General features: G+C 43.9%; 2 protein-coding genes and 1 long non-coding RNA gene across 4 annotated transcripts; 2 read left to right on the top strand and 1 right to left on the bottom strand.

The window, feature by feature from the left end:
- The first annotated feature begins 17,778 nt into the window (after positions 1-17,778).
- LOC121576047 lies at positions 17,779-19,985 on the top strand. Its single transcript, XR_006002419.2, has 6 exons — positions 17,779-18,538; positions 18,623-18,817; positions 18,931-18,993; positions 19,108-19,152; positions 19,362-19,436; positions 19,586-19,985. It is a non-coding gene; the product is annotated as an uncharacterized LOC121576047 (long non-coding RNA).
- A 7,472-nt stretch (positions 19,986-27,457) lies between these two features.
- On the top strand, positions 27,458-37,031 carry LOC121575630 (class E vacuolar protein-sorting machinery protein HSE1-like). 2 transcript variants are annotated; one of them, XM_041888853.2, is made up of 8 exons: positions 27,458-27,735; positions 28,956-29,057; positions 29,355-29,488; positions 29,842-29,904; positions 30,378-30,439; positions 30,689-30,864; positions 32,546-32,672; positions 36,544-37,031. In XM_041888853.2, exons 3-8 carry the CDS (start codon positions 29,433-29,435, stop codon positions 36,555-36,557), a joined length of 498 nt encoding a protein of 165 aa, XP_041744787.1. In that variant the 5' UTR covers positions 27,458-27,735; positions 28,956-29,057; positions 29,355-29,432; the 3' UTR covers positions 36,558-37,031. The 2 variants fall into 2 exon arrangements, with proteins under 2 accessions (XP_041744787.1, XP_041744788.1); XM_041888854.2 differs by lacking the exon at positions 27,458-27,735 and having other exon boundaries at positions 28,854-29,057.
- A 1,165-nt stretch (positions 37,032-38,196) lies between these two features.
- On the bottom strand, positions 38,197-88,101 carry LOC121575631 (CMP-N-acetylneuraminate-beta-galactosamide-alpha-2,3-sialyltransferase 2). The gene is made up of 7 exons (XM_045223130.1): positions 88,017-88,101; positions 45,992-46,937; positions 42,805-42,998; positions 40,903-41,082; positions 39,605-39,650; positions 39,401-39,520; positions 38,197-38,594 (listed from the first exon to the last, which is right to left on the bottom strand). Exons 2-7 carry the CDS (start codon positions 46,493-46,495, stop codon positions 38,424-38,426), a joined length of 1,215 nt encoding a protein of 404 aa, XP_045079065.1. The 5' UTR covers positions 46,496-46,937; positions 88,017-88,101; the 3' UTR covers positions 38,197-38,423.
- Positions 88,102-130,608: the final 42,507 nt, after the last annotated feature.

Below are 130,608 nucleotides of genomic sequence, written 5' to 3'. Positions count from 1 at the left end.
TGAACATGTGTTCCGCTCTCATGGTCTACCCACGGATATTGTCTCTGACAGGGGTCCCCAGTTTGTCTCCCAGGTGTGGAAAGCTTTCTGTAAAGCTTTGGGCATTACATCCAGCCTGTCCTCTGGATATCACCCCCAGACCAACGGGCAAGCCGAGAGAGCGAACCAGGAGATGGAGACCGCACTTCGCTGTGTCACTGGAGCTCCATGCTCCCCTGGGTGGAATATGCTCATAACACCTTGACTAACGCTTCCTCTGGTTTGTCTCCTTTTCTGTGTGCTCTGGGTTATCAACCTCCCCTGTTCCCTTCCCAAGAGAGGGAACTTGCGGTACCTCGGTGCAGTCCCACATGCGCCGCTGCTTCAAGGTCTGGAGGAAGGCCAGGGTAGCTCTGTCCCGAGCTTCGGCGTACATGCAGAGGCAAGCCAACCGTCACCGGTCCCAGGCTCCCGGTTACTCTCCTGGTCAAGAGGTATGGCTGAAGTCACGGGACCTTCCATTGAAGGTGGAGTCTAAGAAGATGGCGCCTCGTTTTATAGGACTGTTCAAGATACTGTCTATTGTTAACCCCTGCGCGGTTAAGCTACAGCTTCCTGCCTCCCTACGGGTTCATTCCACCTTTCATGTTTCCCAGATTAAGCCTGTGTCGGTTAGCCCTTTGTGCCCGCCCTCTCGTCCCCCTCCTCCGCCCAAGATCGTGGGTGGGGGTCCGGTCTACACTGTCCGGCGACTTCTGGATGTTCGCCGCCGAGGTCGTGGTTTCCAGTACCTGGTGGATTGGGAGGGTTATGGTCCCGAGGAACGTTCCTGGGTGCCCAGGAGCTTCATTGTGGATCCTGATCTGGTCCGAGAGTTTCATAGGTTACATCCCGATAAACCCGTCGGCCGCCAGGTGGCGTCCGTAGAGGGGGGTACTGTTAGGCCTACTGCTGATAGGTAGCTCTCTCTGCTCTCTCCCTCCCCTCTGTCTGTCCTTGATTGCAGGAGTGAAGTCTGGTGTGCGGGAGTCAGGGTTCCAGCTGCAGCTCATTCACCATATCACCTCAGCCTTTAAGACCCGGTCAAACTTACCACTCATCGTCAGATCATAGTCAAGACGACCATGTTAGTCTCGCTGCCGACTCAACCTGGTTATTTTTGCTCTTTGTGTTTTTGGTCTGTTCTATTTACTTTTTCTCCTGTGCCACAGATATTTGGAACCTGACTCCTGCCTCCGCTTCACTCCTGCCACCACCATCCTGCTCTCCATTACCGGACCTCTCTTTTGGACTCACCACGGACACTAGGACATTACGGTACCACACCTGCCCTGATCTGGATCTGTTACCCTCCCTGTACCTGGACTTGCTCTTCCCATATATTTGGAAACCTGGACTTTGAACATTGTAAATAAACCTGTTAAAACTTCTCTGGCTTGGTGTACTTGTCTGCATTTGGGTTCTTATCCAGTTAAATCATAACAGCGGTCTATATTCAGAACCACATTCCTGTAAAGCTTAGAGGATCTCATGTTAAATACTGTTGAAGTAATATGGCTACAGGTTCCTCTGCCTCACCTAAAGCCCATTCTTGTGGGAAACTGCTAAAGACCACCAAGTGCTAACAGTCAGTATCTGGATAATATGTGTGAAATGCTTGATAATGTATGTGATATCAACAGAGGTATATTTTCTGCGTGATTTAAATATTGACTGGCCACTCAAGAAAAAACCTTGTTCAGGTCATCAGTCAACCTACCAGGGTAGTTACAAACAGCACAGGAATGAAATCATCAACATGTATTGATCACATCTTTACTAATGCTGAAGAAATGTACTTTAAAGCAGTTTCCAAATCCATAGGATGTAGTGATCACAATATAGTAGCCATATCTAGGAAAACCAAAGTTCCAAAGGCTGGGCCTAATATACAGTCGTGGTCAAAGGTTTTGAGAATGACAGAAATATTAATTTTCACAAAGTCTGCTGCCTCAGTTTTTATGATGGCAATTTGCATATACTCCAGAATGTTATGAAGAGTGATCAGATGAATTGCAATTCATTGCAAAGTCCCTCTTTGCCATGAAAATGAACTTAATCCCCCCCAAAACATTTCCACTGCATTTCAGCCCTGACACAAAAGGACCAGCTGACATCATGTCAGTGATTCTCTCATTAACACAGGTGAGAGTGTTGACGAGGACAAGGCTGGAGATCACTCTGTCATGCTGATTGAGTTAGAATAACAGACTGGACGCTTTAGAAGGAGGGCGGTACTTGAAATCATTGTTCTTCCTCTGTTAACCATGGTTACCTGCAAGGAAACACATGCCGTCATCATTGCTTTGCACAAAAAGGGCTTCACGGCCAAGGATATTGCTGCTAGTAAGATTGCACCTAAATCAACCATTTATCAGATCATCAATAACTTCAAGGAGAGAGGTTCAATTGTTGTGAAGAAGGCTTCAGGGTGCCCAAGAAAGTCCAGCAAGTGCCATGACCGTCTCCTAAAGTAGATTCAGCTGCGGGATCAGGCCACCACCAGTGCAGAGCTTGCTCAGGAATGGCAGCAGGCAGGTGTGAGTGCATCTGCACGCACAGTGAGGCGAAGACTTTGGAGGATGGCCTGGTGTCAAGAAGGTCAGTGAGGAAGCCACTTCTCTCCAGGAACAACATCAGGGACAGACTGATATTCTGCAAAAGTTACAGGGATTGGACTGCTGATGTTTGGGGCATCCGGAAAAAAGCTTGTCCGGAGAAGACAAGGTGAGCGCTACCATCAGTCCTGTGTCATGCCAACAGTAAAGCATCCTGAGACCATTCATGTGTGGGGTTGCTTCTCAGCCAAGGGAGTGGGCTCACTCACAATTTTGCCTAAGAACACAGCCTTGAATAAAGAATGGTACCAACACATCCTCAGAGAGCAACTTCTCCCAACCATCCAAGAACAGTTTGGTGACGAACAATGCCATAAGGCAAAAGTGATAACTAAATGGCTCGGGGAACAAAACATCGACATTTTGGGTCCATGGCCAGGAAACTCCCCAGACCTTAATCCAATTGAGAACTTGTGGTCAATCCTCAAGAGGCAGGTGGACAAAGAAAACCCCACAAATTCTGACAAACTCCAAGCATTGATTATGCAAGAATGGGCTGCCATCAGTCAGGATGTGGCCCAGAAGTTAATTGACAGCATGCCAGGGCGGATTGCAGAGGTCTTGAAAAAGAAGGGTCAACACTGCAAATATTGACTCTTTGCATAAACGTATTGTAATTGTCAATAAAAGCCTTTGACACTTATGGAATGCTTGTAATTATACTTCAGTATACCATCGTAACATCTGACAAAAATATATAAAAACACTGAAGCAGCAAACTTTGTGAAGACCAATACTTTTGACCACGACTGTCATACAATACGTTTTGTAGTGATTGTTATGTTGATGATGTAAAGAATATTTGCTGGTGTGTAATGAGGACCAATCAGACACTGCACTTGACACATTTATGAAATTGATTATCCCAGTTACTAATGAGCATGCACCCATTAAGAAAATGAATATGAAAACTGTTAAATCCCCTTGGATTGATGAGGAATTTAGAAATTGTATGGTTGAGAGGGATGAGGCAAAAGGTTTGGCAAATAAGTCTGGCAGCACAACCGATGGGCAAATGTACTGCAAATTGAGAAATAATGTGACTAAATAAAAATAGAAATAAACTATACTGTGAAACAAAAATAAATGATATATAGAATGATAGTAAAAAGCTTTGGAGCACATTAAATTAAATCTTGGGCAAAAAGGCTAACTCGGCTCCATCATTTTTATTTTTATTTTATTTTATTTAACCTTTATTTAACCAGGTAAACCAGTTGAGAACAAGTTCTCATTTACAACTGCGACCTGGCCAAGATAAAGCAAAGCAGTGCGATAAAAACAACAACACAGAGTTACATATGGGGTAAAACAAAACAAAGTCAAAAATACAACAGAAATACATATATATACAGTGTGTGCAAATGTAGCAAGTTATGGAGGTAAGGCAATAAATAGGCTATAGTGCAAAATAATTACAATTAGTATTAACACTGGAATGATAGATGTGCAAGAGATGATGTGCAAATAGAGATACTGGGGTACAAATGAGCAAAATAAATAACAATATAGGGATGAGGTAGTTGGGCGGGCTAATTTCAGATGGGCTGTGTACAGGTGCAGTGATCGGTAAGGTGCTCTGACAACTGATGCTTAAAGTTAGTGAGGGAGATAAGTGTCTCCAGCTTCAGAGATTTTTGCAATTTGTTCCAGTCATTGGCAGCAGAGAACTGGAAGGAATGGCGGCCAAAGGAGGTGTTGGCTTTGGGGATGACCAGTGAGATATACCTGCTGGAGCGCAGACTGCGGGTGGGTGTTGCTATGGTGACCAATGAGCTAAGATAAGGCGGGGATTTGCCTAGCAGTGATTTATAGATGGCCTGATTGCCTAGCAGTGATTTATAGATTGATTGAATCAGATGGCTCATTCCTCACAAAACCAACTGATATTGCCAACTACTTTAATTATTTTTTGGCAAGATTAGCAAATTTAGGCATAACATGCCAGCAACAAACACTGACACTACACATCCAAGTATATCTGACCAAATTATGAAAGACAAGCATTATACTTTTGAATTCTGTAAAGTGAGTGTGGAAGAGGTGAACAAATTATTGTTGTCTGTCAACAATGACAAGCCACCGGGGTCTGACAACCTGGATGGAAAATTACTGAGGATAATAGCGGATGATATTGCCACTCCTATTTGCCATATCTTCAATTTAAGCCTACTAGAAAGTGTGTGCCCTCAGGCCTGGAGGGAAGCAAAAGTCATTCCGCTACCCAAGAATAGTAAAGCCCCCTTTACTGGCTCAAATAGCTGACCAATCAGCCTGTTACCAACCCTTAGTAAACTTTTGGGGAAAATGGTACAGTATTTGACCAAATACAATGCTATTTTACAGTGTAGTGTCTAAACAGTTTATGACTTTGCTGATGTTTGCAAATGGTGTGTTAGAGGAAGTTGACTCAGCTTGCAGAAGCATCTGGAAAGCATTACTATAGGGGCACCCTAAAACAGAGGAAGTCTGTTATGTGGCATCCTGGAATTGGTTTATGGGGAAACCACCCATATCATGTTACAGATTATAAATACCATGGTTGAAACAAAGGACGGGGAGAAACAACATGTTAGAGATTGGGTTGGTTGTTCTCCGGATTTTCTGCAGAAATCTGTAAATTGACGCTGAAATCTTCGATGTAATAAACTATTATAATCAAGAACAGTGTCAGCGGATTCCTTGTCATCACAGCATCTCAGCATCGTTATCTCGACACTACAACAGTAAACAAATTGACAACAGACTTTCAGTACGCTTATAGGGAAGGACATTCAACAAGCACAGCACTTACACAAATGACTGATAATTTGCTGAGAGAAATTGATGATCAAAGGATTGTGGGGGCTGTTTGTTAGACTTCAGTGCGGCTTTTGACATTATCGATCATAGTCTGCTGCTGGAAAAACATATGTGTTATGGCTATATACCCCCTGCTATATTGTGGATAAAGAGTTACCTGTCTAACAGAACACAAATCAAATCAAATCAAATTTTATTGGTCACATGCGCCGAATACAACAGGTGCAGACATTACAGTGAAATGCTTACTTACAGCCCTTAACCAACAGTGCATTTATTTTTAACAAAAAAAAGTAAAAATAAAACAACAACAAAAAAAGTGTTGAGAAAAAAAAGAGCAGAAGTAAAATAAAGTGACAGTAGGGAGGCTATATATGCAGGGGGGTACCGTTGCAGAGTCAATGTGCGGGAGCACCGGCTAGTTGAGGTAGTTGAGGTAATATGTACATGTGGGTAGAGTTAAAGTGACTATGCATAAATAATTAACAGAGTAGCAGCAGCGTAAAAAGGATGGGGTGGGGGGGCAGTGTAAATAGTCCAGGTAGCCATGATTAGCTGTTCAGGAGTCTTATGGCTTGGGGCTAGAAGCTGTTGAGAAGTCTTTTGGACCTAGACTTGGCACTCCGGTACCGCTTGCCGTGCGGTAGCAGAGAGAACAGTCTATGACTAGGGTGGCTGGAGTCTTTGACAATTTTGAGGGCCTTCCTCTGACACCGCCTGGTATAGAGGTCCTGGATGGCAGGAAGCTTGGCCCCAGTGATGTACTGGGCCGTACGCACTACCCTCTGTAGTGCCTTGCGGTCGGAGGCCAAGCAGTTGCCATACCAGGCGGTGATGCAACCAGTCAGGATGCTCTCGATGGTGCAGCTGTAGAATTTTTTGAGGATCTGAGGACCCATGCCAAATCTTTTCAGTCTCCTGAAGGGGAATAGGCTTTGTCGTGCCCTCTTCACGACTGTCTTGGTGTGTTTGGACCATGATAGTTTGTTGGTGATGTGGACACCAAGGAACTTGAAGCTCTCAACCTGTTCCACTACAGCCCCGTCGATGAGAATGGGGGCGTGCTCAGTCCTCTTTTTTTTCCTGTAGTCCACAATCATCTCCTTTGTCTTGGTCACGTTGAGGGAGAGGTTGTTGTCCTGGCACCACACGGCCAGGTCTCTGACCTCCTCCCTATAGGCTGTCTCACAGAGGATGTTCTTTAATGGAAGCCTCTCCAACATAATCCAGGTGGAATCAGAAATTCCCAGGGCAGCTGTCTTTTTTCAATCTTTACTGAGTAAAGCCAGTGTGTCTATGTTTGCGGATGACTCAACACTATACACATCAGCTACTACAGCGACTGAAATGACTGCAACGTTTAACAAACAGCTACAGTTAGTTTCAGAAAAGGTGACAAGTAATAAGTTAGTCCTAAATATTTCAAAAACTAAAAGCATTGTATTTGGGACAAATCATTCACTAAACCCTAAACCTCAACTAAATCTTGTAATGAATAATGTGGAAATTGAGCAAGTTGAGGTGACTAAACTGCTTGGAGTAACCCTGGATTGTAAACAGTAATGGTCAAAACATATTGATACAACAGTAGCTAAGATGGGGAGAAGTCTGTCCATAATAAAGCACTGCTCTGCCTTCTTACATTTACATTTTAGTCATTTAGCAGACGCTCTTATAGTTAGTGAATGCATACATTTTTCATACTGGCCCCCCGTAGGAAACGAACCCACAACCCCGACGTTGCAAGCGCCATGCTCTACCAACTAAGCTACAGGGGACCTGTACAGCACTATCAACAAGGCATGTCAATCTCTCCTGGCTGAAAGTGGAGGAGAGATTGACTTCATCACTACTTGTATTTGTGAGAGGTATTGACATGTTGAATGTACCAAACTGTCTGTTTGAACTACTTGCACACAGCTCAGACACATATGCATGCCTCACAAGACATGCCACCAGAGGTCTCTTCACAGTCCCCAAGTCCAGAACAGACTATAGGAGGTGCACAGTACTACATAGAGCCATGACTACATGGAACTCTATTCCACATCAGGTAACTCATGCAAGCAGTAAAATTTGATTTAAAAAAACAGATACAAATACACCTTTTGGAACAGCGGGGACTGTGAAGCAACACAAACATAGGCACAGACACATGCATACAAGCACACGATAACATACGCACTGTAGACACACGTACACATGGATTTTGTGTTGTAGATATGTGGTAGTAGAGAAGGGGCCTGAGGGCACACACGTTATGTGTTTTGAAATCTGTTGTGAATGTATTGTAATGGTTTAAATTTGTATAACTTCCTTAATGTTGCCCGACTCCAGGCAGCAGCTAATGGCGATCCATCATAAATACAAATACAGAAAAATATTTCAGAAGGGCTAAATATTCACTCATTGGATGGTTCATTCAATCAGCAGGTTCCCGCCTATAAATATCTGGGTGTTTGGATTGAAGATCTAACGTTTAAAAAACATGCAGATGAGCTAGTTAAAAAGCTAAGATTTAAACTCACTAAAGTCCTGTAGATCACTTAATTACTCCGTTCTTCTTTACAAAGCTCTGCTCCACAAGCTTCCAACATACCTTACTTCCCAGTTGAACTATAAATACAGTTGAAGTCGGAAGTTTACATACACTTAGGTTGGAGTCATTAAAACTCGTTTTTCAACCACTCCACAAATTTCGTGTTAACAAACTATAGTTTTGACAAGTCGGTTAGGATATGTACTTTGCGCATGACACAAGTCATTTTTACAACAATTGTTTACAGACAGAGTATTTCACTTATAATTCACTGTATCACAATTCCAGTGGGTCAGAAGTTTACATACACTAAGTTCACTGTGCCTTTAAAAAGCTTGGAAAATTCCAGAAAATGATGTCATGGCTTTAGAAGCTTCTGATAGGCTAATTGACATCATTTGAGTCAATTGAAGGTGTACCTGTGGATGTATTTCAAGGCCTACAAAAGTAGCTATATCCACAGTAAAACGAGTCCTATATCGACATAACCTGAAAGGCCGCTCAGCAAGGAAGAAGCCACTGCTCCAAAACCGCCATAAAAAAGCCAGACTACGGTTTGCAACTGCACATGGGGACAAAGATCTTACTTTTTGGAGAAATGTCCTCTGGTCTGATGAAACAAAAATAGAACTGTTTGGCCATAATGACCATAGTTATGTTTGGAATTTTTTAGTCATTAGTCAGTATTCAGACCCCTTGACTTTTACCACATTTTTTTTAACGTTACAGGCTTATTCTAAAACTGATTTTCCTCATCAATCTACACACAATACCCCATAATTTGTTTCAAATGTATTAAAAATAAAAACAGAAAAACCTTATTTACATATGTATTCACACCCTTTGCTATGAGACTCGAAATTGAGTTCAGGTGCATCCTGTTTCCATTGATCATCCTTGAGATGTTTCTACAACTTGATTGGAGTCCACCTGTGGTAAATTCAATTGATTGCACATGATTTGGAAAGGCACACACCTATCTATATAAGGTCCCACAGTTGACAGTGCATGTCAGTGTAGTGTATTAAGATTATGTCTTTGTTAAATGTTTTTCATGAAGAAATGGAATGTTGTTTATGTTAGTATCAAGAGGGAATGTTTTAGGTGTAACGCCACATACAACAGACCGGAAGTGTGTTGTAGACAGGGGAGACTGGGGATTGGCCAGAAGAGGGAGCATCATTGTTTATAAATAGGGGGGAAAACGAAGGAGAGGGCAGAACGAGCAGCCATTCTGAGGCGTCACTCTCCGGGTGTCATGTCACCTGTCACTCATGCTGAAGCTTGTGATCTGAATAAACCTTATGATCAATGTTCAGTATGAGCAGACTCCTTTTGTTCATCAGCAATAATTGCCACCACTCACTCGATACGACATCAGAGCAAAAACCAAGCCATGAGGTCGAAGGAATTGTCCGTGGCGCTCCGAGACTGGATTGTGTTGAGGCACAGATCTGGGGAAGGGTTCCAAAATATTTCTGCAGCATTGAAGGTCCCTAAGAACACAGTGGTCTCCATCATTCTTAAATGGAAGAAGTTTGGAACCACCAAGACTCTTCCTAGAGCTGGCCAAACTGAGCAATCGGAGGAGAAGGGCCTTCGTCAGGGAGGTGATCAATAACCCTATGGTCACTCTGACAGAGCTCCAGAGTTCCTCTGTGGGGATGGGAGAACCTTCCAGAAGGACAACCATCTCTGCAGCACTCCACCAATCAGGCCTTAATGGTAGAGTGGCCAGACGGAAGCCACTGCTCAGTAAAAGGCACGACAGCCCGCTTGGAGTTTGCCAAAAGGCACCTAAAGGACTCTCAGACCATGAGAAACAAGATTCTCTGGTCTGATGAAATCGAGATTGAACTCTTTGGCCTGAATGCCAAGCGTCACGTCTCGAGGAAACCTGGCACCATCCCTACGGTGAAGCATGGTGGTGGCATCATCATGCTGTGGGGATGTTTTTAAGCGGCAGGAACTGGGAGATTAGTCAGACGGAAAAATTAACGGAGCAAAGTACAGAGAGCCCTTGATGAAAACCTGCTCCAGAGCGCTCAGGACGTCAGACTGGGGCGAAGGTTCACCGTCCAACAGGACAACGACCCTAAGCACACAGCCAATACAACGCAGGAGTGGCTTCGGGACAAGTCCTGAATGTCTTTGAGTGGCCCAGACAGAGCCCGGACTTGAACTCGATCAAACATCTCTAGAGAGACCTGAAAATAGCTGTGCAGCGACACTCCCCATCCAACCTGACAGAGCTTGAGAGGATCTGCAGAGAAGAATGGGAGAAACTCCCCAAATACAGGTGTGCCAAGCTTGTAGCGTCATACCCAAGAAGACTTGAGGCTGTAATCGCTGCCAAAGGTGCTTCAACAAAGTACTGAATAAAGGGTCTGAATACTTATGTAAATGTGATATCAGTTTTTTTATTTTTAATAAATTAGCAAAATGTTTAATCCATTTTAGAATAAGGCTGTAACGTAACAAAATATGGAAAAAGTTATGTTTTTGGCAAAATTAGAGTATACCCAGTTCTTCAGGCACCACTGCATCTGTGTCATGTGTAATGAATGAGAGCGTCCACCCTGCCTCTCTCTATCATTAGGGCAGTGTGTAAGGACTTCATCCTGTGTAAGTACATGGAGTGTCAGTTTGCCCAGCGCAGCAGCAGCTCCCCTTCCACTCTGAGAAGGAATCTACAGGAGGCGGTATGCAGCCGAGACATCTTCAACCTGCTCCAGCTCTATGCCGAGAGACTGGACCTCAGCCAGCCTCTGGCCAGCCCTGTGCAGGTACACCCAATGACTAATTCTAACCTGATAACCTTAGTACCTACCCTAACCTAATCAAGCCTCTAGCCAGCCCTGTGTAGGTACATAAGTGTACTTACCCAATGACTAACTATAACCCTAGACAAAACCTCACTCCATACCCCTGTGCCCTAGACCCAGGCCCTGTTCAGAAACAACCCCTAGCCCCTAACTCCTAGACACTTGCGGAGATCTGAAAGGATTTGTTAGGTTTACGTAATATGGTGATATGGTGATAGCGCCACCCTGCCTCCTGATAGGCTAGGTGGAATTTTTGCCATATTGTCCAACCCTGTCCAACCTTCTCAGAGGGTATAGGGGGTAAGAGCAAGGGGTTGTTTCTGGAAAGGGCCCCAGACTAACATAACACTAACCATAACTCAACCCACCCATGTCTGTAGGAGAAAGAGGAGACTGCACTCCACCTGGCTGTCCTACTGGCTGACAGGACGTCACTTCACATGGTGGACTTTCTTGTTCACAACTGGCGAGAATTTTTATGCATCTTTGATACAGATTTTTTGTCTCAAGGGTCCAGTCACTTAAAAGAGCCGGAATGCGTGAGAGAGGAAACAGAAGAATGCCGTCAGTAATGTCCCTACATTCTTGACTGCTGTAGTAGCTCAAAGGGACAATCTCATCCAATGTGGCGGTTGCCTTTGGTGCTTTCTAAACTGTTAACTGTGCTCTGAACTCTTGCATGATGTTTGTTGTGGCTGTAGCCCTTTCCTGCACTCAAATGACCTAGTGGCCTCATGGGTGGAATGTTATTAATAATTATTTCAAAGAACCTGCTGAAAATCCAGTGTTTCTATGTCAAACGGTTTTGCTATATTTCAGTCTTCTGTGATGTATATAAAGTATATATATATATGTGTGTGTGTGTGTGTGTGTGTGTGTGTATATATATATATATATATATATATATATATATATATATCTGACATGGTACAGGTGTCTTCTTTTTTTTAAAGCCCATAACCATGTGTGTGAGGTGTTAGGGTGAATGCACCAATTTGTAGTCGCTCTGGATAAGAGCGTCTGCTAAATGACGTAAATGTGCCCTTGAGCAAGGCACTTAACCCTAATTGCTCCTGTAAGTCGCTCTGGATAAGAGCGTCTGCTAAATGACTAAAATGTAAATGTAAAAAATGTATACTTTTGTTTCAAATTAGATTTGTTTTAGACCATCAAGAAACACTGTGTGACCCTGATTTAGCCAACTGCAGTAAAAGGTTTTAAGGAAAATTAGGGATAACTGGGGTCGCAGAGAGAAGATCCAGAGGCCATCGGTTATTCACAACTGTTGGGACCATGTCAAGGATATTAGCCAAATGTGCCGAGTGGATAGTTTTTACTCATCATGGATTTGTCAGACAGTGGCTCCTGTGTTCTTCTTAGTCAGTCTAACATGCCAACACTTTATATCCCATTGTATTGTATGAGTATAACTGTGTATTTTTTTAATGTTGTTACAGCAGCAATCTGGCTGCTAGAGGAAACAGTGCGTTGCACTACTGTGGTCTTCACAACAAAACCGAGTGCCTTAAACTGCTGCTCCGAGCCAAGGCCAACACACATACAGTGCAAAAGTATTCATCCCCCTTGGCGTTTTTCCCTATTTTGTTGCATTACAACCTGTAATTTAAATGGATTTTTATTTGGATTTCATGTAATGGACATACACAAAATAGTCCAAATTGGTGAAGTGAAATGAAAAAAATAACTTGTTTCAAAAAATTATACAAAAAAATTACAGAAAAGTGGTGCGTGCATATGTATTCACCCCCTTTGCTATGAAGCCCCTAAATAAGATCTGGTGCAACCAATTATCTTCAGAAGTCACATAATTAGTTAAATAAAGTCCACCTGTGTTTAATCTAAGTGTCACATGATCTGTCACATGATCTCAGTATAAATACACCTGTTCTGAAAGGCCCCAGAGTCTGCAACACCACTAAGCAAGGGGCACCACCAAGCAAGCGGCACCATGAAGACCAAGGAGCTCTCCAAACAGGTCAGGGACAAAGTTGTGGAGAAGTATAGATCAGGGTTGGGTTATAAATAAATATCTGAAACTTTGAACATCCCACGGAGCACCATTAAATCCATCATAAAAAAATTGAAAGAATATGGCACCACAACAAACCTGCCAAGAGAGGGCTGCCCACCAAAACTCACAGACCAGGCAAGGAGGGTATTAATCAGAGAAGCAACAAAGAGACCAAAGATAACCCTGCAGGAGCTGCAATGCTCCACAGCGGAGATTGGAGTATCTGTCCATAGGACCACTTTAAGCTGTACACTCCACAGAGCTGGGCTTTACAGAAGAGTGGCCAAAAAAAAGCCATTGCTTAAAGAAAAGAATAAGCAAACACATTTGGTGTTCGCCAAAAGGCATGTGGGAGACTCCCCAAATATATGGAAGAAGGTACTCTGGTCAGATGAGACTAAAATTGAGCTTTTTGGCCATCAAGGAAAATGCTATGTCTGGCGCAAACCCAACACCTCTCATCACCCCGAGAACACCATCCCCACAGTGAAGCATGGTGGTGGCAGCATCATGCTGTGGGAATGTTTTTCATCGGCAGGGACTGGGAAACTGGTCAGAATTGAAGGAATGATGGATGGCGCTAAATATAGGGAAATTCTTGAGGGAAACCTGTTTCAGTCTTCAAGAGATTTGAGACTGGGACGGAGGTTCACCTTCCAGCAGGACAATGACCCTAAGCATACTGCTAAAGCAACACTTGAGTGGTTTAAGGGGAAACATTTAAATGTCTTGGAATGCCCTAGTCAAAGCCCAGACCTCAATCCAACTGAGAATCTGTAGTATTACTTAAAGATTGCTGTACACCAGCGGAACCCATCCAACTTGAAGGAACTGGAGCAGTTTTGCCTTGAAGAATGGGCAAAAATCCCAGTGGCTAGATGTGCCAAGCTTATAGAGACAAACCCCAAGAGACTTGCAGCTATAATTGCTGCAAAAGGTGGCTCTACAAAGTATTGACGGGGGGTGAATAGTTATGCACGCTCAAGTTCTGTTTTTTTGTCTTATTTCTTGTTTGTTTCACATAAATATTTTGCATCTTCAAAGTGGTAGGCATGTTGTGTAAATCAAATGATACAAACCCCCAAAAAATCCATTTTAATTCCAGGTTGTAAGGCAACAAAATAGGAAAAATGCCAAGGGGGGTGAATACTTTCGCAAGCCACTGTATCAGTGAGAGGTCCCTCTGTAAAAAACAGGGCTTCCCCCTAATGGTCATCTCTTGACATCAGACATGCCTGTGTAACCGACGTCAGTGTGCTGCTAGCGTCTTTCTTTTTCCCAACGCAGTTAAGCCAAAACCACTCCCCGTTATTCAGAGGGGCGTTCTACTACGCTCCCATTGGCTAGCGTTTGTTGGCTCGCGACAGCTATTGCCTCATAGGGCTTGCGACAGCTGTTGCCTCACAGCCTGTTGAGAGACATGGATGAACACAGTGACCTTCCAAGGTAAGGATGGAAAGTGTAATTTAACAATTAGCTGCCTACAGTAATGCAGGCCTATTATTAACATGTTTGGTAACATTTGCCCATGAATTTATTTTCAGAGTTTCAATGAGTTGTATAAATGTCTCAGAGAACTCTGAATTCCCTCAATTGAAGGTCAGCTAAGTTAACCTAGGCTACTTAACATTACTACCTTGGTATTTAATGTTGTTATATTATCATTAGTAGTCTATCAGGTAAAAGCACATGCTTATTATTAGCTAATCATTTCTATAAAATTGTTTAAGTTGCTCTGACTATAGCACACAACACATCAAGTTACATTGTTTTCCCATTTAGAGTTGGCTACCCCATGGGTACAAATCTTATTTATTCACTTGTGGAGAGACCTACCCATTGAGACCACTCAACTTTTGAATTGAGCCTATGCCTAGGAGTGAATTCTGTTGAGTTACAAGAGTGGCTTCTAAAGACTAGAGACACTGGAGTGACATGGAGGGTCACGTAACAAGACCCAGGAAAGGACATACAATTATTTTCAAGGTAATGATTGAAGTGGGTAAAATGATATTTCGTCAAATGTAAGGCATGCAGACATTCAGATAATAAATACAATACACCTTCTGTTTCGGCTGGTTACAGGTGCCAACACAAGATTTACAGTAGATCCCCCACTGCTGTCCATCCAAAATGAGTATCACTCTGATACGTTGTGTCACCAGAAAGGGGAGGCTGAGCAGGTGTGTGAATGGTTTATTTACATATACAAGCCTGCCCATTGTGGTTAATCATTCTCTAACTTTGATTTAGCTGAAGACAATCAAATGTTTGTTCTAGGAGCAAGGACCCACATCTTCCTATGTATCCAGCCATGGTGTGTGTGTCCAATGTCCACAACCACAATCTCTTTGTGGCTGATGCACTTAAACACCGGGATGTTGAGGCCAAAGCCACAGAGACCTTGTCAAGGCTATTTGAGATTGGGCATTCCCCTTCATCAGCTTTGGCTGTGCTAAAAAGTGATCTGCAGATGGAACATGGGGAGAATTACATATTTGCCTCTGCAAATAAAGCTCCCTGTCCAGACCTGAAGTTCTGTTACTGGTACGTATGCCTTATTCCCAGCAACAACATCATCTTCTCTCTTTCTTAAACATATTGAAGGTAATTCAGATTGACAGTGGTAACTTTTTTTTTTACACAGATACAGTACTATATGATGCATATGTGAGTGAGACCAATGTAAGAGTTTTTGCTGTGGACTCACAGGGAATGATCCAGTGTGTAAGAAATGCTGCCCCCTAGAAAAATTATTAAAGCCATACAAGATACACACGTTTCAGATACATTAATCTCACCCACATACATCTCATATATTATCTGTGTTTAGGAAAGTGTATTTTCAAATCCTATGCAGTAAGATTGCAAATCTTGGGAGAATAGTGCCAAAATAAAATTTACAAAAATACGCTTCTGTAGAAGGTTTATTTGACATTTTCACCATGTATTTGGCACAGATTGTATCAGAAAGCCCTTTAGGAAAGAGTACGGCGAGCCGAGTGGGCCTTCCATGATGTCAGCACTAGAGAAGTAGATAGAGGAGTACAATCTTAAATGCAGCAACACCGTTGCTAAGATAGCAACATCTTCAGGTGGAACTCCTCTCGTGGCCATACAGTGGGGAAAAAAAGTATTTAGTCAGCCACCAATTGTGCAAGTTCTCCCACTTAAAAAGATGAGAGATGCCTGTAATTTTCATCGTAGGTACACGTCAACTATGACAGACAAATTGAGGAAAAAAAATCCAGAAAATCACATTGTAGGATTTTTAATGAATTGATTTGCAAATTATGGTGGAAAATAAGTATTTGGTCACCTACAAACAAGCAAGATTTCTGGCTCTCACAGACCTGTAACTTCTTCTTTAAGAGGCTCCTCTGTCCTCCACTCGTTACCTGTATTAATGGCACCTGTTTGAACTTGTTATCAGTATAAAATACACCTGTCCACAACCTCAAACAGTCACACTCCAAACTCCACTATGGCCAAGACCAAAGAGCTGTCAAACGACACCAGAAACAAAATTGTAGACCTGCACCAGGCTGGGAAGACTGAATCTGCAATAGGTAAGCAGCTTGGTTTGAAGAAATCAACAGTGGGAGCAATTATTAGGAAATGGAAGACATACAACACCACTGATAATCTCCCTCGATCTGGGGCTCCACGCAAGATCTCACCCCGTGGGGTCAAAATGATCACAAGAACGGTGAGCAAAAATCCCAGAACCACACGGGGGGACCTAGTGAATGACCTGCAGAGAGCTGGGACCAAAGTAACAAAGCCTACCATCAGTAACACACTGCGCCGCCAGGGACTCAAATCCTGCTGTGTCCCCCTGCTTAAGCCAGTACATGTCCAGGCCCGTCTGAAGTTTGCTAGAGTGCATTTGGATGATCCAGAAGAGGATTGGGATAATGTCATATGGTCAGATGAAACCAAAATATAACTTTTTGGTAAAAACTCAACTCGTCGTGTTTGGAGTACAAAGAATGCTGAGTTGCATCCAAAGAACACCATACCTACTGTGAAGCATGGGTGTGGAAACATCATGCTTTGGGGCTGTTTTTTCTGCAAAGGGACCAGGACGACTGATCCGTGTAAAGGAAAGAATGAATGGGGCCATGTATCGTGAGATTTTGAGTGAAAACCTCCTTCCATCAGCAAGGGCATTGAAGATGAAACGTGGCTGGGTCTTTCAGCATGACAATGATCCCAAACACACCGCCCGGGCAACGAAGGAGTGGCTTCGTAAGAAGCATTTCAAGGTCCTGGAGTGGCCTAGCCAGTCTCCAGATCTCAACCCCATAGAAAATCTTTGGAGGGAGTTGAAAATCCGTGTTGCCCAGCGACAGCCCCAAAACATCACTGCTCTAGAGGAGATCTGCATGGAGGAATGGGCCAAAATACCAGCAACAGTGTGTGAAAACCTTGTAAAGACTTACAGAAAACGTTTGACCTGTGTCATTGCCAACAAAGGGTATATAACAAAGTATTGAGAAACTTTTGTTATTGACCAAATACTTATTTTCCACCATAATTTGCAAATAAATTCATAAAAAATCCTACAATGTGATTTTCTGGAATTTCTTTTCTAATTTTGTCTGTCATAGTTGACGTGTACCTATGATGAAAATTACAGGCCTCTCTCATCTTTTTAAGTGGGAGAACTTGCACAATTGGTGGCTGACTAAATACTTTTTTTCCCCACTGTATGCTCCTCCCTTATGAAGCGGGTCCATCAGCTCAAACACATCCGGAAACATGGACAGAGAAAACTGCAGAGTGTTTTTACTATTGACGCACACATGTGCAGGTGGTCTTCCTCTTGGGATCATCTTCGCCCAGTCAGAAGATGAGGCCACCATTTTTGAGGGCCTTCAGCTCCTGAAGGAGATATTGGCGGAGGATGCATTTGCTGGGAGAGGTCAGAGGTCAGGCAGGGCCTGGTCTTTTTCTATCCGACGACTGCAAGGCAGAGAGAGGAGCATTAGCTCTTCACGGAGGCAACCCTCCTCCTCTGTGTTTTTCACCTGCTCCAAGCAGTCTGGAGGTGGCTATGGAGAAAAGAACATGGCATTGAGATGACGGACAGGCAGGCCCTCTTTAGCATTGACAAGGACATGCTTTATGCTAGGGATGTAGACAAGGTGAAACAACTCCATCATCTGGCCCTTGTCAACCCAGTTGCAGTCAGGTCAATGTAGAGTAAAGTTATGTCAGTGTAGAATAACAAGAACAAGATCTTAATTGTCCTCCTCACATGATGTAACAAAAGTAAACTCTTCAATACTGGTATTCACAGAACAGAATTGTTTTACCCACACATGTTAAGTGAGGCAATACATGTCAGTTGTTTTATGTGTGTTCATTGAACAATTGCAGGTACAGCAAATTCCTGGCTTACCTGGAGAAACTCTATGGTCGTAGGGAGTGTTGGGCCATGGGTTTCAGAGAGGACATGCTTACCTGTGGGAATGACACCAACAACTACATGGAAGCTGCCATGAGAGTCCTGAAAGACTAAATCCTCCAGAGGACCAAAGCCTTCAACCTGCTGCAGCTGTTTGATCTCCTCACATCCCGCTTGGAGACCTACTATGAAGCCAAGGTGACAGACGTGGCACTTGAACGTTGGGAGGCTTTCCATAAGTCTAGATTCCTTGCTTTGGAGAGCAATCTTCAACGGGCAGACATCTGCCAGGTATATAAAAGCATATTACTATCATACATATCTTACCTAATTTGATTGGTATCTTCTTATATACATTTTTATATAATATCCTAGATTGAAGAGAATACGTTTAGTGTGAAGGGCACCACTCCAGGCACTGTCTACACAGTTGATATGGAGGTGGAGCTGTGTACCTGCCCAGTAGGCCATACAGGGCACCAGGCTGCAGAACTTTGGATGCTTCTCCAGCAACTTCCTTCCCACAACACCGGAGATGTGGGCTGAGCTCTATAAAAATAACACCAGGAGGTAATACAGTGCCAACAAAACATTATAAAACCCAACATGAAATTAATGTACTGTTAATGTACATAATTACATGCATCAGTGTTCATTGTATGTACTTTGAATACATGTTATAGCTAACATTTCCCTGGAGTTCCTGCAACCCCTGAGGGACAAAAGTCAACTAAATCAGCCAAGAGGTAAGTCAGACACAGGTTACATGCCTGTACTCAACAAGTACTTACACGGTTTCACAGACCACTAAAATAGATTGTCATATCATTTACCAGCATGATTCTAACTATTACCTACAGCTCATTCCAATCAACAACTTGGGGGTCCAAGATCACCAGTAAAAGGTATAACGCTTAAAACATCAATGTTCAGTACCTCTGCACTCCATGAATGAATATAGGAAAAGTATTTAGACTGTTTGGGTTATCGTTTTCAAATAATGGTATATGGTGGTCATCCATATTGAGTGCAGTTGAACCATCCAAATACACAACCTTCATTGTGCATTGTACCTTAGTAGTCGTATCTTAGTAGTTTCTATGTTCACTTGCAGACATGGCCACCTGCTTGGAGGAACAAACAGAGTGTGCTCCTGACCAACAGCCTGTGCCCAGTGACAATGATGAGGGTAAGTGAATTGTACTTCTAAGCAGTTCACATTCAGCACTGACATTATTTTGACAGTGACATATTTTCTGTAATTTCAGTTGTCTGTCCCCTAACAATGGGATGAATTACTAGACTTTTACATTGCACAAAAAAATATTTATTTTACAGACATATGCTCTGAATTATCACCAACTGACCTGGTTGCTGGAATGCTAGATGACCTTAATGGCGAAGCAATTTAATGCAATTAAAGGCAAACCATCAAGGCTTGTGTCAGCCATCCATTGCTTTGGGAAGTCTCACATCAGCACAGCGGCCAATAGCGCAGCAGCACTCCGAAGAGCTGCCAGATGACCAGGCCCTATGATTCCCTGTCAGCCTACAGCTGTTGCCCGTCGTTTCACCAAGGCTGGTACTAAACGGCGTCTCACGACTGGATGACCAAAAGGCCAGAACAGTGGCTCTGAGCACCCATACTGTTCACATGCTAAAAGGAAAAGGCCATCAGAAATTAGACATCACAAGTTGTCTGACTCAGTGTATGCAAATAGTTCTCACCCAAAGTGAATAAAGCACGTGAGGTAAATCTATGTTCCCCTTGAAGTTCCTACTGTCTCAATAAAAATACAAAATGCTCAAGGGGAGTTGTTAGCCACTGGCATAGAAAAAATATGTATGTATTAAGGATTTAGGCAAACGTTATTAATCAGTGACTGAAATGTTCTCAATCTTGAAATACAAGGGCAAATGTTATTAATCAGTGACTGAAATTTTGCGCTACGTGATATTCACTTCCGGACTTGGAGAGCGCTCAAAGCGTTGTAGAACGCCCCTCGGAATAACGGGGCGTGGTTTTGGCTTAACTGCATTGGGAAAAAGAAAGACGTGTGCTGCTAACACTGTCCCTGTCGCATACCGGGCTCGAGCTAGTGATCCTCCGCTCGCAAACACACGTGACCGACCCTCCTTGACAAAGTACCAACCGCAGATATGCGGCTGGTAACCGTAGGGTTGCCGGTTTAAATCTCTGAGCTGACTGGGGGGATATCGTATACATATATAGTATCTACCACCGTGCAGGTTAGCGTTTTTCGTTATGAATCTTGTTCTGGAGGCAGCTCTGCAAAGTGGTCACTAGCTGGCACAGCCACAAAATCTTTAAATCTGAAACCTAACCTTAAAGGAGAAATCCCTATTTTTCTCCCACGTCGTGGAAGCTTGGCGTATTTCAACAGTTAGTTTTCAAACAACTCTCCCCCCTTCCCACCCCCACCCCATTTCTCAACAAGATGTGAGAAATAATGTTAAACTCCAAAAAGTATCTGTATTGTAATACCATATGGCAACGGTGTGCAATTTGTCAAGTTTCCGTGATGTGTTCTGTCGGTTCCCTTGCTAACGTTTGCTAAACCAAAGCTAGTTTGACACAATTGCAGCTACAGCTAGCTTCAACATTGTTTTGTAATAGCCAGAAAGTATTTCACATAGCAGGACATCTAACACCTAGCTAACGTCATTCTGTAATGAACACTCAGGGAGAAAAAGGTGTAGATTCATGCGCAGAGCGCGGCAGGTTTTATTTACGCCTTCGCAGAAGGCAGGAAACGTGGTCACAGGCAGGCAATGGTCATATACAGGTAGGCAAACAGGCAGGTGAATCAACTAGGACTGAAGGGTATAACTGGTTCTCACAAACGTGCTATGAAAAGGCTTAGTAGAGTCAAAACGAACAATACCTCACAAGGCACAAACAGAAAGAACTGAACTAAATAAGGAGCTGATGAGACCAGGTGAGTAACTAACACAGGTGAAATCAATGAACAAAAATGAAAGACAGGGCTACGTTCAAGAACACAAAGAAACAGGGCTACGTTCAAGAACACAAGGTGAACTAAGAAAATAAATACAGAACCTTACACATTCATTGTATGCACAGGTTGCGTTAGACAATGTTGATGATGGCAGTCTGACTAGCAGGGCAAGAGGCAGGGCTAGAGGAGACAGGCAGAGCCAGGGGCAGAGGAGACAGGCAGCAAAGGAGACAGGCAGAGGCAGGCAGCAGAGACAGAAATTAGGATGAGGAGAAGCATGTTGCTCTCCGACGTGATAGAATGGCTGTCACATAGGTTTGTATTATGTTGGAAATGCCTATATACAGTGGGGAGAACAAGTATTTGATACACTGCCGATTTTGCAGGTTTTCCTACTTACAAAGCATGTAGAGGTCTGTAATTTTTATCATAGGTACACTTCAACTGTGAGAGACGGAATCTAAAACAGAAATCCAGAAAAACACATTGTATGATTTTTAAGTAATTCATTGCATAACATAAGTATTTGATCACCTACCAACCAGTAAGAATTCCGTCTCTCACAGACCTGTTAATTTTTCTTTAAGAAGCCCTCCTGTTCTCCACTCATTACCTGTATTAACTGCACCTGTTTGAACTCGTTACCTGTATAAAAAGACACCTGTCCACACACTCAATCAAACAGACACCAACCTCTCCACAATGGCCAAGACCAGAGAGCTGTGTAAGGACATCCGGGATAAAATTGTAGACCTGCACAAGGCTGGGATGGGCTACAGGACAATAGGCAAGCAGCTTGGTGAGAAGGCAACAACTGTTGGCGCAATTATTAGAAAATGGAAGAAGTTCAAGATGACGGTCAATCACCCTCGGTCTGGGGCTCCATGCAAGATCTCACCTCGTGGGGCATCAATGATCATGAGGAAGGTGAGGGATCAGCCCAGAACTACACGGCAGGACCTGGTCAATGACCTGAAGAGAGCTGGGACCACAGTCTCAAAGAAAACCATTAGTAACACACTACGCCGTCATGGATTAAAGTCCTGCAGCGCGCAAGGTCCCCCTGCTCAAGCCAGCGCATGTCCAGGCCCGTCTGAAGTTAGCCAATGACCATCTGGATGATCCAGAGGAGGAATGGGAGAAGGTAATGTGGTCTGATGAGACAAAAATAGAGCTTTTTGGTCTAAACTCCACTCGCCGTGTTTGGAGGAAGAAGAAGGATGAGTACAACCCCAAGAACACCATCCCAACCGTGAAGCATGGAGGTGGAAACATCATTCTTTGGGGATGCTTTTCTGCAAAGGGGACAGGACGACTGCACCGTACTGAGGGGAGGATGGATGGGGCCATGTATCGCGAGATCTTGGCCAACAACCTCCTTCCCTCAGTAAGAGCATTAAAGATGGGTCGTGGCTGGGTCTTCCAGCATGATAACGACCCGACACACACAGCCAGGGCAACTAAGGAGTGGCTCCGTAAGAAGCATCTCAAGGTCCTGGAGTGGCCTAGCCAGTCTCCAGACCTGAACCCAATAGATAATCTTTGGAGGGAGCTGAAAGTCCATATTGCCCAGCGACAGCCCCGAAACCTGAAGGATCTGGAGAAGGTCTGTATGGAGGAGTGGGCCAAAATCCCTGCTGCAGTGTGTGCAAACCTGGTCAAGACCTACAGGAAACGTATGATCTCTGTAATTGCAAACAAAGGTTTCTGTACCAAATATTAAGTTCTGCTTTTCTGATGTATCAAATACTTATGTCATGCAATAAAATGCAAATTAATTACTTAAATCATACAATGTGATTTTCTGGATTTTTGTTTTAGATTCCGTCTCTCACAGTTGAAGTGTACCTATGATAAAAATTACAGACCTCTACATGCTTTGTAAGTAGGAAAACCTGCAAAATCGGCAGTGTATCAAATACTTGTTCTCCCCACTGTATTTATCAAAAATAAAGTATTTTTTCTTGAATAGTTGAAAAGTTCATGTACAGTGGGGAAAAAAGTATTTAGTCAGCCACCAATTGTGCAAGTTCTCCCACTTAAAAAGATGAGAGAGGCCTGTAATTTTCATCATAGGTACACGTCAACTATGACAGACAAATTGAGGGAAAAAAATCCAGAAAATCACATTGTAGGATTTGTAATGAATTTATATGCAAATTATGGTGGAAAATAAGTATTTGGTCACCTACAAACAAGCAAGATTTCTGGCTCTCACAGACCTGTAACTTCTTCTTTAAGAGGCTCCTCTGTCCTCCACTCGTTACCTGTATTAATGGCACCTGTTTGAACTTGTTATCAGTATAAAAGACACCTGTCCACAACCTCAAACAGTCACACTCCAAACTCCACTATGGCCAAGACCAAAGAGCTGTCAAAGGACACCAGAAACAAAATTGTAGACCTGCACCAGGCTTGGAAGACTGAATCTGCAATAGGTAAGCAGCTTGGTTTGAAGAAATCAACTGTGGGAGCAATTAATAGGAAATGGAAGACATACAAGACCACTGATAATCTCCCCTCGATCTGGGGCTCCACGCAAGATCTCACCCCATGGGGTCAAAATGATCACAAGAACGGTGAGCAAAAATCCCAGAACCACACGGGGGGACCTAGTGAATGACCTGCAGAGAGCTGGGACCAAAGTAACAAAGCCTACTATCAGTAACACACTACGCCGCCAGGGACTCAAATCCTGCAGTGCAGACGTGTCCCCCTGCTTAAGCCAGTACATGTCCAGGCCCGTCTGAAGTTTGCTAGAGTGCATTTGGATGATCCAGAAGAGGATTGGGAGAATGTCATATGGTCAGATGAAACCAAAATATAACTTTTTGGTAAAAACTCAACTCGTCGTGTTTGGAGGACAAAGAATGCTGAGTTGCATCCAAAGAACACCATACCTACTGTGAAGCATGGGGGTGGAAACATCATGCTTTGGGGCTGTTTTTCTGCAAAGGGACCAGGACGACTGATCCGTGTAAAGGAAAGAATGAATGGGGCCATGTATCGTGAGATTGAGTGAACCTCCTTCCATCAGCAAGGGCATTGAAAATGAAACGTGGCTGGGTCTTTCAGCATGACAATGATCCCAAACACACCGCCCGGTCAACGAAGGAGTGGCTTCGTAAGAAGCATTTCAAGGTCCTGGAGTGGCCTAGCCAGTCTCCAGATCTCAACCCCATAGAAAATCTTTGGAGGGAGTTGAAAGTCTGTGTTGCCCAGCGACAGCCCAAAATCATCACTGCTCTAGAGGAGATCTGCATGGAGGAATGGGACAAAATACCAGCAACAGTGTGTGAAAACCTTGTGAAGACTTACAGAAAACATTTGACCTGTGTCATTGCCAACAAAGGGTATATAACAAAGTATTGAGAAACTTTTGTTATTGACCAAATACTTATTTCCCACCATAATTTGCAAATAAATTCATAAAAAATCCTACAATGTGATTTTGCTCACCGTTCTTTGATCATTTTGACCCCACGGGGTGAGATCTTGCGTGGAGCCCCAGATCGAGGGAGATTATCAGTGGTCTTGTATGTCTTCCATTTCCTAATAATTGCTCCCACAGTTGATTTCTTCAAACCAAGCTGCTTACCTATTGCAGATTCAGTCTTCCCAGCCTGGTGCAGGTCTACAATTTTGTTTCTGGTGTCCTTTGACAGCTCTTTGGTCTTGGCCATAGTGGAGTTTGGAGTGTGACTGTTTGAGGTTGTGGACAGGTGTCTTTTATACTGATAACAAGTTCAAACAGGTGCCATTAATACAGGTAACGAGTGGAGGACAGAGGAGCCTCTTAAAGAAAAAGTTATAGGTCTGTGAGAGCCAGAAATCTTGCTTGTTTGTAGGTGACCAAATACTTATTTTCCACCATAATTTGCAAATAAATTCATAAAAAATCCTACAATGTGATTTTCTGGAGCAAAAAAATCTCAATTTGTCTGTCATAGTTGACGTGTACCTATGATGAAAATTACAGGCCTCTCTCATCTTTTTAAGTGGGAGAACTTGCACAATTGGTGGCTGACTATATACTTTTTTCCCCCACTGTAAATGAGAGTAATAAATAAGACAAGATAAATATGACTTACAATAAACTCCTCGTATGGCATTCTCAACCAGTTTAACCTGGAATGCTTTTCCAACAGTCTTGACAATAGTCCCACTAAGCGAAAACCAGATGGGATCGCGTATCGCTGCAGAATGCTGTGGTAGCCATGCTGGTTAGGTGTGCCTTGAATTCTAAATAAATCACAGTGTCACCAGCAAAGCACCCCCACAACATCACACCTCCTCCTCCATGCTTCACGGTGGGAACCACACATGCGGAGATCATCCGTTCACCTACTCTGCGTCTCACAAAAACATGGCGGTTGGAACCAAAAATCTCACATTTGGACTCATCAGACCAAAATACATATTTCCACCAGTCTAGTGTCCATTGCACATGTTTCTTGGCCCAAGCAAATCTCTTAGTAGTGATTCATGCAGTCTCCTCTGAACAGTTGATGTTGAGATGTGTCTGTTACTTGAACTCTGTGAAGCATTTATATGGGCTGCAATCTGAGGTGCAGTTAACTCTAATGAACTTATCCTCTGCAGCAGAGGTAACTCTGGGTCATCCTTTCCTGTGGCGGTCCTCATGAGAGCTAGTTTCATCATAGCGCTTGATGGTTTTTGCAACTGCACTTGAAGAAACGTTCAAAGTTCTTTAAACTTTCCGGATTGACTAACCTTCATGTCTTAAAGTAATAATGGACTGTCGTTTCTCTTTGCTTATTTGAGCTGTTCTTGCCATAATATGGACTTGGTCTAAATAGGGCTATCTTCTGGGATACCACCCCCCCTATCTTGTCACAACACAACTGATTGGCTCAAACACATTAAGGGGGAAAACAAATTCCACAAACGTACTTTTAAGAAGGCACACCTGTTAATTTAAATGCATTCCAGGTGACTACCTCATGAATCTGGTTGAGAGAATGCCAAGAGTGTGCAAAGCTGTCATCAAGGCAAAGGGTGGCTATTTGAAGAATTTCAAATACAAAATATAATTTTATTTGTTTGACACTTTTTTGGTTACTACATGATTCCATATGTGTTATTTAATAGTTTTGATATCTTCACTATTATTCTACAATGTAGGAAATAGTAAAAATAAAGAAAAACCCTTGAATGAGTGGGTGTGTCTAAACTTTTGACTGGTACTGTGTATTTCTAAAACGATTCAATCTTGCAAAATAAACATTTTAGATGTGCATGGTCATAACCAAACTTACTCAGAGCAGAAATCTGAACATGTGCATCTGTACAGATTTATTTTAGCGGGATCTCCGTAATCAGCTGATCCATGGTCCTAATGAACACCTTCTCCATGATGACAGAGTTTCTCTGGGTCTCCCTCTTGTCAATGTTCACTACGGAGATGTCGTCTCTGGAATCATTTTCCAATGTAGTGTAGGTGCAATACTCTGCACAGTAGCCTGGCGGGTCCATACGCACTACAGAGGGTAGTGCGTACGGCCCAGTACATCACTGGGGCCAAGCTTCCTGCCATCCAGGACCTCTATACCAGGCGGTGTCAGAGGAAGGCCCTCAAAATTGTCAAAGACTCCAGCCACCCTAGTCATAGACTGTTCTCTCTGCTACCGCACGGCAAGCGGTACCGGGGCGCCAAGTCTAGGTCCAAAAGGCTTCTCAACAGCTTCTACCCCCAAGCCATAAGACTCCTGAACAGCTAATCATGGCTACCCAGACTATTTGCACCCCCACCCCATCTTTTGACGCTGCTGCTACTCTGTTAATTATTTATGCATAGTCACTTTAACTCTACCCACATGTAAGAATGCTTGAGCAAATGTAATCTGTGCAGTACAGCCTCTTTCCACCAGGTGTAGCGCTTCTCTCGCAGATTAAAAACAAGAAATGATCAATGGTGAGGGTTAAGTTAATTACTTGAGAGTTCATCAATAGTTAATTCAATAAATTGTTAATTTTTCCCCTAATCACTGCGAGCCCTCATGACTCTCAAAAACCACAGTTTAATTTTAAATTTAGCGCCGCCCTAAAAACCCTATTCAAATTCGGCACAAACCTTAAAATAGGTATGTAATGAGACATTCTATAAAACTCTATAGTGTTTTATTTACATTTTAGAGGTGATAAGTTGGACAAATCGGGTGAAAAAAGCAGATTCCTCACACGACATATCTCCCCCTTTCACTATGACGCAGTAGCTTTCGCTTCCCTACCCGCCATTTTTAAAAAGACCCTGCGGAGCTCCATTGCTTTCTTCAATCTAGCAGAGACGGGCAGCATGAAGGTCTCATCATGGACTGTTGGAAGGGGGAGAAATTGTGCTTTACAATGGTATTCATATTACAGTTGACCTGGAAGTATTACGTTTTTGGGGTCAAATGTACGGAACAGCGCGATGTACAAAAGTGCGTTAACTACCATTAATGTTCTGTAATAACGTTAGTTACTTGGAAGTCTCAGAAAGGCGAGGTAACTATACTGCCGAGCACCATTACAGCTGCTAACGTTACAGCCGAGCACCATTACAGTTCTATCACTCTCAAACAGAGAAATGCACATGAAACGTTAGCTAGCCCCCAAAAATTAAAAACAGCAATGCAAAATTTTACATTTTAGTCATTTAGCAGACGCTCTTATCCAGAGCGACTTACAGTTAGTGCATACATTATTATTAATATATATATATATATATATATATATATATATATATATATTTTCATACTGGCCCCCAGTGGGAATCGAACCCACAACCCTGGCGTTGCAAACGCCTTGCTCTACCAACTGAGCTACATCCCTGCCGGCCATTCCCTCCCCTACCCTGGACGACACTGGGCCAATTGTGCGCCGCCCCATGGGTGTAAGTAGGTTCTAAATGATCATGACTCTCAAACACACATACTTATGTTAGTATCCTGACTGGTTTTAGATTGTAAATACCATGTACACCTTAGTTATTTATCAAGACAGCCATATAATTTAGATAACATAAAGCTAACCTGGGTTCTCCATTCTCCATTCAGCTAGCTACTGCTGGCGCAACGTCTTGTTAACGTTACCTGTCAAGTAGAAAACAGGCCATCTCTGCATCAGACTTCAGCCCTTTTAGGGACATAACTTCTCTCCAGCGATTCAAATTGTTACCTATATTTACTCTGGTTTTTCCCCGAGCCTTCATTTAGTCTCTTGGCTAAACTTCTCATTTTTTGGCACCTGTATCTGCAACCAGTGGGGCTGGATGCTTGCCTAAGAAATCTGCCATTGTTGATTGCGCTCGGAAGAAGATGACGAAGGTGCAGCCCTCCAATTCGAAAATAAGATACTTTTGTTGACCAATAGGAAAACTTGACTACAGCTGGCTTTCATTCTCTCACAGCTACACTGTTCTAGGACTGGGCACTTAAAGTAATTAACTAAACCAATTCACTTGTCATTCATAGCCGGCAGCACCTCCTTGTCAATATATTTTTTTTGCTCCTGAGTCTGTGGACACCAAACTAAGCAGATTTAACTTTGTATTGATAAATAGATTTCCATAGCGTATACAAAAAATGAATAGTGCTCAGTGCAGAAGCGGTGAAGGTTTCAGTCCCAGTTCATGCTATCACCAATTTGATATATAGTATGCAGTGGCTGTGTTTCTATATGATGATTGACGTACTGAAATTCTCCTGTCGGATGTTGTGTACCAGATCAACCAGTCCCAGAGTAACCAGTTCAACATGCACGTGGAGTACGAGTGGTGGCTGCATCAGTATGATCTATAAGAGAGTGACGACGACCTGGACAACAAGGTCAGCAGCATTATGCTACATCTCGCTCGTGTTCATTAGGCTCCAAATGGAAGAAAACAGATTAAACAGGGAGGAACTATTTGGACTTGTCCAATAAGAAACACTTAAAAAAATTAATAATCTGTTGCATGCCCTACTAATCAACACAACCCAGTCATTCACAACTCTATGTTGTCTGCTGCGATCCTGATTTGGAGGTGTTTGTTGATCAGCAATAGATTGTTTGTAACAGTCTATTATGACCGTTTTCTATGACTGCTGAGTATAGAGAGTGTGTTTGTTTGTGACTCTCTTTAGACGGGCCCAGTGAAGAAGGACCAATCCTCTTGGCCCTTCAGTCTGTACCAGCTCCTCCCACCCTGGACCGATGAGGAGATGGACTCTTCAGTGTTGGTCGCAGGCTGGCCCTGGTCCGCGATCACAAGCGGGAGGTATACGCCATTCCCAGCTCTCACACATGCAGCCTGGACTCAGAGCCCACCCTTTAGATGCCCTAAAGCCACCATTCCTCCCAACAGAGCCATGCAGATATGTCACATCATAGTAGCAGCTTCCATCTTGTGTAAACAGTATGCCCACTTCTGAATGATAGAAGCAGTTTATTTGCACATGATAATTGGTAAAAAGCCTGCACTCACTGGAAATAGTCTTGACATATTTTGTTTTAGGCAGCAACATGTCCATTGACCTCAGTTTGTTTTGTATCTCTGGGGCAGGGATCTGTGGGGACCGAACGGTGGTCTCTGACTTAGTGTTGACTGTGACCTGTTAATCGTCTGTGTAGATTATGGGGTACCATCAAATTCAAGAGTCTATGGTGGTCCAGAGTCATCTTTCAGAAGTGTGTGTGAGTATGCCAACTTCATTTAGGTATTTCTTCTATGACAAATTTATTTCGGTATACTTAGTAAGACTGACCTCGTTTGGTTAAAGGATCAACTACCTGAAATTGGTTTTGAAGGGAGTTTCCAATTAATATTATATGAATTATGGGTATTACAATACATGACCCGGCAATGATGTTTCAATCACTAGATCTGATATGTAGTACTATCACCAGATAAATCAATGTATTCTGTCATAATACTGTGCCAACTCTATATTGGCCTAGATTCAATCCGGATCGATTCAAAAGTTCTGCGCTATAGAGCAATTGAAATTTAAAGGCAATGTTCCCATGTTCGCAGAGACTGCATTCACCGTAAACGCTGCATATGTCAGCTCAATCAGAAATTACCTTTACATTTCAATTGCGCTATAATGCGGATCTTCCACGGTCCGGATTGAATCTAGCCCATTGTCTTGCACCGTCTATTTCAGCTCAGGGTCTCCAAAATACTCTGTCACTGCCCTCAACTCCCTATCTGAACTGCCAGAGAGAGGTAAACTATGCTGTCTATGTTTTACAGATGTAATCTATTTTACTCACAATTGTATCACACGTGAAAGCACACCTCTTTCTTGAAGTGGAAAAACACCTTCTTGAAGTAAAACCACAAATGATCCTCCTCCATAGTATGCTGTCTAGATACTGTAGAATTCAACCACATTTACTTCACAGACTTTATAGCTTTTTTTGTTTTGTTTTTTGTTTTGCCTTTATTGCTTTCTCCCCCCTTTGTGTCCCCCAGGATTCCGCGCAGATGGAGCAAGCAACTCGTCCCACTTTGTCTATCAGATGCATCAGCCCAGCAGCAGACACCCTCCCCTAAACTTCCCCACATCTCCTCACACCTTCATCCTGGAGTCCAATAGGGCCTCTTCCCACTATGGCAACCCCCCGCACCCTCTGCCCAGGAGAGCGCTGGTGAGAGTTGGCAGGGGGGCACATTTCCTCAGAATATACCTATTTTCTGTTCACAGTAATTCTTCCCCTCAAAGTAGTGTATTTTCATAATCTATTGTTCGATATGTTTGGTAGTTCAATTTAGTAGAGGCCAAGGCATAGCAGGCTATATTTCAGTTTTAGTATTACTGTATATACACTACATGACCAGAAGTCCATTTTGGAACATCTCATTCCAAAATCATGGGCATTAATATGGAATTGGTCCCCCCTTCGCTGCTATAACAGCCTCCACTCTTCTGGGAAGGCTTTCCACTAGATGTTGGAACATTGCTGCGGGGACTTGCTTCCATTCAGCAACAAGAGCATTAGTGAGGTCAGGCACTGATGTTGGGTGATTAGGCCTGGCTCGCAGTCAGCGTTCCAATTCATCCCAAAGGTGTTTGATGGGGTTGAGGTCAGGGCTCTGTGCCAGTCAAGTTCTTCCACACCGATCTCGACAAACCATCCTGTATGGACCTCGCTTTGTGCACGGGGGCATTGTCATGCTGAAACAGGAAAGGGCCTTCCCCAAACTGTTGATACAAAGTTGCAAGCACAGAATTGTCTAGAATGTCATTGTATGCTGTAGTTTAAGATTTCCCTTCACTGGAAATAACCATGAAAAACAGACCCAGACCATTATTCCTCCTTCACCAAACTTTACAGTTGGCACAATGCATTGAGGCAGGTAGCGTTCTCCTGGCGTCCGCCAAACCCAGATTTGTCCGTCGGACTGCCAGATGGTGATGCGTGATTCATCACTCCAGAGAACGCGTTTCCACTGCTCCAGAGTCCAATGGCGGTGAGCTTTACACCACTCCAGCTGACGCTTGGCATTGCGCATGGTGATCTTAGGCTTGTGTGCGGCTGCTCGGCCATGGAAACCCATTTCATGAAGCTCCCGACGAACAGTTATTCTGCTGATGTTGCTTCCACAGGCAGTTCGGAACTCAGTAGTGAGTGTTGCAACCGAGGACAGATGATGTTTATGTTTATTTGTTGCTACTACAGCTCTAGCAGGGCAGAAATGTGACGAACTGACTTGTTGGAAAGGTGGCATCCTATTGACGGTGCCACGTTGAAAGTTACTGAGCTCTTCAGTAAGGCCATTCTACTGCCAATGTTTGTCTATGGAGATTGCATGGCGGTGTGCTCAATTTTATACACCTGTCAGCAACGGGTGTGGCTGAAATAGCCGAATCCACTAATTTGAAGGGGTGTCCACATACTTTTGTATATATAGTGTAGTTGTTTTTACATCCAAAGGCCTGTTTTTTTTGGACAGGCTACCCTTGGATACTTCAAATTGGCAATAGCTCCATCTGCTGGGATAAAAAGGCTCATTTTAGAGGCGGCAAATAGTTGGCAACTCCAAGTCTTAGTCACCACAGCAGGATTAGTTCGCCTTATCCTCAGTTTGAGATCTTTAGTTACTCTGATTGACAGCAAAATATGTATTTTGACATTTTCCCTGGCTCATTACTGTTGGGCATACACCTATTTTTCTTCAATGATATGGGGTTTTCCCCCTCAGAGCAAATATGTTATTTTGGTTAAGCACTGGTTTGGCTTGGTCACCTTTAGGGATGATGTAATGTTTTTCTTTCCTTACTGGTGCAATGTTTTTCACTCAATAGTGCTGTGGTGTTTCTCTCTCCAGCCCAAGCCAAAAGTGAGGCGGGTCCAAGCCATCTACGACTGTGTGGCTGACCACCATGATGAGCTCACCTTCAACGAGGGCGAGATAATGGTTGTGCTGGAGGAGGACGATGCTGATTGGTGGGAAGGTATATTACATTTTTACATTTACGTCATTTAGCAGACGCTCTTATCCAGAGCGACTTACAGTTAGTGCATACATTATTTTATCGAACCCACAACCCTGGCGTTGCAAACGCCATGCTCTACCAACTGAGCTACATCCCCTGCCGGCCAAATCCCTCCCCTACCCTGGACGACGCTGGGCCAATTGTGCGCGCCGCCCCATGGGTCTCCCGGTCGCGGCCGGCTACGACAGAGCCTGGATATATATATATGTATATCTCAGTATATATATGTATATCTCAGTTACAGGTAGAAGTTGTCCTAAGACACAGATCTAGCATCAGATTACACTCCACAAATCCATTTCGGTGGTGTGCCTTCTTCACTGTGTAGGTTTCAAAGTCTTTGGGCAACGGCTAAATTGATTTAATAGTGAACAAAAGGTGCTACAATTAACTCAGCTGCTTGCAATTGGCACTGACCTTTACCATTGGAGGGGTAAACTATTAGTGATAAATGTTTATGAAGGGACTTACTCCCATTCTCTCATACATTCTGTGTATAGCCACAGGATTGGGTCTGCTCTTCTGTTTCTGTTGTTTAAATAATCAAATAATAATGTATTGGCCACATGTGGCGAATACAACAGGTGTAGACTTTACAGTGAAATGCAAACTTACGAGCCCATTCCCAACAGTGCAGAGTTAGAAAGTTAGACAAATATTTGCTAAAGGAAATAGTAACACAATAAAAACAATAACAAGGCTATATACAAGGAGTACCAGTACCAAGTAAATGTGCAGGGGTACGAGGTAATTGAGGTAATACTTTTACCCCTACCCACATAATGTGACTAGACAATCAGGATATAGAACAAACAGAGTAGCAGCAGCATATGTGAAGTGTGAAAGTGAATCTGTGTGAGTGTGTGTGAGCCAGTGGAGGCTCCTCAGAGGAGGAAGGGGAGGACCATCCTACTCAGTGAATTAGTGAAACATTTAAAAAAGTTATCCTTTTTAGATAAAACTATACTAAATATATTCACGTCACCAAATAACTGAGTAAAACACACTGTTTTGCAATGAAGGTCTACAGTAGCCTCAACAGCACTCTCTGGGGTAGCACCATGGTGTAGCCGGAGGACAGCTAGTTTCCGTCCTCCTCTGGGTACATTGACTTCAATACAAACCCGAGGAGGCTCATGGTTCTCACCCCCTTCCATAGACTTGTCTAATTATGACGACTTCCGGAGGACGTCCTCCAACCTATCAGAGCTCTTGCAGCATGAAATGACGTCCACCGAATCAGAGGATCAGAGAATGAATCTAGTACTGAAAGCATAGCTAGCACTACAGTGCATAAAATACTTATTTCCCTCATTAAAATGCAAATCAATTTATAACATTTTTGACATGCGTTGTTCTGGATTTTCCGGGCAGCCCTTTGATTAACTGTTCAGCAGTCTTATGGCTTGGGGGTAGAAGCTGTTCAGGTGCCTTTTGGTCCCAGACTTGGCACTCTGGTACCGCTTGCCGTGCGGTTAACTAATCCCAGGGTTAACTAGTCAACATGCCCCATTACAGCGCCAGGGGGGTCAATGTTGTTTCTAAAACGACACGCTCTGTCACAGCTGTATCAAAACACTGGGACCTTAAAGACTTACTGTTGTTACATCCAGTATCATATTCTCTTCTGTCTCTCTGTCAAAAGCCAAATGGTCTACAGCTGATGTGATTTACAGTAAATGTGATGGCCCACATCCTCCTTGTGATTTGCGACAGTTCAAAATCACAAGTTCCCCCTTCCTGTTAGCTTGAGTATCTGCGTAATAATTGACCGAATCATTTGATTGAATTAGGAGATGGCCATCCAAAACAGAAACTTGTCAGTTTGCGAAACAAGGCGAATGGTTCATGCAGCAGTCTGGACAGCGGGACAGCTGGAATTGGTTCGGACCAGACCTTGGGCTAGATTCAGTGCTCCATTAAATCCGGATCGCGGAAGTTCAGCATAATAGCGCAATTTAAATTTAAAGGTAATTTCTGATTGAGCCGACAAATGCAGCGTTTACCGTGAATGCGGTCTCTGCTAATGCAGGAACATTGCCTTTAAATGTATATTGCGCTATAACGCTTTACTTCTGCGATACAGACATGGTTTATGAATGTAAAATGCAGTCCCGTTGATTCACTATAGGAAGATAAATAATTTGCGCCGGTAATATGGGTCTTCAGCGCTACAGATTGAGTCGAGCCCCTAATCAGATCGACATCTGCATAGCGGTTGTTTTGCCGGTGTCCGAGGTGAAACTGTGTTAGAGCTGTCAAATCCACAACCGGCTCATTGCATTACCTTATCGCGGACACTACCACTGGATGCAACTAACCCACACCCGACTATAGTCCGACAAATCCCATGCAGCCACGTTAGAAATAAATGCAGCCGCGTTAGAAGTTCAAACACTCGAATTAGACAGATAGGGAGGGCTCGAAATAAAACAATGTAATTGGTAGCACTGGTGCTCTCAACTCAAAACAGTTAGGAGCGCCCCAGCGATCCACTATAGGAAGATAAGAATGTTGCATTGGTAATAATACGGGTCAGAACTGGTTGGGCTAAAAGCAAGTTTTCGCTGTAGTAATGGTGCAACCATGACTATCGAATCTGCACTCACTTTTTTTCTCTAGGGCACTCGGAAACAACGCTACAGCGAAGCCTTAACATTTCAACAATTATTATCTGGGAGATTTTTTTTTCCTAGTAGCATAGTGCTCCCGGAATAAAACTCTTGGTTGCACAGAAACATTTCGGCACACTTTAGAGACCTGCTGATAAGCCATAAATCCCCCATCCAAATTATGGGTTGGATTCAATCCGTATCGCTGAAGTATCGCAGAAGATCCGCGTTAAAATGTAAAAGGTCATTTCCGATTGAGCCGACATATGCAGCATTTACCGTGAATGCAATCTCGTCAACCGTGGGAACATTGCCTTTTATTGTCAATCGCGCTATAAAGCAGGTCTTCAGCGCTACAGATTGAATAGAGCCCCAACATAAAAACATGCATTAGCCTAACATCAATGGTTTGACTTGTGAGAGTCATTATTTCGAACATCGATAGAGCCTACACTTTCTAGCGCCGCTTTGAACTAATGCTATAGGGATATTATAATAAGGGAGTGGTTTGTGACACACAAGAGCAGCCGCTCACCGATATGTCAGCTCATACCGCAGTTACACCTCTAACACCGCCAAAACATCTGCTATGCGGATGATGGCCAATGCTGGTTAACGCTCGATCAGATTAAATCGAGGCCCTTGTTTCATTCAGTCTCCATATCTGCATCAATGAGTCGTCCACAAGATTCCCAACTAGGCCTTGATAATGCTTTCCAGATGTAGGTTTTTACCGTCGATAATATCCCTCGGCTGGCCCTGGCCAAGAAATACATGTAGAGCAGCAGGGAGAGACAGAGTCCTGCCAGCAAGAGTGAGTGAGAGCCACATGTAAAGAGAAAGAGAGAGGCAGAAGAGTATGAGCACAGTGAAAGGGTGAGTGAGAAAGTTACTTAGGAAAGAAAACAATGAAAAGAAAGATGGACAGACAAGTATTGCGTGCCTAGTCCAACCTAAAGATTCCCTTTTGTACAAGATATAATGTGATATAACTACGCCAGAAACCCAACATAGGGGGGTTATAGCAGAAACCACTTCCTCCTCCTCTGGATTCTCAATTGGCCATCTGGTTTTCCAATGGAATCTCCCTGGAGAGGTAATTGCAGTCACAAAAACAGGCCAACTGAACTAACAAACAACATACAAAGTGGGTGTGGATGGGTCTATGGTAGCTTTTTTGTGTAACCCATCGATATTTTGTTATTTTGTCCCCACAGCATGGATACGTTGAGGGCCAGCCAAACAAGAAAGGCCTGTTCCCTTCATCTTTCGTCCATGTGTTGTCTTACTGACACAAGCCAAAAGAGGAGGGACATGTTCTGTAAGGCAACCTGCTTAATGTTTTGCATTAAGAACAATGTCTGTGGTTGTTGCACATACTGTTGCCTGGAACAGCCTTTGTAACAAGTCAAGTTTTGCCCAAAGATATTGCATCAAATTACACTGCCAGTCAAAGGGGTCACTGTATTTACGTACACAAGCATTTCACATGTTATAATAACTTAGGCCAGGATTCAATCCGTTTCAGAATTAAAAAGGGAGGCGGTGTGGTGATTGTTCATTATGCTTTTATTTATTAATTTTTTAAAGACACCAAAGCTTGATCATAGTCAATCACACACACGTACTCATACATTTTTATTTTTTTATTTTACCTTTATTTAACTAGGCAAGTCAGTTAAGAACAAATTCTTATTTACAATGACGGCCTACACCGGCCAAACCCGGACGATGCTGGGCCAATTGTGCGCCACCCTATGGGACTCCCAATCACGGCCGGTTGTGATACAGCCTGGAATCGAACCAGGGGGTCTGTAGTGACGCCTCAAGCACTGAGATGCAGTGCCTTAGACCGCTGCTCCACTCGGGAGCCCAATAAACCATAAATACAAATGTATGGTTTCTGATGTTTTATTAAAAGTATTGTATTGGGTACCAATTTACTTGTATTTTAATAATCCTAAATGGTTTTGAGATTTTATTTAAAATAGGAGCCGGCTCTGAACAAACATTAACTGTTTAGTTAATGATGATATTAAAGTTGCATAAACTCTGTATTGATTGTTTCTGGTTTTAATTGAAGGTGTTTGTTTTTACTCATCGGGTCACATAACTGTCTATCAGTGGTCATAGATCAAACTCTCTAATAACAGTGGGACTCAGTCTTTGATTGACACTAGCGAAAGGTTCATACATCCATATAAAAAAAGTTAGCAAAACTCAGTTAAACTGGCTCAGAAGGCACATCACTGGAATCTCTCTTATTAAAGCATTAATTAGATTTAGAAATGAATCGAAGACGTCTGGCTAGCCCGCCCCGCACACCCTCAAACAAGAATGTGGTATCATGGTGCAACATTAAGCAGACTATTTATGACCACATCCTGTGTTCCCTCCTTACATAGCTCAATATTGTATCCTTGGGAACAACGTGAAATGTCCATAGTCTAAAACACGTTATTAGATCAAGTTTAGCGCAACATAATAACGGGTAACATAATTGTGTGTGAAAGCTATAAATTAATATGGTTTAATTGACTACTATGGCAGCTCAAAACTGTCTCTACAGAGACATTAAACCAATCCTTATAGTTCCATTGCAGTAGAAATGCTTGAATTAATTTGACTCAAATCGTGCCGTTTTCCATCCTCACAAAGAAGTAAAATACATGCAGATGTGGTTTTTATACCCTTGCAACACAGGGCTTCTGTCCTTAATGTGGATTATGTGGTTTACCCCTTCAGTCAAAGGCTCTCAGGTTCTTGAAGGGTTCTTCAGTATAAGGCTAGTTTGGTGCAGCATGCCGACACGTACTTTCTATGTTCATTTCTTGTCATGATCTGTCTAAAACGTGTGGAGGTTTTCCATCCCTGTTTAAAAGGCTGAAAAGCCATTTATTATGCTGTTGACATGCAGTGCATGCTCAAATGACATGATTCAAGTTCTTCAGCTTGTGGTTTTGGTTGTATGTCTATCTCACAGTGCTAGTTTCAGAGACCAGGGCGCATCACAGGTTTTATGTCCCTCTTTGACGGTCTCTGACCACAACACCCAATACTAATGGCTTCGTCCTGTACACACCGCCCCTGCTCATACTCATCTCTTGTGCAGTTTAATTTTGCCCTCCGTGTCCAGCTTTTGGATAACCTCTGTCTCAAAATCGGCATTGTGCACCCCAGTTTTCCTAAACGCGCCGGCGTACTTGTTGTCCTCCCAGTAGTGGTGCCAGTTCCCCTGTTGGTCAGCTCCATAGCCAAACACAGACACCTGGAGAAGGACGGCAATGTTAAGCATTACTAGTGTTATTAGCATTCTGTTTACTTTCAGCCAGGCTTCTGATACTAAAGATACGTCAATTTCCAATGAGGATTTACCCCCAAAAAATCAGACCGTTTCCACCTCCATGGCCCGGGCTCCAGTGATTCACTGGGCTATGGCCTCAGTGTACCTGTTCTGACTTGGGGCCTAGGAGAGGCCAAATATACTTTTCAGCTTGCATTTACATAACATTTTATTTATTTATTTTACCATTATTTTACCAGGTAAGTTGACTGAGAACACATTCTCATTTACAGCAACGGCCTGGGGAATAGTTACAGGGGAGAGGAGGGGGGATGAATGAGCCAATTGGAAGCTGGGGATGATTAGGTGACCATGATGGTATGAGGGCCAGATTGGGAATTTAGCCAGGACACCTGGGTTAACACCCCTACTCTTATGATAAGTGCCATGGGATTTTTAATGACCACAGAGAGTCAGGACAGCCATTTAACGTCCCATCCGAAAGACGGCACCTTACACAGGGCAATGTCCCCAATCACTGCCCTGGGGCATTGGGATATATTTTTTTAGACCAGAGGAGCTAATCACCTTCCATGGTTAACACCATCTCACAAAGCAACTGTGTTGATTATGCAGAGGTTGTTGATTCTGCTCTTCACAAGTCCTCAGTGTCAGCCCCAGTTATGGAAACACAGTTCCCCAAAATTACATTAGAGCTTACATTAACATAATCACTGGCGACACACTGATGCTGCTATGGAAAAACCCTATTGATGTCAAAGGATACTCACCTCATCGCAGATGTGAAGGGCAAATATAACGGCCAGCATGCCCGTGGATGGGTATCTGCCATGGCGCTCTGTCCACCGGTCGTGGGTGTACTTAAAGAATGCTGGATTCACCACTATAACCTACAAACGAGAGGGTGATTAGCTTTAACTCACAAAACGCATCAACATTAATTCAATAGTTTCGTCCACCGTGATAAGCCTCACCTTGTCCTTGTCAGCCTGTACTCGACCTTTCACCCTCATGTATGTCCTGAAGAAACATGCAGGGAAAACAACTATTTTATTTTACCTTTATTAAACCAGGTGGGTCAGTTTAGAACCAGTTCTCATTTATTATGACAGCCAAGAGGCAAAACATTGTCACGATAAAAACAGGAACATTCTAAATATAGAATAAAAGACCATGCTACGGAGCAGCAAGAACTGCCCCTCCCTACATTCAGGCTCTGCTTAAACCCTACACCCCAACCCGTCTCCCGAGTGGCGCAGTGGTCTAAGGCACTGCATCGCAGTGCTAGCTGTGCCACTAGAGATCCTGGTTCGAATCCAGGCTCTGTCGTAGCCGGCCACGACCGGGAGACCCATGGGGCGGCGCACAATTGGTCCAGTGTCGTCTAGGGTAGGGGAGGGAATGGCCGGCAGGGGATGTAGCTCATTTGGTAGAGCATGGCGTTTGCAACGCCAGGGTTGTGGGTTCGATTCCCACGGGGGGGTATGAAAAAATATATATAATAATAAAAAATAAAAGTAACAATACTGTATGCACTCACTAACTGTAAGTCGCTCTGGATAAGAGCGTCTGCTAAATGACGTAAAATGTAAATGTAAAATGAGTACTCCGTTCTGCCACCTCTGGTCTCTTGGCCCTCCCACCCCTATGGGAGGGCAGCACCCAGTCCAAGCTCTTCTCCGTCTTGGTACCCCAATGGTTGAACCAGCTTCACCCTGAAGCTAGAATAGCAGAGTCCCTGCCCATCTTCCAAAAACATCCGAAACCCTACCTCTTCAAAGAGTATCTTAAATAATCCCACAGCGATTAATCCCCCACAACACTCGCACTTGACTCTTTCCCCTCTTACTAGCTGACTTTGCTGATAGCTACCTTATTGAGGAAAAATTTACTTAATATGACTGTGATATGTGGTTGTCCCACCTAACTATCTTAAGATGAATGCACTAACTGTAAGCTGCTCTGGATAAGATCATCTGCTAAATGTAAATGTATAGACAAAGACAACAGTCACATCAAAAACAGGTCAACAATGAATTACACCATCTATTGTAGTCAGTCAGACCCATACCATGCATTAGTCAGCTGAGTGCTTTGACAGGTCTGTAGTTGTGTTGTTGTGGTCGTTAGTTATGGTCAGTAGATGTGTGGTCAGTAGTGGTGTGTTTGTGGTCAGTAATTATGGTCCGTATTGTGTGGTTGTGGTCAGTAGTTGTACTGTATGTTGGGGAGTGACAGTGAAAAGCTTGGGATTGGTGAAGAGTGGACCTACGTTTTGATCTCTCCCGTCGAAAGGGCGCTGGCCACCCACTGTAGATCGCGGAGTTTAAAGGGCAGCAGGACGAGGTGGACCCCAGGGGCGATGTCCACTGCACTCTCCGGGTACATGAAGTGGTGCGTCGTTCTGTTGCCCACGTCGGCCTCAAACCCTGCTGTGGTGGCTTTATTCATCCTTTACAGCAAAGAGAATACATTGTTTCAGTACACAGGCAGGTCAGACACCGAATTAGATTTAACATGGTAACCCTGCAGCTACTGGGCTCCAGTGTATGTGTGCATTCATTCCAGACAGTCAGTCAACCACCTGATTTAACCAATAGTTAACTAAGTATAGTCTTAATTGAGCTCATTTGGCATGCCTCACTAGTTTCAGGGGATACGGTAATTGGGTCAGGTGGTTTGATGAGTGTCTGGAACTGAAGTCTGGTCACTGGTTCCTCAGGCTCAGCATTGCCTAATCCTGCCAAGGTGAATGGTTGTGGGTTGTTTGGATCATAGCAGTGATGGGGTTGTGTAATGCCTCCTCTCGCTTTTTAGACTATGTTGGTGTTAAGGCCATTTTACAGTGGTAATGGCCATGATGTGATAATCATACTTGTTTGGACTATGTATTTACATAGAAGTAGATAAGGCCATTTAATGGTTGTTTTGACTGTTTGATTGGTTGTGTTGTCTGTGTTGGGTCTAGTGTTGCACAGTATTTCCCGAAACGTCTGTGCTTTTTCGATACTAGAACATGAAAAACAGTTTGGTACTAGAATTTGTGTTACTTTAGGTACCTCTGTCAAATATATCTCACGGATCAAGTCTGTCTACAGCACAGCAGATGTCCCCCTTATACCGCATGCACACCTAGCCTGCTTCACTTAGCCTGCAATGGGAGTCTGGGCTGTATCATGTTAGCTTCCCACTCATACTGAACAGAAGTTAACACACTTCAATAATGCGACACGGCATGTTAAAACTGTTAACTACTGTTTGCAAAACAATGTCCATAAAGGCTTGAACACTTTACAATGCAAGATACTGGTAACTTTGTAGGCCAACTTTTCTTGCTAGCTTACAGCTGAAGCTACTGTAACATCAATTCACTACCCTAATACTTTGTGTGCAAACCATAACGCAAAATGTTGATTTCAAAGCTGGTTGCTACCAAAACTTTATTCATTCACTTAAATCGGTCTCTAACGTCTCTCCAAAATAGTATCTATTGCCTCAGCCAACTGAAACTGTGTAGGGCTCTGATGGGCAGCCCCCCTATTGCCTCATGAATGATGTCTTTACTGGTTAAAGAGACAGCACACACTTTTACAAAATAAGCTACTTCTATGCAAATGTTGTTGATCAGTACAATAAATTAAGTCCCAAATGGAATGGAAACAGATTGCTTGTCATCTGTACCCCCATGAAATCAGCCAAAATAAGCTCAATAACTCAATGCATGCACACTCCTATTGAATATGCATTCCCCTGTATTGTGAGTAGGCCTAGGCTACATCTTGATTTACCCAGTTTATCAAGAGATTTACCATTCAAATAAATGATTACCATTATGTTGTTATGTAGTTAGATTGGTAAAAACAAAGTCAAATTAATTGTATGATTGAATAAATGATTAATTAATGCATACATACATGGCTGTCTCTGAAAAATGTTGACGTACATCTTTTTGAATGTAATGATATTGAACTCAAAACATGTCCAACGTTTGAACAGAGCAGTAGCAGAGTTTATCTGTCTGGCTCAAGAGCCATTCTGTGACTTTGGCTAATATGCCTTCATTTTTTTGCCGTGGTATCGAGTATTGTGATGGTATCTAGTATCGTGATACTAAACCTGGTATCGGCATAGAAGTCAAAATTCTGGTATCGTGAAAACACTAGTTGGGTCATACCTTATGACACTGTTATGAGAGTCTATCAAGGAGCCGTATTGAGAGCCCAGCAGGTTTCCTGAGTTCCCCACTACTGCACACTTCCTGCACTGAGCTTGTTTGGGTTGGACATCCATGGCAGGGGGAGCGATGACCTGGAACATCTTCTGGATCACCTCATATATCGTCCGCTCATCGGTGGACCGCTGCAAAGCCTGATGGGGATGTTTAAAATTCACTTTAGATGTGGAGTGACAATGATATCTCACAGGACTAATGCCTGCGCTCACCTTTGGCTCCCAACAAACAAAAAACTGAGCAATATATACAAGGGGCCTTTAATATTTCGGTACTCAGGGAATCACCAGCCTCCAGAGGGAGCCTCGTGTTACATTGGAGGCCATGAGTTAAATGTCCCCTTTCACTGTGTTTTGGTAGGGCATTCTTAGCAGACCGACGATGGAAACACAGTGTGTGTATGTCCTGACTACTGATTTCCAGTGCCACGGAAGCCATCACAATGCCAAGTTTATCTTAGTGTTGCTTTCGAAACCTTGAATGCCTCAAATTATCTTTAAATCAAACGTATTCAAACATGCTCAGACTGGAGAATGGCTTAAGGAGGCCGAGTTCTCCTTTCTTTGTTCAGTCCCTTCAGGGAGTTTCTTATGGAAAGTAGTCACCCTGACGATTACAGTGCATGGAATCCACCGCAGTAGGTTTTAATGACATTTGGCCACAGAATGGTAATAAAAAGAGAACATTTAGTTTTCGCTGTGCACCACAGAGGCTGTCTTTTCCAGATGTACTCCGTTTGCCACGGAATAAAAATTGGACTTCAAACGTTGATATTTGCAGCATGCTTGAGAGACAAGAGTAGGACTACTAAGTCCCTCCTAGGAATAGTATATCTAGGAATACACACATTTCACATGCATGTCAGCAAATCCTTAATTTTAGCTGGCCATATGCCTTGATTTCTTTTCAAATGACTGATTATTGAATGGTGGTGAACAGGACGTACATTGCAATAAAACAGTATGCCCCCTTTCAGATTCTCTATTTTTGCATATTTTATTTTTTTACACTGAATGTAATCAGATCTACTACCACAGTATGTGTCATAATACCCATAAAACCTAGCAGTCAAACAAGGAAATCAATTTTTTCCACCATTCATTTTTCACTTAGGGGATTTTAGAAACACTTAAAATAAGGGCTGTGTTTCGTGTAGGCTTACCCTGGCGTGATGTTTTGATAGCCGTTTAAATCTATATTTACCCCCCAAAAAAAAAAAAAATGAAATGCTAATTAGCTGCTAATGTGGCTATCATAAAGAACTACCAATGCCATGATGATCTGGACGAGACTGCCGAATCGAGGCAAAGGGAAGAATCTCTGGATTAACTATCTAATGTTAGCTGCATTTTGTAATGAATAAATTGGCTACATTTCTTTAAATTCACAATTCTGTGAACTGTCTTGTGCAAGTTTTAAATGGACACAATACCTGTTAGCAAAGATGACGTGCAGCAGCTTGCAGGGATTTGTAGTCTGATGCTTATTAGAGCCGAATATATTGATAAAAGTCACCTTGTCCGAAACAGTTGAATGGTGGAAAAATGATTGGAACCATTTCCCTGTTTGACCGCTAGGTTTTGTGGGTCTCTATAGCCCCCTCACACTCAATAACTGGTTGTACCACCTTTAGCTGTAATGACTGTAACCAAACGCTTCCTGTAGTTGTTGATCAGTCGCTCACATCGCTGTGGAAGACATTTAGCCCACTGTTCCATGCAGAACTGCTTTAACTCAGCGACATTTGTGGGTTTTCGAGCATGAACAGCTCGTTTCAGATCCTGCCACAACATCTCAATCAAGTTTAGATCTGGACTTTGACTAGTCCATTCCAAAACTTAAGATGTGTTGCTTTTAAGACATTCTGATGTAGACTTGCTTGTGTGTTTTGGATCATTGTCTTGCTGCATGACCCAGCTGCGCTTCAGCTCATGGACTGATTGCCTGACATTCTCCTGTAAAATTATTTGATACGGAGCAGAATTCATGGTTCCTTCAATGATGGCAAGTCGTCCAGGTCCTGAGGCAGCAAGGCATCTCCAAACCATCACACTACCACCACCAATTTCATCCACAGAGATGTGCGAGACTGATCAACAACTACAGGAAGCGTTTGGTTGCAGTCATTGCAGCTAAAGGTGGTACAACCAGTTGAGTGTAATTACATTTTCACACAGGGGCCTTGGGTGTTGCATAACTTTGTTTATTAAATAAATGAAATAAGTATTGTTTTATTTGTTCACTCGGGTTCCCTTTATCTAATATTAGGTTTTGGTTGAACATTCAGTGTCAAAAATAGAGAAAATAGAGAAAATCAGAAAAGAGGCAAATGCTTTTTCGTGGCACTGTATTCATGGATTGCACGTTGCGTCACAATTTTGTTTAGAACGTTCGTTTTAGGACTGATGCCAAACTGACCTTTCTACTCAATGCATCCTCATTGGGCGCTGATGAAGATTAGGTCTAAAGTGCATTACTGTGGCTTGAAAACACAATGACATTTCTAAAGAAGGCAAATAATTAGTAGGAAAACCTTTTGTCATCATTTTGACATCGCCAGATTGACTTTAGTTGCAGTATAACGTTAGCTAGCTACCTAAGATTGAGGGGAGAACTCCAGATTTTAGCTAGCTAACATATTTTTGATTAACTTTGCTAGCTAATGACAACATTGCCATCTGTCTAAAGTAAATTTGACAACATGATGATGCTGGTAAAGTTGTTTCCTACTAAATATGCGCATACTTTAGCAATGCCATCGTATTCCTAAGCCCCTATAATGTAATTTAGACGAAAGTCATTAGCCCTGGTTTAAAGTCATTAGCCCCTGTTCTACGTTCTTGCATCAATATGGCTGCGGCGTCTGTAGAACGTTGATAACAATGGCAACGACCGAGTGACCCATAAATAGTAATAAAATGTATTACATTGTACTGATGTACTAATATTAATGTACAGACAGACATATTTGGGAAAGTGACAGATTCCTTATTATTTTTTCTTCTTCTTCATTTGTCGTAGAATCTTTGCTGTATAATACCACACCTTTAACAATAAGCTGACAGTTTTTGGCCACATACAGTATATAGCCACACTATTTGGCCCATCTCATCAATAGTAAACGTCTTACCAGCCACCACTGCAGTGCCAGGGGGTCCATGTTGTTGTCTCCGTCTGTGAGAAAGGGCTGCTGCTGGGGTTCATAGTGCTGAGCGAACCACTCCGAGACCTCCATGTCCGCTATGCAGGACGGACACCCACATATCCTGTCCGGGCTGGGCACCGCGGCACTCGGTAGAGCCCATGTTCGGTTAACAGCGGGCCCTTGCACAGTCATGGAGGTGGCATGGGTCTCCATCAAAGTCATAGACAGGATGTTGTTCTTCTGAATGGTATGGGTGGCGATCATGACAAAGAGAATCCCACCAAACAGAGCAAACAGGCACAACTTCCTTTTGAAGAGCATGACTGGACAGTTTGGGCCAGTGCCCTGGGTAAAAGGCAGTCCAGTGATAGGACAACAGACGTATAGGCACCTGCAGATTAGGCAGTCCAGTGTTGATGTCTTGGCACCACTGCTCCGTGAATATACTTTATCAGTGATTCTGGAGTCGAGGGTAAGAACCAGGCACATTCAGCAAATATAACATCAGGAAGTGGTTATCTCCCTGCTGTTCCAGCCAGAAGAGGGAAGGTACACTTCTTAAAATCACTATACATGTAACACAAACATGCAGAATAAATAGTTGATACCAGAGTTTATAAAGGAAAGAGTGCGTTAGCTGGATTGTGACCCTGGCCTTATGTACCTATTTGGCCATGCTGGTCTGCCACAGGAAGAGGAGAGTGAGTTTGAAGAAATGACTTGAACAAATACTTTTGTCTGCCGCTTATGAAGAGACACTGCCTTGCTCTGCTCAAGGTGATCAGCGAGGAAATTAAAAAGAGGAAGGTTAAAAATAGAGCCTTCGGTTACCAAAAGTCCTGCCCAGACCAAAAAAGGCCTCTCATTGGTTCAACCTCCTCATGTTTCTCTCCAGAGCTCTGGTCTGCATGCGCTGCACAGCTTCCTGCTCCTAGAAGACAAACACACACAGATATCAGCATCAGGGCAACGATTCTGGGAAAAAAAGTCTAACCAAGATGCTTAGGTAAGAAATGAGACGGGGAGAGAAATCAATTACTCCAAGAGCCACATATTGAACAGTCAACCGCAGCTTTTGATAAACTCCCCATCCATAATCTTGAAAACATCAAACTCATACTGTGTGGATGGCCATCTGGTATATACTTGCACTTAATATACACCGGGTATACATATACCGAAATAAATAAATGATCTCACTCCAATAAATTTCAATAGAAAGTTTAAAAAAATAGATAAGATCTTGCTACCATGGGAAGGTAAATACCTGTCAATTTGTGGAAAAATCACCCTGATTAACTCTTTAGTAATATCCCAGTTTACCTATTTGCTTATGGTCTTGCCTACACATAGTGAACATTTCGTTTAAAATATTATGAGAAAAGAATATTCAATTTTATTTGGAACGGCAAGCCAGACAAAATTAAAAGGGCCTATTTATATAATAAATATGAATTCAGAGGGCAGAAATTATTACATATTGAAGCATTAGACCTCACACTAAAGTTTTCAGTCATACAAAAGTTATACTTAAATCCGAACGGGTTCTCTAGCAAATTAGTAAGAATGTCTCACCCTATTTTCAAGAATGGCCATTTTCCCTTTATTCAGATTACAACCTCTCACTTTCAGTTATTTGAAAAGGAAATCTCTAAAATATCACTATTTCTAAAACAAAGTTAGTTGCAATTTCAATTTCATCCACCAGAAACAACAGAACAAATAATACAACAAATATTGTAGTTAAACTCAAATATAATAATTGATCAAAAACAGTATTTTTTAAATAATAATACAAAAAATAGTATAATCTGGGTTAATTATATCATAGGTAGGACTGCTGTAGTTGTCGCACATGCAGCTAACAAAAACATATGGAAATGTCTGCTCTACCCAAAATTACAACCAACTACAGTGGGGAAAAAAAGTATTTAGTCAGCCACCAATTGTGCAAGTTCTCCCACTTAAAAAGATGAGAGAGGCCTGTAATTTTCATCATAGGTACACGTCAACTATGACAGACAAATTGAGAAAAAAAAATCCAGAAAATCCCATTGTAGGATTTTTTATGAATTTATTTGCAAATTATGGTGGAAAATAAGTATTTGGTCACCTACAAACAAGCAAGATTTCTGGCTCTCACAGACCTGTAACTTCTTCTTTAAGAGGCTCCTCTGTCCTCCACTCGTTACCTGTATTAATGGCACCTGTTTGAACTTGTTATCAGTATAAAAGACACCTGTCCACAACCTCAAACAGTCACACTCCAAACTCCACAATGGCCAAGACCAAAGAGCTGTCAAAGGACACCAGAAACAAAATTGTAGACTTGCACCAGGCTGGGAAGACTGAATCTGCAATAGGTAAGCAGCTTGGTTTGAAGAAATCAACTGTGGGAGCAATTATTAGGAAATGGAAGACATACAAGACCACTGATAATCTCCCTCAATCCGGGGCTCCACGCAAGATCTCACCCCGTGGGGTCAAAATGATCACAAGAACGGTGAGCAAAAATCCCAGAAACACACGGGGGGACCTAGTGCATGACCTGCAGAGAGCTGGGACCAAAGTAACAAAGCCTACCATCAGTAACACACTACGCCGCCAGGGACTCAAATCCTGCAGTGCGAGAAGTGTCCCCCCTGCTTAAGCCAGTACATGTCCAGGCCCGTCTGAAGTGCATTTGGATGATCCAGAAGAGGATTGGGAGAATGTCATATGGTCAGATGAAACCAAAATATAACTTTTTGGTAAAACCTCAACTCGTCATGTTTGGAGGACAAAGAATGCTGAGTTGCATCCAAAGAACACCATACCTACTGTGAAGCATGGGGGTGGAAACACCATGCTTTGGAGCTGTTTTTCTGCAAAGGGACCAGGACGACTGATCCGTGTAAAGGAAAGAATGAATGGGGCCATGTATCGTGAGATTTTGAGTGAAAACCTCCTTCCATCAGCAAGGGCATTGAAGATGAAACGTGGCTGGGTCTTTCAGCATCACAATGATCCCAAACACACCGCCCGGGCAACGAAGGAGTGGCTTCGTAGAAGCATTTCAAGGTCCTGGAGTGGCCTAGCCAGTCTCCAGATCTCAACCCCATAGAAAATCTTTGGAGGGAGTTGAAAGTCCGTGTTGCCCAGCGACAGCCCCAAAACATCACTGCTCTAGAGGAGATCTGCATGGAGGAATGGGCCAAAATACCAGCAACAGTGTGTGAAAACCTTGTGAAGACTTACAGAAAACGTTTGACCTGTGTCATTGCCAACAAAGGGTATATAACAAAGTATTGAGAAACTTTTGTTATTGACCAAATACTTATTTTCCACCATAATTTGCAAATAAATTCATAAAAAATCCTACAATGTGATTTTCTGGATTTTTTTTTCTCATTTTGTCTGTCATAGTTGACGTGTACCTATGATGAAAATGACAGGCCTCTCTCATCTTTTTAAGTGGGAGAACTTGCACAATTGGTGGCTGACTAAATACTTTTTTTCCCCACTGTAACTGCAGCATTACCGAAAAATTGGAAGAGGAAAGTGGAAGGGGGAAAAATTAAGGAACTTGTCTGTCGGCCCTGCATTAAAGACCATAACTGGTTAAAGAAAATTGTGATAAATAAAGTATACCAGTTTCATTTAAGGACCAAAATATTGAAAGCCGTGCCATATAGATTTTTTTTGACGTACCGATTCCATGGCACATGGTTTATGAACTGATACGCAAAACGACGCCGGATTCAAAACTTAGAATTTTTCAATTTAAATTATTATACAAAATTCTTGCAACCAATAGAATGTTATTTATATGGGGGATAGAACCATCCCAGCTTTGCAGATTTTGCTGTGAAGAGACAGAATCATTAGATCATTTGTTTTGGTACTGTCCATATGTTGCTTGTTTTTGGTCACAGGTCCAGGAATGGCTGAAGAATTGCAATATTTACCTGGAGCTAACCCTGCAGATAGCACTACTGGGTGATCTGAAAAGTCATAGTGAATCGATCAATAATATAATAATACTTTTAGCAAAAATGTTTATTTTCAAATTAGAATCTGTAAAAACAATGAGAATAGAAAGGTTAGAACTTTTGTGAAACATCACAGCACAGTTGAAAAATATATGGTTAGTATTTGATCCCCTGCTGATTTTGTACGTTTGCCCACTGACAAAAACATGATCAGTCTATAATTTTAATGGTAGGTTTATTTGAACAGTGAGAGACAGCATAACAACAAAAAAATCCAGAAAAACGCATGTCAAAAATGTTATAAATTGGGAAATAAGTATTTGACCCCTCTGCAAAACATGACTTAGTACTTGGTGGCAAAACCCTTGTTAGCAATCACAGAGGTCAGATGTTTCTTGTAGTTGGCCACCAGGTTTGCACACATCTCAGGAGGGATTTTGTCCCACTCCTCTTTGCAGATCTTCTCCAAGTCATTAAGGTTTCGAGCCTGACGTTTGGCAACCAATATTTTCTATGGGATTAAGGTCTGGAGACTGGCTAGGCCACGCCAGGACCTTAATGTGCTCTTCTTGAGCCACTCCTTTGTTGCCTTGGCCGTGTGTTTTGGGTCATTGTCATGCTGGAATACCCATCCACGACCCATTTTCAATGCCAAGGCTGAGGGAAGGAGGTTCTCACCCAAGATTTGACGGTACATGGCCCCGTCCATCATCCCTTTGATGCGGTGAAGTTGTCCTGTCCCCTTAGCAGAAAAACACCCCCAAAGCATCATGTTTCCACCTCCATGTTTGACGGTGGGGATGGTGTTCTTGGGGTCATAGGCAGCATTCCTCCTCCTCCAAACACTGCGAGTTGAGTTGATGCCAAAGAGCTCGATTTTGGTCTCATCTGACCACAACACTTTCACCCAGTTCTCCTCTGAATCATTCAGATGTTCATTGGCAAACTTCAGACGGGCATGTATATGTGCTTTCTTGAGCAGGGGGACCTTGCGGGCGCTGCAGCATTTCAGTGTTTCACGGCGTAGTGTGTTACCAATTGTTTTCTTGGTGACTATGGTCCCAGCTGCCTTGAGATCATTGACAAGATCCTCCCGTGTAGTTCTGGGTTGATTCCTCACTGTTCTCATGATCATTGCAACTCCACGAGGTGAGATCTTGCATGGAGCCCCAGGCCGAGGGAGATTGACAGTTATTTTGTGTTTCTTCCATTTGCGAATAATTGCACCAACTGCTGTCACCTTCTCACCAAGCTGCTTGGCAATGGTCTTGTAGCCCATTCCAGCCTTGTGTAGGTCTACAATCTTGTCCCTGACATCCTAGGAGAACTCTTTGGTCTTGGCCATGGTGGAGAGTTTGGAATCTGATTGATTGCTTCTGTGGACAGGTGTCTTTTATACAGGTAACAAACTGAGATTAGGAGCACTCCCTTTAAGAGTGTGCTCCTAATCTCAGCTCGTTACCTGTATAAAAGACACCTGGGAGCCAGAAATCTTTCTGATTGAGAGGGGGTCAAATACTTATTTCCCTCATTAAAATGCAAATCAATTTATAACATTTTTAACATGCGTTTTTCTGGATTTTTTGTTGTTATTCTGTCTCTCACTGTTCAAATAAACGTACCATTAAAATTATAGACTGATCATGTCTTTGTCAGTGGGCAAACTTACAAAATCAGCAGGGGATCAAAATTAAATCATTAATTAAATTTCTCAATTTGTCTGTCATAGTTGACGTGTACCTATGATGAAAATTACGGGCCTCTCTCATCTTTTTAAGTGGGAGAACTTGCACAATTGGTGGCTGACTAAATACTTTTTTCCCCCACTGTATATATATATATATATATACACACATATACACACACACACACACACACACACACACACACACACACACAACCAGAAGTTTGGACACACCTACTCATTCAAGGGTTTCTCTTTATATTTACATTGTAGAATAATAGTGAAGACATCAAAACTATGAAATAACACATATGGAATAATGTAGTAACTAAAAAAAGTGTTCAACAAATCAAAATATATTTTATAATGAGAGATTCTTCAAATAGCCACCCTTTGTCTTGATGACAGACTTGCACACTCTTGGAATTCTCTCAACCAGCTTCACCTGGAATGCTTTTCCAACAGTCTTGAAGGAGTTCCCACATATGCTGAGCACTTGTTGGCTGTTTTTCCTTCACTCTGCCGTCCTACTCATCCCAAACCATCTCAATTGGGTTGAGGTCGGGGGATTGTGGAGACCAGGTCATCTGATGCAGCACTCCATCACTCTCCTTATTGGTACAATAGCCCTTACACAGCCTGGAGGTGTGTTGGGTCATTGCCTGTTGAAAAACAAATGACAGTCCCACTGTGGTAGCCATGCTGGTTAAGTGTGCCTTGAAATCTAAATAAATCAAAGACAGTGTCACCAGTAAAGCACCCCCACACCATAACACCTCCTCCTCCATGCTTTAATGGTGGGAACTACACATGCGGAGATCATCCGTTCACCCACACCGCGTATCACAAATACACGTCGGTTGAAACCAAAAATCTCAAAATTGGACTCCAGACCAAAGGACAAATTTCCACCGGTCTAATGTCCATTTCTCGTGTTTCTTGGCCCAAGCAGGTCTCTTCTTCTTATTGGTGTCCTTTAGTAGCGGTTTCTTTTCAGCAATTCGACCATGAAGGCCTGATTCACACAGTCCCCTCTGAACAGTTGATATTGAGATGTGTCTGTTACTTGAACTCTGTGAAGCATTTATTTGGGCTGCAATTTCTGAAGCTGGTAACTCTATTGAACTTATCCTCTGCAGCAAAGGTAACTCCGGGTCTTCCATTCCTATGGCAGTCCTCATGAGACCCAGTTTCATCATAGCGCTTCATGGTTTTTGCGACTGCACTTGAAGAAACTTTCAAAGTTCTTGAAATGTTCAGAATTGACTGACCTTCATGTCTTAAAGTAATGATGGACTGTAGTTTCTCTTTGCTTATTTGAGCTGTTCTTGCTATAATATGGACTTCGTCTTTTACCAAATAGGGCTATCTTCTGTATACCACCCCTACCTTGTCACATCACAACTGATTAGCTCAAACGCATTAAGAAGGAAATAAATTCCACAAATTAACTTTAAATAATGCACACCTGTTAATTTAAATGCATTCCAGGTGACTACCTCATGAAGCTGGTTGAGAGAATGCCAAGAGTGTGCAAAGCTGTCATCAAGGCATAGGCATACAGAGGCCCATTATCGGCAACCATCAGTCCTGTGTTCCAATGGCACGTTGTGTTTGCTAATCCAAGTTTATCATTTTAAAAAGGCTAATTGATCATTAGAAAACCCTTTTGCAATTATGTTAGCACAGCTGAAAACTGTTGTGCTGATTAAAGAAGCAATAACACTGGCCTTCTTGAGACTAGTTGAGTATCTGGAGCATCAGCAATTGTGGGTTCGATTACAGCCTCAAAATGGCCAGAAATGTCAGTCTATTCTTGTTCTGAGAAATGAAGGCTATTCTATGCGAGAAATTGCCAAGAAACTGAAGATCTCGTACAACGCTGTGTACTACTCCCTTCATAGAACAGCGCACACTGGCTCTAACCAGAATAGAAAGAGGAGTGGGAGGCCCCAGTGCACAACTGAGCAAGAGGACAAATACATTAGAGTGTCTAGTTTGAGAAACTGACGCCTCACAGGTCCTCAACTGGCAGCTTCGTTAAATAGTACCCACAAAACACCAGTCTCAACGTCAACAGTGAGGAGGCGACTCCGGGATACTGACCTTCTAGGTAGAGTTGCAAAGAAAAAGCCATATCTCAGACTGCCCATCTTAATCTTTTATTTTTATTGTACAGTCTGAGATATGCATTTTTCTTTGCAACTCTGCCTAGAAGGTCAGCATCCCGGAGTCGCCTCTTGACGTTGAGACTGGGGTTTTGTGGGTACTATTTAATGAAGCTCCCAGTTGAGGACCTGTGAGGCGTCAGTTTCTCAAACTAGACACACTAATGTATTTGTCCTCTTGCTCAGTTGTGCACCCGGGTCTCCCACTCCTCTTTCTATTCTGCCAAAAGCGTTAGCAGCCTTCTCCAATACTCAGACATCTAGGTTGTTTCACAAGTTTGAAAATCACATTACGGCACAGTTTAGTACAGTAGAGCACAGTATGGAACGGTACAGGACAGTAGTTTTATTCAGTAGAGTACAGTAGAGTACAGTGGAGTTGAATTCAGTAGAGTACAGTACATTAGAGTAAAGTAGGGTACAATACAGTACACTATACTTTACTGTACTCTACTATATTGTACTCTACATTTCTTTACTCTGCTGTGCTCTACTGTACTGTGCAAATCTAAACCAATTATAGACATCTATGCTTGGGCCAAATCAAGATCCAAATCGGACCAAATCTGAACCAATTATAGATGTCCATGTTTGGGCCAAATATAGGCCGATCTGGACCGGATGTCTGTGGACGTTGAAAATCAAGGCTGGTGTGGACTGTACCAAAAAAAGATGGCGGGTCCGGACCCAAAAAATAAGTTGCCGTCGGTAAATGCTTAGTGGGTTAGGCATATCGAATTTCAAAAACAGGCCATCATCAATCATGAATGATAATTCTTTACGTTTTACCAGTGAAATGTCCAAAGTGCATGTCAATCATTTGATCTCAATCAGTTTCATGGGAATATGCATTTACAGTGGGGAGAACAAGTATTTGATACACTGCCGATTTTGCAGGTTTTCCTACTTACAAAGCATGTAGAGGTCTGTAATTTTTATCATAGGTACACTTCAACTGTGAGAGACGGAATCTAAAAAAAAATCCAGAAAATCACATTGTATGATTTTTAAGTAATTAATTTGCATTTTATTGCATGACATAAGTATTTGATACATCAGAAAAGCAGAACTTAATATTTGGTACAGAAACCTTTGTTTGCAATTACAGAGATCATAAGTTTCCTGTAGGTCTTGACCAGGTTTGCACACACTGCAGCAGGGATTTTGGCCCACTCCTCCATACAGACCTTCTCCAGATCCTTCAGGTTTCAGGGCTGTCGCTGGGCAATACGGACTTTCAGCCCCCTCCAAAGATTTTCTATTGGGTTCAGGTCTGGAGACTGGCTAGGCTACTCCAGGACCTTGAGATGCTTCTTACGGAGCCACTCCTTAGTTCAATCAATCAATCAATCAATTTTATTTTATATAGCCCTTCTTACATCAGCTAATATCTCGAAGTGCTGTACAGAAACCCAGCCTAAAACCCCAAACAGCTAGTAATGCAGGTGTAGAAGCACGGTGGCTAGGAAAAACTCCCTAGAAAGGCGAAAGCCTAGGAAGAAACCTAGAGAGGAACCAGGCTATGAGGGGTGGCCAGTCCTCTTCTGGCTGTGCCGGGTGGAGATTATAACAGAACCATGCCAAGATGTTCAAAAATGTTCATAAGTGACAAGCATGGTCAAATAATAATCAGGAATAAATCTCAGTTGGCTTTTCATAGCCGATCATTAAGAGTTGAAAACAGCAGGTCTGGGACAGGTAGGGGTTCCATAACCGCAGGCAGAACAGTTGAAACTGGAATAGCAGCAAGGCCAGGCGGACTGGGGACAGCAAGGAGTCACCACGGCCGGTAGTCCCGACGTATGGTCCTAGGGCTCAGGTCTCTCAGTTGGCTTTTCATAGCCGATCATTAAAGAGTTGAAAACAGCAGGTCTGGGACAGGTAGGGGTTTCGTAGCCGCAGGCAGAACAGTTGAAACTGGAATAGCAGCAAGGCCAGGCGGACTGGGGACAGCAAGGTGTCATCATGCCCGGTAGTCCTGACGTATGGTCCTAGGGCTCAGGTTCTCAGAGAGAAAGAGAGAACGAGAGAATTAGAGAGAGCATACTTAAATTCACACAGGACACTGGATAAGACAGGAGAAGTACTCCAGGTATAACCAACTAACCCCAGCCCCCCGACACATAAACTACTGTGTCGGGGGGCTGGTTGCCCTGGCTGTGTGTTTCAGGTCATGCTGGAAGACCCAGCCACGACCCATCTTCAATGCTCTTACTGAGGGAAGGAGGTTGTTGGCCAAGATCTCACGATACATGGCCCCATTCATCCTCCCCTCAATACGGTGCAGTCGTCTTGTCCCCTTTACAGAAAAGCATCCCCAAAGAATGATGTTTCCACCTCCATGCTTCACGGTTGGGATGGTGTTCTTGGGGTTGTACTCATCCTTCTTCTTCCTCCAAACACGGCGAGTGGAGTTTAGACCAAAAAGCTCTATTTATGTCTCATCAGACCACATGACCTTCTCCCATTCCTCCTCTGGATCATCCAGATGGTCATTGGCAAACTTCAGACGGGCCTGGGCATGCGCTGGCTTGAGCAGGGGGACCTTGCGTGCGCTGCAGGATTTTAATCCATGACGGCGTAGTGTGTTACTAATGGTTTTCTTTGAGACTGTGGTCCCAGCTCTCTTCAGGTCATTGACCAGGTCCTGCCGTGTAGTTCTGGGCTGATCCCTCACCTTCCTCATGATCATTGATGCCCCACGAGGTGAGATCTTGCATGGAGCCCCAGACCGAGGGTGATTGACCGTCATCTTGAACTTCTTCCATTTTCTAATAATTGCGCCAACAGTTGTTGTCTTCTCACCAAGCTGCTTGCCTATTGCCCTGTAGCCCATCCCAGCCTTGTGCAGGTCTACAATTGTATCCCTGATGTCCTTACACAGCTCTCTGGTCTTGGCCATTGTGGAGAGGTTGGAGTCTGTTTGATTGAGTGTGTGGACAGGTGTCTTTTATACAGGTAACGAGTTCAAACAGGTGCAGTTAATACAGGTATTGAGTGGAGAACAGGAGGGATTCTTAAAGAAAAACGAACAGGTCTGTGAGAGACGGAATTCTTACTGGTTGGTAGGTGATCAAATACTTATGTCATGCAATAAAATGCAAATTAATTACTTAAAAATCATACAATGTGATTTTCTGGATTTTTGTTTTAGATTCCGTCTCTCACAGTTGAAGTGTACCTATGATAAAAATTACAGACCTCTACATGCTTTGTAAGTAGGAAAACCTGCAAAATCGGCAGTGTATCAAATACTTGTTCTCCCCACTGTAGATGTTGAATTACTGTTTCGTGAGCAAATTAAAGCAGATGCTGTTAAACTATAAGCCTTTCTTGTAGGCCTATTTTGTTTCAATCAAAGCATATATCCTGCCTATTGGTGTGTACTGTTCAGTTTTGGCCGCATGAGAAAAACATTGACAGCTTCAGATAAGAAATGACTGAGGTGTTTTTGGTATAACATATTATAGGTATACTATGCTACAGTATATGCTATTATATTCGGTTCTGTTATGTAAAATACTAATGAATCATTGTGATCTTGCGAGACATTGATTCAGCTTTAATCTAACTTTACTAAACAAGCACCATTGTGAGAAGTGATAATCTTCCACTTGTAATAATAATAATAATAATAATAATAATAATAATAATAATAAGTGATGAGTAGGACTATTAGGTGCAGGCAACAGATCTTGATGATGAGGGTTATTTTAAGCGATTTGAGCGCCCTTCGAAATCGTGGTGCTGAACGGACAGCACCGTAACCTAGTGATCACATATCGTTCTGGGTTCCACTGCGCAAGAGGGGGTCCGTGGAGTTTTATGAACATCAAGGCAGACACTGTGAATTTGTATCCTAGATCTTGTAGGTGTGATAAGGTTCATGCGGTGGATCAGTTTGTCTGCATACGCAATAGAGGTGGTACGTTTCTGTAAGCTAAGCACTCGGACAGTAGGGCGAGTTCAAGTGCGTCGTACATGAGCCCCAAGTCCATAATAAACTGTTTTGAGGACAACCGTTTTAGCAGCCCCTGGAGTTCCGTCTGTGGCAGTTCTTGCTACGTCGGATTTGGCCCGCTCAAAGTCGACGGGCCTCTGCACACACCTACTGTTATTCATCATTCGCGCCACCCCCAGAGACAGCGAAGACAAGTAAAAGGTGGTTTCTTCCCTACCTATAGGCTGCTATACCCTACATATTATTTAGTTTCTCATTCTATCGTTTATGAATTTTTTTTGATAAATAAATATAATTTAAGATTTATAAGAATCAATTTTCCAGAAATATTTTTAGCAGCTCTGTGTATTCTCAAATTGAAAAGTGAGCGCCACTTCCCCGCGCTACGGAAGCACTACATCCCTGCTCCCCACCTAGCCTCTGGTTGCCAGGCTAAAGCAGGGTTGCAGGGATAATTCCCAGGGATCAGCTGATCCTCAGCTGATGCAGTGGAAGAGTTCTATTAGATGAGATCATATCGGTGTATCCCTGCCTGCTTGTCTGTCCTCTCTGGTCCTGCTGCAGACCAAACGTCCCTGCCTCTTATCCTCAGAAGAGCACAGCAAAAGTAACCCAGTCAGCAAACCGGCAGGCCCACACACTTCACATCACAGGAGGTTGGTGGCACCTTAATTGGGGAGAACGGGCTAGTGGTAATGACTGGAGCGGAATAAGTGGAACGGTAACAAACCATGTGTTTGATGCCATTCCATTTGCGCCGTTCCGGACATTATTATGAGCCATTCTTCAGCAGCCTCCTGTGCTTCACATTCATTATTCAATCAAATGAAACCCTGAATTACAGGGCAAGAAAGAACACCCACATGGGGATACACAGGGCAGTACAGCAGTCTGCTATTTATGTGCCCAGGCATATACACTTAAAAGGAGTAGCTACTACTAGATTATAGGATATATAAAGAATACTTTATACAGTTCTGATTATGGATAATCTGCAAGGGCGTGCTAACCTTGGAGTGGGACCTTTCATACAAATTGTGTTTTGTAATTTGATCTGAACCACAGAAAAGCAGATATGGGAAACATTTTCTCTCAGTCTAACGAGGCTTGTGATAACTAAGCACTAAGTTCCCAGTGTAGGGTAACATGTGTATGGTACGTAGTTATCAACAGTACAGATCTGCTAAACTTAATCTAGGCTTCTTGTTACCAGGGCAGGATTAAGAAATCATAGGCCCAGGTGCTTTTTTTTCCCTTTAGGCCCTCCCTTCACGGCACACCATCATTTTCTGTAAACAAATCTGTGCACCAAGATGCAATTCAAAGGGTGGTAAATGTACTGTTGAAGAGAAAGGCCCTTTATAATAAAGCCATGATAACATTTGCGATGTGGCATAGGCTACCGTTGAGCAGAGGCGATTTTATGATTTCCACACATGGGGAACATTTGTTAGCAGGGTCCGATAATTTTTTTTGCCTTTTAGAAACGCATTACATGCAATTCTACATCATTTACATGAGAGAAGACATTACCTGAATCTTTTCTAATACCACACAAATGACCGAAAATTTGCCACTGACAAACAATAGCCCAGGCCAATGAAGCACATTCTTGTGGGAAGCTGCTATAGACAACCAAGTGCTAACAGTCAGTATCTGGATTACATGTGTTCAATGCCTAATAATGTATGTGATATCAACAGAGACATATATTTTCTGGGTGATTCAAATATTGACTGGCTTTCATAAAGCTACCCACTCAAGAAAAATATTTGAATTGTAACCAGTGCCTGCAACCTGATTCAGGTTATCAGTCAACCTACCAGGGTAGTTACAAACTGCACAGGAAGGAAATCATCAACATGTATTGATCACATCTTTACTAATGCTGCAGAAATGTGCTTTAAAGCAGTATCCAAATCCATCAGATGTAGTGATCACAATATAGTAGCCATATCAAGGAAAACCAAAGTTCCAAAGGCTGGGCCTAATATAGTGTATAAGAGGTCATACAATACGTTTTCTAGTGATTCCTATGTTGTTGGTGTAAAGAATATTTGTTGGTCTGTGGTGTGTAATGAGGAGCAACCAGATGCTGCACTTGACACATTTATGAAATTACTTATTCCAGTTAGTTACTAATAAGCATGCACCCATTCAGAAAATGACTGTAAAAATGTTAAATCCCCATGGATTGACGAGGAATGGAAAAACTGTGTGGTTGAAAGGGATGAGGCAAAAGGAATGGCAAATAAGTCTGTCTGCACAACGATTGGCAAATGTACTGCAAATTGAGAAATCATGTGACAAAACTGAATAAAAAGAAGAAGAAACCATACTATGAAACAAAGAGAAATGACGTAAAGAATTATAGTAAATAGATTTGGAGCACATTAAATGACATTTTGGGCAAAAAGGCAAACTCAGCTCCAGCATTAATTGAATCACATGGCTCATTCATCACAAAACCCACTGATATTGCCAACTACTTTAATAATTTTTTCATTGGCAAGATTAGCCAATTTAGGCATGACATGCCAGCAACAAACGCTGACACTACACATCCAAATATAACCGATCAAATTATGAAAGACAAGCATCATCATTTTGAATTCTGTAAAGTGAGTGTGGAAGAGGTGAATTTTTTTTTGTTGTCTAGCAACAATGACAAGTCACCAGGGTCTGACAACTTGGATGGAAAATTACTGAGGATAATAGTGGACGATATTGGCACTCCTATTTGCCATATCTTCAATCTAAGCCTACTAGAAAGTGTGCGCCCTCAGGCCTGGAGGGAAGCAGAAGTAATTCCGCTACCCAAGAATAGTAAAGCACACTTTACTGGCTCAAAAAGCTGACAAATCAACCTTGTTACAACCCTTAAACTGTTTCACCAGATACAATGCTATTTTATTGTAAACAAATTGACAACAGACTTTCAGCATGCTTAAAGGCAGGGACATTCAACAAGCACGGCACTTACACAAATGACACCAAATATGTTGGAGCTGTTTTGTTAGAGTTCAGTGCGGCTTTTGACATTATCGACCATAGTCTGCTGATGGAAAAACGTATCTGTTATGGCTTTACACCCCCTGCTATATTGTTGATAAAGAGTAACCTGTCTAACATAACACAGAGGGTGTTCTTTAATGGAACCCTCTCCAAGATAATCCAGGTAGAATCAGGAATTCCCCAGGGCAGCTGTCTAGGCTCCTTACTTTTTTCAATCTTTACTAATGAGATGCCACTGGCTTTGAGTGAAGCCAGTATGTCTATGTATGCGGATGACTCAACACTATACATATCAGCTACTACAGCGAGTGAAATCACTGTAACACGTAAAGACATGCAGTTAGTTTCAAAATGGGTGGCAAGGAATAAGTTAGTCCTAAATATTTCAGAAACTAAAAGCATTGTATTTGGGACAAATCATTCACTAAACCCTAAAACATCAATTAAATCTTGTAATAAATAATGTGGAAATTGAGCAAGTTGAGGTGACTAAACTGCTTGGAGTAACCTTGGATTGTAAACGGTCATGTCATAACATGTTGATTCAACAGTAGCTAAGATGGGGAGAAGTCTGTCCATAATAAAGTACTGCTCTGCCTTTTTAAACAACACTATCAAGGCAGGTCCTACAGGCCCTAGTTTTGTCGCACCTGGACTACTAAAATTGTAAAACTGCCTTAATTTTGTTGGACCCCATACCTCTGAAAATTAAAATAGGCTCAGAACAGTGTTGTGAAAAGTTATGAAATGTAATGTCATATTTTAAATTGTATACCGTATAACTGCCTTAATGTTGCTGGACCCCAGGAAGAGTAGCTGCTGCCTTGGGGATACTTAATAAATACAAATACAAGCAACACACAGACAATATTAGGTAGTAATAAATATACGGTGCATTCGGAAAGAATTCAGACCCCTTCACTTTTTCCACATTTTGTTACGTTACAGCCTCATTCTAAAATTGATTAAATTATAATTTTTCCTCAATCTACACACAATACCCCATAATGACGAAGCGAAAACAGGTTTTTAGAAATGTTTGCTAATTTATTAAAAATAAAAAACAGATATACCTTATTTACATAAGTATTCAGACCCTTTGCTATGAGAGACTCTAAATTGAGCTCAGGTGCATTCTGTTTCCATTGATCATCCTTGATGTTTCTACAACTTGATTGGAGTCCACCTGTGGTCAATTCAATTGATTGGACATGATTTGGAAAGGCACACACCTGTCTATATAAGGTCCCACAGTTGACAGTGTATGTCAGAGCAAAAACCAAGCCATGAGGTCAAAGAAATTGTCCGTAGAGCTCCGAGACAGGAATGTGTCGAGGCACATATCTGGGGAAGGGTACCAACAAATGTCTGCAGCATTGAAGGTCCCCAAGAACACAGTGTCCTCCATCATTCTTAAATAGAAGAAGTTTGGAACCACCAAGACTCTTCCTAGAGCTGGCTGCCCGGCCAAACGGGGGAGAAGGGCCTTGGTCAGGGAGTTGACCAAGAACCCGATGGTCACTCTGACAGAACTCCAGAGTTCCTCTGTGGAGATGGGAAAACAACCATCTCTGCAACACTCCACCAATCAGGCCATTATGGTAGAGTGGTCAGATGGAAGCCACTCCTCAGTAAAAGGCAAATACAGGTGTGCCAAGCTTGTAGCGTCATACCCAAGAAGACTTGAGGTGGTAATCGCTGCCAAAGGTGCTTCAACAAAGTACTGAGTAAGGGGTCTGAATACTTTCCGAATGCACTTTATATGTATTATTTTTTATTATTACAAATAGAAGATTATCACTTTTCACAATGTTGCTTGTTTAGTAAAGTTAGATTAAAGATGAATCAATATCTCGCAAGATCACATTGATTCATTAGTATTTTACATAACAGAACTGAATATAATAGCATATACTGTAGCATAGTATACCTATAATATGTTATACCAAAAACACCTCCTCAGTCATTTCCTATCTGAAGCTGTCAATGTTTCCTCATTCGGCCAAAACTGAACTGCGCGCGTCAATAGGCAGGATATATGCTTTGATTGAAGAAAGAAAATAGGCATACAATAAACTGATATTATAGGCTACAGTAGGCTACTAAATACAATTTCCACTGACTCACCTAATGATGAAGATGAAGCCATAAGCTACTCACGGTGATGGCCGATGCGCTCCACTTGGCAATAGCCTATCTCAAGATGAGCTACTTTGACAAACAGTGCTGCTGTTAGAAAAAAATTGGGAGTTGAGCAACAAAAAAAAAGATTGGTTCTACAGACATTAGTCTTCCCTTTTCAGCGGTAGGCATTTGCTTTCCAAACTGTAAGTTCTCCCCGCGATTGTATTTAGAAATTTGAAAAAGGCAAACAGACAGCCACAACCAACCATAGAAATATAATCTATAGATGGCAGTTCCCATTCAAGTGCTAGTGTACCCATTAGTTTAACACTCAAATTGCCAAAATCTTTCTATAGATTATATGTCTATGGCCATGCTGCCCAAATTGCGGCCTCCCCGACTGTAGGCAACCGGTAACTGCCAAAATAAAGTAAACGCTTGAGTAAATGAGGGATACAAAGTTTGTTATGTTATGTGGGGTGCATTTTCCTGCCATACCATAACCTCACCGCCACCATGGGCCACTCTGTTCACAACGTTGACATCAAACCCCTCGCCCACACAACGCCATACACACCGTCTGCCATCTGCCCGGCACAGTTGAAACCTGGATTAATCCGTGAAGAGCACACTTCTCCAGCATGCCAGTGGCCATCGAAGTTCGTTACGATGCCGAACTGCAATCAGGTCAAGACCCTGGTGAGGACGACAAGCATGCAGATGAGCTTCCCTGAGACGGTTTCTGACAATTTGTGCAGAAATTATTCGGTTGTGCAAACCCACGGTTTCATCAGCTGTCCGGGTGGCTGGTCTCAGACGATCCCGCAGGTAAAGAAGCCGGGTGTGGAGTTCCTGGGCTGGCATGGTTACACGTGGGCTGCGGTTGTGAGGCCGGTTCGACGTAATGCAAAATTCTCTAAAACGACATTGGAGGCAGTTTAAAAGTTCTGTTTAAAAGTTCTGGTGGACATTCCTGCAGTCAGCATGCCAATTGCACGCTCCCTCAAAACTTGAGACATCTGTGGCATTGTGGTTCTGTGACAAAACTGCACATTTTCGAGTGGCCTTTTATTGTCCCCAGCACAAGGTGCACCTGTGTAATGATCATGCTGTTTAATCAGCTTCTTGATATGCCACACCTGTCAGGTGGATGGATTATCTTGGCAAAGGAGTAATGCTCACTAACAGGGATGTAAACAAATTTGTGCACAAAATTTGAGAGAAATACACTTTTTGTGCATATGGAACATTTCTGAGATTTTATTTTGGCTTATGAAACATGGGACCAACACTTTACATGTTGCATTTATATTTTTGTTCAGTATACTATTAAGGCGATCTTGCCCTACTCTTATCCACGTTGGTCTGCGAACCCACAACCTTCTGGCCCGCAGCCCTGAGTGCTATACAAATTCCTGCATTGCCATGTAATGCTTACAGGAGGAAGAACAGTTTCTAAAACAGCATATCTAAGGCCAAGAAGTGAGGGTAAACGGTAGACATGTTTTCTGCTATCCACTTTGTTTTAATTATTATTTTGGGTATAGGAGAGGGTCACTTGTTGTTTTTCAAGTGTTCAGGGAGGGTTTAGGTAAAACATATTTAGCTGAAGGGAGGGCCAACCATTTTAATTTCAGAAAGGTCCGATATTCTCCATGTAACCCTTATTATAAATAACGTTCACTCCCTTATAATTTCCAACATTTTGGTAGGTTATTAGTTAGTCAATTTGTCTATAATTAGACACATGCAGCTTCTCTTCTTCCATTATACACTGAGTGTACAAAACATTAAGGACACCTGCTCTTTCCATGACAGACTGACCAGGTGAATCCAGGTGAAAGCTATGATCCCTATTGATGTCACCTGTTAAATCCACTTCAAATCAGTGTAGATGAAGGGGAGAAGACAGGTTAAAGAAGGATTTTTAAGCATTGAGACATGGATTGTGTATGTGTGCCATTCAGAGGAGAAATGGGCAAGACAACAGATTTAAGTGCCTTTGAACGGGGTATGGTAGTTAAGTGCCAGGTGCACCGATTTGTGACAAGAACTGCAACGCTGCTGGGTTTCTCATGCTCAACAGTTTCCTGTGTGTATCAAGAATGGTCCACCACCCAAAGGACATCTAGCCAACTTGACACAACTGTGGGAAGCATTGGAGTCAACATGGGCCAGCATCCCATACACTCAGTGCATGTTGTCCTAGAAGACTTAATAAACCCTTGCTCACCAGAATGTCATACATTTATAGAATGACTGCTTCAATCTAGTTAACATTTGTAAAGTTCTGTCATCTCTGCTTCTTTTATGGAGCAAAGACGTTATGGACCGGGGAGAAAATACAATTAAAACATTTTTTTTTTTTTAAGGAAAGATTTTCTGTGCATGACAATTTGACCGGTTGTAAGGAAATTGAAAGCTGTGAAAACGACCCAAGATCTGATAAGATTTCAGTTCGGCTTGGATGTATATTTAGTCAGTGTCCAGAATTCAGTTTCCATTTAACCCATCTGAAGGCTACAGTTCCCTTGACGTGCCATAGGCCTATTTGAAGTCCACATCTTTTGACTGTCGAATTTGTATAGCGCCTCACAATCATCACATAACTTTTTGACATCATGAAAAATATGTCTTATTTTGGTTGATATCTGGTTTTTGGTTGAAATCTGATTGAACTACTGACCAGTTATCTAAAAGCTACTCAATTAATAGACACCAATCTATATAAACATGTGCATAGTGTTTGTGGGCCCTACACCCATTGCATAGAAGACACTAGAACCATTACAATTATTACAATTGGAGTAAAGTTATTTTTCAGCAGGGGCTGCATGATTCAGCTTAGCACACTTGGCAAACAACAGCTGGCAGACCACAACAAAGCGGGTTAGGGTCTCGTGGCATATTGTACCCAGTCAACACTCTGGGCTCGGGTCTATTCAGTTTGAGACTCGGGGGACTCTGACTTGGGGGGCTTCTTGCGGGCCAAGCTTTTCCCAGAGTCAGGCAGAATAATATTACTCTGGGCTCCGGCTAATGGTACTCAGGCCGAGTTCACTTCAGCTTATCCGGCCGATTAACTTTTTCAGGAGTAGGGTCATTTTACGTTTTTATTCGGCAGGTGATGAAATACCCAAGTCATCGACAACGCGTGCAGTAATTTTATTTTACTTTCAGTAGTTAAATAAGGAGGTAGGCTAACAAAAACATATGGATATGTCTGCTCTACCCAAAATTACAACCAAATAATTGCAGCCTTACTGCAAAAATGGAAGAGGAAAGTGGAAGGGGGAGAAAGTAAGGAACTTGTCTGTCGGCCTTGCATTAAAGAACATAATTAGTTAAAGAAAACTGTGATAAATAAAAAAGTATACCAGTTTCATTTTTTTTCATTTAAGGACCAAAGGATTGACAGCCGTCCCATATAGATTGCAAAATAGTTGGGAAGAGATTTCTGACGTACCGATCCCATGGCATAGTGTTTATGAACTGATGCAAAACGACACCGGATTCAAAACTTAGAATCTTTCAATTTAAATTATTATATAAAATTCTTGCTACCAATAGAATGTTATTTATATGGGGGATACAATCTTCCCAGCTCTGCAGATTTTGCTGCGAAGAGACAGAATCATTAGATCATTTGTTTTGGTACAGTCCATTGGTAGCTTGTTTTTGGACACAGGTCCAGGAATGGCTAAAGGATTGCAATATTTACCTGGAGCTAACCTTGCAGATAGCATTACTGGGTGATCTGAAAAGTCATAGTCAAATCGATCAATAATATAATAATACTTTTAGCAAAAATGTTTATTTTCAATTTACAATCTGTAGAAACAATGAGAATAGAAAGGTTCAGAACTTTTGTAAAACATCACAGTACAGTTGAAAAATATATGGCAAATAGAAATCCTATATGGATGGTGTTAAGAGATAGATGGGAGGGGTAAAATGGAGTTGAAGGATGGGACTAATAACAACTAACAACAACTAATAACAAGATAACTAATAATGTAAGCATACTGTGTCCATAATAAGTATATAGGTTGTAGGTTGGGAGCTTTTGTGAAAGATCACAGTTAGAAAGATATGGCATATAGAAGCAAACCGGATGGACATCATGAAAATGATCGGAGAAGTAGAGGAAGTTCAGGAGTAAAAACAAACAAAATAGAATTATTGTCAAATTGACTGTGTCCATAAAATGTATATAGTAAGTATAAGCTGGAAGTAGAGGCCTAAGCATTGTTGTTCACTAGTTTACTCCTATTAGGGAAAGGGTGGTGGTGTTGGAAAGTAATAAAGGGGAATATATATTTTTTTTAAAGGATATGTATGTGTTTGTATGTATGTATGTATGTATGTATGTATGTATGTATGTATGTATGTATGTATGTATGTATGTATGTATGTATGTATATATATATATAAAAATAAAACATGGGGTACAAAATAAAAAGGAGGTAGCTAAAACTTGGATTGGAATCTGTGCCTCCCACAGCAATAGTTCTTTGCTTGCAGGCAGCCTGCTTGCATCAACATTCCATACGGCACGTTGGGACAAAGCACCCAGTAAACTACACAACACCTCTGGGAAACAACATAGTTTCTTGAAATTTACGGATTTTATTTTTTAAAGATTTGACTACTAAATGGTAGTCCCTGTTCTCCTGCATTCTTGTTTTACTTTTGTAAGTAAAGTGCCAGTTTGTTGGGGAGAAGAGCGTCAAGGAACGTTTTGCTAGCTGGCTAATTTTAGCTAGCTAACGTTAGCTCTCTGGCAAATCCTCCATGGACTTAGTAAGTTTTCATTTTTACCTGTTGTAGCTAGCTAGCTAACGTTTTTACATTTTGATCTGTTTAGTTAATGACAGTAAATGTGTGTTCTCTCTCTCTGTGTGTGTGTGTGTGAGAGCGACAGAGAGGGAGAGAGAGATGATCACAACTTATAAAAGATTGTGATCATGTCAACATTGTGTCATGCTAGCTACTGTGTGTGTGTGTGAGAGAGCGAGAGAGATGGTTGATGAATACACATAGGAAACATTGATTGTGTGTGTGTGTGTGTGTGTGTGTGTGTGTGTGTGTGTGTGTGTGTCAGTGAGAGAGACATTTTAAGCTAGCCTAATTCTTGAAATGTACCCCTCAATATGGAGGTGAAGTTTTTCTTGATTCATCAGGGATCCTTGTATATTTTGTATCTGACAATACATTTTGCCTATCCCTGCTCCCCCTCAACACTCATTCTAACGTTACAACACTCAACTGCCTTTTTCAATTCTTGATTCTCTGTTTTTGCAGGAATCTTCTAGAAGGATGGAGGAAGGAACAAAGGGAAGGAGTACAGTAGTTATCCAGCCGGCTGATTAAGAAATGTAAATAGCCTATGTTTTGCTGTCTATCTCTCCATATGTCTGACTGACTGTCAGATTGCTGATGGGCAACATAGACAATGTACTTGCTAGGCTAAGTTTAATTTAGTGAAGACCTTAGGTAATGGTTAATCATGATTTGGCTCGGTCTTTTCAGTTCCTGAAACATGTCAATGACCTGATGCATGGAATCTACAGCAGTGCTTGGCCACCCACTCAGTTACCAGTGACCTATTCTGACACATCTGTGGAGGCTGCTGAGGGGAGGACGGCTCATTATAATGGCCGGAATGGAGTGAATGGAATGGTATCAAACATGGTTTTCATGTGTTTGATACCTTTCCATTCACTCCATGCCAGCCATTATTATGAGCCGTCCTCTCCTCAGCAGCCTCCACTGCGCCACATACCAGGTAAAGGAGAGAGCAGCACCACCACTCCTTAAATCCATAGTAAAGTTGTGTGCAAAATGTGTTTTTTTCTGTTTGATACTCTGATCTTCATTGTGTATTGATTCCTACTAGCCAGCCAGCTTTGTAAGAGCTAGGTTTGTACTAGATATGATGATGAGCGTAAAAAAAAAAATCTCTACATCAGGTCTCAATGAGACTGGATTCCCCAAGAGACATGCTATTCAGCTGCCCATGATTGCCTGATGTTACGCTCTTAGAAAAACAGGTGTCATCTACACTGAACAAAAATATGAACGCAAGAGGTAAAGTGTTGGTCCCATGTTTCATGAGCTGAAATCAAAGATCCCAGAAATGTTCCATACACATAAAGTGTATTTCTCTAAAATGTTTTGCACGAATTTGTTTACATCCCGTTAGTGAGCATCTCTCATTTGCCAAGATAATCCATCCACCTGACAGGTGTGGCATATCAAGACGCTGATTAAACAGAAAGATCATTACACAGGTGCACCTTGTGCTGGGGACAATAAAAAGGCCAGTCTAAAATGTACAGTTTTGTCACAACGCTACAGATGTCTCAAGTTGAGGAAGCATGCAACTGGCATACTGACTGCAGGAATATCCACCAGAGCTGTTGCCAGAGAATTTAATGTTCATTTCTATACTAAAAGCCTCCAGAATTTGGCAGTATGTCCAACTGGCCTCACAACCGCAGACCACGTGTAACCACGCCAGCCCAGGACCTCCACATCCGGCTTCTTTACCTGCGGGATCGTCTGAGACCAGCCATCCGGACAGCTGATGAAACTGTGGGTTTGCACAACCGAAGTATTTCTGCACAAATTGTCAGAAACCATCTCAGGGAAGCTCATCTGCATGCTTGTCGTCCTCACCAGGGTCTTGACCTGACTGCAGTTCGCCGTCGTAACAGACTTCAGTAGGCAAATGCTCACCTTCAATGGCCACTGGCACGCTGGAGAAGTGTGCTCTTCACGGATGAATCCTGGTTCCAACTGTACCGGGCAGATGGCAGACAGCGTGTATGTTGCAAGGATCTGTACACAATTCATGGAAGCTGAAAATGTCCCAGTTCTTCCATGGCCTGCATACTCACCAGACATGTCACCCATTGAGCAGGTTTGGGATGCTCTGCATCGACGTGAACGACAGCGTGTTCCTGTTACCGACAATATCCAGCAACTTCACAAAGCCATTGAAGAAGAGTGGGACAACATTCCACAATCAACAGCCTGATCAACTCTATGTGTCGTGCTGCATGAGGAAAATGGTGGTCACAACAGATACTGACCGTTTGTCTGATCCACGCCCCTACTTTTTTTTTTTTTAGGTATCTGTTACCAACAGATGCATATCTGTATTCCCAGTCATGTGAAAACCATAGATTAGGGCCTAATTAATGTATTTCAAATGACTGATTTCCTTATATGAACTGTAAATCAGTAAAATCTTAGAAAATTGTTCCATGTTGCGTTAATATTTTTGTTCAGTGCAATATACATTTGTAAAGCAAATAAAATCCTATTTTAACTCGCCTTTTTCTCCCACAGGTGCAAAACCCTTGTGTCCTGATTCAACAGACACCTCCCATGATGAGACATGTAAAGTCTCTCCCATTTCTCTCTAGCTCATTCTCCCTGTCGCTCACTCAACCTCACACACGTGCACAGTTGCAGAGAGGAGGAAGAGATTAGCCAATTACACCCATTTCTAACCATGTTTGTTGCAGGAATGATATGACAGACATGATGCCTCTTTACATACTTACATTTTTGCATTTACCTTTCTTGGGGGAACCTCTGTCTGGGACAATGTCCTCAGGATTATGGAGCGGTGTGTTTATAAACAGTTGTTTGAATATTACAACATCTATTAGGATTAAGCAAAACTTTACCTTTTAGAGAAGAGGTAAACATTTTCATTATCCAACTACTCCCCAATTTTACTATCCTCTTCAACATTTTCAGATTGATAACCAATTAGTTAATGTCCCACTTCAATATGAAGGGACAGAGGAGCAAACATGCCTTTGCTACCACTCGTGTGTGCTCCATTGTAGTTGGTAAGTAAATGTGAGTAGTTGAGACATTTGACATAGACAATGAGACATTTTTAGTAGATTCTGAATTAAATATATTTTACTGTGCATTACTGTTCTTTCGTGTCCTGCATATCCACATTATGCCAATCGTTCATTTATTTTATTCTCTTTTTATGCTTAGAGTAAGCCAGAAAACTTGACAATGTTTTGGGGCTTCCTCTGACACGCCTAGTATATACAGTGGGGAAAAAAAGTATTTAGTCAGCCACCAATTGTGCATGTTCTCCCACTTAAAAAGATGAGAGAGGCCTGTAATTTTCATCATAGGTACACGTCAACTATGACAGACAAAATGAGAAAATAAAATCCAGAAAATCACATTGTAGGATTTTTAATTAATTTATTTGCAAATTATGGTGGAAAATAAGTATTTGGTCAATCACAAAAGTTTCTCAATACTTTGTTATATACCCTTTGTTGGCAATGACACAGGTCAAACGTTTTCTGTAAGTCTTCACAGGGTTTTCACACACTGTTGCTGGTATTTTGGCCCATTCCTCCATGCAGATCTCCTCTAGAGCAGTGATGTTTTGGGGCTGTCGCTGGGCAACACGGACTTTCAACTCCCTCCAAAGATTTTCTATGGGGTTGAGATCTGGAGACTGGCTAGGCCACTCCAGGACCTTGAAATACTTCTTACGAAGCCCCTCCTTCGTTGCCCGGGCGGTGTGTTTGGGATTGTCATGCTGAAAGACCCAGCCACGTTTCATCTTCAATGCCCTTGCTGATGGAAGGAGGTTTTCACTCAAAATCTCACGATACATGGCCCCATTCATTCTTTCCTTTACACGGATCAGTCGTCCTGGTCCCTTTGCAGAAAAACAGCCCCAAAGCATGATGTTTCCACCCCCATGCTTCACAGTAGGTATGGTGTTCTTTGGATGCAACTCAGCATTCTTTGTCCTCCAAACACGACGAGTTGAGTTTTTACCAAAAAAAGTTCTATTTTGGTTTCATCTGACCATATGACATTCTCCCAATCCTCTTCTGGATCATCCAAATGCACTCTAGCAATCTTCAGACGGGACTGGACATGTTCTGGCTTAAGCAGGGGGACACGTCTTGCACTGCAGGATTTGAGTCCCTGGCGGCGTAGTGTGTTACTGATGGTAGGCTTTGTTACTTTGGTCCCAGCTCTCTGCAGGTCATTCACTAGGTCCCCCCGTGTGGTTCTGGGATTTTTGCTCACCGTTCTTGTGATCATTTTGACCCCACGGGGTGAGATCTTGCGTGGAGCCCCAGATCGAGGGAGATTATCAGTTGTCTTGTATGTCTTCCATTTCCTAATAATTGCTCCCACAGTTGATTTCTTCAAACCAAGCTGCTTACCTATTGCAGATTCAGTCTTCCCAGCCTGGTGCAGGTCTACAATTTTGTTTCTGGTGTCCTTTGACAGCTCTTTGGTCTTGGCCATAGTGGAGTTTGGAGTGATAACAAGTTCAAACAGGTGCCATTAATACAGGTAACGAGTGGAGGACAGCGGAGCCTCTTAAAGAAGAAGTTACAGGTCTGTGAGAGCCAGAAATCTTGCTTGTTTGTAGGTGACCAAATACTTATTTTCCACCATCATTTGCAAATAAATTCATTAAAAATCCTACAATGTGATTTTCTGGATCTTTTTAAGTGGGAGAACTTGGACAATTGGTGGCTGACTAAATACTTTTTTCCCCCAACTGTAGGTCCTGGATGGCAGGAAGCTTGGCCCCAGTGATGTACTGGACTGTACGCACTACTCTCTGTAACGGCTTACGGTCGGATGCCGAGCAGTTGCCATACCAGGCGGTGATGCAACCGGTCAGGATGCTCTCGATGGTGCAACTGTATAACTTTTTGAGGATCTGGGGACCCATTCCAAATCTTTTCAGTCTCCTGAGGGGGAAAAGGTGTTGTTGTGCCCTCTTCACTACTATCTTGGTGTTTGGATCATGATAGTATGTCGGTGATGTGGACACCAAGGAATTTGAAACTCTCGACCCGCTCCACTACAGCCCTGTCGATGTGAATGGGGACATGTTCGGCCCTCCTTCTCCTGTAGTCCACGATCAGCTCCTTTGTCTTGCTCACATTGAGGGAGAGGTTGTTGTCCTGGCACCACACTGCCAGGTCTCTGACCTCTTTCCTTTAGGCTGTCTCATCGTTGTCGGTGATCAGGCCTACCACTATTGTGTTGTCAGCAAACTTGATGATGGTGTTGGAGTCGTGCTTGGCCACGCAGTCGTGGGTGAACGGGGAGTACAGGAGGGGACTAAGCACACACCCCTGAGGGGCCCCCGTGTTGAGGATCAGCATGGCAGATGTGTTGTTGCCTACCCTTACCACCTGGGGGCGGCCCGTCAGGAAGTCCAGGATCCAGTTGCAGAGGGAGGTGTTTAGTCCCAGGGTCCTTAGCTTAGTGATGAGCTTTGTGGGGCACTATGGTGTTGAACGCTGAGCTGCAGACAATGAACAGCATTCTCACAAGGTGTTCCTTCTGTCCAGGTGGGAAAGGGCAGTGTGGAGTGCGATTGAGATTGCGTCATCTGTGGATCTGTTGGGGCGGTATGCGAATTGGAGTGGATCTAGGGTTTCCGGGATGATGGTGTTGATGTGAGTCATTATCCGCCTTTCAAAGCACTTCATGGCTACTGACTTGAGTGCTATGGGCCGGTAGTCATTTAGGCAGGTTACCTTCGTTTTCTTGGGCACAGGGACCATGGTTGCCTGCTTGAATCCGTCTGGCCCCGCGGCCTGTGAATGTTGAACTGTTTAAAGGTCTTGCTCACATCGGCTACGGAGAGTGTGATCACACAGTCGTCCGGAACAGCTGGTGCTCTCATGCATGCTTCAATGTTGCTTGCCTTGAAGCGAGCATAAAAGGCATTTAGCTCGTCTGGTAGGCTCGCATCTCTTTGTCCCAGTCTTTCTATGCATGTAATGTCAGGGGGTGAATTATGAAACAATTACTGTATGCAGATGTTTTATGCCAATAGTTTACTATTTAAAATGTAAGAATATTTTGTAGATTTAAACTTTAAATTGGTCACTACGGGTACAAATAGAAATGTAATAAACAATGTTTTCAATAGGGTTGCACGATATTGGAAATAACTGACATTGCGATATTTTGTTTTTCTGCGAAAAAATACAGGATTACTTCACCAGAGGACTTGAAAAGCTCTATTTGAGAATAATTAATTATTCTAGAATGATTGGGGTGATTTGCACTCACTAACTGTAAGTTGCTCTGGATAAGAGCGTCTGCTAAATTACTCAAATTTAAATGTAAATTTTGTAGGGAACTGCATCTTCATGGAAAATTCAAATAAAAAAATGAAACTGAAAATGACTTTTTACCTTTTGACGTATTTTGGGTAGTTTAATTTATTATATTATTTAATACACTGTTTAATTCACCATGGTTCTATTGTATTCATGTAATACTCTTCTCATCCCTGTTGCGATGTTCTCACTTGTATGATCCGCTGGGGAAAATGCAGTTGTGACAGCTCTGTTTCAACTTGTGCCTTGCATTTCTCATACAACTCTGGGATGGCAACTTCAGAAAAATAGTTGCGTGATGGCATTACATACCGCTTGTCAAGCGACCGGATCATGTTTTTAAAACCCTCTTTGGTAACCGTGTTAATTGGTACCATGTCTTTGGCGACGTGAAATGTTATTGAATCTGTGATTTCTCTCTGCCATTTGGAACCTTTCTCGTATGGTGTAATACTGGCAAAGGCATCCGAAATAGATTTTTGCTTTGGAGGGCATTGAGATGCTTTGCACTAGTCATACGAAGATTTGTGGTGCCGCCTTAAATGATCGAACAAATTGGTCGTGTTGCGGCAACAATTGCAAGGCTCTCTCGACAAAGTACCTGTTTTTGGTCAACATCATCCTGTCTGTAGCCAAAATATTTCCATATAATTGACGGTGCATTTCTTTTTGCAACCAAATTCTCAATTTCGGTCTTTTTTGCCTGTTCCTCGCTCAACATTTCGTCACGCGCAAGCAGAGCCTGCATGGCAACCACGTGCAGCAACCAACTCTGTGTTTAAAATAATAATAAACTATGTGTCCAATAAACCATCAATCTGAGTAAATTACGTTATATCAGACAGATATAATGCTAGTTTAACATTTATAAAAAATATATATTGTAGACTGATATATGTTTACCTTACTAAATCGCACGTTCTGCGATGTGACTATTGCGGATGCATACATCGCAATGTCGATGCTGAAATGATATATCGTGCAGCCTTTGTTTTCAATGTCCAACTTTTTCCTCTGCAATACTTTTTACAGTAGGTAAAGATGGCGCCGACAGATATGGCAGCTCTGCTTCTAGCTCCTAAGCAACTTTGCAGTATTTTGTTTTTTTGTGAGTTATGTCTTACATTATTAGCCCAGAATTGTTTTGGGTTTTACATACAGCCTAAAAAAAACTTTGGGATATCAGATCGGCGGTAACTCACCAGCATTACGACCAGGAATACAACTTTCCCAAATTGAATCCTTTGTTCGTACCTACCAGGGCAATTGAACTGATTCTAGAGGCTGATCCAAAACGCTGTTGCGGAGAAGAGGTATTCTGAGTGGACTTCTAGTCCGACTCAGGAGGCGTGCACACCATCCACCGCTTCTGAGTATATTACTTGCTAATGTTCAGTCTCTGGATAATAAAGTTGACGAGCTCAGGGCGAGGATCTCCTTCCAGAGAGACATCAGGGATTGTAACATACTCTGTTTCATGGAAACATGGCTCTCTTTGGATATACTGTCTTCGTCCATTCAGTCAGCTGGGTTCTCAGTACATCACGCAGACAGGAATAAAGAACTCTCCGGGAAGAAGAAAGGCGGGGGTGTATGTTTCATGATTAACTACTCATGGTGTGATAACATATAGAAACTCGAGTCCTTTTGTTCACCTGACCTAGAATACCTCACAATCAAATGCCGACCGTATTACCTCCCAAGATAATTATCTTCGGTTATAGTCACAGCCATGTATATTCCCTCTCAAGCCGATACCATGACGGCCCTCAAAGAACTACACTGGACTTTATGCAAACTACATATCTTGAGGCCGCATTTATTGTAGCTGGGGATTTTAACAAAGCAAATTTTAGGAAAACACTACCGAAGTTCTACCAACACATTGACTGTAGTACTCGCTCTGAGAAAATATTGGACCATTGCTATTCAACTTTTTGAAATGCCTACAAGGCCCTCCCCCGCCCTCCCTTCAGCAAATCTGATCACGACTCCATTTTGTTCCTCCCTTCCTATAGGCAGAAATTCAAACAGGAAGTACCTGTGCTAAGGTCTATTCAACGCTGGTCTGTCCATTTGGAATACATGCTTCAAGATTGTTTTGATCATGCGGACTGAGATATGTTCCGGGTAGCCTCCAAGAATAACATTGATGAATACGGTGACAGAGTTCATCAAGAAGTGTATAGGAGATGTTGTATCCACCGTGACTATTAAAACCTACCCAAACCAGAAACCGTGGATAGATGGCAGCATTCGCGCAAAACTGAAAGCACGAACCACTGCATTTAACCATGGCAAGGTGACTGGGAATATGGCAGAATACAAACAGTGTAGTTATTCCCTCCGTAAGGCAATCAAACAGGCAAAACGTCAGTACAGAGACAAAGTGGCGTCGCAATTCAACGGCTCAGACACGAGATGTATATGGCAGGGTCTACAGACAATCACGGACTACAAAGGGAAAACCAGCCACGTCGCGGACACCGACGTCTTGCTTCCGGACAAGCTAAACACCTTCTTCTCCCGCTTTGAGGATAACACAGTGCCACCGACACAGCCCGCTCCCAAGGACTGTGGGCTCTCCTTCTCACTAGCCGATGTGAGTAAGACATTTAAGCGTGTTAACCCTCGCAAGTCCGCCGGCCCAGACGGCATCCTTAGCCGCGTCCTCAGAGCATGCGCAGACCAGCTGGCTGGAGTGTTTACGGACATATTCAATCTCTCCCTATCCCAGTCTGCTGTCCCCACTTGCTTCAAGATGTCCACCATTGTTCCTGTACCCAAGAAAGCAAAGGTAACTGAACTAAATGACTATCGCCCCGTAGCACTCACTTCTGTCATCATGAAGTGCTTTGAGAGGCTAGTTAAGGATCATATCACCTCTACCTTACCTGACACCCTAGACCCCCTTCAATTTGCTTACCGCCCAAATAGATCCATAGATGATGAATACCTATGTAAGAATGCTGTTCATCGACTATAGCTCAGCATTCAACACCATAGTCCCCTCTAAGCTCATCATTAAGCTCAGGGTCCTGGGTCTGAACCCCGCCCTGTGCAACTGGGTCCTGGACTTCCTGACGGACCGCCCCCCAGGTGGTGAAGGTAGGAAACAACACCTCCACTTTGCTGATCCTCAACACAGGGGCCCGACAACAGTGCATGCTCAGCCCCCTCCTGTACTCCCTGTTCACCCACGACTGAGTGGCCACGCACGCCTCCAACTCAATCATCAAGTTTGACGACACAACGGTAGTAGGCCTGATTACCAACAATGACGAGACAACCTACAGGGAGGAGGTGAGGGCCCTGGGAGAGTGGTGCCAGGAAAATAACCTCTCACTCAACGTCAACAAAACAATGGAGCCGATCATAGACTTCAGGAAACAGCCGAGACAGCAGTGGAGAGCACGCCCCTATCCACATTGACGGGACCGCAGGGGAGAAGGTGGAAAGCTTCAAGTTCCTCGGCGTACACATCACTGACGATCTGAAATGGTCCACCCACACAGACAGTGTGGTGAAGAAGGCGCAACAGTGCCTCTTCAACCTAAGGAGGCTGGAGAAATGTACAGATGCACAATTGAGAGCATCCTGTCGGGCTGTATCATCGCCTGGTACGGCAACTGCACCGCCCGCAAATGCAGGGCTCTCCAGAGGGTGGTGCGGTCTGCCCAACGCATCACCGGGTGCAAACTACCTGCCCTCCAGGACACCTACAGTACCCGATGTCACAGGAAGGCCAAAAAGATCATCAAGGACATCAACCACCCAATCCACGGCCTGTTCACCCCGCTATCATCCAGATGGCGAGGTCAGTACAGGTGATAAATGTTTACATATTTTTGTATATACTGTATTCTATTCTACTGTATTTTAGTCTATGCCACTCCGACATTGCTTGTCCTAATATTTATATATTTCTTAATTCCATTCTTCTACTTTTAGATTTGTGTGTATTGTTGTGAATTGTTAGATACTACTGCACTGTTGGAGCACAAGCATTTCGCTACACCCGCAATAACATCTGCTAAATATGTGTATGTGACCAATAAAATGTGATTTGATAATAAGCTGTAGTCAGGTGGTCATTACCAGGTTATGATGAGGTCTTAACTATGACCAGTAGGCTACATTATATAGCACATAAGACAGTGGCCAGAATTATGACCAGTTGGTCGTATGGTGGTCAGAAAAATAGCGTTTCATTTCTGTTGTCATCTGATGAAAATGAAGCTATTTTCTGGCGAATGTTTCCGATAATGTATTTTCTGTGAAGGAAAACCATAGTTGCACGTCCCTGATCACTCTTGAAGCAAAAAAACCACTGTTAGCTTTCAATATAGAATGTGACCCTTTCAATACACAGCTGGTCTTACCTGCTCCCACTTTCTCCCATTGTGCTATTTACAAACACTGTTCAACTGTTCTGGGCAACTACGGTAAGCTTCATAATGTTAAATAATGTGACGGGTGAAATGAAGAACGCGGTCTGCTTTATCTCCTAACGTATTGCGAAGTTTACCGCAGGTATTTACTTAAGTAGCTACAAATATGAACATTTATTGAATAACGTAATAGTTTCAACACTATTGAAAAACCATCCCGTGGTTATTTCCAAATACCCCGGTATACTGTACACCGCCCAAGCCTAATCACAACACATAGGTTGTAATATGGCTTTTTTCCTGGGATTGGCTTCCCCAGTGATTTTTACCCATGCATCACTACTGGACAAAGCCTGGAGCCAATGGAAAAAGTTTCCGACTCTCACATTACTGAAACCAGAAACCCACAACTGTGCTCTACCGACAATATTAAGTTGCATTGGTTCACAGGGGTCTTAGCCAAGCAACTTCCGAATTCATAGCATAGCAGTGCGGTCGTGTATTATGTTGTGTCTTTGTGTAAATAGCCTGTTTTTTTGTTTTTTTCGTATATATTTCTCTATCTCACTTTCCATCCTTAACTAAATATACTTTCCTGCAACCCGCCTCACCCAATGTGGAACGGATTCTATTATTTCTTCATACCTTTTATCAAGAACCGACGGCTGAAACTAGCCAGCTAACTAGCTACTTGCTATTATCTATTGCTATTAGCCACCATTAGCGTTCTTCACCACTGTCGTGGCTTGCACTACCTACCAGCCAGCTCTAGCCTGGACAATTATCGGCCAGTCTGCACAGCGTGCTATCGACCCAGAGCATTTCGGATTTTCTGCCGGAATCACTGAATCACTGGACCTTAACACCGGATCATCACAACTAGCTAGCTGCAACCGAATGGATGTTGTTGTTGGCTAATCACCACTTGTCCCGAAGCTAGCACCAGTTAGCCTTGAGCCAGGCCCATCTCCCGGCTATCCACCTTTCTGTCAACCGGACGGGACCTCCTAGTGTCGACACGGAGCCCCGCCGATCCATCACGACTGGTCTGCCGACGTAATCGTCTGATGTGGTTTCTACAGGCTTCCCATTGCGACGACCACGAAGATCCATCTGCTAGCACCGTCCCACTAGCACGCGCAATCAACAGCCGTGCCTCCTTCTCGCCTGTGCTGTAGCAGCCTAAGAACTGCTCCCGGACTTACCTATTGCTGTTCACTGGACCTTATGATCACTCAGCTACACATCTGATGCCCGCTGGACTGTTCCTTTACACAGTCCCCCATCCTGTTTATCTGTTTAGCCTCAGCCCAAACTTTCATCACCATTACCAGTTGTTGTCTTAGCCCTCTCGAATAACACCTGTGATTGCGTTATGCCTCTCTCCCATGTCAATATGCCTTGCCTATTGCTGTTTGGGTTAGTTGTTATTGTACTATTTCACTGTAGAGCCCCCAGTCCCGCTCAACCTGCCTCAGATAGCTTCTTTGTCCCACCCCCCCATACACGCGGAGAGCGGCTAGATCGGTACCTCCAGTGATGCTATCTCTTTCATCGTTACCCAATGCTTAGGTGTACCTCCACTGTACTCATATCCTTGTCTGTACATAATGCCCTGAATCTATTCTACAACGCCCGGAAATCTGCCCCGTTTATTCTCTGTACCCAACGCACTAGCAGACCAGTTCTTAAAGCCTTTAGCCGTATACTTATTATATTCCTCCTCTGTTCCTCTGGTGATGTAGAGGTTAACCCAGGCCCTGTAGCCCCCAGTATCACTCCTACTCCCCAGGCGCTATCATTTGTTGACTTCTGTAACCGTAAAAGCCTTGGATTCTTGCATGTTAACATCAGAAGCCCCCTCCCCAAGTTTGAGTTATTCACTGCGTTAGCACACTCTGCCAACCCTGATGTTCTAGCAGTGTCTGAATCCTGGCTTAGGAAGGCCACCAAAAATTCAGAAATGTCTATCCCAAACTACAACATTTTCTGTCTTGATATAACTGCCAAAGGGGGCGGAGTTGCAATCTACTGTAGAGATAGCCTGCAGAGCTCCATCATACTATCCAGGTCTGTGCCCAAACAGTTTGAGCTTCTACTTCTAAAAATCCACCTTTCCAGAAATAAGTCTCTCACTGTTGCCGCTTGCTACAGACCCCCCTAAGCCCCCAGTTGTGCCCTAGACACCATATGTGAATTGCTTGCCCCCCATCTATCCTCAGAGTTCGTACTACTTGTGACCTAACCTGGGATATGCTTAACACCCCGGCCGTCCTACAATCTAAACTAGATGCCCTCAATCTCACACAAATTATCAAGGAACCTACCAGGTACAACCCTAAATCCGTAAACATGGGCACCCTTATAGATATCATCCTGACTAATTTACCCTCTAAATACACCTCCGCTGTCTTCAACCGCCTCATTGCCTGCGTCCGTAATGGGTCCGCGGTCTCATCACTGTCAAACGCTCCCTAAAACACTTCAGCGAGCAGGCCTTTCTAATTGACCTGGCCCGGGTATCCTGGATGGATATTGACCTCATTCCATCAGTAGAGGATGCCTGGATGTTCTTCAAAAGTGCTTTATTCTCCATCTTAAATAAGCATGCCCCATTCAAAAAATTCTGAACTAAGAACAGATATAGCCCTTGGTTCACCCCTGACTTGACCAGCACAAAAACATCCTGCGGCGTACTGCATTAGCATCGAACAGCCCCCACGATATGCAACTTTTCAGGGAAGTAAGGAACCAATATACACAATCAGTTAGGAAAGCAAAGGCTAGCTTTTTCAAACAGAAATGTGCATCCTGTAGCACTAGCTCCAAAAAGTTTTGGGACACTAAAGTCCATGGAGAATAAAAGCACCTCCTCCCAGCTACCCACTGCACTGAGGCTAGGAAACACTGTCACCGCCGGTAAATCTACGATAATTGAGGTAGGGGTAGCCATGCTTTCCACCTGGCTACCCCTACCCCGGCCACCAGCTCTGCACCATCCGCTGCAACTCCCCCCAAATTCAGATAGCTGATGTCCTGAAAGAGCTGCAAAATCTGGACCCCTACAAATCAGCTGGGCTAGACAATCTGGACCCTTTCTTTCTAAAATTAGCCGCCGAAATTGTCGCAACCCCTATTACTAGGCTGTTTAACCTCTCTTTCGTAACGTCTGAGATTGGAGAGCTGCCACGGTCATCCCCCTCTTCAAAGGTGGTGACACTCTAGATCCAAACTGTTACAGACCTATATCCATCCTACCCTGCCTTTCGAAAGTATTTGAAAGCCAAGTTAACAAACAGATAACCAACCACTTCGAATCCCACCGTAACTTCTCCGCTATGCAATCTGGTTTCCGAGCTGGTCATGGGTGCACCTCAGCCACGCTCAAGGTCCTAAACGATATAACAACCGCGATTGATAAAAGACAGTACTGTGCAGCCGTCTTCATCGACCTGGCCAAGGCTTTTGACTCTGTCAATCACCGCATTCTTATTGGCAGACTAAATAGCCTTGGTTTCTCAACTGACTGCCTCGCCTGGTTCACCAACTACCTTTCAGATAGAGTTCAATGTGTCAAATCAGAGGGCCTGTTGTCTGGACCTCTGGCAGTCTCTATGGGGGTGCCACAGGGTTCAATTCTCGGGCTGACTCTATTCTCTGTATATATCAATGATGTCGCTCTTGCTGCTGGTGACTCTCAGATCCACCTCTACGCAGACGACACCATTTTGTATACATCTGGCCCTTCATTTGACAATGCATTAACAAACCTCCAAACAAGCTTCAATGCCATACAACACTCCTTTCGTGGCCTCCAACTGCTCTTAAACGCTAGTAAAACTAAAAGCATGCTCTTCAATCGAACGCTGCTTGCACCCGCCTGACTAGAATCACTACTCTCGGCGGCTCAGACTTAGAATATGTGGACAACTACAAATACCTAGGTGTCTGGTTAGACTGTAAACTCTCCTTCCAGACTCACATTAAGCATCTCCAATCCAAAGTTAAATCTAGAATTGGCTTCCTGTTTCACAACAAAGCCTCCTTCACTCATGCTGCTAAACATGCCCTCGTAAAACTGACTATCCTACCGATCCTTGATTTCGACGATGTCAACTCAGCAAATTAGATATAGTCTATCACAGTGCCATCCGTTTTGTCACCAAAGCCCCATATACTACCCACCATTGTGACCTGTACGCTCTCGTTGGCTGGCCCTCACTACATATTCGTCACCAAACCCACTGGCTCCAGGTCATCTATAAATCACTTCTAGGCAAATCCCTGCCTTATCTTAGCTCATTGGTCACCATAGCAACACCCACCCGTAGTATGCGCTCCAGCAGGTACAGTGGGGGGAAAAAGTATTTAGTCAGCCACCAATTGTGCAAGTTCTCCTACTTAAAAAGATGAGAGAGGCCTGTAATTTTCATCATAGGTACACGTCAACTATGACAGACAAATTGAGAAAAAATAATCCAGAAAATCACATTGTAGAATTTTTAATGAATTTATTTGCAAATTATGGTGGAAAATAAGTATTTGGTCACCTACAAACAAGCAAGATTTCTGGCTCTCACAGACCTGTAACTTCTTCTTTAAGAGGCTCCTCTGTCCTCCACTCGTTACCTGTATTAATGGCACCTGTTTGAACTTGTTATCAGTATAAAAGACACCTGTCCACAACCTCAAACAGTCACACTCCAAACTCCACTATGGCCAAGACCAAAGAGCTGTCAAAGGACACCAGAAACAAAATTGTAGACCTGCACCAGGCTGGGAAGACTGAATCTGCAATAGGTAAGCAGCTTGGTTTGAAGAAATCAACTGTGGGAGCAATTATTAGGAAATGGAAGACATACAAGACCACTGATAATCTCCCTCGATCTGGGGCTCCACACAAGATCTCACCCCGTGGGGTCAAAATGATCACAAGAACGGTGAGCAAAAATCCCAGAACCACACGGGGGACCTAGTGAATGACCTGCAGAGAGCTGGGACCAAAGTAACAAAGCCTACCATCAGTAACACACTACGCCGCCAGGGACTCAAATCCTGCAGTGCGAGACGTGTCCCCCTGCTTAAGCCACTACATGTCCAGGCCCGTCTGAAGTTTGCTAGAGTGCATTTGGATGATCCAGAAGAGGATTGGGAGAATGTCATATGGTCAGATGAAACCAAAATATAACTTTTGGGTAAAAACTCAACTCGTCGTGTTTGGAGGACAAAGAATGCTGAGTTGCATCCAAAGAACACCATACCTACTGTGAAGCATGGGGGTGGAAACATCATGCTTTGGGGCTGTTTTTCTGCAAAGGGACCAGGACAACTGATCCGTGTAAAGGAAAGAATGAATGGGGCCATGTATCGTGAAATTTTGAGTGAAAACCTCCTTCCATCAGCAAGGGCATTGAAAATGAAACGTGGCTGGGTCTTTCAGCATGACAATGATCCCAAACACACCGCCCGGGCAACAAAGGAGTGGCTTCGTAAGAAGCATTTCAAGGTCCTGGAGTGATCTTGATCTCAACCCCATAGAAAATCTTTGGAGGGAGTTGAAAGTCCGTGTTGCCCAGCGACAGCCCCAAAACATCACTGCTCTAGAGGAGATCTGCATGGAGGAATGGGCCAAAATACCAGCAACAGTGTATGAAAACCTTGTGAAGACTTACAGAAAACGTTTGACCTGTGTCATTGCCAACAAAGGGCATATAACAAAGTATTGAGAAACTTTTGTTTTTGACCAAATACTTATTTTCCACCATAATTTGCAAATAAATTCATTAAAAATCCTACAATGTGATTTTCTGGATAATTTTTTCTCATTTTGTCTGTCATAGTTGACGTGTACCTATGATGAAAATTACAGGCCTCTCATCTTTTTAAGTGGGAGAACTTGCACAATTGGTGGCTGACTAAATACTTTTTTCCCCCATTGTATATCTCACTGGTCATCCCCAAAGCCAACACCTCCTTTGGCCGCCATTCCTTCCAGTTCTCTGCTGCAAATGACTGGAACGAAATACAAACATTTCTGAAGCTGGAGACACTTATCTCCCTCATTAAGTTTAAGCATCAGTTGTCAGAGCAGCTTACCGATCACTGTACCTGTACACAGCCCATCTGTAATTAGCCCACCCAACTACCTCATCCCCATATTGTTATTTACATTGTTATTTATTTTGCACATTTGCACCCCAGTATCTCTATTTGCACATCATCTTCTGCACATCTATCACTTCAGTGTTAATACTAAATTGTAATTATTTTGCACTATGGCCATTTTATTGCCTTATCTCCATAACTTACTACATTTGCACACACTGTATATAGATTTTCTATTTTCTATTGTGTTATTGACTGTACGTTTTTGTTTATTCCATATGTAACTCTGTGTTGTTGTTGTTGTTTTTAAATCGCACTGCTTTGCTTTATCTTGGCCAGGTCGCAGTTGTAAATGAGAACTTGTTCTCAACTAGCTTACCTGGTTAAATAAAGGTGGGGGGGGGGAAATAAAATAAAAAATTCAGTGGGGGGAACCTTTGTGTCTGACTTTGCATTACAAAATGTAGTTAAGTGAGCTCTGTGAGTTCTGTAAAAGGAGTCTCTTAACTTCACTCAAGTCAAACTGGCAACTTAGGGGGAAATATAAGGGTAGGTCCAACATTTTCAAAGAATTAAAGTAAACAATCAAAAATGAGAGCTGAGGAAGGGGATAAACAAGAACAACAAATCCCCTCTTAGAAGATTTAGACTAGAAGCCGAGCTGAGTAAATGCAAGTGCCTGGTTTTTCCTGTGGCATGCTACAGCCAATCAGGGGTGGTGTCTGTCGGCATTTAGGGGAGAGCTTCAAGAGGGTGACGGAGACGGTTGTTATCTTTTAGGCGGGTGGGGCAGGGGCAACATACAGTTGAAGTTGGAGGTTTACATACACTTAGGTTGGAGACATTCAAACTCGTTTTTCAACCACTCCACAAATTTCTTGTTAAAAAACTATAGTTTTGGCAAGTCGGTTAGGACATCTACTTTGTGCATGACACAAGTAATTTTTCCAACAATTGTTTATTTCACTTATAATTCACTGTATCACAATTCCAGTGGGTCAGAAGTTTACATACACTAAGTTCACTGTGCCTTTAAACAGAAAATTATGTCATGGCTTTAGAAGCTTCTGATAGGCTAATTGACATAATTTAAGTCAATTGGAGGTGTACCTGTGGATGTATTTCAAGGCCTACATTCAAACTCAGTGCTTCTTTGCTTGACATCATGGGAAAATCAAAAGAAATCAGCCAAGACCTTAGAAAAAAATATATAGACCTCCACAAGTCTGGTTCATCCTTGGGAGAAATTTCCAAACGCCTGAAGGTACCACGTTCATCTGTACAAACAATAGTACGCAAGTATAAACACCATGGGACCACACAGCCGTCATACCGCTCAGGAAGGAGACGAGTTCAATTCCAGAACAATAGCAAAGGACCTTGTGAAGATGCTGGAGGAAACAGGTACAAAAGTATCTATATCCACAGTAAAACAAGTCCTATATCGACATAACCTGAAAGGCCGCTCAGCAAGGAAGAAGCCACTACTCCAAAACCGCCATAAAAAAGGCAGACTACGGTTTGCAACTGTACATGGGGACAAAGATCGTACTTTTTGGAGAAATGTACTCTGGTCTGATGAAACAAAAATAGAACTGTTTGGCCATAATGACCATAAGTTGTGGCAAAATGGCTTAAGGACAACAAAGTCAAGGTATTGGAGTGGCCATCACAAAGCCCTGACCTCAATCCTATAGAAAATGTGTGGGCAGAACTGAAAAAGCGTGTGCGAGCAAGGAGGCCTACAAACCTGACACAGTTACACCAGCTCTGTCAGGAGGAATGGGCCAAAATTCACCCAACTAATTGTGGGAAGCTTGTGGAATGCTACCCGAAACGTTTGACCCAAGTTAAACAATTTAAAGGCAATGCTACCAAATACTAATTGAGTGTATGTAAACTTCTGACCCACTGGGAATGAGATGAAATAAATAAAAGCTGAAATAAATCACTCTCTACTATTATTCTGACATTTCACATTCTTAAAATAAAGTGGTGATCCTAACTGACCTAAGACATGGAATATTTACTAGGATTAAATGTCAGGAATTGTGAAAAACTGAGTTTAAATGTATTTGGCTAAGGTGTATGTAAACTTCCAACTTCAACTGTAGGTCTTGGTTTCCTGCAGATGTGTCTGTATAGACTACACTCAAAAGACAGAGCGGGGACTTCCTCTTCCAAATACAGGAAAGCACGAGCAGTCCACTCAAATTGGAAATATTACTTGCAACCAACCATCCCCTCCAGCAGCAGCCCAACATCCCATGACTAGAGGAATGTAACAGCTGCTACTTTGTGATGTGCTTAGTCCATAGTAAAAGGACCCTCTGGTTGTACATATATAACAATAGGCACAATACCATTCACCAGCCACCTCCTCTCATTTTTGTTATGACAAGTCACTATATGTTACATGAGCACAGAACATATGGGTCTTCCACAATGGGCCATAGTTGGTGTGGATAGATTAAATACTATGGCTTTCCTTGCTAAAAGCAGCTACCTTGCATGCATTGCTGATGAGTAGTGAATGGACTTGAGAACCATGACTTGGGTAGATTCAAGCCAAGGGTCTGTTCCTTTTTATAGTGCAGCGCTCTTCTTTTGTGTAGGAAGAAGAGCTAGAAGAGCACTTCCTTTAACTCTTCTTGCAGTTGTTTTGATTGTGCACTTCTTTTAAGAATCAGCCTGAATGATGTAAACAATTCACCAACATACAGTATCACTAGTGTTTACATTAATATAAATTCTGCAGTGACTCCAGTGCTGAGTATGGGGGGAAAAACTGTGTGTGTAAACAGCGCGTCTCTCTGACAAAAAAAAAAAACAGGATGGTGACGCCTCTGACACTACGTAATAAACTCATAATAAATAACGGCTCTATTTAACACAGATTATTCCATTGTAGTCATTTGTTCATGGGCCATGTGCTAATCTCATTTCACTTCCTTCGAGATACCTCGGTGGATCTGTTCGTTTTTTGTGTACCACTAAACAGCGGGGGGATTACACAAAATATTGTTTCCGCAACTACAGCACGATGTCGTATAACTTTGTTACAATTTTCACAACGTTATTTTCAAGATCCTCGAAGACAACTTTTACGAACACTTCATTCACATAGCGGGTTTCCCCTAACTTCTATGCAGTTGACTATCTCCCATAGCGTTTCTAGGGCGGATACTTTTTGAAAAATCTAATGAAACTATACCTATAGTTTATAGGCGATATACGATTTCGAAAAAATGTATTATAGTAAGTAGGCTACGTGCAACTCAAAGTTGATACATTGTAACTTTGTATGCAAACGTTCTACCCTTTTCTTGGTAGGATGGCTACATAACACAGTCGATACCACGTCTTTCCCGTTTTTGAGTCATTTCTACAAAGGCAAATAATCACATGAAAAGAAGACATACTTACATAGTGCGGGACGACAGCTCAGCAGCGTGAGTAGCCTAACTGTTTTTGGTAACGCATGATCAGAAGGTACATGGGGTCGGGGTGCTTATTTGCCCTGCCTCCAATTTCGTGTGCGAGCGCTCGCGCGTGCGTGGATGTTTTGGATATAGCCATTGAAAAACGCAAAATGTTTATTATGGAATTACGACTGACTCCTTTTCCCTTGGTAGCCTAACGTCGGAGTTACATTATTTGAGTTACTTTTCCATGAGTCTCACAAAAACATTCTACTAGCCTAGTGATGGGCGGGCTGTTTTACAATGCTATTTAAAGACCCTTGTAGTGGGTTAGTATCCCATGTAGTCTAATATTATACATTGTGATACATGGGCAATTGGAATGGCTTTTGGTCAACCGTGATTAGCCTTTCTGCTTCTTCTTCTTCTTCTTCGTCTTCTTCTTCTTCTTCTATGGTATATTGGCGATCACACAATGTAATGTGCATCCCGCCACCTGCTATGCGGGATGGAAACATGATTCCACCAAAAACTGAACAAACTACCAAAAACTACCAGAAAATAAATAAAATAAATCAAAAACGTTTCTGTTAAAAATAAAACTGATCTGATCCCTACACAGGCTCAAGGGGAACCTGGGAGGGCGGGTCTTCCGGTGCCAGTACCCCTTGCAAGTCTTCAGATGTAAAATCCTTAAGTCCCAAAAACGTTTCTGCTGCAGCCACAATAATGTCCAGTTTCTTAGACTTCTTTGAGACTTGTGCTGTACAGGTTATAATTGTGGCAATGAACGCAACAAAATCCACCTTTTTAACACACAGGGTATCTTTTGTCTGGCGGCAAACATTTACTACAGGCTGTGGTGTATCCACTACCATATCTTCACTAGCATCACTTGTTTTCTCAATTATTTTAATTGCTTCCGCATAGGAGATTCGATTGACCGCTCTAACTTTTGCCACCTCAATCTCCTTCACCCTTACAGGGCACTCCAGGAACTCAGGATTATGATCCCCACCACAATTGCAACGCTGTCGTCCTTCTACACACCGTTCTTCAGTATACTCTGTTCGTCTGCACACACTTAAAACATGGCCAAATCCTTTACAATTCTTACATTGCAGTGGTTTGGGGACGAAAGCTCTTACAGTGTACCTTACATAACCAAGCTTCACATGCATAGGTATTTGCTCTTTATCAAAAAACAACAGGACCAACAGCCTTCTTTTTCTCCATTCACCCAGCAGGTCAGATGCCGGGCACCAACCACACCAGGAATTCTCTTCAGGTATTCAACCTGAACATCCGTCGTCACCCCTGAGATGACTCCTTTGACAGGTGCTCTACTCCAAAGTTCAAAACACAAAACGTATTATTTTGAGGCCCACTGCAATCTTCCTCTGCTCTTCAGAAATACAATTAATCAAAATAAGACCACTCCTGGTCACTCGGACAGACTCCACTTTTCCAAGCGTATACTTCACCATTTTCAACACCTCAAACGGGTTTCCCACATATGCATCCTTACTCAACAAACGCATCCCAACAAGAAGCGATTCATTATCATTCACACACGTATCCTCCACTCCAATTTTAGACAATTTCCTTTTTGTCCCAGTACTACAGTTGTCCATACAGAACATTAGTTTTCCCCAAATGAGCTCGACGCGCTGCTTGATTCGAACTCAGCATCCACTTCCACCATCTTCCTACCAAGCCTCCCTTTCATACACAGCCCTTGATAGCTAGCCTGTCTCTTATTCCACTCTTCCTCCCATCCTCCATGCTCCTCTCTCACTCCCCTTGACAAAGTGCATGCGCCCTTCTTCTTCTTCTTTAGGATTTGGTTGGCGGATCGCATCCAACCTTTAGGTTCATACACCGCCACCTACTGTACTGGTGTGTGAGGCCATTCACGGCCTACCTACATTAAATACTTATAATTAATACTTGATACGGTAATACAAAATTGTGAAAAAGGATAATTGCCCTTCCAACTATTAACCCTCTCTAAAAAAAACACTACCGCATTCCACTATTTAACCCTATCTAAATCCTACTCCAGACCAACGGTAAATCCTCGCAATCCCAAGTACTTCTCTATGAATACTAAAAAGCCTACCTTAATGAAGCACATAATCTTCCCATCACTCTCTCTTGGTCTCTGCCTATTCTCAGGAATCCTCTCAGTATCCCTCACCCTGTACCCATCTTCCTCTACCACTCTCTTCACTGCTTTGGCATACAACACTTTCTGTACTACTCTAACCCTTGCAACCTCAACCTGACTTTCTCTCACCGGACACCTCCGATCTCCAGCCCCATGGGCACCCCCACATCTATCACACACAACTTTCTCCACCGATACTACACATTCCTTTGTCTCATGCCCTCCTGCACACTTCTCACATCTAGGAATCTCCCTCCTACACACTGCTGCAACATGCCCATAAATTTGACACCTAAAACACTCATGGAATAACTTACACTTCCTTACTTGACCTTGTCCAGCAAAGACTCTACATCAAAACTCAGCAGGACAGACAATGTCTTCTCCGTTTCCCCACCCTCTCCACCGGATCTGTGTCGCACCAAACGGCAGGCATCACAGACACCAGGAATCTTCAATTTCTACTGATCCTCCTCAACACTTAATGCCACCCCCGCCCTGCTCTGGAGAGCAAAGCAAGTCACATTTCTTGTCCCTAATCATGTGATCCAGAGTGCCAGCTCCCTCTGGACTGAAGAAACACAATAAATCATCACCAATCCACTCCGAGTTACTCTCACCAACTCAACAGTCCCCAACCTCTTCTCCACCCAACCTGACACCACATATGGATCAGCCAAAATGCAAGGATCCATTCTCTTCACAAACCTCACTCCCACTGGGCCATAATCATCCTTTTCATCCTCAGGGCGAGGCCCGAACTCAGCGGTCCTCACTGCAGGTACTACATCCATACTCTCATCAGGTTCCATCTCTGAGCTACTAGAACACGTATCCCTCTTTTTGCACTTGACGCCAACCCTCCTCCCTCTACACTCAGCTCCTTCTCGGCAGGGATCACTGCACCTGCCACCACAATTAATTCAACCTCACTCTCGTCACATTCACTTTACTTCTCTAGCTCTTCCAAAAGTTATGTGCGATCCTCCATTCCATATTTCATCAAAACATATTCCACTTTTCTCCTTTTTTCCTTATCCACCATCTTCTCCTTCACCAGATCTTCCAGAAGGCTTCTGCAATCCCTCACTCCATAATTATTCATAATTTGTTCCACTTTCTTTCTTTTTTCCTTATCTACCATCTTCTCCTTCACCAGATCTTCCAGAAGGCTTCTGCAATCCCTCACTCCATAATTATTCATAATTTGTTCCACTTTCTTTATTTTTTCCATGTCCCCCATCTTCTCTCCTCAGCTCCTTCCAAATCTCAACTTGTTGAGCGATCTCCTGAAACTCCTTTCAGGCTCCTGATAACTTCATTAATTCAGTGCAGCTGTACTGCTTGATTACCATGCCTGTCACTCGAGTCCCCAGACTAACTAAGGGAGGGATAGCCTAACGCTGAACTATGTCACTCATTTTATAGCACACACCCTGATTGAAAGACATACAGGCAGCTGTGCCAATTAGCCACGCCCATACCAAGCGATGCAATTGAATGTTTACAGAAAAGCGTCTAAATTTGATTCTGCTCGTTTTGCACACCGGGGAACACTTTTTAAGCTGAGTTTACCATAGCTGAAGTTAGCGGTAGCCAAGTATCTCAACTTCACGATGATTTCATCCACAGAGTTGAGTGGAGACTAGAGTTTTTGGAGAGAACCTCTGACTCGCTGTGTAGTTGATACTTAAAAACATTTAAATTGTTAAACCCTTACCATGTGCCTGACTGTTTCTCATTCAATTGACACATGCACATTCGCGCTGAGTTGCCATCTTAAAGAGCGACTGCCTTTCAAAAGCAACAAATCCCTTTGTGGCATCCATATGAATCAGAAACAGTTATTCTAGTGTCAAAATTGACTACAAAGTGTAAATAGGATAATTTTGTTCATAAAGTCAGTCTCGTCTAAAATGGAGTTTGTAACCTCAATGCATCACAACGAGTAAATGAAGGTTGGGTTTGGATTACAATTATGTCAACAAATCATGGCCCCTTTTGCTAAGCTCCATGTGCAAATCACCCTCTTCGCTTCACTTCATTGAATGGGGCTTCATCACCCCCAATGCGTTCAAAAGATCACTGGCCCTATACAGATTGACCATGCCTCCACAGCCAAAGATCCTGTCGAAGGACCCTAGAGCTAGTGTGTGGTGGGAATAGGTGCTTGGAGTTCGTCGGTCCCCAAGTCTGCACCAGTAACGTTAGCTTGGTGTGCAATGACCGGTGGTGGTGAGTATAACCAGAGATACTGGAATATAATTACCTCTCTGGTATAATTTAGCTAGCAATGTTAGATATCGTTATTGCTGGTAATGTAGGTAGCTATCTTTTGATAAAGCAAGGCAGGCTAGCTAACATTAGCTAGAGAGGCAGAGTAGCTAATGTTAGCTAGTGAGGCAGCCTTGCTAACGTTTTAGCTAATGTTAGCATAGCTAGCTAGCTAGCTAGATAACTAAACTCAGCAAAAAAAGAAACGTCATCTCACTGTCAACTGCGTTTATTTTCAGCAAACTTAACATGTGTAAATATTTGAATGAACATAACAAGATTCAACAACTGAGACAAACTGAACAAGTTCCACAGACAGAAATTGAATAATGTGTCCCTGAACAAAGGGGCCGATCAATATCAAAAGTAACAGTCAATATCTGGTGTGCCCACCAGCTGCATTAAGTACTGCAGGGCATCTCCTCCTCATGGACTACACCAGATTTTCCAGTTCTTGCTGTGAGATGTTACCCCACTCTTCCACCAAGGCACCTGCAAGTTCCCGGACATTTCTGGGGGTATGGCCCTAGCCCTCACCCTCCGATCCAACAGGTCCCAGACGTGCTCAATGGGATTGAGATTCGGGCTCTTTGCTGGCCATGGCAGAACACTGACATTCCTGTCTTCCAGGAAATCACGCACAGAATGAGCAGTATGGCTGGTGGCATTGTCATGCTGGAGGGCATGTCAGGATGAGCCTGCAGGAAGGGTACCACATGAGGGAGGAGGATGTCTTCCCTGTAACGCACAGCGTTGAGATTGCCTGCAATGACAACAAGCTCAGTCCGATGATGCTGTGACACACCGCCCCAGACCATGACGGACCCTCCACCTCCAAATCAATCCTGCTCCAGAGTACAGGCCTCGGTGTAACGCTCATTCCTTCGATGATAAATGCGAATCCGACCATCACCCCTGGTGAGACAAAACCGCGACTCGTCAGTGAAGAGCACTTTTTGCCAGTCCTGTCTGGTCCAGCGACGGTGGGTTTGTGGACCATCTGAGCACTGATGGAGGGATTGTGCGTTCCTGGTGTAACTCAGGCAGTTGTTGTTGCCATCATGTACCTGTCCCTCAGTTGTGATGTTCGGATGTACCGATCCTGTGCAGGTGTTGTTACACGTGGTCTGCCACTGCGAGGACGATCAGCTGTCCGTCCTGTCTCCCTGTAGCACTGTCTTAGGCGTCTCACAGTACGGACATTGCAATTTATTGCCCTGGCCACATCTGCAGTCCTCATGCCTCCTTGCAGCATGCCTAAGGCACATTCACGCAGATGAGCACGGACCCTGGGCATCTTTCTTTCGGTGTTTTTCAGAGTCAGTAGAAAGGCCACTTTAGTGTCCTAAGTTTTCGTAACTGTGACCTTAATTGCCTACCGTCTGTAAGCTGTTAGTGTCTTAACGACCGTTCCACAGGTGCATATTCATTAATTGTTTGTGGTTCATTGAACAAGCATGGGAAACAGTGGTTAAACCCTTTACAATGAAGATCTATGAAGTTATTTGGATTTTTACGAATTATCTTTGAAAGACAGGGTCCTGAAAAAGGGACGTTTCTTTTTTGCTGAGTTTAGCAAGCTACCTCATTACAACTTAGTTAGATCGTACAAGTATATTGTGTATTGTCTAGATACTGCTGGTTATGTAAAATTATCATTTGATAATGCTAGCAAGGCAGCTAACGTTCGCCTACAAGTCAGATTTGCAAGTTAGTTCGTAGCTCATACCAGTATATTCGGTATTGTCTAGGGCAAAAATAAATCATTGATGCAGCGGTAGCTAACTCATGTTTGAGTCTGACTAATACAGTGAACTAGGAGCAACAAACCCTAAAGGTGTCACCAGTCAGAATATAATCCAAACTGGAGCTACAGTCAGTTGTAGCAGATGGCGTAGCAGTGCGGTCGTGTTCTCTTGTGTGTCCATGTAAATAGCCTGTTTTTTTGTATTTTTTTGTATTTTATGTATATATTTCCCTATCACACTTTTCATCCTTCTACTAAATATACTTTCCTGCAACCCGCCTCACTCAATGTGGAACAGATTCTATTATTTACTCACCTTTATCTAGAATCTCCAGTTGAAACTAGCCAGCCAGCTAACTAGCTAACTAGCTACTTGCTATTAGCCACCGTTAGCTGTTTTCACCCAGAACATCTGATTTTCTGCTGGAATAACTGAATCACTGGACCTTAACACCGGATCGCAACTAGCTAGCCGCAACCGAATGGATGTCGAATGGATGTTGCTGTAGGCTAATCACCACTGCCCCTGAAGCAAGCACCAGTTAGCCTTGAGCTAGCCTCGAGCAGGCCCATATCCCGGCTATCTACCTCTCTGTCTACCGGACGGGAGTAGCCAGCTAACCAGCTAACTAGCTACTTGCTATTACCCACCGTTAGCGGTTTTTCACCATTGTCCGTGGCTTGCACTACCTACCAGCCAGCTCTAGCCTGGACTATTATCGTCCAGTCTGCACTGTCTGCACAGCGCGTTATCGACCCAGAACCTATTGGATTTTCTGCCGGATTCACTGAGTCACTGGACCTTTAACACTGGAAAATTGCAACTATCTAGCTGCAACCAAATAAACGTTGTTGTTGGCTAATCAGCCTTGAGCTAGCCTTGAGTCAGGCACATCTCCCGGCTATCTACCTCTCTGTCAACCGGACGGGACCTCCTAGAGTCGACACGGAGCCCCGCCGATCCATCACGACTGGTCTGCCGACGTAATCGTCTGCTAGCCCCGGCCCGCTAGCACACGCAAACAACAGCAGTACTTCCTGCTTGCTGTGCTGTAGCACCAATTCAAACTGCTCTCGGACTCACATATTGCTGTTCACTGGACCTTATGATCACTCAGCTGCACAGCTGATGCCTGCTGGACTGTTCTTTACATGATACCCTGTCCTGTTTATCTGTTTAGCCTCAGCCCAAACTTTATCGCCATTACCAGTTGTTGTCTTAGCTCTCTCTAATAACACCTGTGATTGCTTTATGCCTCTCTCCCATGTCAATATGCCTTGCCTATTGCTGTTCCAGTTAGTTCTTATTATACAATTTCACTGTAGAACCCCAAGTCCCTCTCAAACTGCCTCAAATAGTTCCTTTGTTCCACCCCCCATACACACCGAGACCGGCTCAATCGGTGCCTCCAGTGATGCTATCTCTTTCATTGTTACCCAACGCTTAGGTTTACCTCCACTGTACTCATATCCTTTCATATCCTTGACTGTACATAATGCCCTGAATCTATTCTACAACGCTTGGAAATCTGCCCCGTTTATTCTCTGTACCCAACGCACTAGAAGACCAGTTCTTAAAGCCTTTAGCCGTATCCTTATTCTAGTCCTCCTCTGTTCCTCTGGTGATGTAGAGGCTATCCCAGGCCCTGCAGCCCCCAGTATCACTCCTACTCCCCAGGAGCCATCATTTGTTGACTTCTGTAACCGTAACAGCCTTGGTTTTCTGCACGTTAACATCAGAAGCCTCCTTCCTAAGTTTGAGTTATTCACTGCATTAGCACACTCCGCCAACCCTGATGTTCTAGCAGTTTCTGAATCCTGGCTTAGGAAGGCCACCAAAAATTCAGAAATGTCCATCCCCAACTACAACATTTTCCATCTAGATAGAACTGCCAAAGGGGGTGGAGTTGCAATCTACTGTAGAGATAGTCTGCAGAGCTCTATCATACTATCCAGGTCTGTGCCCAAACAGTTTGAGCTTCTACTTCTAAAAATCCACCTTTCAAGAAATACGTCTCCCACTGTTGCTGCTTGCTACAGACCCTCTTCAGCCCCCAGCTGTGTCCTGGACACCATATGGGAATTGATTGCCCCCCATTTATCCTCAGAGTTCGTACTGCTTGGTGACCTAAATTGGGATATGCTTAACACCCCGGCCATCCTACAATCCAAACTAGATGCCCTCAATCTCACACAAATTATCAACAAACCTACCAGGTACAACCCTAAATCCGTAAACATGGGCACCCTCATAGATATCATCCTGAATAACTTACCCTCTAAATACATCTCCGCTGAATTCAACCAGGATCTCAGCGATCACAGCCTTATTGCCTGCGTCCGTAACGGGTCCGCGGTCAAACGACCACCCCTCATCACTGTCAAACGCTCCCGAAAACACTTTAGCGAGCAGGCCTTCCTAATTGACCTGGCCCAGGTATCCTGGATGGAAGTCGATCTCATTCCTTCAGTAGAGGATGCCTGGTTGTTCTTTAAAAGTAATTTCCTCTCAATCTTAAATAAACATGCCCCATTAAAAAAATACAGAACTAAGAACAGATATAGCCCCTGGTTCTCCTCAGACTTGACTGCCCTTGACCAGCACAAAAACATCCTGTGGCGTACTGCATTAGCATCGAATAGCCCCCGCGATATGCAACTTTTCAGGGAAGTTAGGAACCAATATACACAAGCAGTTAGGAAAGCAAAGGCTAGCTTTTTCAAACAGAGATTTGCATCCTGTAGCACTAACTCCAAAAAGTTTTGGGAATAAGAATAAGAGCACCTCCTCCCAGCTGCCCACTGCACTGAGGCTAGGAAACACTATCACCACCGATAAATTTACAATAATCAAGAATTTCAACAAGCATTTTGCTACAGCTGGCCATGCTTTCCACCTGGCTACCACTACCCCGGCCACCAGCTCTGCACCCTCCACTGCAACTTGCCCATGCCTCCCCCGCTTCTCCTTCACACAAATTCAGACAGCTGATGTTCTGAAAGAGCTGCAAAATCTGGACCCTTACAAATCATCTGGGCTAGACAATCTGGACCCTTTCTTTCTAAAACTAGCCGCCGAAATTGTCGCAACCCCTATTACTAGCCTGTTCAACCTCTCTTTCGTAACGTCTGAGATCCCCAGAGATTGGAAAGCTGCCACAGTCATCCCCCTCTTCAAAGGGGGTGACACTCTAGATCCAAACTGTTACAGACCTATATACATCCTGCCCTGCCTTTCGAAGGTTTTTGAAAGCCAAGTTAACAAACAGATCACCGACCATTTCGAATCCCACCGTACCTTCTCCGCTATGCAATCCGGTTTCCGAGCTGGTCATGGGTGCACCTCAGCCACGCTCAAGGTCCTAAACAATATTATAACCGCAATCGATAATAGACAATACTGTGCAGCCGTCTTCATCGACCTGGCCTAGGCTTTCGACTCTGTCAACCACCGCATTCTTATTGGCAGACTAAATAGCCTTGGTTTCTCAAATGACTGTGTCAAATCGGAGGGCCTGTTGTCTGGACCTATGGCAGTCTCTATGGGTGTGCCACAGGGTTCAATTCTTGGGCCGACTCTTTTCTCTGTGTATATCAATGATGTCGCTCTTGCTGCTGGTGACTCTCAGATCCACCTCTACGCAGACGACACCATTTTGTATACATCTGGCCCTTCATTGGACACTGTGTTAACAAACCTCCAAACGAGCTTCAATGCCATACAACACTCCTGCAGTAGCCTCCAACTGCTCTTAAACACTAGTAAAACTAAATGCATGCTCTTCAATCGAACGCTGCTGGCACCCGCCCACCCGACTAGAATCACTACTCTCGACGGGTCTGACCTAGAGTATGTGGACAACTACAAATACCTAGGTGTCTGGTTAGACTGTAAACTCTCCTTCCAGACTCACATTAAGCATCTCCAATCCAAAGTTAAATCTAGAATCGGCTTCCTATTTCGCAACAAAGCCTCCTTCACTCATGCTGCCAAACATGCCCTCGTAAAACGGACTATCCTACCGATCCTTGACTTCAGCGATGTCATTTACAAAATAGCCTCCAACACTCTACTCAGCAAATTGGATGTAGTATATCACAGTGCCATCCGTTTTGTCACCAAAGCCCCATATACTACCCACCACTGTGACCTGTAAGCTCTTGTTGGCTGGTCCTCACAACATATTCGTCGCCAAACCCACTGGCTCCAGGCCATCTATAAATCACTGCTAGGCAAATCCCTGCCTTATCTTAGCTCATTGGTCACTATAGCAACACCCACCCGTAGTATGCGCTCCAGCAGGTATATCTCACTAGTCATCCCCAAAGCCAACACCTCCTTTGGCCGCCATTCCTTCCAGTTCTCTGCTGCCAATGACTGGAACAAACTGCAAAAATCTCTGAAGCTGGAGACTCTTATCTCCCTCACTAACTTTAAGCATCAGTTGTCAGAGCACCTTACCGATCACTGCACCTGTACACAGCCCATCTGAAATTACCCCACCCAAATACCTCATCCCCATATTGTTATTTATTTTGCTCATTTGCACCCCAGTATCTCTATTTGCACATCATCTCTTGCACATCTATCATTCCAGTGTTAATACTAATTGTAATTATTTTGCACCATGGCCTATTTATTGCCTTACCTCCATAACTTACTACATTTGCACACACTGTATATATATTTTCTGTAGTATTTTTGACTTTATGTTTTGTTTTACCCCATATGTAACTCTGTGTTGTTGTTTTTATCGCACTGTTTTGCTTTATCTTGGCCAGGTCGCAGTTGTAAATGAGAACTTGTTCTCAACTGGCTTACCTGGTGAAATAAAGGTGAAATAAAAATAAATAAATAAACATATTTAAAGCATAGAATTAGGGGGTTCCACTAGTTACCACAGCCACAAAGTCAAAATTGTAAAAAATATTATAAGAATTCATGTAAACAAAAATTTGCCTTTTGATCTTAATTTAAGGTTAGGGTTATGCTTAAGGTTGGGGTTAGGTTTAAAATCATATTTTAAGAAAATAAATGACAGAAATAGGCAATCTTTATAACCTTGTGGCTGTGGTAACTAGTGACAACCTACAATTAACTTGACCCAAGTTACTGCCCTTGTCACGCCCTGGCTTGGGGGACTCTTAAATGTTGAGCCAGGGTGTGGAGTTTCTGTTACATTTTCTATGTTTTTCGTTCTAGATCGTTTATATCTATGTTGGCCAGGGTGGTTCCCAATCAGAGACAGCTGTAGCTCGTTGTCTCTGATTGGGGCCCATACTTAGGCAGCCTTTTGGCATGTTAGTTTTGTGGGATCTTGTTCCGTAGGGTTTTGTGTATAACCTAGGACTTCACTTATCGTTTGGTTTATTGTTTTGGTTCGTGTGTGTACACAAATAAAGAATGTACGCTTATCACGCTGCGCCTTGGTCCGCCTCATCTGTCGACGATCATGATAGAAGATCCCACCAAGAGAGGACCAAGCAGCGTGCCCAGGAGGAGAAGTTGGCGATGTCCCAGGTGGGCGAATGGTGGTCTTGGGAGGACATATTCGCGGGCAGAGGGCCATGGGCAAAAGTAAATGCCCAGGCAGGAGAGGAGAAACGGCGCCAACCGTGCCGACGACGGACACGCGAGAGGCAACCCCAAGTAATTTTTTTGGGGGGCACACGCCGTGGACGACGGGGCTGCTGGAGGCAGCTACAGGACGAATCGGCGGACTAGGAGAGGAGGCCACCAGGTTTGGGGGGCTGGAAGGGTGGTTGGCGGAGCCTAGAGGTAGAGCAGAGCCAACTCCCCGTACTCAGGCTAGGCAGCGTGAGACTGGGCAGGTTCCGTGTTATGCGGAGCCACGTACTGTGCCGCGAGTGTTCCGGCACAGTCCTGTACGTCCTGTGCTAGCACCACACACGTGTCGTGCTAAGGTGGGCATGCAGCCAGGACGGAGTGTGCCGGCTCAACGCTCGTGGCCTCCAGTACCCCTCCTCGGTCCCGGATATCCTGCGCCAGTGCCACGTGCTGTAGTGCCAGTACAAGTGCACAGCCCTGTACGTCCTGTGCTGATGCCTCACACAGATTGTGTGGAAATAGGCATTCAGCCAGGACGGGTTGTGTCAGCTCTCTGCTCCAGACCTCCAGTCCGTCTCCACAGTCCAGCCCGGCCTGTTCCTGTCCCTCGCACCAAGGCTGTGGTGCGCGTCGCCAGCCCAGTCCGGCCTGTTCCTGTCCCTCGCACCAAGCCTGTGGTGCGCGTTGTCAGCCCGGTCCGGCCTGTTCCTGTCCCTCGCACCAAGCCTGTGGTGCGCGTCGCCAGCCCGGTCCGGCCTGTTCCTGCTCCTCGCACCAAGCCAGTGGTGCGCGTCACCAGCCCGGTCCGGCCTGTTCCTGTCCCCCGCACCAAGCCAGTGGTGCGCGTCGCCAGCCCAGTCCGGCCTGTTCCTGCTCTCCGCACCAAGCCAGTGGTGCGCGTCGTCAGCCCGGTCCGGCCCGTTCCTGCTCCCCGCACCAAGCCAGTGGTGCGCGTCGTCAGCCCGGTCCGGCCCGTACCTGCTCCCCGCACCAAGCCAGTGGTGCGCGTCGCCAGCCCGGTCCGGCCTGTTCCTGCTCCCCGCACCAAGCCAGTGGTGCGCGTCGTCAGTCCGGCACGGTCCGTGCCTGTTCCACCGGTGCCTGGTCCGGCACCGGTCAGCTGCTCCACACCGGAGCCAGAGCAATCCGCTCCACCGGTGTCCAGTCCAGCTCCGGCCTGCGGGGCCAGACCAGACCAGGGGCGCTACGGGGGGGTAGAGAGAGAGTGGTGGTCACGCCCGGAGCCGGACCCGCCTCCGAGGCGGAATGCCCACCCGGCCCCTACCCCGTTGTGTTGGTGTGGGGGGGGGGTACTGTCACGCCCTGGCTCGGGGGACTCTTAAATGTTGAGCCAGGGTGTGGAGTTTCTGTTACATTTTCTATGTTTTTCGTTCTAGATCGTTTATATCTATGTTGGCCAGGGTGGTTCCCAATCAGAGACAGCTGTAGCTCGTTGTCTCTGATTGGGGACCATACTTAGGCAGCCTTTTGGCATGTTAGTTTTGTGGGATCTTGTTCCGTAGGGTTTTGTGTATAACCTAGGACTTCACGTATCGCTTGGTTTATTGTTTTGGTTCGTGTGTGTACACAAATAAAGAATGTACGCTTATCACGCTGCGCCTTGGTCCGCCTCATCTGTCGACGATCGTGACAGCCCTAATGACACAGACGGCTTCATCAACAATAGTAATGTGTGTTATGTGAAAAGTTGAATAGAAAAATACCCGGTTTGATAAACTAGTAGGTTATTTACCCAGCCAAGCAGATACACCAAGCAGATGGTTGTGAAGTGCATTATCAAAAAGCTTTGTCATTTCTTTATAACAAAATGCAATTTGTCACTTGGCTGTCTATTGTATCACCCAGTCACAGGCCCTCCCAGTCAACACCACCTCATAAGATGAGGAAGTACATTGCCTATGAGAATTGCCTTCCGCAGTTGTTCGAGAGATGTCCAGTTTGCAGCGGAACATTCAACATAGAGAAGACCTGCAACGGGACCCTCAGCATTTTAGTTCTTCAGTTTGTGTCATTCTTTAGTTTTTTATCATATGTTTGTTGTGCAGTAAATATTTCAGCTTTTATTTTCATTGTTTTTTCATTGTTTTTTCCTGTAAAGCACATTGCATTCCATGTCTGAAATGTGCTGTATAAATAAAGCTTGATTTGATTTGATCACGCAGACATGCCCTCGCTGTGAGCATTCCTATAAATAGAACAGGGAGGACATTTGAATCAGGTTGGTGACATCTGACCTGGTCAAAATCAAATCAAATCAAATTTTATTTGCCACAGTGAAATGCTTACTTACAAGCCCTGCTTATGGCCTTATAAAGCTCATGAGTGCAATCTTAGTGCCAGCATCGGTTTGTGGTGGTAAATAGACAGCAACGAAGAATATAGAAAACTCTCTTGGTAAATAGTGTGGTCTACAGCTTGTCAAAGATCAAAACAGTTTTGAGTTTTGTCCCAATTCACCTTCATAACCTAGCCTGGTGGAACCAGCCTGATTCGCTGCGTTTATCATTCTATTTCACTTCACATATCATGATATCTGAAGTGAAATAGAAAGGTGAATGCAGCTATCAGGTTGGTTCCACCATGCTAATCATAACTACCATTGATAATGTGTGTGTTTGTGTGTGACCAACCAGTATCTTTGAGGAGGGGCCAGGAGCTGATCTATGCTGCCATGCCCATCAATGGGGCGCTGGCAAAGACCTCACCTCCAGCCTCACCTCTTGCCTACTCACCAACGGTCATCAATGGGGAGACCAGAATTAGGTGGGTTTAGTCTAACCTGTTCAAATTTCAACATAGTATATGTTTGTTTGTCAGATATCCGCTATCTTAACTGCCATTGGTAATAGAACAGTGACTGTACAGTCGTGGTCAAAAGTTTTGAGAATGACACAAGTATTGGTCTTCACAAAGTTTGCTGCTTCAGTGTTTTTAGATATTTTTGTCAGATGTTACTATGGTATACATAAGTATAATTACAAGCATTCCATAAGTGTCAAAGGCTTTTATTGACAATTACATTAAGTTTATGCAAAGAGTCAATATTTGCAGTGTTGACCCTTCTTTTTCAAGACCTCTGCACTCCGCCCTGGCATGCTGTCAATTAACTTCTGGGCCACATCCTGACTGATGGCAGCCCATTCTTGCATAATCAATGCTTGGTTTGTCAGAATTTGTGGGTTTGTGTTTGTCCACACGCCTCTTGAGGATCGACCACAAGTTCTCAATGGGATTAAGGTCTGGGGAGTTTCCTGGCCATGGACCCAAAACTTCAATGTTTTGTCCCCGAGCCACTTAGTTATCACTTTTGCCTTATGGCAAGGTGCTCCATCATGCTGGAAAAGGCATTGTTCGTCACCAAACTGTTCTTGGATGGTTGGGAGAAGTTGCTCTCGGAGGATGTGTTGGTACCATTCTTTATTCATGGCTGTGTTCTTAGGCAAAATTGTGAGTGAGCCCAGGATGTCTCAGGATGCTTTACTGTTGGCATGACACAGGACTGATGGTAGCGCTCACCTTGTCTTCTCCGGACAAGGTGTTTTCCAGATGCCCCAAACAATCGGAAAGGGGATTCATCAGAGAAAATGACTTTACCCCAGTCCTCAGCAGTCCAATCCCTGTACCTTTTGCAGAATATCAGTCTGTCCCTGATGTTTTTCCTGGAGAGAAGTGGCTTCCTCGCTGCCTTTCTTGACTCCAGGCCATCCTCCAAAAGTCTTCGCCTCACTGTGCATACAGATGCACTCACATCTGCCTGCTGCCATTCCTGAGCAAGTTCTGCACTGGTGGTGCCCCGATACCGCAGCTGAATCAACTTTCGGAGACGGTCCTGGCGCTTGCTGGACTTTCTTGGGCGCCCTGAAGCCGCCTTCACAACAATTGAACCTCACTCCTTGAAGTTCTTGATGATCCGATAAATGATTGATTTAGGTGCAATCTTACTAGCAGCAATATCCTTGCCTTTGAAGCCCTTTTTGTGCAAAGCAATGATGACGGCAGGTGTTTCCTTGCAGGAAACCATGGTTAACAGAGGAAGAACAATGATTTCAAGCACCACCCTCCTTTTAAAGCTTCCAGTCTGTTATTCTATGTCAAGGTGTGCTGTATGTGGAAGGTGCGGGAATCTGGCGCAGGACACAGAAGCTTCGTACAACAGTTTTTAGTGATTAAATACGAGCAAAAGTGCCCGGAGACGAGCGATACGCACACAGGCGTAAACAAACAGGAAAAATACATAAGCGCACACAAAGTACGAAAACCTCTCCTAACACACAAGGAGGGAAAACCAATACCGACACGAAGACAGGACGCTCAATAACACACAACACATGACTAACAAAACGAGAACTTATAGGACACATAATCAACGCTAACTAACCACAGGTGTACAACAATCAGACAAAAGCAAACGAACATAGACACATACAACGGTGGTAGCTAGTACTCCGGGGACGACGACCGCCAAAACCTGCCCGAGCAAGGAGGAGGAGCAGCCTCGGCAGATTCCATGACATTCTAACTCAATCAGCATGACAGAGTGATCTCCACCCTTGTCCTCGTCAACACTCTCACCTGTGTTAACGAGAGAATCACTGACATGATGTCAGCTGGTCCTTTTGTGGCAGGGCTGAAATGCAGTGGAAATGTTTTTGGGGGATTAAGTTCATTTTCATGGCGAAGAGGGACTTTGCAATTAATTGCAATTCATCTGATCACTCTCATTAACATTCTGGAGTATATGCAAATTGCCATCATAAAAACTGAGGCAGCAGACTTTGTGAAAATTAATATTTGTGTCATTCTCAAAACCTTTGACCACGACTGTATGTGTTCACAGATGCATCTATGGAGCCAGCAGTTGGAGACTTGCAAGACGATGTGATGGAGTCCTGACCGACATACAGGCTTGATACTGACCTCTGACATGTTTGCCAAGGTAGCCCTGTTACCACCCATAAAATGCCCATAGGCACAGTATTTGTATCATCTGGGAATGACAATGAAGGTGAAAGGTGCACATTGTTATATTAGCAGAACACTGCTTTTATGGTGTTATGTAAAGGTTTATTTATTCTACATGGACCTGTTACTACATTTGAAAGTTATCAAAACAATTAATTTAGAATATCTACATAAATTCAGCAATTGCATTCTTCTCATATTACTCTGTAGGCTACTGACCTATTCAAAACTTCCTCCAGCATCTCACCAGACATCTGCCTGTAGTTATTGAACTCGGCCTGCAGGAGGTTTGTTTGTTGTGATTGAGTATCTGTACTTTACTTTACTATTTATATTTTTGACAACTTTTACTTTTACTTCAGTCCTAAATAAAATTATGGCCTTTTTACATTTTGAATGCTTAGCAGGACAGGAAAATGGTCCAATTCGTGCAAATATCTCTGATCTGGCAGACTCACTAAACATAAATGCTTCGCTTGTAAATTATGTCTGCATGTTGTAGTGTGACCCTGGCTATCCTTACATTAAAAAAATTAAATAAAATGGTGCCGCCTGGTTTGCTTAATATAAGCAATTTGAAATTATTTGATACTTAAGTATATTTTTGCCAAATGTATTTAAAACCAAATGCTTTTAGACTTTTACTCAAGTAGTATTTTACTGAGTGTATTTTACTTGAGTCATTTTCTATTAAGGTATCTTTACTTTTACTCAAGTATGGCAATTGGGTACTTTTTCCACCACTGCCATTTGCTTCATTGGTGTTAGAAGTGGGATGGTGGCTGTGAGGCCATCGGAACGCCCTGATGTGTGAGGGGGCTGAGGTTAGTTGAAGCATGTGGAGGGGGCAGTGTAGCGCTTCTCGCTATATGAGTCACGTTACAATTCCCATAAATTGTGTTAACTCTATTGGCGCAATGCGTAGGGGGATTGCCTTTCCCACCAGAAACCCGGGTTTGCTTCCCACTCCCTCTGTTTGTTATAACATCATTGAACTTTCTTTGGATATATCTACCCCAGTTTGGTTTCAGAATTTAGAACCGTAGAGCCTGAGGTCATTTCCTACCCTATTCAGTTGTCTGTCAAAGTGCAATACATTTTTGACATGCTTTCTCCATATGGTTCTGAGGTCACACGGTCATACTGTTGGATGGGTCCATCAGGTTACTGGAAATACTGAGCTATAAATCAGCATGCAAAGGACATAGGCACCATTAGGTTTTTATCTCCTTGCTTGGCTTCCTTCCTGTGTCTGGCTTGTGTAGGGCCCAGATAACAATCAGTTAAATGTAGAAGTGGAATGGGTTCGTAACAAGCCATGCAGTCTGTTTTGGGTTACCCAAAATGAATTAGCTTGACGCTAATTGGAAAGATAAAAGGACTGTTGGGTTAGTGTAACTGCATAGAGAAGTAAACCAGGCCTTGTCTGACCAATAGATCTTCTCTGTAATGAAGTACTATGCTATACAGTTTGGGGTACATGGGTTTGTATTACATTTGTAGGAAATCATGTCCTGTTTTTTGTGTTTAACTTTGGATTTGCATACAGCTGTTACACACTGATTGAAATTATGTTTTCAATCTAATGAAGTGTGCTTTCTCACAACTTCATGATTATAAAGAAAACATCTAATAGAGCTCAAATCCCACTAGCAGTTTGAGAACGAGAGACAGAGAGAGGCATGGTTATCTTGTTAAAGCCTGCTGTCCAAAGTCAACAGCCTCATTCCCCTCCAAATAATATTTTTGGACCCCTGCCATTTCGCAAACAGACTTTGTTCTCTGAAAACAAATAAAGCACCATTTTAACATTGGATGGGACACTTTGAAAACGTTCAAATTGGATAAATGACTACCAAGGCCAGGGGTAGGCAACCCTTGTCCTGGAGTGCCGCATGCACTTTAACCGACCTGGAAGACCAAGTGTGTTGAATTTAGGCAATCACTGAACTGATCAATTAGCTCAGTTGGTCAGGTGGGGTGCATAGTTGGAACAAAATCCTGCAGTACGTGCTGCACTCCAGAAACAGGGTTGCCTGCCCCTGACTTAGGCTATAGTTCAGTGGGCTAACACTGTTATGTGGCGTCCACACTTGGCACCCGTTTTGATTGACAATGATGTAGTCAAATCAAATCAAATCAAATTTTATTGGTCACATGCGCCGAATACAACAGGTGCAGACATTACAGTGAAATGCTTACTTACAGCCCTTAACCAACAGTGCATTTATTTTTAACAAAAAAAGTAAAAATAAAACAACAACAAAAAAAGTGTTGAGAAAAAAAAGAGCAGAAGTAAAATAAAATAACAGTAGGGAGGCTATATATACAGGGGGGTACCGGTGCAGAGTCAATGTGCGGGGGCACCGGCTAGTTGAGGTAGTTGAAGTAATATGTACATGTGGGTAGAGTTAAAGTGACTATGCATAAATAATTAACAGAGTAGCAGCAGCGTAAAAAGGATGGGGTGGGGGGCAGTGCAAATAGTCAGGGTAGCCATGATTAGCTGTTCAGGAGTCTTATGGCTTGGGGGTAGAAGCTGTTGAGAAGTCTTTTGGACCTAGACTTGGCACTCCGGTACCGCTTGCCGTGCGGTAGCAGAGAGAACAGTCTATGACTAGGGTGGCTGGAGTCTTTGACAATTTTGAGGGCCTTCCTCTGACACCGCCTGGTATAGAGGTCCTGGATGGCAGGAAGCTTTGCCCCAGTGATGTACTGGGCCATACGCACTACCCTCTGTAGTGCCTTGCGGTCGGAGGCCAAGCAGTTGCCATACCAGGCGGTGATGCAACCAGTCAGGATGCTCTCGATGGTGCAGCTGTAGAATTTTTTGAGGATCTGAGGACCCATGCCAAATCTTTTCAGTCTCCTGAGGGGGGAATAGGCTTTGTCGTGCCCTCTTCACGACTGTCTTGGTGTGTTTGGACCATGATAGTTCGTTGGTGATGTGGACACCAAGGAACTTGAAGCTCTCAACCTGTTCCACTACAGCCCCGTCGATGAGAATGGGGGCGTGCTCAGTCCTCTTTTTTTTCCTGTAGTCCACAATCATCTCCTTTGTCTTGGTCATGTTGAGGGAGAGGTTGTTGTCCTGGCACCACACGGCCAGATCTCTGACCTCCTCCCTATAGGCTGTCTCATCGTTGTCGGTGATCAGGCCTACCACTGTTGTGTCGTCGGCAAACTTAATGATGGTGTTGGAGTCGTGCCTGGCCATGCAGTCATGGATGAACAGAGAGTACAGGAGGGGACTGAGCACGCACCCCTGAGGGGCCCCCGTGTTGAGGATCAGTGTGGCAGATGTGTTGTTACCTAGTGACATTTAATATCAAAATAATAATGATAAACACTGTCCATTTTCTTTGTTGGGTAACTTAGTCACACAGAGACTTTTGAATTGAATTGAGCCAAAAAAGTTTGATACTGAGTAATTAGAAAAATCCAAATAAGGCCTAGTAATATTCATCACATTACAATCAAAATGCCAGCTTCACCATTACATTTTAGTCATTTAGCAGACGCTCTTATCTAGAGCGACTTACAGTTTAGTGAGTGTATACATTTTTTCATACTGGTCCCCGGTGGGAATCAAACCCACAACCCTGGCGTTGCAAGCGCCATGCTCTACCAACTGAGCTACACGGGACTTCACCATAAGAGAAATGGTTGAAAATGCATCATGTAATTGAGATTTAGTCTTTGCCCCTTAGCAAGAAATAGCACCTTGACCAAAACCTCAGTTTATTTTTACACTGAACAAAAATATAAATGCATTATGAGCTGAAACAAAAGATCCCAGAAATGTTCCATACGCACAAAAAGCTTATTTTTCTCAAATTGTTGTACAAATTTGTTTACATCCCTGTTATTGAGTATTTCTCCTTTGCCAAGATAATCCATCCACCTGATAGGTGTGGCATATCAAGAAGCTGATTAAACAGCATGATCATTACACAGGTGCAACTTGTGCTGGGAACAATAAAAGGCCACTCTAAAATTGCAGTTTTGTCACACAACACAATGCCACAGATGTCTCAAGTTTTGAGGGAGCGTGCAACTGGCATGCTGACTGCAGGAATGTCCACCAGAGCTGTTGCTAGAGAATTTAATGTTCATTTCTCTACCATAAGCTGCCTCCAACGTCATTTTAGAGAATTTGGCAGTACGTCCAACCTGCCTCACAACCGCTGACCACGTGTACCACACCAGCCCAGGACCTCCACATCCGGCTTCTTCACCTGCAGGATCGTCTGAGACCAGCCACGCTACTATCTGTCCCGGGATCCTGCAAGACCAAAAAGTCTGAGGTTGTTTGACGTAGCAAGCTACTAGCCTATCTGGTAGCTATCAGTATCAAGCTAGCAGGGTTTTCCACAAACAGCTTGAACACAGCCTGCGACGCAGTTAGACCTTGAGGCTGGGACCACGGAGGTGTCCCACGCTAATTGTGGCTGTATTCCCTGCTGCCTGTTGCTTTTTCCCTGCAACCTGACCTGGCTGGAACTGCGTTGTATGGCTACCAACGGTCGAGATAGTCTGTTGGACTGGATGGACGTGGAGTGGCCCGGGGGCAGGGGCAGGGGACCGGAAAGGCAAACCCCTGGTCAGATGCCAGCAAGAATCCTGGAAGGAGCTTCATTGATGCAATTAGACTGCATGGAGTCAACACTCATCTCAAGTGAACAATTTCGGCTGACAGTTACCACATATGAGGAGAACTTGACTCTAGAAACGGTGTTTCTGGAGTTCAGGAAATCCAGGGCAGATATATTTATAGATTATAAGAAATTAAGAAATGAGGTCAATAGGATGATACAGAAGGCCAAGAAAGATTGTTTTAATGACAAAATAGTTGTAAATAGGAACAATCCGAGTAAATTATGGAAGTGTCTGAAGCTGTTAGATTATAGTGGCAGATTAAAGACCAAAGCTCAAAATCCTAGCATGGACATTGGAGGAAAGGTTACATCAGACAAGTCCATGGTTGCAGACAGTCTGAATAGCTATTTTACAACTATAGCTAATACATTAGTTAGCTAGTTATCTTGTCAATCAGGTTGCTATGGGGAGAGTCAAGTCCAGCAGTTTTACTCACAGCAGGGGATTCAAGTAGATGCTTTATCATTTGAAAAGGTGTCTTGAGTCAACTGTGCTAAAGAAGCTGAAAGAACTTGACCATTCCAAAGCAACTGGCTTTGACAACATTCCTGCCAGATTTAAAGTCAAATCAAATGTATTGGTCACATACACATGGTTAGCAGACGTTATTGCGATAGTAGCGAAATGCTTGTGCTTCTAGTTCCGACAGTGCAGCAATATCTAGCAAGTAATATCTAACAGTTCCACAACAAATATCGAATTCACACAAATCTAAGTAAAGGAATGGAATAAGAATATATAAATATATGGATGAGCAATGTCATTGTCAGAGCAGCATAGGCTAAGATGCAAAAGATAGTATAGAATATAGTATATACATATGAGATGGGTAATGCAAGATATGTAAACATTATTAAAGTGGCATTATTAAAGTAATTAGTGTTCCATTTATTAAAGTGGCTAGTGATTTTCAAGTCTGTATGTAGGCAGCAGCCTCTCTGTGCTAGTGATGGCTGTTTAACAGTCCGATGGTCTTGAGATAGAAGCTGTTTTTCAGTCTGTCGGTCCCAGCTTTGATGCACCTGTACTGACCTCGCCTTCTGGATGATAGCGGGGTGAACAGGCAGTGGCTCGGGTGGTAATTGTCCTTGATTATCTTTTTGGCCTTCCTGTGACATCTGGTGCTGTAGGTGTCCTGGAGGGCAGGTAGTTTGCCCCGGTGATGCGTTGTGCAGACTGCACCACCCTCTGGAGAGCCCTGCGGTTGTGGGCGGTGCAGTTGCCGTACCAGGTGGTGAAACAGCCCGACAGGGTGCTCTCAATTGTGCATCTGTAAAAGTTTCTGAGGGTTTTAGGTGACAGGCCAAATTTATTCAGCCTCCTGACGTTGAAGAGACGCTGTTGCGCCTTCCTCACCACACTGTCTGTGTGGTTGGACCATTTCAGTTTGTCAGTGATATGTACACAGAGGAACTTAAAACTTTCCATCTTCTCCACTGCTGTCTCGGCTGTTTCCTGAAGTCCACAATCATCTCCTTTGTTTTGTTAACGTTGAGTGAGAGGTTATTTTCCTGACACCACACTCCGAGAGCCCTCACCTCCTCCCTGTAGTCTCATCGTTGTTGGTAATCAAGCCTACAACTGTTGTGTCGTCTGCAAACTTGATGATTGAGTTGGAGGCGTGCATTGCTACGCCGTCATGGGTGAACAGGGAGTACAGGAGGGGTCTGAGCACACACCCTTGTGGGGCCCCAGTGTTGAGGATCAGCGAAGTGGAGATGTTGTTTCCTACCTTCACTACCTGGAGGTGGCCCGTCAGGAAGTCCAGGACCCAATTGCACAGGGCGGGGTTCAGACCCAGGGCCTCATGCTTAATGATGAGCTTGAAGGGTACTATGGTGTTGAATGCTGAGCTATAGTCAATGAACAGCATTCTTACATAGGTATTCCTCTTGTCGAGATGGGATAGGGCAGTGTGCAGTGTGATGGCGATTGCATCGCCTGTGGACCTATTGGGGCGGTAAGCAAATTGAAGTGGGTCTAGAGTGACAGGTAAGGTGGATGTGATATGATCCTTGACTAGTCTCTCAAAGCACTTCATGATGACAGAAGTGAGTGCTACGGGGCGATAGTCATTTAGTTCAGTTACCTTTGCATTATTGGGTACAGGAACAATGGTGGCCATCTTGAAGCATGTAGGGACAGCAGACTGGGATAGGGAGAGATTGAATATGTCCGTAAACACACCAGCCAGCTGGTCTGCGCATGCTCTGAGGACGCGGCTAGGAATGTCATCTGGGCCGGCAGCCTTGCAAGGGTTAACACGTTTAAATGTCTTACTCATGTCGGCCATGGAGAAGGAGAGCCCACAGTCCTTTGGTAGCTGGCCGCATTGGTGGCACTGTGTTATCCTCAAAGCGGGCAAAGAACTTGTTTAGCTTGTCTGGCAGCAAGACGTCAGTGTCCCCGACGTGGCTGGTTTTCCTATTGTAGTCCGTGATTGTCTGAAAACCCTGTCACATACGTCTCGTGTCTGAGCCGTTGAATTTCGACTCCACTTTGTCTCAATATTGACGTTTTGCCTGTTTGACTGCCTTGCGGAGGGAACGACCACTATAATTGTATTCAGCCATATTCCCCATCACCTTGCCATGGTTAAATGAGGTGGTTTGTGCTTTCAGTTTTTCGCGAATGCTGCCATCTATCCACAGTTTCTGGTTAGGGTAGGTTTTAATATTCACAGTGGGTACGACAACTCCAATACACTTCCTTATAAACCCACTCACCGAATCAGCGTATACGTCTATATTATTCTCAGAGGCTACCCGGAGCATATCCCAGTCCGCTTGATCAAAACAAAGCGTGGATTCCGATTGGTCAGACCAGCGTTGAATAGTCCTTAGCACGGGTGCTTCCTGTTTGAGTTTCTGCCTATAGGAAGGGAGGAGCAAAATGGAGTCGTGGTCAGATTTGCAGAAAGGAGGGCGGGGGAGGGCCTTGTATACATCGCGGAAGTTAGTGTAGCAATGATCCAGTGTTTTACCAGTGTCAGTGCTACAGTCAATATGCTGATAGAATTTAGGTAGCCTTTTTCTCAAATTTGCTTTGTTAAAATCCCCAGCTACAATAAATGCAGCCTCAGGATATATGGCTTCCTGTTTGCATAAAGTCCAGTGAAGTTCCTTGAGGGCCTTCGTGGTATCGGCTTAAGGGGGGATATACACGGCTGTAACAATAACCAAAGAGAATTGTCTTGGGATATAATATGGTCGGCATTTGTTTGTGAGGAATTCTAGGTCAGGTAAACAACATTACTTGAGTTCCTGTATGTTGTTAGAATTAGACCATGAGTTGTTAATCATGAAACATACCCCCCACTCTTCTTCTTCCCGGAGAGATGTTTATTCCTGTCGGCGCGATGTACTGAGAACCCAGATGGCTGTATGGAAGGGGACAGTATATCATGAGAGAGCCATGTTTCCGTGAAACAGAGTATGTTACAATCCCTGATGTCTCTCTGGAAAGCAACCCTTGCCCTGATCTCGTCAACATTGTTATCTAGGGACTGGGCATTAGCAAGTAATATACTCTGAAGCGATGGGTGGTGTGCGTGCCTCTTAAGTCTGACAAGAATACCGCTCCCGCTGCCTCTCCTCCAGCGGCGTTGTTTTGGGTCGGCCTCTGGAATCAGTTCAAATGCCCTGGATGGTGCAGACAAAGGATCCGCTTCGGGAAAGTCGTATTCCTGGTCGTAGTGCTGGTAGGTTGACGCCGCTCTGATATCCAGTAGTTCTTCCCGGCTGTATGTAATAACACTTAAGATTTTCTGGGCTAACAATGTAAGAAATAATACATAAAAAAACAAAATACTGCAAAGTTTCCTAAGGACATTGTAAATCTGTCTATTGAACTAGGGTGTTTTCCCAGTGAACTAAAACCTGCAAGGATCATTCCTTTCTATAATAAAGGAAATAAGTTAGATCATGGAAACTATCGGCCTGTCTCAATCCTGTGTGTTTTATCGAAGGTCATGGAAAGGATTATGTTCAAGCAGATTGACAGTTATATTTCCTTACATAACCTATTCTATGATCTCCAATCTTACTTTAGGAAATCCCATTCCACCGACACTTGCCTACTATATCTAACTGACCACATAAGGAAGGAAGTAGACGAGGGACATTTTGTGGTATGGTTATGTTAGATCTCCAAAAGGCGTTCGATACAGTGGATCATGAGATTCTGTTTATCAAACTAAGAGCCATGGGCTTTAACAACTTTGCAGTAAAATGGGTTAGCTTTTACCTGCAAGGAAGAAAACAGATGGTGGATATAGATGGAACCCTGTCTCAACCCAAAATCTTAAACTGTGGGGTACCCCAACGGAGTGTGCTGGGTCCAATTTTCTTTCCATTGTATATAAATGATCTGAAATCTGCCTGTACATGTGACCTTTTCCTATAAACAGATGATTCTGCACTGTTGGTTTCCCACAAAGACAAAAAGGTGGTTGAGAAAGCCCTCAGTGCTGAACTTCTGAAGGTCAGTAAATGGCTATATAATAATAAGATGTCACTTCACATAAAAATAGGTTTCTGGCAAGAACCTCCAAATATCTGGATAAGAATGCAATGGGGACATTGGCAGGGGCACTTGTTCAGTGTCACTTTGACTATGCATGCTCTTCCTGGTACAATAGTGCCCCCAAGATAATAAAAAATTAATTGCAGACATCTCAGAACAAAAGAGTCAGGATTATTCTTAAACTTCCAGCACTTACGCATCTTGACTATTCCCACTTTGAAAGCCTTAGATGGCTCAAAGTGGAGGAGAGAGTCGCTCAGATTAAATTGTGTCTTGTAGATAAGATTGTCCACAGTATGGTCCCCGGGTACCTATGTAACTACTTTAACTTAGTAAGGGATAACCATAACTATTCCTCTAAAAGGAGTGAAACTGACGTTGTTCCTTTTAGATTTAAAATAAACGTTTTTATGCTCAGCTGCCATTCTTTGGAATAGTCTTCCCGAAGAATTTGAAATGTATAACCACAATTGGTAGTTTCAAGTTTTCAATTGAAAAAAATGATAAATAGTAGCATGTCTCAAAAGTGAGTCGTAAGATTATAGTATGTGGCTGAGAAGTAAATACCCGGGATAGCATATGGTCTGCCTTTTGGTATATGAGACAAGGGAGATGTACCTGTCCAGAGTTGTCTATTAGGAAAGGAAATTGTACTAATTATCTCATGTTACATTTTGTCTGTCATTGCCTGTTGCCATTACAATTACCGTCTACCCTTGTTGCATCACCCACTTCCCTCTTCAAAAGGACCACAATGGAAATAAGCTGTTAAGCTTTATTGTGTTATCCTTGATGATTTTCTTAAATTGTATGTGGAGTCGTCACCAGCTGGATCGCCCTTATGTATGTACTTTACAAACTGTCAAATGAATTCAATCAATCAATCACAGCCAATGCTGCTACCAACAGTAAGCGCAAAGACACTGCTTTCGTGCTCACTGCTGTGAGAGGATTTAAAGGAGTACATATATTTCAGCTTTTCGGATTTAGACATTTCTGTGTGCTCTTTTTGTTCACTTAGTTGAGAATTCCCTGTAAGGAGAGAGACACGGAAGCCCAGCTAGCCTAGCTGGCCGGCAGTCTCAAATGGAGGTCACTATTGAACGTTTTCAACGCTGCAGGAGCTGTGTTTATTTTGTCCTATTCCGGGACAATGTGGACCTCCCGGACTTTCAATGTAGCAACTGTTTGCTTGCAGAGGACTACAGGGGCAAAGTGGCTACTCTTAGCAAACAAGTAGCGAATTTACACAAGCTACTTGGGAATCCACACCCGCCTACATTTTTCTTTCTCCTCTACTCCAGTAGCTGGGCGCCACTCTGGCCTGGTAGAAGTGTCGCCACCGTGTCGGCTTTCCATTGTCAACTGGCCAGTGCTCGGCAAGGATCCATTCCCAAAGGTGTCTCCCTCTTCCCTGGAGAATGAAGTCAGTAAGCTGCTTCTGGATGACTTGGTGGATGTCCCTGTTCTTGATCCTATCAACCAGCCATGGAGATACGTCACTCGCCGTGGAAGTTGAAAGCAGCGGCATCTGGCAATGGGGGCCTCCTTGGCGATGGGAAGCCTGGACCGGACACAGACTTCAAGCAGCTTCGCCACCCTGGATCCAGAGGTTCCAGCGCTTTCATCCCTGGGGGCTTCCGCTTCAAGATCGGATCCGGAGGTACCTGCGCCTTCATCTTCTGTTCTGTCTCCCTCTCCGGTGGCTTCTAACTTGAAGAAGATGCTCTACAGGAATGACAGAGTCCATCCAAATTATCTTGGCTCCTGGACTCTGCCCACGCATTTCAAGGCTGCATTGAGACAATGACTTATCAATGACCCAAGCCGTTCTCAGATAATCCCTACCATTGTGTCGCTGAGTTGTCATAGTGCTGCAGCAAATGTACATTGTCCCAGGAGTGTTGGAATTCATAATGTAAGTAACCTAATTTATGTCCCTCTAAGTCCGCTGAATGCCTCTGTCTATTCTATAGCTTTTGTATGCAGTAATCATGTCTATGAACCTAGTAGGAAGTTCGCTGTGTGCAGCTCACCCTGCACTATCAGCTCAAACATAAATATCACTGTCATGTCTACTTCTGATAAGCCACTCAGCAAAACAATCAAGCATCCCAGAAAAGTGCAAAAAAATAGCCCACACTAACATATGTAGCTTAAGAAACAAGGTTAATGAAATCGATAACTTGCTAGTAACAGATGACATTCATATACTGATTATCTCTGAAACGCACTTAGATAATACCTTTGCTATAGTGGTAGCAATACATGGTTATAACATCTACAGAAAAGACAGACATGCCAACGGAGGTGGTGTTGCAGTCTATATTCAGAGCCATGTTCCAGTAAATCTTAGAGAGGATCTCATGTCAAATACTGTTGATGTCACGCCCTGGCTCTGGGGACTCTTGTATGTTGAGCCAGGGTGTTAGTTTCTTTGTGTAGTGTCTATGTTTCGTTATCTATGTTCTGTTCTAGGTTATGTGGTTCTATGTTGGCCGGGGTGGTTCTCAATCAGAGGCAACGAGAATCAGCTGTTGCTTGTTGTCTCTGATTGGGTACCATACTTAGGCAGCCTGTTGTGCACTTGTGTTTTGTGGGATCTTGTTCCGTGTTGGTTTGTGTTCATGACCGAGGACGTCACATTTCGTTTTGTTGTTTTGTTGCATTTGTTAAAGTACGTATTAAAGAGATGTACGCATATCACGCTGCGCCTTGGTCCAATCATTATGAAGATCGTGACAGTTGAAGTAATATGGCTACAGGTTCATCTGCCTCACCTAAAGCCCATTCTTGTAGGAAGCTGCTATATACCACCAAGTGCTAATGTTGAAGAAAAATCAGCTCTTGTAGTCGAGAAAACTGTTAAGCATTCACCCAGGGTTTATTCAATAGTGACCTGCGCAGGGGAGACATTTTCTGGACGCAGCCAGCATTGGACTCTCTTAGACACAAATACATTTTAGCTTATATAGGCAAGGAACATCAAATCAGCACTCTCCTCTCTACTGAGTTTTCTTGGTAAGCTTATCTATCATGTACTGTAAGACATACACTACCGTTCAAAAGTTTTAGAACACCTACTCATTCAAGGGTTATTCTTTATTTTATTACTATTTTCTACATTGTAGAATAATAGTGAAGACATCAAAACTATGAAATAGCACTTATGGAATCTTGTAGTAACCAAAAAAGTGTTAAACAAATTAAAATATATTTTCTATTTGAGATTCTTCAAATAGCCACCCTTTGCCTTGATGACAGCTTTGCACACTCTTGGCATTCTCTCAACCAGCTTCATGAGGTAGTCACCTGGAATGCATTTCAATTAACAGGTGTGCCTTCTTAAAATAATTTGTGGAATTTCTTTCCTTCTTAATGCGTTTGAGCCAATCAGTTGTGTTGTGACAAGGTAGGGGTGGCATACAGAAGATAGCCCTATTTGGTAAAAGACCAAGTCCATATTATGGCAAGAACAGCTCAAATAAGCAAAGAGAAACGACAGTCCATCATTACTTTAAGACATGAAGGTCAGTCAATACGGAACATTTTAAGAACTATGAAAGTTTCTTCAAGTGCAGTCACAAAAACCATCAAGCGTTATGATGAAACTGGCTCTCATGAGGACCGCCACAGGAATGGAAGACCCAGAGTTACCTCTGCTGCAGAGGATATGTTCATTAGAGTTACCAGCCTCAGAAATTGCAGCCCAAATAAATGCTTCACAGAGTTCAAGTATCAGACACATCTCAACATCAACTGTTCAGAGGAGACTATGTGAATCAGGCCTTCATGGTCGAATTGCTGCAAAGAAACCACTACTAAAGCACACCAATAAGAAGAAGAGACTTGCTTGTTCCAAGAAACATGAGCAATGGACATTAGACCGGTGGGAGATTTTTGGTTCCAACCGCTCTGTGAGACGCGGTGTGGGTGAACAGAGGATCTCTGCATGTGTATTTCCCACCGTAAATCCTTGAATGAGTCAGTGTTCTCAAACTTTTGACCGGTAGTGTACATTTAGGCATCTAAGTGATATACAAATCTCCCTTCAATGTATAAGACATGTGGGATTGCCACGTTTCATACTCCCAACAGAGAGGTATATTTTGTGGGTGATTTAAACATTGACTGGCTTTCGACAAGCTGCCCACTCAAGAAAAAGCTTCAAACTATAACAAGTGCCTGCAACCTGGTTCAGGTTAAACAGCACAGGAATGAAATCATCAACGTGTATTGATCACATCTTTACTAATGCTGCAGAAAGTTGCTTGAAAGCAGTATCCAGATCCATCGGATGTAGTGATCACAATATAGTAGCCATATCAAGGAAAACCAAAGTTCCAAAGGCTGGGCCTAATATAGTGTATAAGAGGTTATACAACTACTTTAATGATTTTTTAATTGGCAAGATTAGGCATGGCATGCCAGCAACAAACGCTGACACTACACATCCAAGTATATCTGACCAAATTATGAAAGACAAGAATTGTAATTTTGAATTCTTTAAAGTGAGTGTGGAAGAGGTGAAAAAAGTATTGTTGTCTATCAACAATGACAAGCCACTGACAACCTTGATGGCAAATTACTGAGGATAATAGAGGACGATACTGCCACTCCTATTTGCCATATCTTCAATTTAAGCCTACTAGAAAGTGTGTGCCCTCAGGCCTGAAGGGAAGCAAAAGTAATTCCTCTACCTAAGAATAGTAAAGCCCCCTTTATTGGCTCAAATAGCCGACCAATCAGCCTGTTACCAACTTAGTAAAGTTTTGGAACCAGATACGATGCTATTTTACAGTAAACAAATTGACAACAGACTTTCAGCACGCTTATAGGGAAGGACATTCAACAAGCACAGCACTTACACAAATGACTGATAATTGGCTGAGCGAAATTGATGATAAAAAGATTGTGGGGGCTGTTTTGTTAGACTTCAGCGCGGCTTTCGACATTAAAATCAAATCAAATCTAATTTTATTTGTCACATGCGCCGAATACAACAGGTGTAGACCTTACTGTGAAATGCTTACTTACAAGCCCTTAACCAACAATGCAGTTCAAGAAATGTAGTTAAGAAAATAATTACTAAATAAACTAAAATTAAAAATCAAATTAAAAAGAACACAAGAAAATTACATAACAATAACGAGGCTATGTACATTTTACATTTACATTTTAGTCATTTAGCAGACGCTCTTATCCAGAGCGACTTACAGTTAGTGAGTGCATAAATTTTCATACTGGCCCGCCGTGGGAATCGAACCCACAACCCTGGCGTGCTCTACCAACTGATCTACACGGGACTATATCGGGGGTACCGGTACCAAGTCAATGTGCATACAGGTTAGTCGAGGTAATATGTAAAGTAACTATGCATAGGTAATAAACAGCGAGTAGCGGGGGGGTTGGTGTCCATTTAATTAATTGTTCAGCAGTGTTATGGCTTGGGGGTACAAGCTCATAAGGAGCCTTTTGGTCCTAGACTTGGCGCTCCGGTACCGCTTGCCGTGTGGTAGCAGAGAGAACAGTCTATAACTTGGTTGACTGGAGTCTTTGACCATTTCTTGGGCCGTCCACTGACACCGCCTAGTATATAGGTCCTGGATGTCAGGAAGCTTGGCCCCAGTGATGTACTGGGCCGCACGCACTACCCTCTGTAGTGCCTTACGGTCAGATGCCGAGCAGTTGCCATACCAGGCGGTGATGCAACCGGTCAGGATGCTCTCGATGGTGCAGCTGTAGAACCTTTTGAGGATCTGGGGACCCATGCCAAACCTTTTCAGTCTCCTGAGGGGGAAAAGGTGTTGTAGTGCCCTCTTCACAACTGTCTTGGTGTGTTTGGACCATGATAGTTTGTTGGTGATGTGGACACAAAGGAACTTGAAACTCTCGACCCACTCTACGTATCCCCGTTGATGTTAATGGGGGCCTGTTCGGCACTCCTTTTCCTGTAGTCTACGATCAGCTCCTTTGTCTTGCTCACATTGAGGGAGAGGTTGTTGACCTGACACCACACTGTCTCATCGTTGTCAGTGATCAGGCCTACCACTGTTGAGTCGTCAGCAAACTTGATGATGGTGTTGGAGTCGTACTTGGCCACGCAGTCATGGGTGAACAGGGAGTACAGGAGGGGACTAATTACGCACCCCTGAGGGGCCCCAGTGTTAAGGATCAGCGTGGCAGATGTGTTGTTGCCTACCCTTACCACCTGGGGGTGGACCGTCAGGAAGTCCAGAATCCAGTTGCAGAGGGAGGTGTTTAGTCCCAGGGTCCTTAGCTTAGTGATGAGCTTTGAGGGCACTATGGTGTTGAACGCTAAGCTGTAGTCAATGAACAGCATTCTCACATAGGTGTTCATTTGTCCAGATGGGAAAGGGCAGTGTGGAGTATGATTGAGATTGCATCATCTGTGGATCTGTTGGGGCGGTATGCGAATTAGAGTGTGTCTAGGGTTTCCGGCATGATGGTGTTGATGTGAGCCATGAACAGCCTTTCAAAGCACTTCATGGCTACCGACGTGAGGGCTACGGGGCGGTAATCATTTAGGCAGGTTACCTTCGATTTCTTGGGCACAGGGACTACGGTGGTCTGTTTGAAACATCTAGGTATTACAGACTCTGTCAGGGAGAAGTTGAAAATGTCAGTGTAGACACTTGCCAGTTGGTCAGTGCATGCTCGGAGTACACTTCCTGCTAATCCGTCTGGCCCTGCGGCCTCGTGAATGTTGACCTGTTTAAAGGTCTTACTCACATCGGCTACGGAGAGCGTGATCACACAGTCGTCCGGAACAGCTGATGCTGTCATGCATGTTTCAGTGTTACTTGCCTCGAAGCGAGCATAGAAGTAATTTAGCTCATCTGGTAGGCTCCTGTCACTGGGCAGCTCATGGCTGTGCTTTCTTTTGTAGTCTGTAATAGTTTTCAAGCCCTGCCACATCCGACGAGCGCCAGAGCCGGTGTAGTACGATTCGATCTTAGTCCTGTATTGACGCTTTGCCTGTTTGATGGTTCGTCAGAGGGCATAGTGGGATTTCTTATAAGCTTGCGGGTTAGAGTCCCGCTCCTTGAAAGCGGCAGCTCTACCCTTTAGCTCAGTGCAGATGTTGCCTGCAATCCATGTATCTGTGGGGAAGACGTCATCGATGCACTTATTGAAGAAGCCAGAGACTGAGGTGGTATACTCCTCAATGGCATTGGATGAATCCCGGAACATATTCCAGTCTGTGCTATCAAAACAGTCCTGTAGCGTAGCATCTGACCACTTTCATCTGACCACTTCCATATTGAGCGAGTCACTGGTACTTCCTGCTTTAGTTTTTGCCTGTAAGCAGGAATCAGGAGGATATAATTATGGTCAGATTTGCCAAATGGAGGACGAGGGAGAGCTTTGTATGCGTCTCTGTGTGTGGAGTAAAGGTGGTCTAGAGTTTTTTTCCTCTGGTTGCACATGTGACATGCTGGTAGAAATTAAATAAAACTGATTTTAGTTTGCCTGCATTAAAGTCCCTGGCCACTAGGAGAGACGCTTCTAGATAAGCATTTTCTTGTTTGCTTATGGCCGTATACAGTTCATTGAGTGCGGTCTTAGTGCCAGCATCGGTTTGTGGTGGTAAATAGACAGCTACAAATAATATAGATGAGAACTTTCTTGGTAAATAGTGTGGTCTACAGCTTATCATGAGGTATTCTACCTCAGGCGAGCAATACCTTGAGACTTCTTTAATATTAGACATCACGCACCAGCAGTTATTAACGTACCAGACGTAGCTGCTCTGTCCTGCCGAGACATGGAGAAGCCTGCCAGCTCTTTATTATCTGTGTCGTCGTTCAGCCACGTCCCAGTAAAACAAAAGATATTACAGTTTTAATGTCCAGTTGGTAGGATAGTCTTAGTCATAGATTGTCCAGTTTGTTTTCCAATGATTGCATGTTGGCCAATAATACAGAGGGAAGTGGTGGTTTACCTACTCGTCATTGAATTCTTACAAGGCACCCCGCGCTCCTTCCCCTTTTCCTCCCCCTTTTCTTCACGCTGATGACGGAGATTTGGGCCTTGTCTTGACAAAGCAGTATATCCTTCGCTTCTGGAAAAACGTATGTGTTATGGCTTTTCACCCCCTGCTATATTGTGGATAAAGAGTTACCTGTCTAACAGAACACAGAGGGTGTTCTTTAATGGAGTAAAGCCAGTGTGTATGTATGCGGATGACTCAACACTATACACTTTAGCTACTACAGCAACTGAAATGACTGCAACAGTTAAGAAATAGCTGCAGTTAGTTTCAGAATGGGTGGCAAGGAATAAGTTAGTCCTAAATATTTCAAAACTAAAAGCATTGTATTTGGCACAAATCATTCACTAAACCCTAAACCTCAACTAAATCTTGTAATAAATCATGTGGAAATTGAGCAAGTTGAGGCGACTAACCTGCATGGAGTAACCCAGCACTGTCATGGTCAAAACATATTGATACAACAAATGCTAAGATGGGGAGAAGTCTGTCCATGATAAAGTGCTGCTCTACCTTCTTAACAGCACTATCAACAAGGCAGGTCCTACAGGCTCTAGTTCTGTTGCACCTGGACTACTGTTCAGTCGTGTGGTCAGGTGCTACAAAGAGGGACTTAGGAAAATTGCAATTGGCTCAGGACAGGGCAGCACGGCTGGCCCTTGGATGTACACAGAGAGCAAACATTAATAATATGCATGTCAATCTCTCCTGGCTCAAAGTGGAGGAGAGATTGACTTCATCACTACTTGTATTTGTGAGCAGTATTGACATGTTGAAAGCACCGAGCTGTCTGTTTAGCTCAGCCACCCATGCATAGACACTGGGGGCTGATACTGTCTTGGTTCAAGTGGGGTCATTTATGCCATAATGTTGAGCATCAATGTCTCTTCTTCTGTGGTGCTTGCTCTGTCTCTCTTGTGAACTGTTTTGGATTGGTGGAGAAAACGGAGTATCAGTGTAAGTGTGGGATGAGGTTTTGAAAGGTGTTGGAATTAAGGTTGGGCTAGGGGAGTCAGTAAATGAATGTGTAGCTGTGGGGATGGGTACATAATCAACTTCTCCTGAGCTCTTCCCTGGGGAGCCCAGGATTTCCCGGCGGAGGAGTGGCTAAGACTCCAGTCTCAGCCCCTCCCGGCCCTGCTTCGCTGGACACTAGAAATATAAACAGGGCCAGGCATAATACCAGGCCCAGAATTACTGCAGTGCCTTTTCCACTTTCCAGCAGCAGTCGTCTCGGGTTCCTCCGGCTCTGGGACTCTCTTGCGTTGGGAGGCATGGATCCAAGCATTTTGTCCCTGGCAATTCACTGCAGTCTTGGTGGTCAGCAGGATCTGTAACGATCCCTTCCACCTGGGGTCCAAGGGCCCGTCTCGAACGTGTTGCTTGATCAAGACCCAGTCACCAGGTTCCAAGGAATGGTCTTGTCTGGCCTGCTACTACCTGTGAGTGGATAGCTCGAATACAGTCAGTTAGTGCTTTGCAGTATTTCATAACGTTCTCATCCACCCTGTGTATCTCAGTGGGTGAGGGAGGTGGAGATGCAGGCATTCTCATAGGCCTGCCAATGAGAATCCCATGGGGGCTTAGTCCAGTCTTTTCCCTTGGTATGGATCGCATATACCACAGCACGAGGGGAAGAGCATCAACCCACTTCAGTGTCGTGTCAGCACATATGTTGGCTAGCATTCCCTTTAAAGTTTGATTGTTTTTTTTCAACAATTCCCGAGCTCTTTGCGTCCTCATTGCTGGAGGGGAACACGTCCAACTATTTAGGATAGGTGTCTACTACAACTAACCAGGGGCGGTGTGTTCAATAGGGCGATATGGGCGACGCACTGCCAAACGGGAAAAGGAAGGGATTTTTTTTCTAATCAATTATATCACGGCAACAGTAGTTATCAGTGTTGTAATCTAGACGTCTGATCTGCCACAGTGCCACTAAATGTCCAATCAGGCTAAAGTCGTGCTTCAAATGCCCCCCCTTTTGGGGCGATTTCAGTCAGGTTGAAAATCGCCCAGAAGTCTGTCATAGACTCCCATGTAAAATCTATTTTTTCAAATATCAGAGCTTTCAATACAATCTCTATGGGTTTCTGAGGGCTTGCACTTACGCGCTTTCGTCATACGTAACATATAACCATGAACGTAACTAAGAAAAAGAGCGGGTAGCAGCGTCAATCAATTCACTACTTCTATCAAAATGGCTAGGCTTCAGTGCAACTCGATTGTGTCTTTGAAAGAAGTTCCTTTTTGTCGGCGAACAAATGAAGATAAATTGGCAATCGAAACAATTAGGACCTCCCAGACCAAATGTAATAATTCAACAGGTTTCTACTAAAGGGGGGAAGTCCTACACCCGAGGATTTTCCAAAAATTGGTACGAACGAAAAACCTGGCTAGCAGGCTGCGATGTAGCTAATGCAGTCTTCTGCTACCCCCCTGCTTACTCTTTCACCCTGAAGGCGGCACGGCAGACAGCACCGCTTGGACAGCGACTGGTGTGTAACGGACATGCACCATCTTTCAGGAAAGATTAAGAAACATGAGCTGTCAAAGACCCACATGGATAGCTGTTTGAGATTGTCTGCTTTGGGGAGAGTGAACATTCCCACTCAACTGGATGAGGGATACAGGCTAGCTGTCCGCCGCCACAACGATGAGGTTAGTGTTGATAATCACAAGTTTACTGGAGAACTGAAACTGACAAGGCTGACAAGATAGGACCCTTTTGTCCATTGTTATTGGATAGGAACAGAACTTATAACCTGCTCCTGACCTAAATAGATCTTAGCACAACATTTTACTCAACATATCATATTCCATATTCACTATAACAAATATATTTACTACGACATTAGCAAGAACCGCCACATCCTCAGCCGGCTAATCCAGTGTGTGAAGTTTTGCGGAGTGTTTGAGTTAGCTTTGCGAGGCAAAGATGAAACTGAGGGCTCCACCAACCCTGGTAAGCCAACACTTTTGAGATCAGTCAATAAATGCTTCTGGTATTGACTTATATGCTGCCCCTGTCTTCATGTTGTTGCTGGACATATCTTTTTTAAAATGTGTGTAGGTCACCTAAATCATCAGAAAAATTGCCCCCCCTGAGAATTTTTTCAGGAGCCGCCACTGCAACTAACATGTATTTCATTTTCTGGCACGTATGTACAAAATCAATCGGAATATTTACAAATGGGCCCCATGGGACTGGCAATCGAGACAAAGAAGTGGGTACTTGTTTTCCTGCATTGTGTTGTTGGCAATTCAACATTGTGCACAAACTTGTGCTGTGATCATAGTACATTTTGGACTTGCACTGACCATTCCCCCTTTGGACACATGACTCACACCGTGATACATGCGTCCAAGGTAACCCAACAGTGCTGGTGGCTAATCGTTCAAGGGTTGCACCTTCCTCAGTAAAACCCTCCCCATATGTAGCCAACAGAGTATGAAATTGCAATAATTGGTTACAGTAATCAACCAGAAGCCACTAATACAGAGTAGCTCGTTATCGGCTGGAGTATACAACAGTGCCTGCTCTCTCAATCTTGGGAAGAAACCCTCCCTAACCAGGGACCTCAAGAGATTCCTACAAAAATGTAATTTGTTTCAGAAACCACCTGCAGGATGACATTTCCAAGTGTGAAATCATATGACACCTCTCCACAAAGTTTGAATGAGGGCACAGGAATATGTAGTGACTGAACTCCCAAGTGGCGCAGTGGTCAAAGGCACTGCATCGGAGTGCTAGCTGTGCCACTAGAGATCCTGGTTCGAATCCAGGCTCTGTCGTAGCCGGCCGCGACCGGGAGACCCATGGGGCGGCGCACAATTGGCCCAGCGTCATCCAGGTAGGGGAGGGAATGGCCGGCAGGGATGTAGCTCAGTTGGTAGAGCATGGCGTTTGCAACGCCAGGGTTGTGGGTTTGATTCCCATGGAGGGCTAGTATGAAAAAATAAATAATAAATAATAATGTATGCACTCACTAACTGTAAGTCGCTCTGGATAAGAGCGTCTGCTAAATGACTAAAATGTAAATGTGTAGGAGTAGTTTTTCACTACCGCTCCCCTACATCTCCCCCCTTGGCAGTGTAACTCAATATTTCTTCGGAAGGAGAAATCTAATTAAAATTAAAACCAGAATCAGAATAATGAACAAAATTAGAATTACAACCCCTGATAAATTCATGAGGACATTATTGTAACCCATAAGGGGATTTAAGGAATAAACTAGAGACAGGTTCTTTTCACACCACTCATGCGCTTGTTGTGTCAATAGCTTCCCAGCCCCTCTTTCTTAACAGTTCAGGGGCAGCGCTCTCCTTCTTGCCCGTCCAAATCCAAATTAGAACTATTGATCAATTATAACAGGTTAAAAATAAAAGAAATTCAACCAATGTCTCTGATCCTTCTAGCGAGGGTGATCAGACCTCACCAGATAGTCAGAACAGAGGTCATCCAACACCATTAAGTGAGTCTGTTCATTCCCTTGTCTTTCCCCGTATTTCAGACTCATTGTTTTAAAACATTTAAAACATTCTTTGTACCAGGTTTACATAGTTTTTCAGTACCTTTTTCATCAGGAGAACCGACATGTACAGTATGCAACCAGAATTCGGATCGGGTTCTCCAGGTCGTCCAACGCCTGGAGAGGAGAGGACCCGATCTGTCGAGACCAGCTGGGCAACCGGATCCAGCCACCCACACCCCAGTACCCAGAGGGATCCATATATCCCGACCATGGGAGTTCGACGGGACAGCTGCTCTCTGCCAAGGATTCCTCCTCCAACTGGAGCTCTACTTCTCCAGCATCAGGCCGGCCCCATCGGAGCGGGAGAAGGTGTCCGCCCTCGTCTCCTGCCTCTCGGGGAAAGCCCTGTAGTGGGCCTACGCGGTCTGGAATGAAGGAGGAGCCACGTTGGACAACTACGGGGAGTTCACTCGCCTCTTTCGGGCTGTCTTCGATCACCCGCCCGAAGGTCGAGAGGCGGGCGAGCGGCTGGTCCATCTGAGGCAGGGGACGAGGACTGCGCAGGACTTCGCCTTGGAGTTTCGGACTCTAGCAGCTGGGTCCGGGTGGAATGAGCGGGCCCTTATCGACCACTTCCGGTGCCATCTGCGGGAGGACGTCCGAAGGGAGCTAGCCTGCCGGGACACCATGTTGTCCTTCACGCAACTGGTGGACATGGCCATCCGTTTGGACAACCTGCTGGCGGCCAGAGGACGTCCAGGAGGGGGTCTGTCCGTTCCCACCCCGGCCGACTCGGATCACGAGCTGATGGAGCTGGGTGGAACCGCGATCCGAGAGAGTGGAGGACGACACCGCCAGTGTCACTCTGGTGGCATGAAGGGACATTACACCGCACGTTGTCGTCAGCGTTCTTTTGGGTCTGGAAGCGGCAGGCAGGGCACTCTCGCATCACCCCAGGTATCGAACACCCACACTTGTTCAGAGCCCTCTGCTGCGCACTGTACCCTAACCCATCCACTTTCCTGATCACATTGTAGTTCCCCAGTGTAAGGCGCTAGTCGATTTAAGCGCAGCTGGGAACTTTATGGACAGGGCATTCTCACACAGTCTAGACATTTCATTGGTTCCCCTATCCATTCCACTGTCCATCAGAGCACTTGACAGTCGACCATTAGGGTCCGGGTTTGATAGGGAAGTTACCGCACCAATCACCATGGTTACCTACGAGACTCATTGCGAGCAAGTCACGTTTTTTATTGTTGAGTCTCCTGCTTTCCCTGTGGTACTAGGTATCCCTTGGTTAGCACTCCACAACCCCACATTCTCATGGCCGCAGAAGGTTCTCACGAGGTAGTCGCGAGAGTGTCAGGGTAGGAGTCTCGGTGTGTCCGTTGGAGCAACCACGGTGGAAAGTCCAGACAGTACCTCCACCGTGCGCATTCCCCCCGAATACCTCGATTTGGCGCACACGTTTTCGAAAACGCAGGCGACCAAGTTACCACATCATCGGGTGGGGGATTGCGCGATAAACCTCTGGATAGATGCTGTGCCTCCCAGGAGTCATGTGTATCCCTTGTCGCAGGCTGAAACGGAGGCTATGGAAACATACGTCACTGAGTCCCTGCGCCAGGGGTAAATACGTCCCTCCACTTCACCCGCCTCCTCAAGTTTCTTTTTTGTGAAGAAGAAAGACGGCGTTCTGCGCCCGTGCATTGATTACCGATCACTGATTTAGTTATCCTCTCCCCCTCATTCCTTCAGTGATCGAGTCAATGCATGGGGTGCGCTTCTTCACCAAATTAGATCTCCGGAGTGCGTACAACCTGGTGCGTGTCCGAGAGGGGGATGAGTGGAAGACAGCATTCAGCACAACCACGGGGCATTATGAATACCTGGTGAAGCCTTACGGTTTGATGAATGCTCCATCCGTCTTCCAGTCCTTTGTGAACGAGGTGTTTCAGGACATGCTTGGTCGCGGTGTAGTGGTCTACATCGATTACATTCTGGTGTATTCCACTACGCGCGCCGAGCATGTGTCCCTGGTTCGCAAAGTGCTGGCCCGACTGTTGGAAAATGACCTTTATGCCAAGGCAGAAAAGTGTCTGATTTTCCAGCAGTCCGTCTCCTTCCTTGGATACCGCATTACCACCTCAGGTGTGGAGATGGATAAAGATCGCATTTCAGCCATGCGTAATTGGCCGACTCCAACCACGGTTTAGGAGGTGCAGCGCTTTCTTGGCTTCGCCAACCACTATCGGAGGTATATCCGGGGCTTTGGCAAGGATGCAGCTCCCATTACATCTCTGTTGAATGGTGGGCTGTCCCGGCTCCGCTGGTTTGCTGAGGCCGACAGGGCCTTCAGTAACCTGAGGGGTCTGTTCACCTCAGCCCCAGTACTGGCCCACCACGATTCATCACTACCGTTTGTAGTGGAGGTGGATGCATCCGAGGTAGGGATAGGCGCTGTCCTATCTCAACGCTCGGGAACACCACCCAGGTTCCGCCCCTGTGCCTTCTTCTCTAAGAAGCTCAGCCCGGCAGAGCAGAACTACGACGTTGGTGATCGGGAGCTGTTGGCTGTTGTCCGAGCCCTGACCGTGTGGAGGCATTGGCTCGAAGGGGCGAAACACTCTTTCCTCGTTTGGACGGACCACCGTAACCTGGAGTACATCCGGGCAGCGAGGAGGCTGAATCCTCGCCAGGCCAGGTGGGCCCTATTCTTCACCCGGTTTGATTTCACACTATCATACATCCCGGGTACGAAGAACGTGAAGGCAGACGCATTGTCACTGCTGTATGACACAGAGGAGAGGCCCAGAGACAACACCCCCATACTTCCGGCCTCCTGCATTGTGGCGCCGGTAGTATGGGCGATGGATGCGGATATAGAGCAGGCGTTACGCACAGCGCCATCTCCACCTCAGTGTCCAGCTGAGCTGCAGTACGGGCCTGCTCTTATCAGTGATCGTCTGATCTACTGGGCACACACGTCACCCTCCTCTGGTCACCCAGGTATCGGTCGTACAGCGCGCAGCCTGACCGGGAAGTACAGGTGGCCTTCTTTGGCTAAGGATGTGAGGGTGTATGTCTCCTCCTGCTCAGTGTGCACCCAGAGTAAGGCACCTAGGCACCTCCCAGCAGGTAAGTTACAACCTTTACCAGTTCCACAACGACCATTGTCTCACCTGAGTGTTGATTTCCTTACCGATCTTCCCCTCTCTCAAGGTAACACCACCATCCTGGTCGTTGTGGACTGCTTTTCCAAGGCCTGCCGCCTCCTTCCTCTGCCTGGTCTCCCCACGGCCCTGCAAACTGAGGAGGCCCTGTTTACACACGTCTTCCGGCACTACGGGGTACCAGAGGATATAGTGTCTAACCGGGGTCCACAGTTCACATCCAAGGTCTGGAAGGCGTTCATGGAATGTCTGGGCGTCTCGGTCAGCCTGACCTCTGGTTTCCACCCTGAGTCTAATGGGCAGGGGGAACGGGTAAATCAGGATGTGGGTAGGTTCCTGCGGTCCTACTGCCAGGACCGGCTGGGGGAGTGGTCAGTGTTCTTGCCATGGGCCGAATATGCACAGAACTCTCTCCGTCACTCCTCCACTAACCTAACACCATTCCAATGTGTTTTAGGTTACCAACCGGTTCTGGCACCGTGGCACCAGAGCCAGACCGAGGCTCCTGCTGTGGATGACTGGTTTCGGCGTGCGAAGGAGACGTGGGACACTGCCCACGTCCACCTCCAACACGCAGTGCGTCGTCAGAAGGCCAATGCTGACCGCCACCACAGTGAGGCCCCGGACTTCGTACCGGGTGATCGGGTCTGGCTCTCGACCCGGAATCTGCCCCTCTGCCTGCCCTGCCTGAAGCTGAGCCCGCGGTTTGTGGGCCCGTTCAAAGTCCTGAGGAGAATCAACGAGGTTACCTATAGGTTATTACTCCCCCATGATTACCCCTTGTTTCATGTGTCTCTCCTCAGGCCGGTGGTGGCTGGTCCACTCCAGGAGTCTGAGGTGTGGGAGGTCCCTCCGCCTCCTCTGGACATCGAGGGGGCCCCGGCGTACTCCGTCCGTTCCATCCTGGATTCGAGGCGTCTGGTGGGGGGCCTTCAGTACCTCATGGAGTGGGAGGGGTACGGTCCAGAGGAACGGTGCTGGGTCCCGGTGAGGGATATCCTCGAT

The sequence above is a fragment of the Coregonus clupeaformis genome, chromosome 10 (genome assembly GCF_020615455.1).
Source record: "Coregonus clupeaformis isolate EN_2021a chromosome 10, ASM2061545v1, whole genome shotgun sequence".
Taxonomy (NCBI): Eukaryota; Metazoa; Chordata; class Actinopteri; order Salmoniformes; family Salmonidae; genus Coregonus; species Coregonus clupeaformis.
Note: the sequence above shows the minus strand (reverse complement) of the source record. Positions and strands in the feature narration are given on the sequence as shown.

Excerpts from the sequence above, each read along its gene's own strand:
- LOC121575630 (XM_041888853.2), top strand. The coding sequence starts at position 29,433 with ATGGACTCTTCAGTGTTGGTCGCAGGCTGGCCCTGGTCCGCGATCACA. Across the intron at positions 29,905-30,377 it reads GTCATCTTTCAGAAGTGTGT|CTCAGGGTCTCCAAAATACT; the intron begins GTGAGTATGCCA and ends CGTCTATTTCAG. Across the intron at positions 30,865-32,545 it reads CTCTGCCCAGGAGAGCGCTG|CCCAAGCCAAAAGTGAGGCG; the intron begins GTGAGAGTTGGC and ends TTCTCTCTCCAG.
- LOC121575631 (XM_045223130.1), bottom strand. The coding sequence starts at position 46,495 with ATGTGCCTGGTTCTTACCCTCGACTCCAGAATCACTGATAAAGTATAT. Across the intron at positions 41,083-42,804 it reads TCTCATAACAGTGTCATAAG|GATGAATAAAGCCACCACAG; the intron begins GTATGACCCAAC and ends TTTGCTGTAAAG. Across the intron at positions 39,521-39,604 it reads TACAGGCTGACAAGGACAAG|GTTATAGTGGTGAATCCAGC; the intron begins GTGAGGCTTATC and ends TCTCGTTTGTAG.